The sequence below is a fragment of the Dunckerocampus dactyliophorus genome, chromosome 7 (assembly GCF_027744805.1).
Source record: "Dunckerocampus dactyliophorus isolate RoL2022-P2 chromosome 7, RoL_Ddac_1.1, whole genome shotgun sequence".
In the NCBI taxonomy this organism is placed as follows: domain Eukaryota; kingdom Metazoa; phylum Chordata; class Actinopteri; order Syngnathiformes; family Syngnathidae; genus Dunckerocampus; species Dunckerocampus dactyliophorus.
This window is the reverse complement of record NC_072825.1, coordinates 15,483,451-15,623,667: the sequence shown is the minus strand read 5'-3', so window position 1 is coordinate 15,623,667 and position 140,217 is coordinate 15,483,451.

The following is a 140,217-nucleotide window of genomic DNA, read 5'->3' as shown; positions in this document are numbered from 1 at the left end:
GAAAAAATGCGATTTCGCGACAGTGCCGGCACTGTCGAAACGGGTGAAAATCGACCCCTCGGAAAAGTTGGGTTTTTTGCCATCTTTGGGTCCTGCCGGGACCCCCGATGAATGTTTGGGGGGTTTGGCCCACCTCCCGGGGTGGAAAAGTGTCGTTTCAGCAACTTGAAAAAATGCGATTTCGCGACAGTGCCGGCACTGTCGAAACGGGTGAAAATCGACCTCTCGGAAAAGTTGGGTTTTTTGCCATCTTTGGGTCCTGCCGGGACCCCCGATGAATGTTTGGGGGGTTTGGCCCACCTCCCGGGGCGGAAAAGTGTCGTTTCAGCAACTTGAAAAAATGCGATTTCGCGACAGTGCCGGCACTGTCGAAACGGGTGAAAATCGACCCCTCGGAAAAGTTGGGTTTTTTGCCATCTTTGGGTCCTGCCGGGACCCCCGATGAATGTTTGGGGGGTTTGGCCCACCTCCCGGGGTGGAAAAGTGTCGTTTCAGCAACTTGAAAAAATGCGATTTCGCGACAGTGCCGGCACTGTCGAAACGGGTGAAAATCGACCCCTCGGAAAAGTTGGGTTTTTTGCCATCTTTGGCTCCTGCCGGGACCCCCGATGAATGTTTGGGGGGTTTGGCCCACCTCCCGGGGCGGAAAAGTGTCGTTTCAGCAACTTGAAAAAATGCGATTTCGCGACAGTGCCGGCACTGTCGAAACGGGTGAAAATCGACCCCTCGGAAAAGTTGGGTTTTTTGCCATCTTTGGCTCCTGCCGGGACCCCCGATGAATGTTTGGGGGGTTTGGCCCACCTCCCGGGGCGGAAAAGTGTCGTTTCAGCAACTTGAAAAAATGCGATTTCGCGACAGTGCCGGCACTGTCGAAACGGGTGAAAATCGACCCCTCGGAAAAGTTGGGTTTTTTGCCATCTTTGGCTCCTGCCGGGACCCCCGATGAATGTTTGGGGGGTTTGGCCCACCTCCCGGGGCGGAAAAGTGTCGTTTCAGCAACTTGAAAAAATGCGATTTCGCGACAGTGCCGGCACTGTCGAAACGGGTGAAAATCGACCCCTCGGAAAAGTTGGGTTTTTTGCCATCTTTGGGTCCTGCCGGGACCCCCGATGAATGTTTGGGGGGTTTGGCCCACCTCCCGGGGTGGAAAAGTGTCGTTTCAGCAACTTGAAAAAATGCGATTTCGCGACAGTGCCGGCACTGTCGAAACGGGTGAAAATCGACCCCTCGGAAAAGTTGGGTTTTTTGCCATCTTTGGGTCCTGCCGGGACCCCCGATGAATGTTTGGGGGGTTTGGCCCACCTCCCGGGGCGGAAAAGTGTCGTTTCAGCAACTTGAAAAAATGCGATTTCGCGACAGTGCCGGCACTGTCGAAACGGGTGAAAATCGACCCCTCGGAAAAGTTGGGTTTTTTGCCATCTTTGGCTCCTGCCGGGACCCCCGATGAATGTTTGGGGGGTTTGGCCCACCTCCCGGGGCGGAAAAGTGTCGTTTCAGCAACTTGAAAAAATGCGATTTCGCGACAGTGCCGGCACTGTCGAAACGGGTGAAAATCGACCCCTCGGAAAAGTTGGGTTTTTTGCCATCTTTGGGTCCTGCCAGGACCCCCGATGAATGTTTGGGGGGTTTGGCCCACCTCCCGGGGCGGAAAAGTGTCGTTTCAGCAACTTGAAAAAAATGCGATTTCGCATTCGCGACAGTGCCGGCACTGTCGAAACGGGTGAAAATCGACCCCTCGGAAAAGTTGGGTTTTTTGCCATCTTTGGGTCCTGCCGGGACCCCCGATGAATGTTTGGGGGGTTTGGCCCACCTCCCGGGGCGGAAAAGTGTCGTTTCAGCAACTTGAAAAAATGCGATTTCGCGACAGTGCCGGCACTGTCGAAACGGGTGAAAATCGACCCCTCGGAAAAGTTGGGTTTTTTGCCATCTTTGGCTCCTGCCGGGACCCCCGATGAATGTTTGGGGGGTTTGGCCCACCTCCCGGGGCGGAAAAGTGTCGTTTCAGCAACTTGAAAAAATGCGATTTCGCGACAGTGCCGGCACTGTCGAAACGGGTGAAAATCGACCCCTCGGAAAAGTTGGGTTTTTTGCCATCTTTGGCTCCTGCCGGGACCCCCGATGAATGTTTGGGGGGTTTGGCCCACCTCCCGGGGCGGAAAAGTGTCGTTTCAGCAACTTGAAAAAATGCGATTTCGCGACAGTGCCGGCACTGTCGAAACGGGTGAAAATCGACCCCTCGGAAAAGTTGGGTTTTTTGCCATCTTTGGGTCCTGCCGGGACCCCCGATGAATGTTTGGGGGGTTTGGCCCACCTCCCGGGGTGGAAAAGTGTCGTTTCAGCAACTTGAAAAAATGCGATTTCGCGACAGTGCCGGCACTGTCGAAACGGGTGAAAATCGACCCCTCGGAAAAGTTGGGTTTTTTGCCATCTTTGGCTCCTGCCGGGACCCCCGATGAATGTTTGGGGGGTTTGGCCCACCTCCCGGGGCGGAAAAGTGTCGTTTCAGCAACTTGAAAAAATGCGATTTCGCGACAGTGCCGGCACTGTCGAAACGGGTGAAAATCGACCCCTCGGAAAAGTTGGGTTTTTTGCCATCTTTGGCTCCTGCCGGGACCCCCGATGAATGTTTGGGGGGTTTGGCCCACCTCCCGGGGCGGAAAAGTGTCGTTTCAGCAACTTGAAAAAATGCGATTTCGCGACAGTGCCGGCACTGTCGAAACGGGTGAAAATCGACCCCTCGGAAAAGTTGGGTTTTTTGCCATCTTTGGGTCCTGCCGGGACCCCCGATGAATGTTTGGGGGGTTTGGCCCACCTCCCGGGGTGGAAAAGTGTCGTTTCAGCAACTTGAAAAAATGCGATTTCGCGACAGTGCCGGCACTGTCGAAACGGGTGAAAATCGACCCCTCGGAAAAGTTGGGTTTTTTGCCATCTTTGGGTCCTGCCGGGACCCCCGATGAATGTTTGGGGGGTTTGGCCCACCTCCCGGGGCGGAAAAGTGTCGTTTCAGCAACTTGAAAAAATGCGATTTCGCGACAGTGCCGGCACTGTCGAAACGGGTGAAAATCGACCCCTCGGAAAAGTTGGGTTTTTTGCCATCTTTGGGTCCTGCCGGGACCCCCGATGAATGTTTGGGGGGTTTGGCCCACCTCCCGGGGCGGAAAAGTGTCGTTTCAGCAACTTGAAAAAATGCGATTTCGCGACAGTGCCGGCACTGTCGAAACGGGTGAAAATCGACCCCTCGGAAAAGTTGGGTTTTTTGCCATCTTTGGCTCCTGCCGGGACCCCCGATGAATGTTTGGGGGGTTTGGCCCACCTCCCGGGGCGGAAAAGTGTCGTTTCAGCAACTTGAAAAAATGCGATTTCGCGACAGTGCCGGCACTGTCGAAACGGGTGAAAATCGACCCCTCGGAAAAGTTGGGTTTTTTGCCATCTTTGGCTCCTGCCGGGACCCCCGATGAATGTTTGGGGGGTTTGGCCCACCTCCCGGGGCGGAAAAGTGTCGTTTCAGCAACTTGAAAAAATGCGATTTCGCGACAGTGCCGGCACTGTCGAAACGGGTGAAAATCGACCCCTCGGAAAAGTTGGGTTTTTTGCCATCTTTGGCTCCTGCCGGGACCCCCGATGAATGTTTGGGGGGTTTGGCCCACCTCCCGGGGCGGAAAAGTGTCGTTTCAGCAACTTGAAAAAATGCGATTTCGCGACAGTGCCGGCACTGTCGAAACGGGTGAAAATCGACCCCTCGGAAAAGTTGGGTTTTTTGCCATCTTTGGGTCCTGCCGGGACCCCCGATGAATGTTTGGGGGGTTTGGCCCACCTCCCGGGGTGGAAAAGTGTCGTTTCAGCAACTTGAAAAAATGCGATTTCGCGACAGTGCCGGCACTGTCGAAACGGGTGAAAATCGACCCCTCGGAAAAGTTGGGTTTTTTGCCATCTTTGGCTCCTGCCGGGACCCCCGATGAATGTTTGGGGGGTTTGGCCCACCTCCCGGGGCGGAAAAGTGTCGTTTCAGCAACTTGAAAAAATGCGATTTCGCGACAGTGCCGGCACTGTCGAAACGGGTGAAAATCGACCCCTCGGAAAAGTTGGGTTTTTTGCCATCTTTGGGTCCTGCCGGGACCCCCGATGAATGTTTGGGGGGTTTGGCCCACCTCCCGGGGCGGAAAAGTGTCGTTTCAGCAACTTGAAAAAATGCGATTTCGCGACAGTGCCGGCACTGTCGAAACGGGTGAAAATCGACCCCTCGGAAAAGTTGGGTTTTTTGACATCTTTGGCTCCTGCCGGGACCCCCGATGAATGTTTGGGGGGTTTGGCCCACCTCCCGGGGCGGAAAAGTGTCGTTTCAGCAACTTGAAAAAATGCGATTTCGCGACAGTGCCGGCACTGTCGAAACGGGTGAAAATCGACCCCTCGGAAAAGTTGGGTTTTTTGCCATCTTTGGGTCCTGCCGGGACCCCCGATGAATGTTTGGGGGGTTTGGCCCACCTCCCGGGGCGGAAAAGTGTCGTTTCAGCAACTTGAAAAAAATGCGATTTCGCATTCGCGACAGTGCCGGCACTGTCGAAACGGGTGAAAATCGACCCCTCGGAAAAGTTGGGTTTTTTGCCATCTTTGGGTCCTGCCGGGACCCCCGATGAATGTTTGGGGGGTTTGGCCCACCTCCCGGGGCGGAAAAGTGTCGTTTCAGCAACTTGAAAAAATGCGATTTCGCGACAGTGCCGGCACTGTCGAAACGGGTGAAAATCGACCCCTCGGAAAAGTTGGGTTTTTTGCCATCTTTGGCTCCTGCCGGGACCCCCGATGAATGTTTGGGGGGTTTGGCCCACCTCCCGGGGCGGAAAAGTGTCGTTTCAGCAACTTGAAAAAATGCGATTTCGCGACAGTGCCGGCACTGTCGAAACGGGTGAAAATCGACCCCTCGGAAAAGTTGGGTTTTTTGCCATCTTTGGGTCCTGCCGGGACCCCCGATGAATGTTTGGGGGGTTTGGCCCACCTCCCGGGGCGGAAAAGTGTCGTTTCAGCAACTTGAAAAAATGCGATTTCGCGACAGTGCCGGCACTGTCGAAACGGGTGAAAATCGACCCCTCGGAAAAGTTGGGTTTTTTGCCATCTTTGGCTCCTGCCGGGACCCCCGATGAATGTTTGGGGGGTTTGGCCCACCTCCCGGGGCGGAAAAGTGTCGTTTCAGCAACTTGAAAAAATGCGATTTCGCGACAGTGCCGGCACTGTCGAAACGGGTGAAAATCGACCCCTCGGAAAAGTTGGGTTTTTTGCCATCTTTGGCTCCTGCCGGGACCCCCGATGAATGTTTGGGGGGTTTGGCCCACCTCCCGGGGCGGAAAAGTGTCGTTTCAGCAACTTGAAAAAATGCGATTTCGCGACAGTGCCGGCACTGTCGAAACGGGTGAAAATCGACCCCTCGGAAAAGTTGGGTTTTTTGCCATCTTTGGCTCCTGCCGGGACCCCCGATGAATGTTTGGGGGGTTTGGCCCACCTCCCGGGGCGGAAAAGTGTCGTTTCAGCAACTTGAAAAAATGCGATTTCGCGACAGTGCCGGCACTGTCGAAACGGGTGAAAATCGACCCCTCGGAAAAGTTGGGTTTTTTGCCATCTTTGGGTCCTGCCGGGACCCCCGATGAATGTTTGGGGGGTTTGGCCCACCTCCCGGGGCGGAAAAGTGTCGTTTCAGCAACTTGAAAAAATGCGATTTCGCGACAGTGCCGGCACTGTCGAAACGGGTGAAAATCGACCCCTCGGAAAAGTTGGGTTTTTTGCCATCTTTGGCTCCTGCCGGGACCCCCGATGAATGTTTGGGGGGTTTGGCCCACCTCCCGGGGCGGAAAAGTGTCGTTTCAGCAACTTGAAAAAATGCGATTTCGCGACAGTGCCGGCACTGTCGAAACGGGTGAAAATCGACCCCTCGGAAAAGTTGGTTTTTTTGCCATCTTTGGCTCCTGCCGGGACCCCCGATGAATGTTTGGGGGGTTTGGCCCACCTCCCGAGGCGGAAAAGTGTCGTTTCAGCAACTTGAAAAAATGCGATTTCGCGACAGTGCCGGCACTGTCGAAACGGGTGAAAATCGACCCCTCGGAAAAGTTGGGTTTTTTGCCATCTTTGGCTCCTGCCGGGACCCCCGATGAATGTTTGGGGGGTTTGGCCCACCTCCCGGGGCGGAAAAGTGTCGTTTCAGCAACTTGAAAAAATGCGATTTCGCGACAGTGCCGGCACTGTCGAAACGGGTGAAAATCGACCCCTCGGAAAAGTTGGGTTTTTTGCCATCTTTGGGTCCTGCCAGGACCCCCGATGAATGTTTGGGGGGTTTGGCCCACCTCCCGGGGCGGAAAAGTGTCGTTTCAGCAACTTGAAAAAAATGCGATTTCGCATTCGCGACAGTGCCGGCACTGTCGAAACGGGTGAAAATCGACCCCTCGGAAAAGTTGGGTTTTTTGCCATCTTTGGGTCCTGCCGGGACCCCCGATGAATGTTTGGGGGGTTTGGCCCACCTCCCGGGGCGGAAAAGTGTCGTTTCAGCAACTTGAAAAAATGCGATTTCGCGACAGTCACTGTCGAAACGGGTGAAAATCGACCCCTCGGAAAAGTTGGGTTTTTTGCCATCTTTGGCTCCTGCCGGGACCCCCGATGAATGTTTGGGGGGTTTGGCCCACCTCCCGGGGCGGAAAAGTGTCGTTTCAGCAACTTGAAAAAATGCGATTTCGCGACAGTGCCGGCACTGTCGAAACGGGTGAAAATCGACCCCTCGGAAAAGTTGGGTTTTTTGCCATCTTTGGGTCCTGCCGGGACCCCCGATGAATGTTTGGGGGGTTTGGCCCACCTCCCGGGGCGGAAAAGTGTCGTTTCAGCAACTTGAAAAAAATGCGATTTCGCATTCGCGACAGTGCCGGCACTGTCGAAACGGGTGAAAATCGACCCCTCGGAAAAGTTGGGTTTTTTGCCATCTTTGGGTCCTGCCGGGACCCCCGATGAATGTTTGGGGGGTTTGGCCCACCTCCCGGGGCGGAAAAGTGTCGTTTCAGCAACTTGAAAAAATGCGATTTCGCGACAGTGCCGGCACTGTCGAAACGGGTGAAAATCGACCCCTCGGAAAAGTTGGGTTTTTTGCCATCTTTGGCTCCTGCCGGGACCCCCGATGAATGTTTGGGGGGTTTGGCCCACCTCCCGGGGCGGAAAAGTGTCGTTTCAGCAACTTGAAAAAATGCGATTTCGCGACAGTGCCGGCACTGTCGAAACGGGTGAAAATCGACCCCTCGGAAAAGTTGGGTTTTTTGCCATCTTTGGGTCCTGCCGGGACCCCCGATGAATGTTTGGGGGGTTTGGCCCACCTCCCGGGGCGGAAAAGTGTCGTTTCAGCAACTTGAAAAAATGCGATTTCGCGACAGTGCCGGCACTGTCGAAACGGGTGAAAATCGACCCCTCGGAAAAGTTGGGTTTTTTGCCATCTTTGGCTCCTGCCGGGACCCCCGATGAATGTTTGGGGGGTTTGGCCCACCTCCCGGGGCGGAAAAGTGTCGTTTCAGCAACTTGAAAAAATGCGATTTCGCGACAGTGCCGGCACTGTCGAAACGGGTGAAAATCGACCCCTCGGAAAAGTTGGGTTTTTTGCCATCTTTGGCTCCTGCCGGGACCCCCGATGAATGTTTGGGGGGTTTGGCCCACCTCCCGGGGCGGAAAAGTGTCGTTTCAGCAACTTGAAAAAATGCGATTTCGCGACAGTGCCGGCACTGTCGAAACGGGTGAAAATCGACCCCTCGGAAAAGTTGGGTTTTTTGCCATCTTTGGCTCCTGCCGGGACCCCCGATGAATGTTTGGGGGGTTTGGCCCACCTCCCGGGGCGGAAAAGTGTCGTTTCAGCAACTTGAAAAAATGCGATTTCGCGACAGTGCCGGCACTGTCGAAACGGGTGAAAATCGACCCCTCGGAAAAGTTGGGTTTTTTGCCATCTTTGGGTCCTGCCGGGACCCCCGATGAATGTTTGGGGGGTTTGGCCCACCTCCCGGGGCGGAAAAGTGTCGTTTCAGCAACTTGAAAAAATGCGATTTCGCGACAGTGCCGGCACTGTCGAAACGGGTGAAAATCGACCCCTCGGAAAAGTTGGGTTTTTTGCCATCTTTGGCTCCTGCCGGGACCCCCGATGAATGTTTGGGGGGTTTGGCCCACCTCCCGGGGCGGAAAAGTGTCGTTTCAGCAACTTGAAAAAATGCGATTTCGCGACAGTGCCGGCACTGTCGAAACGGGTGAAAATCGACCCCTCGGAAAAGTTGGTTTTTTTGCCATCTTTGGCTCCTGCCGGGACCCCCGATGAATGTTTGGGGGGTTTGGCCCACCTCCCGAGGCGGAAAAGTGTCGTTTCAGCAACTTGAAAAAATGCGATTTCGCGACAGTGCCGGCACTGTCGAAACGGGTGAAAATCGACCCCTCGGAAAAGTTGGGTTTTTTGCCATCTTTGGCTCCTGCCGGGACCCCCGATGAATGTTTGGGGGGTTTGGCCCACCTCCCGGGGCGGAAAAGTGTCGTTTCAGCAACTTGAAAAAATGCGATTTCGCGACAGTGCCGGCACTGTCGAAACGGGTGAAAATCGACCCCTCGGAAAAGTTGGGTTTTTTGCCATCTTTGGGTCCTGCCAGGACCCCCGATGAATGTTTGGGGGGTTTGGCCCACCTCCCGGGGCGGAAAAGTGTCGTTTCAGCAACTTGAAAAAAATGCGATTTCGCATTCGCGACAGTGCCGGCACTGTCGAAACGGGTGAAAATCGACCCCTCGGAAAAGTTGGGTTTTTTGCCATCTTTGGGTCCTGCCGGGACCCCCGATGAATGTTTGGGGGGTTTGGCCCACCTCCCGGGGCGGAAAAGTGTCGTTTCAGCAACTTGAAAAAATGCGATTTCGCGACAGTCACTGTCGAAACGGGTGAAAATCGACCCCTCGGAAAAGTTGGGTTTTTTGCCATCTTTGGCTCCTGCCGGGACCCCCGATGAATGTTTGGGGGGTTTGGCCCACCTCCCGGGGCGGAAAAGTGTCGTTTCAGCAACTTGAAAAAATGCGATTTCGCGACAGTGCCGGCACTGTCGAAACGGGTGAAAATCGACCCCTCGGAAAAGTTGGGTTTTTTGCCATCTTTGGCTCCTGCCGGGACCCCCGATGAATGTTTGGGGGGTTTGGCCCACCTCCCGGGGCGGAAAAGTGTCGTTTCAGCAACTTGAAAAAATGCGATTTCGCGACAGTGCCGGCACTGTCGAAACGGGTGAAAATCGACCCCTCGGAAAAGTTGGGTTTTTTGCCATCTTTGGGTCCTGCCGGGACCCCCGATGAATGTTTGGGGGGTTTGGCCCACCTCCCGGGGTGGAAAAGTGTCGTTTCAGCAACTTGAAAAAATGCGATTTCGCGACAGTGCCGGCACTGTCGAAACGGGTGAAAATCGACCCCTCGGAAAAGTTGGGTTTTTTGCCATCTTTGGCTCCTGCCGGGACCCCCGATGAATGTTTGGGGGGTTTGGCCCACCTCCCGGGGCGGAAAAGTGTCGTTTCAGCAACTTGAAAAAATGCGATTTCGCGACAGTGCCGGCACTGTCGAAACGGGTGAAAATCGACCCCTCGGAAAAGTTGGGTTTTTTGCCATCTTTGGCTCCTGCCGGGACCCCCGATGAATGTTTGGGGGGTTTGGCCCACCTCCCGGGGCGGAAAAGTGTCGTTTCAGCAACTTGAAAAAATGCGATTTCGCGACAGTGCCGGCACTGTCGAAACGGGTGAAAATCGACCCCTCGGAAAAGTTGGGTTTTTTGCCATCTTTGGGTCCTGCCGGGACCCCCGATGAATGTTTGGGGGGTTTGGCCCACCTCCCGGGGTGGAAAAGTGTCGTTTCAGCAACTTGAAAAAATGCGATTTCGCGACAGTGCCGGCACTGTCGAAACGGGTGAAAATCGACCCCTCGGAAAAGTTGGGTTTTTTGCCATCTTTGGGTCCTGCCGGGACCCCCGATGAATGTTTGGGGGGTTTGGCCCACCTCCCGGGGCGGAAAAGTGTCGTTTCAGCAACTTGAAAAAATGCGATTTCGCGACAGTGCCGGCACTGTCGAAACGGGTGAAAATCGACCCCTCGGAAAAGTTGGGTTTTTTGCCATCTTTGGGTCCTGCCGGGACCCCCGATGAATGTTTGGGGGGTTTGGCCCACCTCCCGGGGCGGAAAAGTGTCGTTTCAGCAACTTGAAAAAATGCGATTTCGCGACAGTGCCGGCACTGTCGAAACGGGTGAAAATCGACCCCTCGGAAAAGTTGGGTTTTTTGCCATCTTTGGCTCCTGCCGGGACCCCCGATGAATGTTTGGGGGGTTTGGCCCACCTCCCGGGGCGGAAAAGTGTCGTTTCAGCAACTTGAAAAAATGCGATTTCGCGACAGTGCCGGCACTGTCGAAACGGGTGAAAATCGACCCCTCGGAAAAGTTGGGTTTTTTGCCATCTTTGGCTCCTGCCGGGACCCCCGATGAATGTTTGGGGGGTTTGGCCCACCTCCCGGGGCGGAAAAGTGTCGTTTCAGCAACTTGAAAAAATGCGATTTCGCGACAGTGCCGGCACTGTCGAAACGGGTGAAAATCGACCCCTCGGAAAAGTTGGGTTTTTTGACATCTTTGGCTCCTGCCGGGACCCCCGATGAATGTTTGGGGGGTTTGGCCCACCTCCCGGGGCGGAAAAGTGTCGTTTCAGCAACTTGAAAAAATGCGATTTCGCGACAGTGCCGGCACTGTCGAAACGGGTGAAAATCGACCCCTCGGAAAAGTTGGGTTTTTTGCCATCTTTGGGTCCTGCCGGGACCCCCGATGAATGTTTGGGGGGTTTGGCCCACCTCCCGGGGCGGAAAAGTGTCGTTTCAGCAACTTGAAAAAAATGCGATTTCGCATTCGCGACAGTGCCGGCACTGTCGAAACGGGTGAAAATCGACCCCTCGGAAAAGTTGGGTTTTTTGCCATCTTTGGCTCCTGCCGGGACCCCCGATGAATGTTTGGGGGGTTTGGCCCACCTCCCGGGGCGGAAAAGTGTCGTTTCAGCAACTTGAAAAAATGCGATTTCGCGACAGTGCCGGCACTGTCGAAACGGGTGAAAATCGACCCCTCGGAAAAGTTGGGTTTTTTGCCATCTTTGGCTCCTGCCGGGACCCCCGATGAATGTTTGGGGGGTTTGGCCCACCTCCCGGGGCGGAAAAGTGTCGTTTCAGCAACTTGAAAAAATGCGATTTCGCGACAGTGCCGGCACTGTCGAAACGGGTGAAAATCGACCCCTCGGAAAAGTTGGGTTTTTTGCCATCTTTGGCTCCTGCCGGGACCCCCGATGAATGTTTGGGGGGTTTGGCCCACCTCCCGGGGCGGAAAAGTGTCGTTTCAGCAACTTGAAAAAATGCGATTTCGCGACAGTGCCGGCACTGTCGAAACGGGTGAAAATCGACCCCTCGGAAAAGTTGGGTTTTTTGCCATCTTTGGGTCCTGCCGGGACCCCCGATGAATGTTTGGGGGGTTTGGCCCACCTCCCGGGGCGGAAAAGTGTCGTTTCAGCAACTTGAAAAAATGCGATTTCGCGACAGTGCCGGCACTGTCGAAACGGGTGAAAATCGACCCCTCGGAAAAGTTGGGTTTTTTGCCATCTTTGGCTCCTGCCGGGACCCCCGATGAATGTTTGGGGGGTTTGGCCCACCTCCCGGGGCGGAAAAGTGTCGTTTCAGCAACTTGAAAAAATGCGATTTCGCGACAGTGCCGGCACTGTCGAAACGGGTGAAAATCGACCCCTCGGAAAAGTTGGTTTTTTTGCCATCTTTGGCTCCTGCCGGGACCCCCGATGAATGTTTGGGGGGTTTGGCCCACCTCCCGAGGCGGAAAAGTGTCGTTTCAGCAACTTGAAAAAATGCGATTTCGCGACAGTGCCGGCACTGTCGAAACGGGTGAAAATCGACCCCTCGGAAAAGTTGGGTTTTTTGCCATCTTTGGCTCCTGCCGGGACCCCCGATGAATGTTTGGGGGGTTTGGCCCACCTCCCGGGGCGGAAAAGTGTCGTTTCAGCAACTTGAAAAAATGCGATTTCGCGACAGTGCCGGCACTGTCGAAACGGGTGAAAATCGACCCCTCGGAAAAGTTGGGTTTTTTGCCATCTTTGGGTCCTGCCAGGACCCCCGATGAATGTTTGGGGGGTTTGGCCCACCTCCCGGGGCGGAAAAGTGTCGTTTCAGCAACTTGAAAAAAATGCGATTTCGCATTCGCGACAGTGCCGGCACTGTCGAAACGGGTGAAAATCGACCCCTCGGAAAAGTTGGGTTTTTTGCCATCTTTGGGTCCTGCCGGGACCCCCGATGAATGTTTGGGGGGTTTGGCCCACCTCCCGGGGCGGAAAAGTGTCGTTTCAGCAACTTGAAAAAATGCGATTTCGCGACAGTCACTGTCGAAACGGGTGAAAATCGACCCCTCGGAAAAGTTGGGTTTTTTGCCATCTTTGGGTCCTGCCGGGACCCCCGATGAATGTTTGGGGGGTTTGGCCCACCTCCCGGGGCGGAAAAGTGTCGTTTCAGCAACTTGAAAAAATGCGATTTCGCGACAGTGCCGGCACTGTCGAAACGGGTGAAAATCGACCCCTCGGAAAAGTTGGGTTTTTTGCCATCTTTGGGTCCTGCCAGGACCCCCGATGAATGTTTGGGGGGTTTGGCCCACCTCCCGGGGCGGAAAAGTGTCGTTTCAGCAACTTGAAAAAAATGCGATTTCGCATTCGCGACAGTGCCGGCACTGTCGAAACGGGTGAAAATCGACCCCTCGGAAAAGTTGGGTTTTTTGCCATCTTTGGGTCCTGCCGGGACCCCCGATGAATGTTTGGGGGGTTTGGCCCACCTCCCGGGGCGGAAAAGTGTCGTTTCAGCAACTTGAAAAAATGCGATTTCGCGACAGTGCCGGCACTGTCGAAACGGGTGAAAATCGACCCCTCGGAAAAGTTGAAAAAATGCGATTTCGCGACAGTGCCGGCACTGTCGAAACGGGTGAAAATCGACCCCTCGGAAAAGTTGGGTTTTTTGCCATCTTTGGGTCCTGCCGGGACCCCCGATGAATGTTTGGGGGGTTTGGCCCACCTCCCGGGGCGGAAAAGTGTCGTTTCAGCAACTTGAAAAAAATGCGATTTTGCGACAGTGCCGGCACTGTCGAAACGGGTGAAAATCGACCCCTCGGAAAAGTTGGGTTTTTTGCCATCTTTGGGTCCTGCCGGGACCCCCGATGAATGTTTGGGGGGTTTGGCCCACCTCCCGGGGCAGAAAAGTGTTGTTTCAGCAACTTGAAAAAATGAGATTTCGCATTCGCGACAGTGCCGGCACTGTCGAAATGGGTGAAAATCAACCCCTCGGAAAAGTTGGGTTTTTTGCCATCTTTGGGTCCTGCTGGGACCCCCGATGAATGTTTGGGGGGTTTGGCCCACCTCCCGGGGCGGAAAAGTGTCGTTTCAGCAACTTGAAAAAAATGCGATTTCGCATTCGCGACAGTGCCGGCACTGTCGAAACGGGTGAAAATCAACCCCTCGGAAAAGTTGGGTTTTTTGCCATCTTTGGGTCCTGCCGGGACCCCCGATGAATGTTTGGGGGGTTTGACCCACCTCCCGGGGCGGAAAAGTGTCGTTTCAGCAACTTGAAAAAATGCGATTTCGCGACAGTGCCGGCACTGTCGAAACGGGTGAAAATCGACCCCTCGGAAAAGTTGGGTTTTTTGCCATCTTTGGGTCCTGCCGGGACCCCCGATGAATGTTTGGGGGGTTTGGCCCACCTCCCGGGGCGGAAAAGTGTCGTTTCAGCAACTTGAAAAAATGCGATTTCGCGACAGTGCCGGCACTGTCGAAACGGGTGAAAATCGACCCCTCGGAAAAGTTGGGTTTTTTGCCATCTTTGGGTCCTGCCGGGACCCCCGATGAATGTTTGGGGGGTTTGGCCCACCTCCCGGGGCGGAAAAGTGTCGTTTCAGCAACTTGAAAAAATGCGATTTCGCGACAGTGCCGGCACTGTCGAAACGGGTGAAAATCGACCCCTCGGAAAAGTTGGGTTTTTTGCCATCTTTGGCTCCTGCCGGGACCCCCGATGAATGTTTGGGGGGTTTGGCCCACCTCCCGGGGCGGAAAAGTGTCGTTTCAGCAACTTGAAAAAATGCGATTTCGCATTCGCGACAGTGCCGGCACTGTCGAAACGGGTGAAAATCGACCCCTCGGAAAAGTTGGGTTTTTTGCCATCTTTGGGTCCTGCCGGGACCCCCGATGAATGTTTGGGGGGTTTGGCCCACCTCCCGGGGCGGAAAAGTGTCGTTTCAGCAACTTGAAAAAATGCGATTTCGCGACAGTGCCGGCACTGTCGAAACGGGTGAAAATCGACCCCTCGGAAAAGTTGGGTTTTTTGCCATCTTTGGCTCCTGCCGGGACCCCCGATGAATGTTTGGGGGGTTTGGCCCACCTCCCGGGGCGGAAAAGTGTCGTTTCAGCAACTTGAAAAAATGCGATTTCGCGACAGTGCCGGCACTGTCGAAACGGGTGAAAATCGACCCCTCGGAAAAGTTGGGTTTTTTGCCATCTTTGGGTCCTGCCGGGACCCCCGATGAATGTTTGGGGGGTTTGGCCCACCTCCCGGGGTGGAAAAGTGTCGTTTCAGCAACTTGAAAAAATGCGATTTCGCGACAGTGCCGGCACTGTCGAAACGGGTGAAAATCGACCCCTCGGAAAAGTTGGGTTTTTTGCCATCTTTGGCTCCTGCCGGGACCCCCGATGAATGTTTGGGGGGTTTGGCCCACCTCCCGGGGCGGAAAAGTGTCGTTTCAGCAACTTGAAAAAATGCGATTTCGCGACAGTGCCGGCACTGTCGAAACGGGTGAAAATCGACCCCTCGGAAAAGTTGGGTTTTTTGCCATCTTTGGCTCCTGCCGGGACCCCCGATGAATGTTTGGGGGGTTTGGCCCACCTCCCGGGGCGGAAAAGTGTCGTTTCAGCAACTTGAAAAAATGCGATTTCGCGACAGTGCCGGCACTGTCGAAACGGGTGAAAATCGACCCCTCGGAAAAGTTGGGTTTTTTGCCATCTTTGGGTCCTGCCGGGACCCCCGATGAATGTTTGGGGGGTTTGGCCCACCTCCCGGGGTGGAAAAGTGTCGTTTCAGCAACTTGAAAAAATGCGATTTCGCGACAGTGCCGGCACTGTCGAAACGGGTGAAAATCGACCCCTCGGAAAAGTTGGGTTTTTTGCCATCTTTGGGTCCTGCCGGGACCCCCGATGAATGTTTGGGGGGTTTGGCCCACCTCCCGGGGCGGAAAAGTGTCGTTTCAGCAACTTGAAAAAATGCGATTTCGCGACAGTGCCGGCACTGTCGAAACGGGTGAAAATCGACCCCTCGGAAAAGTTGGGTTTTTTGCCATCTTTGGGTCCTGCCGGGACCCCCGATGAATGTTTGGGGGGTTTGGCCCACCTCCCGGGGCGGAAAAGTGTCGTTTCAGCAACTTGAAAAAATGCGATTTCGCGACAGTGCCGGCACTGTCGAAACGGGTGAAAATCGACCCCTCGGAAAAGTTGAAAAAATGCGATTTCGCGACAGTGCCGGCACTGTCGAAACGGGTGAAAATCGACCCCTCGGAAAAGTTGGGTTTTTTGCCATCTTTGGGTCCTGCCGGGACCCCCGATGAATGTTTGGGGGGTTTGGCCCACCTCCCGGGGCGGAAAAGTGTCGTTTCAGCAACTTGAAAAAAATGCGATTTTGCGACAGTGCCGGCACTGTCGAAACGGGTGAAAATCGACCCCTCGGAAAAGTTGGGTTTTTTGCCATCTTTGGGTCCTGCCGGGACCCCCGATGAATGTTTGGGGGGTTTGGCCCACCTCCCGGGGCAGAAAAGTGTTGTTTCAGCAACTTGAAAAAATGAGATTTCGCATTCGCGACAGTGCCGGCACTGTCGAAATGGGTGAAAATCAACCCCTCGGAAAAGTTGGGTTTTTTGCCATCTTTGGGTCCTGCTGGGACCCCCGATGAATGTTTGGGGGGTTTGGCCCACCTCCCGGGGCGGAAAAGTGTCGTTTCAGCAACTTGAAAAAAATGCGATTTCGCATTCGCGACAGTGCCGGCACTGTCGAAACGGGTGAAAATCAACCCCTCGGAAAAGTTGGGTTTTTTGCCATCTTTGGGTCCTGCCGGGACCCCCGATGAATGTTTGGGGGGTTTGACCCACCTCCCGGGGCGGAAAAGTGTCGTTTCAGCAACTTGAAAAAATGCGATTTCGCGACAGTGCCGGCACTGTCGAAACGGGTGAAAATCGACCCCCTGGAAAAGTTGGGTTTTTTGCCATCTTTGGGTCCTGCCGGGACCCCCGATGAATGTTTGGGGGGTTTGGCCCACCTCCCGGGGCGGAAAAGTGTCGTTTCAGCAACTTGAAAAAATGCGATTTCGCGACAGTGCCGGCACTGTCGAAACGGGTGAAAATCGACCCCTCGGAAAAGTTGGGTTTTTTGCCATCTTTGGCTCCTGCCGGGACCCCCGATGAATGTTTGGGGGGTTTGGCCCACCTCCCGGGGCGGAAAAGTGTCGTTTCAGCAACTTGAAAAAATGCGATTTCGCATTCGCGACAGTGCCGGCACTGTCGAAACGGGTGAAAATCGACCCCTCGGAAAAGTTGGGTTTTTTGCCATCTTTGGGTCCTGCCGGGACCCCCGATGAATGTTTGGGGGGTTTGGCCCACCTCCCGGGGCGGAAAAGTGTCGTTTCAGCAACTTGAAAAAATGCGATTTCGCGACAGTGCCGGCACTGTCGAAACGGGTGAAAATCGACCCCTCGGAAAAGTTGGGTTTTTTGCCATCTTTGGGTCCTGCCGGGACCCCCGATGAATGTTTGGGGGGTTTGGCCCACCTCCCGGGGCGGAAAAGTGTCGTTTCAGCAACTTGAAAAAAATGCGATTTTGCGACAGTGCCGGCACTGTCGAAACGGGTGAAAATCGACCCCTCGGAAAAGTTGGGTTTTTTGCCATCTTTGGGTCCTGCCGGGACCCCCGATGAATGTTTGGGGGGTTTGGCCCACCTCCCGGGGCGGAAAAGTGTCGTTTCAGCAACTTGAAAAAAATGCGATTTTGCGACAGTGCCGGCACTGTCGAAACGGGTGAAAATCGACCCCTCGGAAAAGTTGGGTTTTTTGCCATCTTTGGGTCCTGCCGGGACCCCCGATGAATGTTTGGGGGGTTTGGCCCACCTCCCGGGGCGGAAAAGTGTCGTTTCAGCAACTTGAAAAAAATGCGATTTCGCGACAGTGCCGGCACTGTCGAAACGGGTGAAAATCGACCCCTCGGAAAAGTTGGGTTTTTTGCCATCTTTGGGTCCTGCCGGGACCCCCGATGAATGTTTGGGGGGTTTGGCCCACCTCCCGGGGCGGAAAAGTGTCGTTTCAGCAACTTGAAAAAAATGCGATTTTGCGACAGTGCCGGCACTGTCGAAACGGGTGAAAATCGACCCCTCGGAAAAGTTGGGTTTTTTGCCATCTTTGGGTCCTGCCGGGACCCCCGATGAATGTTTGGGGGGTTTGGCCCACCTCCCGGGGCGGAAAAGTGTCGTTTCAGCAACTTGAAAAAATGCGATTTCGCGACAGTGCTGGCACTGTCGAAACGGGTGAAAATCGACCCCTCGGAAAAGTTGGGTTTTTTGCCATCTTTGGCTCCTGCCGGGACCCCCGATGAATGTTTGGGGGGTTTGGCCCACCTCCCGGGGCGGAAAAGTGTCGTTTCAGCAACTTGAAAAAATGCGATTTCGCATTCGCGACAGTGCCGGCACTGTCGAAACGGGTGAAAATCGACCCCTCGGAAAAGTTGGGTTTTTTGCCATCTTTGGGTCCTGCCGGGACCCCCGATGAATGTTTGGGGGGTTTGGCCCACCTCCCGGGGCGGAAAAGTGTCGTTTCAGCAACTTGAAAAAATGCGATTTCGCGACAGTGCCGGCACTGTCGAAACGGGTGAAAATCGACCCCTCGGAAAAGTTGGGTTTTTTGCCATCTTTGGCTCCTGCCGGGACCCCCGATGAATGTTTGGGGGGTTTGGCCCACCTCCCGGGGCGGAAAAGTGTCGTTTCAGCAACTTGAAAAAATGCGATTTCGCGACAGTGCCGGCACTGTCGAAACGGGTGAAAATCGACCCCTCGGAAAAGTTGGGTTTTTTGCCATCTTTGGGTCCTGCCGGGACCCCCGATGAATGTTTGGGGGGTTTGGCCCACCTCCCGGGGTGGAAAAGTGTCGTTTCAGCAACTTGAAAAAATGCGATTTCGCGACAGTGCCGGCACTGTCGAAACGGGTGAAAATCGACCCCTCGGAAAAGTTGGGTTTTTTGCCATCTTTGGCTCCTGCCGGGACCCCCGATGAATGTTTGGGGGGTTTGGCCCACCTCCCGGGGCGGAAAAGTGTCGTTTCAGCAACTTGAAAAAATGCGATTTCGCGACAGTGCCGGCACTGTCGAAACGGGTGAAAATCGACCCCTCGGAAAAGTTGGGTTTTTTGCCATCTTTGGCTCCTGCCGGGACCCCCGATGAATGTTTGGGGGGTTTGGCCCACCTCCCGGGGCGGAAAAGTGTCGTTTCAGCAACTTGAAAAAATGCGATTTCGCGACAGTGCCGGCACTGTCGAAACGGGTGAAAATCGACCCCTCGGAAAAGTTGGGTTTTTTGCCATCTTTGGGTCCTGCCGGGACCCCCGATGAATGTTTGGGGGGTTTGGCCCACCTCCCGGGGTGGAAAAGTGTCGTTTCAGCAACTTGAAAAAATGCGATTTCGCGACAGTGCCGGCACTGTCGAAACGGGTGAAAATCGACCCCTCGGAAAAGTTGGGTTTTTTGCCATCTTTGGGTCCTGCCGGGACCCCCGATGAATGTTTGGGGGGTTTGGCCCACCTCCCGGGGCGGAAAAGTGTCGTTTCAGCAACTTGAAAAAATGCGATTTCGCGACAGTGCCGGCACTGTCGAAACGGGTGAAAATCGACCCCTCGGAAAAGTTGGGTTTTTTGCCATCTTTGGGTCCTGCCGGGACCCCCGATGAATGTTTGGGGGGTTTGGCCCACCTCCCGGGGCGGAAAAGTGTCGTTTCAGCAACTTGAAAAAATGCGATTTCGCGACAGTGCCGGCACTGTCGAAACGGGTGAAAATCGACCCCTCGGAAAAGTTGAAAAAATGCGATTTCGCGACAGTGCCGGCACTGTCGAAACGGGTGAAAATCGACCCCTCGGAAAAGTTGGGTTTTTTGCCATCTTTGGGTCCTGCCGGGACCCCCGATGAATGTTTGGGGGGTTTGGCCCACCTCCCGGGGCGGAAAAGTGTCGTTTCAGCAACTTGAAAAAAATGCGATTTTGCGACAGTGCCGGCACTGTCGAAACGGGTGAAAATCGACCCCTCGGAAAAGTTGGGTTTTTTGCCATCTTTGGGTCCTGCCGGGACCCCCGATGAATGTTTGGGGGGTTTGGCCCACCTCCCGGGGCAGAAAAGTGTTGTTTCAGCAACTTGAAAAAATGAGATTTCGCATTCGCGACAGTGCCGGCACTGTCGAAATGGGTGAAAATCAACCCCTCGGAAAAGTTGGGTTTTTTGCCATCTTTGGGTCCTGCTGGGACCCCCGATGAATGTTTGGGGGGTTTGGCCCACCTCCCGGGGCGGAAAAGTGTCGTTTCAGCAACTTGAAAAAAATGCGATTTCGCATTCGCGACAGTGCCGGCACTGTCGAAACGGGTGAAAATCAACCCCTCGGAAAAGTTGGGTTTTTTGCCATCTTTGGGTCCTGCCGGGACCCCCGATGAATGTTTGGGGGGTTTGACCCACCTCCCGGGGCGGAAAAGTGTCGTTTCAGCAACTTGAAAAAAATGCGATTTCGCATTCGCGACAGTGCCGGCACTGTCGAAACGGGTGAAAATCAACCCCTCGGAAAAGTTGGGTTTTTTGCCATCTTTGGGTCCTGCCGGGACCCCCGATGAATGTTTGGGGGGTTTGACCCACCTCCCGGGGCGGAAAAGTGTCGTTTCAGCAACTTGAAAAAATGCGATTTCGCGACAGTGCCGGCACTGTCGAAACGGGTGAAAATCGACCCCTCGGAAAAGTTGGGTTTTTTGCCATCTTTGGGTCCTGCCGGGACCCCCGATGAATGTTTGGGGGGTTTGGCCCACCTCCCGGGGCGGAAAAGTGTCGTTTCAGCAACTTGAAAAAATGCGATTTCGCGACAGTGCCGGCACTGTCGAAACGGGTGAAAATCGACCCCTCGGAAAAGTTGGGTTTTTTGCCATCTTTGGCTCCTGCCGGGACCCCCGATGAATGTTTGGGGGGTTTGGCCCACCTCCCGGGGCGGAAAAGTGTCGTTTCAGCAACTTGAAAAAATGCGATTTCGCATTCGCGACAGTGCCGGCACTGTCGAAACGGGTGAAAATCGACCCCTCGGAAAAGTTGGGTTTTTTGCCATCTTTGGGTCCTGCCGGGACCCCCGATGAATGTTTGGGGGGTTTGGCCCACCTCCCGGGGCGGAAAAGTGTCGTTTCAGCAACTTGAAAAAATGCGATTTCGCGACAGTGCCGGCACTGTCGAAACGGGTGAAAATCGACCCCTCGGAAAAGTTGGGTTTTTTGCCATCTTTGGGTCCTGCCGGGACCCCCGATGAATGTTTGGGGGGTTTGGCCCACCTCCCGGGGCGGAAAAGTGTCGTTTCAGCAACTTGAAAAAAATGCGATTTTGCGACAGTGCCGGCACTGTCGAAACGGGTGAAAATCGACCCCTCGGAAAAGTTGGGTTTTTTGCCATCTTTGGGTCCTGCCGGGACCCCCGATGAATGTTTGGGGGGTTTGGCCCACCTCCCGGGGCGGAAAAGTGTCGTTTCAGCAACTTGAAAAAAATGCGATTTTGCGACAGTGCCGGCACTGTCGAAACGGGTGAAAATCGACCCCTCGGAAAAGTTGGGTTTTTTGCCATCTTTGGGTCCTGCCGGGACCCCCGATGAATGTTTGGGGGGTTTGGCCCACCTCCCGGGGCGGAAAAGTGTCGTTTCAGCAACTTGAAAAAAATGCGATTTCGCGACAGTGCCGGCACTGTCGAAACGGGTGAAAATCGACCCCTCGGAAAAGTTGGGTTTTTTGCCATCTTTGGGTCCTGCCGGGACCCCCGATGAATGTTTGGGGGGTTTGGCCCACCTCCCGGGGCGGAAAAGTGTCGTTTCAGCAACTTGAAAAAAATGCGATTTTGCGACAGTGCCGGCACTGTCGAAACGGGTGAAAATCGACCCCTCGGAAAAGTTGGGTTTTTTGCCATCTTTGGGTCCTGCCGGGACCCCCGATGAATGTTTGGGGGGTTTGGCCCACCTCCCGGGGCGGAAAAGTGTCGTTTCAGCAACTTGAAAAAATGCGATTTCGCGACAGTGCTGGCACTGTCGAAACGGGTGAAAATCGACCCCTCGGAAAAGTTGGGTTTTTTGCCATCTTTGGGTCCTGCCGGGACCCCCGATGAATGTTTGGGGGGTTTGGCCCACCTCCCGGGGCGGAAAAGTGTCGTTTCAGCAACTTGAAAAAATGCGATTTCGCATTCGCGACAGTGCCGGCACTGTCGAAACGGGTGAAAATCGACCCCTCGGAAAAGTTGGGTTTTTTGCCATCTTTGGGTCCTGCCGGGACCCCCGATGAATGTTTGGGGGGTTTGGCCCACCTCCCGGGGCGGAAAAGTGTCGTTTCAGCAACTTGAAAAAATGCGATTTCGCGACAGTGCCGGCACTGTCGAAACGGGTGAAAATCGACCCCTCGGAAAAGTTGGGTTTTTTGCCATCTTTGGCTCCTGCCGGGACCCCCGATGAATGTTTGGGGGGTTTGGCCCACCTCCCGGGGCGGAAAAGTGTCGTTTCAGCAACTTGAAAAAATGCGATTTCGCGACAGTGCCGGCACTGTCGAAACGGGTGAAAATCGACCCCTCGGAAAAGTTGGGTTTTTTGCCATCTTTGGGTCCTGCCGGGACCCCCGATGAATGTTTGGGGGGTTTGGCCCACCTCCCGGGGTGGAAAAGTGTCGTTTCAGCAACTTGAAAAAATGCGATTTCGCGACAGTGCCGGCACTGTCGAAACGGGTGAAAATCGACCCCTCGGAAAAGTTGGGTTTTTTGCCATCTTTGGGTCCTGCCGGGACCCCCGATGAATGTTTGGGGGGTTTGGCCCACCTCCCGGGGCGGAAAAGTGTCGTTTCAGCAACTTGAAAAAATGCGATTTCGCGACAGTGCCGGCACTGTCGAAACGGGTGAAAATCGACCCCTCGGAAAAGTTGGGTTTTTTGCCATCTTTGGGTCCTGCCGGGACCCCCGATGAATGTTTGGGGGGTTTGGCCCACCTCCCGGGGCGGAAAAGTGTCGTTTCAGCAACTTGAAAAAATGCGATTTCGCGACAGTGCCGGCACTGTCGAAACGGGTGAAAATCGACCCCTCGGAAAAGTTGAAAAAATGCGATTTCGCGACAGTGCCGGCACTGTCGAAACGGGTGAAAATCGACCCCTCGGAAAAGTTGGGTTTTTTGCCATCTTTGGGTCCTGCCGGGACCCCCGATGAATGTTTGGGGGGTTTGGCCCACCTCCCGGGGCGGAAAAGTGTCGTTTCAGCAACTTGAAAAAAATGCGATTTTGCGACAGTGCCGGCACTGTCGAAACGGGTGAAAATCGACCCCTCGGAAAAGTTGGGTTTTTTGCCATCTTTGGGTCCTGCCGGGACCCCCGATGAATGTTTGGGGGGTTTGGCCCACCTCCCGGGGCGGAAAAGTGTCGTTTCAGCAACTTGAAAAAATGCGATTTTGCGACAGTGCCGGCACTGTCGAAACGGGTGAAAATCGACCCCTCGGAAAAGTTGGGTTTTTTGCCATCTTTGGGTCCTGCCGGGACCCCCGATGAATGTTTGGGGGGTTTGGCCCACCTCCCGGGGCGGAAAAGTGTCGTTTCAGCAACTTGAAAAAAATGCGATTTCGCGACAGTGCCGGCACTGTCGAAACGGGTGAAAATCGACCCCTCGGAAAAGTTGGGTTTTTTGCCATCTTTGGGTCCTGCCGGGACCCCCGATGAATGTTTGGGGGGTTTGGCCCACCTCCCGGGGCGGAAAAGTGTCGTTTCAGCAACTTGAAAAAATGCGATTTCGCGACAGTGCCGGCACTGTCGAAACGGGTGAAAATCGACCCCTCGGAAAAGTTGGGTTTTTTGCCATCTTTGGGTCCTGCCGGGACCCCCGATGAATGTTTGGGGGGTTTGGCCCACCTCCCGGGGCGGAAAAGTGTCGTTTCAGCAACTTGAAAAAAATGCGATTTTGCGACAGTCGAAACGGGTGAAAATCGACCCCTCGGAAAAGTTGGGTTTTTTGCCATCTTTGGGTCCTGCCGGGACCCCCGATGAATGTTTGGGGGGTTTGGCCCACCTCCCGGGGCGGAAAAGTGTCGTTTCAGCAACTTGAAAAAAATGCGATTTCGCGACAGTGCCGGCACTGTCGAAACGGGTGAAAATCGACCCCTCGGAAAAGTTGGGTTTTTTGCCATCTTTGGGTCCTGCCGGGACCCCCGATGAATGTTTGGGGGGTTTGGCCCACCTCCCGGGGCGGAAAAGTGTCGTTTCAGCAACTTGAAAAAATGCGATTTCGCGACAGTCACTGTCGAAACGGGTGAAAATCGACCCCTCGGAAAAGTTGGGTTTTTTGCCATCTTTGGGTCCTGCCGGGACCCCCGATGAATGTTTGGGGGGTTTGGCCCACCTCCCGGGGCGGAAAAGTGTCGTTTCAGCAACTTGAAAAAATGCGATTTCGCGACAGTCACTGTCGAAACGGGTGAAAATCGACCCCTCGGAAAAGTTGGGTTTTTTGCCATCTTTGGGTCCTGCCGGGACCCCCGATGAATGTTTGGGGGGTTTGGCCCACCTCCCGGGGCGGAAAAGTGTCGTTTCAGCAACTTGAAAAAATGCGATTTCGCGACAGTGCCGGCACTGTCGAAACGGGTGAAAATCGACCCCTCGGAAAAGTTGAAAAAATGCGATTTCGCGACAGTGCCGGCACTGTCGAAACGGGTGAAAATCGACCCCTCGGAAAAGTTGGGTTTTTTGCCATCTTTGGGTCCTGCCGGGACCCCCGATGAATGTTTGGGGGGTTTGGCCCACCTCCCGGGGCAGAAAAGTGTTGTTTCAGCAACTTGAAAAAATGAGATTTCGCATTCGCGACAGTGCCGGCACTGTCGAAATGGGTGAAAATCAACCCCTCGGAAAAGTTGGGTTTTTTGCCATCTTTGGGTCCTGCTGGGACCCCCGATGAATGTTTGGGGGGTTTGGCCCACCTCCCGGGGCGGAAAAGTGTCGTTTCAGCAACTTGAAAAAAATGCGATTTCGCATTCGCGACAGTGCCGGCACTGTCGAAACGGGTGAAAATCAACCCCTCGGAAAAGTTGGGTTTTTTGCCATCTTTGGGTCCTGCCGGGACCCCCGGTGAATGTTTGGGGGGTTTGGCCCACCTCCCGGGGCGGAAAAGTGTCGTTTCAGCAACTTGAAAAAAATGCAATTTCGCATTCGCGACAGTGCCGGCACTGTCGAAACGGGTGAAAATCGACCCCTCGGAAAAGTTGGGTTTTTTGCCATCTTTGGGTCCTGCCGGGACCCCCGATGAATGTTTGGGGGGTTTGGCCCACCTCCCGGGGCGGAAAAGTGTCGTTTCAGCAACTTGAAAAAATGCGATTTCGCGACAGTGCCGGCACTGTCGAAACGGGTGAAAATCGACCCCTCGGAAAAGTTGGGTTTTTTGCCATCTTTGGCTCCTGCCGGGACCCCCGATGAATGTTTGGGGGGTTTGGCCCACCTCCCGGGGCGGAAAAGTGTCGTTTCAGCAACTTGAAAAAATGCGATTTCGCATTCGCGACAGTGCCGGCACTGTCGAAACGGGTGAAAATCGACCCCTCGGAAAAGTTGGGTTTTTTGCCATCTTTGGGTCCTGCCGGGACCCCCGATGAATGTTTGGGGGGTTTGGCCCACCTCCCGGGGCGGAAAAGTGTCGTTTCAGCAACTTGAAAAAATGCGATTTCGCGACAGTGCCGGCACTGTCGAAACGGGTGAAAATCGACCCCTCGGAAAAGTTGGGTTTTTTGCCATCTTTGGCTCCTGCCGGGACCCCCGATGAATGTTTGGGGGGTTTGGCCCACCTCCCGGGGCGGAAAAGTGTCGTTTCAGCAACTTGAAAAAATGCGATTTCGCGACAGTGCCGGCACTGTCGAAACGGGTGAAAATCGACCCCTCGGAAAAGTTGGGTTTTTTGCCATCTTTGGGTCCTGCCGGGACCCCCGATGAATGTTTGGGGGGTTTGGCCCACCTCCCGGGGCGGAAAAGTGTCGTTTCAGCAACTTGAAAAAAATGCGATTTTGCGACAGTGCCGGCACTGTCGAAACGGGTGAAAATCGACCCCTCGGAAAAGTTGGGTTTTTTGCCATCTTTGGGTCCTGCCGGGACCCCCGATGAATGTTTGGGGGGTTTGGCCCACCTCCCGGGGCAGAAAAGTGTTGTTTCAGCAACTTGAAAAAATGAGATTTCGCATTCGCGACAGTGCCGGCACTGTCGAAATGGGTGAAAATCAACCCCTCGGAAAAGTTGGGTTTTTTGCCATCTTTGGGTCCTGCTGGGACCCCCGATGAATGTTTGGGGGGTTTGGCCCACCTCCCGGGGCGGAAAAGTGTCGTTTCAGCAACTTGAAAAAAATGCGATTTCGCATTCGCGACAGTGCCGGCACTGTCGAAACGGGTGAAAATCAACCCCTCGGAAAAGTTGGGTTTTTTGCCATCTTTGGGTCCTGCCGGGACCCCCGATGAATGTTTGGGGGGTTTGACCCACCTCCCGGGGCGGAAAAGTGTCGTTTCAGCAACTTGAAAAAATGCGATTTCGCGACAGTGCCGGCACTGTCGAAACGGGTGAAAATCGACCCCTCGGAAAAGTTGGGTTTTTTGCCATCTTTGGGTCCTGCCGGGACCCCCGATGAATGTTTGGGGGGTTTGGCCCACCTCCCGGGGCGGAAAAGTGTCGTTTCAGCAACTTGAAAAAATGCGATTTCGCGACAGTGCCGGCACTGTCGAAACGGGTGAAAATCGACCCCTCGGAAAAGTTGGGTTTTTTGCCATCTTTGGCTCCTGCCGGGACCCCCGATGAATGTTTGGGGGGTTTGGCCCACCTCCCGGGGCGGAAAAGTGTCGTTTCAGCAACTTGAAAAAATGCGATTTCGCATTCGCGACAGTGCCGGCACTGTCGAAACGGGTGAAAATCGACCCCTCGGAAAAGTTGGGTTTTTTGCCATCTTTGGGTCCTGCCGGGACCCCCGATGAATGTTTGGGGGGTTTGGCCCACCTCCCGGGGCGGAAAAGTGTCGTTTCAGCAACTTGAAAAAATGCGATTTCGCGACAGTGCCGGCACTGTCGAAACGGGTGAAAATCGACCCCTCGGAAAAGTTGGGTTTTTTGCCATCTTTGGGTCCTGCCGGGACCCCCGATGAATGTTTGGGGGGTTTGGCCCACCTCCCGGGGCGGAAAAGTGTCGTTTCAGCAACTTGAAAAAATGCGATTTCGCGACAGTGCCGGCACTGTCGAAACGGGTGAAAATCGACCCCTCGGAAAAGTTGGGTTTTTTGCCATCTTTGGCTCCTGCCGGGACCCCCGATGAATGTTTGGGGGGTTTGGCCCACCTCCCGGGGCGGAAAAGTGTCGTTTCAGCAACTTGAAAAAATGCGATTTCGCGACAGTGCCGGCACTGTCGAAACGGGTGAAAATCGACCCCTCGGAAAAGTTGGGTTTTTTGCCATCTTTGGCTCCTGCCCCGACCCCCGATGAATGTTTGGGGGGTTTGGCCCACCTCCCGGGGCGGAAAAGTGTCGTTTCAGCAACTTGAAAAAATGCGATTTCGCGACAGTGCCGGCACTGTCGAAACGGGTGAAAATCGACCCCTCGGAAAAGTTGGGTTTTTTGCCATCTTTGGCTCCTGCCGGGACCCCCGATGAATGTTTGGGGGGTTTGGCCCACCTCCCGGGGCGGAAAAGTGTCGTTTCAGCAACTTGAAAAAATGCGATTTCGCATTCGCGACAGTGCCGGCACTGTCGAAACGGGTGAAAATCGACCCCTCGGAAAAGTTGGGTTTTTTGCCATCTTTGGGTCCTGCCGGGACCCCCGATGAATGTTTGGGGGGTTTGGCCCACCTCCCGGGGCGGAAAAGTGTCGTTTCAGCAACTTGAAAAAATGCGATTTCGCGACAGTGCCGGCACTGTCGAAACGGGTGAAAATCGACCCCTCGGAAAAGTTGGGTTTTTTGCCATCTTTGGCTCCTGCCGGGACCCCCGATGAATGTTTGGGGGGTTTGGCCCACCTCCCGGGGCGGAAAAGTGTCGTTTCAGCAACTTGAAAAAATGCGATTTCGCGACAGTGCCGGCACTGTCGAAACGGGTGAAAATCGACCCCTCGGAAAAGTTGGGTTTTTTGCCATCTTTGGGTCCTGCCAGGACCCCCGATGAATGTTTGGGGGGTTTGGCCCACCTCCCGGGGTGGAAAAGTGTCGTTTCAGCAACTTGAAAAAATGCGATTTCGCGACAGTGCCGGCACTGTCGAAACGGGTGAAAATCGACCCCTCGGAAAAGTTGGGTTTTTTGCCATCTTTGGGTCCTGCCGGGACCCCCGATGAATGTTTGGGGGGTTTGGCCCACCTCCCGGGGCGGAAAAGTGTCGTTTCAGCAACTTGAAAAAATGCGATTTCGCGACAGTGCCGGCACTGTCGAAACGGGTGAAAATCGACCCCTCGGAAAAGTTGGGTTTTTTGCCATCTTTGGGTCCTGCCGGGACCCCCGATGAATGTTTGGGGGGTTTGGCCCACCTCCCGGGGCGGAAAAGTGTCGTTTCAGCAACTTGAAAAAATGCGATTTCGCGACAGTGCCGGCACTGTCGAAACGGGTGAAAATCGACCCCTCGGAAAAGTTGAAAAAATGCGATTTCGCGACAGTGCCGGCACTGTCGAAACGGGTGAAAATCGACCCCTCGGAAAAGTTGGGTTTTTTGCCATCTTTGGGTCCTGCCGGGACCCCCGATGAATGTTTGGGGGGTTTGGCCCACCTCCCGGGGCGGAAAAGTGTCGTTTCAGCAACTTGAAAAAAATGCGATTTTGCGACAGTGCCGGCACTGTCGAAACGGGTGAAAATCGACCCCTCGGAAAAGTTGGGTTTTTTGCCATCTTTGGGTCCTGCCGGGACCCCCGATGAATGTTTGGGGGGTTTGGCCCACCTCCCGGGGCGGAAAAGTGTCGTTTCAGCAACTTGAAAAAATGCGATTTTGCGACAGTGCCGGCACTGTCGAAACGGGTGAAAATCGACCCCTCGGAAAAGTTGGGTTTTTTGCCATCTTTGGGTCCTGCCGGGACCCCCGATGAATGTTTGGGGGGTTTGGCCCACCTCCCGGGGCGGAAAAGTGTCGTTTCAGCAACTTGAAAAAAATGCGATTTCGCGACAGTGCCGGCACTGTCGAAACGGGTGAAAATCGACCCCTCGGAAAAGTTGGGTTTTTTGCCATCTTTGGGTCCTGCCGGGACCCCCGATGAATGTTTGGGGGGTTTGGCCCACCTCCCGGGGCGGAAAAGTGTCGTTTCAGCAACTTGAAAAAATGCGATTTCGCGACAGTGCCGGCACTGTCGAAACGGGTGAAAATCGACCCCTCGGAAAAGTTGGGTTTTTTGCCATCTTTGGGTCCTGCCGGGACCCCCGATGAATGTTTGGGGGGTTTGGCCCACCTCCCGGGGCGGAAAAGTGTCGTTTCAGCAACTTGAAAAAAATGCGATTTTGCGACAGTGCCGGCACTGTCGAAACGGGTGAAAATCGACCCCTCGGAAAAGTTGGGTTTTTTGCCATCTTTGGGTCCTGCCGGGACCCCCGATGAATGTTTGGGGGGTTTGGCCCACCTCCCGGGGCGGAAAAGTGTCGTTTCAGCAACTTGAAAAAAATGCGATTTCGCGACAGTGCCGGCACTGTCGAAACGGGTGAAAATCGACCCCTCGGAAAAGTTGGGTTTTTTGCCATCTTTGGGTCCTGCCGGGACCCCCGATGAATGTTTGGGGGGTTTGGCCCACCTCCCGGGGCGGAAAAGTGTCGTTTCAGCAACTTGAAAAAATGCGATTTCGCGACAGTCACTGTCGAAACGGGTGAAAATCGACCCCTCGGAAAAGTTGGGTTTTTTGCCATCTTTGGGTCCTGCCGGGACCCCCGATGAATGTTTGGGGGGTTTGGCCCACCTCCCGGGGCGGAAAAGTGTCGTTTCAGCAACTTGAAAAAATGCGATTTCGCGACAGTCACTGTCGAAACGGGTGAAAATCGACCCCTCGGAAAAGTTGGGTTTTTTGCCATCTTTGGGTCCTGCCGGGACCCCCGATGAATGTTTGGGGGGTTTGGCCCACCTCCCGGGGCGGAAAAGTGTCGTTTCAGCAACTTGAAAAAATGCGATTTCGCGACAGTGCCGGCACTGTCGAAACGGGTGAAAATCGACCCCTCGGAAAAGTTGAAAAAATGCGATTTCGCGACAGTGCCGGCACTGTCGAAACGGGTGAAAATCGACCCCTCGGAAAAGTTGGGTTTTTTGCCATCTTTGGGTCCTGCCGGGACCCCCGATGAATGTTTGGGGGGTTTGGCCCACCTCCCGGGGCAGAAAAGTGTTGTTTCAGCAACTTGAAAAAATGAGATTTCGCATTCGCGACAGTGCCGGCACTGTCGAAATGGGTGAAAATCAACCCCTCGGAAAAGTTGGGTTTTTTGCCATCTTTGGGTCCTGCTGGGACCCCCGATGAATGTTTGGGGGGTTTGGCCCACCTCCCGGGGCGGAAAAGTGTCGTTTCAGCAACTTGAAAAAAATGCGATTTCGCATTCGCGACAGTGCCGGCACTGTCGAAACGGGTGAAAATCAACCCCTCGGAAAAGTTGGGTTTTTTGCCATCTTTGGGTCCTGCCGGGACCCCCGGTGAATGTTTGGGGGGTTTGGCCCACCTCCCGGGGCGGAAAAGTGTCGTTTCAGCAACTTGAAAAAAATGCAATTTCGCATTCGCGACAGTGCCGGCACTGTCGAAACGGGTGAAAATCGACCCCTCGGAAAAGTTGGGTTTTTTGCCATCTTTGGGTCCTGCCGGGACCCCCGATGAATGTTTGGGGGGTTTGGCCCACCTCCCGGGGCGGAAAAGTGTCGTTTCAGCAACTTGAAAAAATGCGATTTCGCGACAGTGCCGGCACTGTCGAAACGGGTGAAAATCGACCCCTCGGAAAAGTTGGGTTTTTTGCCATCTTTGGGTCCTGCCGGGACCCCCGATGAATGTTTGGGGGGTTTGGCCCACCTCCCGGGGCGGAAAAGTGTCGTTTCAGCAACTTGAAAAAATGCGATTTCGCGACAGTGCCGGCACTGTCGAAACGGGTGAAAATCGACCCCTCGGAAAAGTTGAAAAAATGCGATTTCGCGACAGTGCCGGCACTGTCGAAACGGGTGAAAATCGACCCCTCGGAAAAGTTGGGTTTTTTGCCATCTTTGGGTCCTGCCGGGACCCCCGATGAATGTTTGGGGGGTTTGGCCCACCTCCCGGGGCGGAAAAGTGTCGTTTCAGCAACTTGAAAAAAATGCGATTTTGCGACAGTGCCGGCACTGTCGAAACGGGTGAAAATCGACCCCTCGGAAAAGTTGGGTTTTTTGCCATCTTTGGGTCCTGCCGGGACCCCCGATGAATGTTTGGGGGGTTTGGCCCACCTCCCGGGGCAGAAAAGTGTTGTTTCAGCAACTTGAAAAAATGAGATTTCGCATTCGCGACAGTGCCGGCACTGTCGAAATGGGTGAAAATCAACCCCTCGGAAAAGTTGGGTTTTTTGCCATCTTTGGGTCCTGCTGGGACCCCCGATGAATGTTTGGGGGGTTTGGCCCACCTCCCGGGGCGGAAAAGTGTCGTTTCAGCAACTTGAAAAAAATGCGATTTCGCATTCGCGACAGTGCCGGCACTGTCGAAACGGGTGAAAATCAACCCCTCGGAAAAGTTGGGTTTTTTGCCATCTTTGGGTCCTGCCGGGACCCCCGATGAATGTTTGGGGGGTTTGACCCACCTCCCGGGGCGGAAAAGTGTCGTTTCAGCAACTTGAAAAAATGCGATTTCGCGACAGTGCCGGCACTGTCGAAACGGGTGAAAATCGACCCCTCGGAAAAGTTGGGTTTTTTGCCATCTTTGGGTCCTGCCGGGACCCCCGATGAATGTTTGGGGGGTTTGGCCCACCTCCCGGGGCGGAAAAGTGTCGTTTCAGCAACTTGAAAAAATGCGATTTCGCGACAGTGCCGGCACTGTCGAAACGGGTGAAAATCGACCCCTCGGAAAAGTTGGGTTTTTTGCCATCTTTGGCTCCTGCCGGGACCCCCGATGAATGTTTGGGGGGTTTGGCCCACCTCCCGGGGCGGAAAAGTGTCGTTTCAGCAACTTGAAAAAATGCGATTTCGCATTCGCGACAGTGCCGGCACTGTCGAAACGGGTGAAAATCGACCCCTCGGAAAAGTTGGGTTTTTTGCCATCTTTGGGTCCTGCCGGGACCCCCGATGAATGTTTGGGGGGTTTGGCCCACCTCCCGGGGCGGAAAAGTGTCGTTTCAGCAACTTGAAAAAATGCGATTTCGCGACAGTGCCGGCACTGTCGAAACGGGTGAAAATCGACCCCTCGGAAAAGTTGGGTTTTTTGCCATCTTTGGGTCCTGCCGGGACCCCCGATGAATGTTTGGGGGGTTTGGCCCACCTCCCGGGGCGGAAAAGTGTCGTTTCAGCAACTTGAAAAAATGCGATTTCGCGACAGTGCCGGCACTGTCGAAACGGGTGAAAATCGACCCCTCGGAAAAGTTGGGTTTTTTGCCATCTTTGGCTCCTGCCGGGACCCCCGATGAATGTTTGGGGGGTTTGGCCCACCTCCCGGGGCGGAAAAGTGTCGTTTCAGCAACTTGAAAAAATGCGATTTCGCGACAGTGCCGGCACTGTCGAAACGGGTGAAAATCGACCCCTCGGAAAAGTTGGGTTTTTTGCCATCTTTGGCTCCTGCCCCGACCCCCGATGAATGTTTGGGGGGTTTGGCCCACCTCCCGGGGCGGAAAAGTGTCGTTTCAGCAACTTGAAAAAATGCGATTTCGCGACAGTGCCGGCACTGTCGAAACGGGTGAAAATCGACCCCTCGGAAAAGTTGGGTTTTTTGCCATCTTTGGCTCCTGCCGGGACCCCCGATGAATGTTTGGGGGGTTTGGCCCACCTCCCGGGGCGGAAAAGTGTCGTTTCAGCAACTTGAAAAAATGCGATTTCGCGACAGTGCCGGCACTGTCGAAACGGGTGAAAATCGACCCCTCGGAAAAGTTGGGTTTTTTGCCATCTTTGGGTCCTGCCGGGACCCCCGATGAATGTTTGGGGGGTTTGGCCCACCTCCCGGGGCGGAAAAGTGTCGTTTCAGCAACTTGAAAAAATGCGATTTCGCGACAGTGCCGGCACTGTCGAAACGGGTGAAAATCGACCCCTCGGAAAAGTTGAAAAAATGCGATTTCGCGACAGTGCCGGCACTGTCGAAACGGGTGAAAATCGACCCCTCGGAAAAGTTGGGTTTTTTGCCATCTTTGGGTCCTGCCGGGACCCCCGATGAATGTTTGGGGGGTTTGGCCCACCTCCCGGGGCGGAAAAGTGTCGTTTCAGCAACTTGAAAAAAATGCGATTTTGCGACAGTGCCGGCACTGTCGAAACGGGTGAAAATCGACCCCTCGGAAAAGTTGGGTTTTTTGCCATCTTTGGGTCCTGCCGGGACCCCCGATGAATGTTTGGGGGGTTTGGCCCACCTCCCGGGGCGGAAAAGTGTCGTTTCAGCAACTTGAAAAAATGCGATTTTGCGACAGTGCCGGCACTGTCGAAACGGGTGAAAATCGACCCCTCGGAAAAGTTGGGTTTTTTGCCATCTTTGGGTCCTGCCGGGACCCCCGATGAATGTTTGGGGGGTTTGGCCCACCTCCCGGGGCGGAAAAGTGTCGTTTCAGCAACTTGAAAAAAATGCGATTTCGCGACAGTGCCGGCACTGTCGAAACGGGTGAAAATCGACCCCTCGGAAAAGTTGGGTTTTTTGCCATCTTTGGGTCCTGCCGGGACCCCCGATGAATGTTTGGGGGGTTTGGCCCACCTCCCGGGGCGGAAAAGTGTCGTTTCAGCAACTTGAAAAAATGCGATTTCGCGACAGTGCCGGCACTGTCGAAACGGGTGAAAATCGACCCCTCGGAAAAGTTGGGTTTTTTGCCATCTTTGGGTCCTGCCGGGACCCCCGATGAATGTTTGGGGGGTTTGGCCCACCTCCCGGGGCGGAAAAGTGTCGTTTCAGCAACTTGAAAAAAATGCGATTTTGCGACAGTGCCGGCACTGTCGAAACGGGTGAAAATCGACCCCTCGGAAAAGTTGGGTTTTTTGCCATCTTTGGGTCCTGCCGGGACCCCCGATGAATGTTTGGGGGGTTTGGCCCACCTCCCGGGGCGGAAAAGTGTCGTTTCAGCAACTTGAAAAAAATGCGATTTCGCGACAGTGCCGGCACTGTCGAAACGGGTGAAAATCGACCCCTCGGAAAAGTTGGGTTTTTTGCCATCTTTGGGTCCTGCCGGGACCCCCGATGAATGTTTGGGGGGTTTGGCCCACCTCCCGGGGCGGAAAAGTGTCGTTTCAGCAACTTGAAAAAATGCGATTTCGCGACAGTCACTGTCGAAACGGGTGAAAATCGACCCCTCGGAAAAGTTGGGTTTTTTGCCATCTTTGGGTCCTGCCGGGACCCCCGATGAATGTTTGGGGGGTTTGGCCCACCTCCCGGGGCGGAAAAGTGTCGTTTCAGCAACTTGAAAAAATGCGATTTCGCGACAGTCACTGTCGAAACGGGTGAAAATCGACCCCTCGGAAAAGTTGGGTTTTTTGCCATCTTTGGGTCCTGCCGGGACCCCCGATGAATGTTTGGGGGGTTTGGCCCACCTCCCGGGGCGGAAAAGTGTCGTTTCAGCAACTTGAAAAAATGCGATTTCGCGACAGTGCCGGCACTGTCGAAACGGGTGAAAATCGACCCCTCGGAAAAGTTGAAAAAATGCGATTTCGCGACAGTGCCGGCACTGTCGAAACGGGTGAAAATCGACCCCTCGGAAAAGTTGGGTTTTTTGCCATCTTTGGGTCCTGCCGGGACCCCCGATGAATGTTTGGGGGGTTTGGCCCACCTCCCGGGGCAGAAAAGTGTTGTTTCAGCAACTTGAAAAAATGAGATTTCGCATTCGCGACAGTGCCGGCACTGTCGAAATGGGTGAAAATCAACCCCTCGGAAAAGTTGGGTTTTTTGCCATCTTTGGGTCCTGCTGGGACCCCCGATGAATGTTTGGGGGGTTTGGCCCACCTCCCGGGGCGGAAAAGTGTCGTTTCAGCAACTTGAAAAAAATGCGATTTCGCATTCGCGACAGTGCCGGCACTGTCGAAACGGGTGAAAATCAACCCCTCGGAAAAGTTGGGTTTTTTGCCATCTTTGGGTCCTGCCGGGACCCCCGGTGAATGTTTGGGGGGTTTGGCCCACCTCCCGGGGCGGAAAAGTGTCGTTTCAGCAACTTGAAAAAAATGCAATTTCGCATTCGCGACAGTGCCGGCACTGTCGAAACGGGTGAAAATCGACCCCTCGGAAAAGTTGGGTTTTTTGCCATCTTTGGGTCCTGCCGGGACCCCCGATGAATGTTTGGGGGGTTTGGCCCACCTCCCGGGGCGGAAAAGTGTCGTTTCAGCAACTTGAAAAAATGCGATTTCGCGACAGTGCCGGCACTGTCGAAACGGGTGAAAATCGACCCCTCGGAAAAGTTGGGTTTTTTGCCATCTTTGGGTCCTGCCGGGACCCCCGATGAATGTTTGGGGGGTTTGGCCCACCTCCCGGGGCGGAAAAGTGTCGTTTCAGCAACTTGAAAAAATGCGATTTCGCGACAGTGCCGGCACTGTCGAAACGGGTGAAAATCGACCCCTCGGAAAAGTTGAAAAAATGCGATTTCGCGACAGTGCCGGCACTGTCGAAACGGGTGAAAATCGACCCCTCGGAAAAGTTGGGTTTTTTGCCATCTTTGGGTCCTGCCGGGACCCCCGATGAATGTTTGGGGGGTTTGGCCCACCTCCCGGGGCGGAAAAGTGTCGTTTCAGCAACTTGAAAAAAATGCGATTTTGCGACAGTGCCGGCACTGTCGAAACGGGTGAAAATCGACCCCTCGGAAAAGTTGGGTTTTTTGCCATCTTTGGGTCCTGCCGGGACCCCCGATGAATGTTTGGGGGGTTTGGCCCACCTCCCGGGGCAGAAAAGTGTTGTTTCAGCAACTTGAAAAAATGAGATTTCGCATTCGCGACAGTGCCGGCACTGTCGAAATGGGTGAAAATCAACCCCTCGGAAAAGTTGGGTTTTTTGCCATCTTTGGGTCCTGCTGGGACCCCCGATGAATGTTTGGGGGGTTTGGCCCACCTCCCGGGGCGGAAAAGTGTCGTTTCAGCAACTTGAAAAAAATGCGATTTCGCATTCGCGACAGTGCCGGCACTGTCGAAACGGGTGAAAATCAACCCCTCGGAAAAGTTGGGTTTTTTGCCATCTTTGGGTCCTGCCGGGACCCCCGATGAATGTTTGGGGGGTTTGACCCACCTCCCGGGGCGGAAAAGTGTCGTTTCAGCAACTTGAAAAAATGCGATTTCGCGACAGTGCCGGCACTGTCGAAACGGGTGAAAATCGACCCCTCGGAAAAGTTGGGTTTTTTGCCATCTTTGGGTCCTGCCGGGACCCCCGATGAATGTTTGGGGGGTTTGGCCCACCTCCCGGGGCGGAAAAGTGTCGTTTCAGCAACTTGAAAAAATGCGATTTCGCGACAGTGCCGGCACTGTCGAAACGGGTGAAAATCGACCCCTCGGAAAAGTTGGGTTTTTTGCCATCTTTGGCTCCTGCCGGGACCCCCGATGAATGTTTGGGGGGTTTGGCCCACCTCCCGGGGCGGAAAAGTGTCGTTTCAGCAACTTGAAAAAATGCGATTTCGCATTCGCGACAGTGCCGGCACTGTCGAAACGGGTGAAAATCGACCCCTCGGAAAAGTTGGGTTTTTTGCCATCTTTGGGTCCTGCCGGGACCCCCGATGAATGTTTGGGGGGTTTGGCCCACCTCCCGGGGCGGAAAAGTGTCGTTTCAGCAACTTGAAAAAATGCGATTTCGCGACAGTGCCGGCACTGTCGAAACGGGTGAAAATCGACCCCTCGGAAAAGTTGGGTTTTTTGCCATCTTTGGGTCCTGCCGGGACCCCCGATGAATGTTTGGGGGGTTTGGCCCACCTCCCGGGGCGGAAAAGTGTCGTTTCAGCAACTTGAAAAAATGCGATTTCGCGACAGTGCCGGCACTGTCGAAACGGGTGAAAATCGACCCCTCGGAAAAGTTGGGTTTTTTGCCATCTTTGGCTCCTGCCGGGACCCCCGATGAATGTTTGGGGGGTTTGGCCCACCTCCCGGGGCGGAAAAGTGTCGTTTCAGCAACTTGAAAAAATGCGATTTCGCGACAGTGCCGGCACTGTCGAAACGGGTGAAAATCGACCCCTCGGAAAAGTTGGGTTTTTTGCCATCTTTGGCTCCTGCCCCGACCCCCGATGAATGTTTGGGGGGTTTGGCCCACCTCCCGGGGCGGAAAAGTGTCGTTTCAGCAACTTGAAAAAATGCGATTTCGCGACAGTGCCGGCACTGTCGAAACGGGTGAAAATCGACCCCTCGGAAAAGTTGGGTTTTTTGCCATCTTTGGCTCCTGCCGGGACCCCCGATGAATGTTTGGGGGGTTTGGCCCACCTCCCGGGGCGGAAAAGTGTCGTTTCAGCAACTTGAAAAAATGCGATTTCGCGACAGTGCCGGCACTGTCGAAACGGGTGAAAATCGACCCCTCGGAAAAGTTGGGTTTTTTGCCATCTTTGGGTCCTGCCGGGACCCCCGATGAATGTTTGGGGGGTTTGGCCCACCTCCCGGGGCGGAAAAGTGTCGTTTCAGCAACTTGAAAAAATGCGATTTCGCGACAGTGCCGGCACTGTCGAAACGGGTGAAAATCGACCCCTCGGAAAAGTTGGGTTTTTTGCCATCTTTGGCTCCTGCCGGGACCCCCGATGAATGTTTGGGGGGTTTGGCCCACCTCCCGGGGCGGAAAAGTGTCGTTTCAGCAACTTGAAAAAATGCGATTTCGCATTCGCGACAGTGCCGGCACTGTCGAAACGGGTGAAAATCGACCCCTCGGAAAAGTTGGGTTTTTTGCCATCTTTGGGTCCTGCCGGGACCCCCGATGAATGTTTGGGGGGTTTGGCCCACCTCCCGGGGCGGAAAAGTGTCGTTTCAGCAACTTGAAAAAATGCGATTTCGCGACAGTGCCGGCACTGTCGAAACGGGTGAAAATCGACCCCTCGGAAAAGTTGGGTTTTTTGCCATCTTTGGGTCCTGCCGGGACCCCCGATGAATGTTTGGGGGGTTTGGCCCACCTCCCGGGGCGGAAAAGTGTCGTTTCAGCAACTTGAAAAAAATGCGATTTTGCGACAGTGCCGGCACTGTCGAAACGGGTGAAAATCGACCCCTCGGAAAAGTTGGGTTTTTTGCCATCTTTGGGTCCTGCCGGGACCCCCGATGAATGTTTGGGGGGTTTGGCCCACCTCCCGGGGCGGAAAAGTGTCGTTTCAGCAACTTGAAAAAATGCGATTTCGCGACAGTGCCGGCACTGTCGAAACGGGTGAAAATCGACCCCTCGGAAAAGTTGGGTTTTTTGCCATCTTTGGGTCCTGCCGGGACCCCCGATGAATGTTTGGGGGGTTTGGCCCACCTCCCGGGGCGGAAAAGTGTCGTTTCAGCAACTTGAAAAAAATGCGATTTTGCGACAGTGCCGGCACTGTCGAAACGGGTGAAAATCGACCCCTCGGAAAAGTTGGGTTTTTTGCCATCTTTGGGTCCTGCCGGGACCCCCGATGAATGTTTGGGGGGTTTGGCCCACCTCCCGGGGCGGAAAAGTGTCGTTTCAGCAACTTGAAAAAAATGCGATTTCGCGACAGTGCCGGCACTGTCGAAACGGGTGAAAATCGACCCCTCGGAAAAGTTGGGTTTTTTGCCATCTTTGGGTCCTGCCGGGACCCCCGATGAATGTTTGGGGGGTTTGGCCCACCTCCCGGGGCGGAAAAGTGTCGTTTCAGCAACTTGAAAAAAATGCGATTTTGCGACAGTGCCGGCACTGTCGAAACGGGTGAAAATCGACCCCTCGGAAAAGTTGGGTTTTTTGCCATCTTTGGGTCCTGCCGGGACCCCCGATGAATGTTTGGGGGGTTTGGCCCACCTCCCGGGGCGGAAAAGTGTCGTTTCAGCAACTTGAAAAAATGCGATTTCGCGACAGTGCTGGCACTGTCGAAACGGGTGAAAATCGACCCCTCGGAAAAGTTGGGTTTTTTGCCATCTTTGGCTCCTGCCGGGACCCCCGATGAATGTTTGGGGGGTTTGGCCCACCTCCCGGGGCGGAAAAGTGTCGTTTCAGCAACTTGAAAAAATGCGATTTCGCATTCGCGACAGTGCCGGCACTGTCGAAACGGGTGAAAATCGACCCCTCGGAAAAGTTGGGTTTTTTGCCATCTTTGGGTCCTGCCGGGACCCCCGATGAATGTTTGGGGGGTTTGGCCCACCTCCCGGGGCGGAAAAGTGTCGTTTCAGCAACTTGAAAAAATGCGATTTCGCGACAGTGCCGGCACTGTCGAAACGGGTGAAAATCGACCCCTCGGAAAAGTTGGTTTTTTTGCCATCTTTGGCTCCTGCCGGGACCCCCGATGAATGTTTGGGGGGTTTGGCCCACCTCCCGAGGCGGAAAAGTGTCGTTTCAGCAACTTGAAAAAATGCGATTTCGCGACAGTGCCGGCACTGTCGAAACGGGTGAAAATCGACCCCTCGGAAAAGTTGGGTTTTTTGCCATCTTTGGCTCCTGCCGGGACCCCCGATGAATGTTTGGGGGGTTTGGCCCACCTCCCGGGGCGGAAAAGTGTCGTTTCAGCAACTTGAAAAAATGCGATTTCGCGACAGTGCCGGCACTGTCGAAACGGGTGAAAATCGACCCCTCGGAAAAGTTGGGTTTTTTGCCATCTTTGGGTCCTGCCAGGACCCCCGATGAATGTTTGGGGGGTTTGGCCCACCTCCCGGGGCGGAAAAGTGTCGTTTCAGCAACTTGAAAAAATGCGATTTCGCGACAGTCACTGTCGAAACGGGTGAAAATCGACCCCTCGGAAAAGTTGGGTTTTTTGCCATCTTTGGGTCCTGCCGGGACCCCCGATGAATGTTTGGGGGGTTTGGCCCACCTCCCGGGGCGGAAAAGTGTCGTTTCAGCAACTTGAAAAAATGCGATTTCGCGACAGTCACTGTCGAAACGGGTGAAAATCGACCCCTCGGAAAAGTTGGGTTTTTTGCCATCTTTGGGTCCTGCCGGGACCCCCGATGAATGTTTGGGGGGTTTGGCCCACCTCCCGGGGCGGAAAAGTGTCGTTTCAGCAACTTGAAAAAATGCGATTTCGCGACAGTGCCGGCACTGTCGAAACGGGTGAAAATCGACCCCTCGGAAAAGTTGAAAAAATGCGATTTCGCGACAGTGCCGGCACTGTCGAAACGGGTGAAAATCGACCCCTCGGAAAAGTTGGGTTTTTTGCCATCTTTGGGTCCTGCCGGGACCCCCGATGAATGTTTGGGGGGTTTGGCCCACCTCCCGGGGCAGAAAAGTGTTGTTTCAGCAACTTGAAAAAATGAGATTTCGCATTCGCGACAGTGCCGGCACTGTCGAAATGGGTGAAAATCAACCCCTCGGAAAAGTTGGGTTTTTTGCCATCTTTGGGTCCTGCTGGGACCCCCGATGAATGTTTGGGGGGTTTGGCCCACCTCCCGGGGCGGAAAAGTGTCGTTTCAGCAACTTGAAAAAAATGCGATTTCGCATTCGCGACAGTGCCGGCACTGTCGAAACGGGTGAAAATCAACCCCTCGGAAAAGTTGGGTTTTTTGCCATCTTTGGGTCCTGCCGGGACCCCCGGTGAATGTTTGGGGGGTTTGGCCCACCTCCCGGGGCGGAAAAGTGTCGTTTCAGCAACTTGAAAAAAATGCAATTTCGCATTCGCGACAGTGCCGGCACTGTCGAAACGGGTGAAAATCGACCCCTCGGAAAAGTTGGGTTTTTTGCCATCTTTGGGTCCTGCCGGGACCCCCGATGAATGTTTGGGGGGTTTGGCCCACCTCCCGGGGCGGAAAAGTGTCGTTTCAGCAACTTGAAAAAATGCGATTTCGCGACAGTGCCGGCACTGTCGAAACGGGTGAAAATCGACCCCTCGGAAAAGTTGGGTTTTTTGCCATCTTTGGGTCCTGCCGGGACCCCCGATGAATGTTTGGGGGGTTTGGCCCACCTCCCGGGGCGGAAAAGTGTCGTTTCAGCAACTTGAAAAAATGCGATTTCGCGACAGTGCCGGCACTGTCGAAACGGGTGAAAATCGACCCCTCGGAAAAGTTGAAAAAATGCGATTTCGCGACAGTGCCGGCACTGTCGAAACGGGTGAAAATCGACCCCTCGGAAAAGTTGGGTTTTTTGCCATCTTTGGGTCCTGCCGGGACCCCCGATGAATGTTTGGGGGGTTTGGCCCACCTCCCGGGGCGGAAAAGTGTCGTTTCAGCAACTTGAAAAAAATGCGATTTTGCGACAGTGCCGGCACTGTCGAAACGGGTGAAAATCGACCCCTCGGAAAAGTTGGGTTTTTTGCCATCTTTGGGTCCTGCCGGGACCCCCGATGAATGTTTGGGGGGTTTGGCCCACCTCCCGGGGCGGAAAAGTGTCGTTTCAGCAACTTGAAAAAAATGCGATTTCGCGACAGTGCCGGCACTGTCGAAACGGGTGAAAATCGACCCCTCGGAAAAGTTGGGTTTTTTGCCATCTTTGGGTCCTGCCGGGACCCCCGATGAATGTTTGGGGGGTTTGGCCCACCTCCCGGGGCGGAAAAGTGTCGTTTCAGCAACTTGAAAAAATGCGATTTCGCGACAGTGCCGGCACTGTCGAAACGGGTGAAAATCGACCCCTCGGAAAAGTTGGGTTTTTTGCCATCTTTGGGTCCTGCCGGGACCCCCGATGAATGTTTGGGGGGTTTGGCCCACCTCCCGGGGCGGAAAAGTGTCGTTTCAGCAACTTGAAAAAAATGCGATTTTGCGACAGTGCCGGCACTGTCGAAACGGGTGAAAATCGACCCCTCGGAAAAGTTGGGTTTTTTGCCATCTTTGGGTCCTGCCGGGACCCCCGATGAATGTTTGGGGGGTTTGGCCCACCTCCCGGGGCGGAAAAGTGTCGTTTCAGCAACTTGAAAAAAATGCGATTTCGCGACAGTGCCGGCACTGTCGAAACGGGTGAAAATCGACCCCTCGGAAAAGTTGGGTTTTTTGCCATCTTTGGGTCCTGCCGGGACCCCCGATGAATGTTTGGGGGGTTTGGCCCACCTCCCGGGGCGGAAAAGTGTCGTTTCAGCAACTTGAAAAAAATGCGATTTTGCGACAGTGCCGGCACTGTCGAAACGGGTGAAAATCGACCCCTCGGAAAAGTTGGGTTTTTTGCCATCTTTGGGTCCTGCCGGGACCCCCGATGAATGTTTGGGGGGTTTGGCCCACCTCCCGGGGCGGAAAAGTGTCGTTTCAGCAACTTGAAAAAATGCGATTTCGCGACAGTGCTGGCACTGTCGAAACGGGTGAAAATCGACCCCTCGGAAAAGTTGGGTTTTTTGCCATCTTTGGCTCCTGCCGGGACCCCCGATGAATGTTTGGGGGGTTTGGCCCACCTCCCGGGGCGGAAAAGTGTCGTTTCAGCAACTTGAAAAAATGCGATTTCGCATTCGCGACAGTGCCGGCACTGTCGAAACGGGTGAAAATCGACCCCTCGGAAAAGTTGGGTTTTTTGCCATCTTTGGGTCCTGCCGGGACCCCCGATGAATGTTTGGGGGGTTTGGCCCACCTCCCGGGGCGGAAAAGTGTCGTTTCAGCAACTTGAAAAAATGCGATTTCGCGACAGTGCCGGCACTGTCGAAACGGGTGAAAATCGACCCCTCGGAAAAGTTGGTTTTTTTGCCATCTTTGGCTCCTGCCGGGACCCCCGATGAATGTTTGGGGGGTTTGGCCCACCTCCCGAGGCGGAAAAGTGTCGTTTCAGCAACTTGAAAAAATGCGATTTCGCGACAGTGCCGGCACTGTCGAAACGGGTGAAAATCGACCCCTCGGAAAAGTTGGGTTTTTTGCCATCTTTGGCTCCTGCCGGGACCCCCGATGAATGTTTGGGGGGTTTGGCCCACCTCCCGGGGCGGAAAAGTGTCGTTTCAGCAACTTGAAAAAATGCGATTTCGCGACAGTGCCGGCACTGTCGAAACGGGTGAAAATCGACCCCTCGGAAAAGTTGGGTTTTTTGCCATCTTTGGGTCCTGCCAGGACCCCCGATGAATGTTTGGGGGGTTTGGCCCACCTCCCGGGGCGGAAAAGTGTCGTTTCAGCAACTTGAAAAAATGCGATTTCGCGACAGTCACTGTCGAAACGGGTGAAAATCGACCCCTCGGAAAAGTTGGGTTTTTTGCCATCTTTGGGTCCTGCCGGGACCCCCGATGAATGTTTGGGGGGTTTGGCCCACCTCCCGGGGCGGAAAAGTGTCGTTTCAGCAACTTGAAAAAATGCGATTTCGCGACAGTCACTGTCGAAACGGGTGAAAATCGACCCCTCGGAAAAGTTGGGTTTTTTGCCATCTTTGGGTCCTGCCGGGACCCCCGATGAATGTTTGGGGGGTTTGGCCCACCTCCCGGGGCGGAAAAGTGTCGTTTCAGCAACTTGAAAAAATGCGATTTCGCGACAGTGCCGGCACTGTCGAAACGGGTGAAAATCGACCCCTCGGAAAAGTTGGGTTTTTTGCCATCTTTGGGTCCTGCCGGGACCCCCGATGAATGTTTGGGGGGTTTGGCCCACCTCCCGGGGCGGAAAAGTGTCGTTTCAGCAACTTGAAAAAATGCGATTTCGCGACAGTCACTGTCGAAACGGGTGAAAATCGACCCCTCGGAAAAGTTGGGTTTTTTGCCATCTTTGGGTCCTGCCGGGACCCCCGATGAATGTTTGGGGGGTTTGGCCCACCTCCCGGGGCGGAAAAGTGTCGTTTCAGCAACTTGAAAAAATGCGATTTCGCGACAGTCACTGTCGAAACGGGTGAAAATCGACCCCTCGGAAAAGTTGGGTTTTTTGCCATCTTTGGGTCCTGCCGGGACCCCCGATGAATGTTTGGGGGGTTTGGCCCACCTCCCGGGGCGGAAAAGTGTCGTTTCAGCAACTTGAAAAAATGCGATTTCGCGACAGTCACTGTCGAAACGGGTGAAAATCGACCCCTCGGAAAAGTTGGGTTTTTTGCCATCTTTGGGTCCTGCCGGGACCCCCGATGAATGTTTGGGGGGTTTGGCCCACCTCCCGGGGCGGAAAAGTGTCGTTTCAGCAACTTGAAAAAATGCGATTTCGCGACAGTGCCGGCACTGTCGAAACGGGTGAAAATCGACCCCTCGGAAAAGTTGAAAAAATGCGATTTCGCGACAGTGCCGGCACTGTCGAAACGGGTGAAAATCGACCCCTCGGAAAAGTTGGGTTTTTTGCCATCTTTGGGTCCTGCCGGGACCCCCGATGAATGTTTGGGGGGTTTGGCCCACCTCCCGGGGCAGAAAAGTGTTGTTTCAGCAACTTGAAAAAATGAGATTTCGCATTCGCGACAGTGCCGGCACTGTCGAAATGGGTGAAAATCAACCCCTCGGAAAAGTTGGGTTTTTTGCCATCTTTGGGTCCTGCTGGGACCCCCGATGAATGTTTGGGGGGTTTGGCCCACCTCCCGGGGCGGAAAAGTGTCGTTTCAGCAACTTGAAAAAAATGCGATTTCGCATTCGCGACAGTGCCGGCACTGTCGAAACGGGTGAAAATCAACCCCTCGGAAAAGTTGGGTTTTTTGCCATCTTTGGGTCCTGCCGGGACCCCCGGTGAATGTTTGGGGGGTTTGGCCCACCTCCCGGGGCGGAAAAGTGTCGTTTCAGCAACTTGAAAAAAATGCAATTTCGCATTCGCGACAGTGCCGGCACTGTCGAAACGGGTGAAAATCGACCCCTCGGAAAAGTTGGGTTTTTTGCCATCTTTGGGTCCTGCCGGGACCCCCGATGAATGTTTGGGGGGTTTGGCCCACCTCCCGGGGCGGAAAAGTGTCGTTTCAGCAACTTGAAAAAATGCGATTTCGCGACAGTGCCGGCACTGTCGAAACGGGTGAAAATCGACCCCTCGGAAAAGTTGGGTTTTTTGCCATCTTTGGGTCCTGCCGGGACCCCCGATGAATGTTTGGGGGGTTTGGCCCACCTCCCGGGGCGGAAAAGTGTCGTTTCAGCAACTTGAAAAAATGCGATTTCGCGACAGTGCCGGCACTGTCGAAACGGGTGAAAATCGACCCCTCGGAAAAGTTGAAAAAATGCGATTTCGCGACAGTGCCGGCACTGTCGAAACGGGTGAAAATCGACCCCTCGGAAAAGTTGGGTTTTTTGCCATCTTTGGGTCCTGCCGGGACCCCCGATGAATGTTTGGGGGGTTTGGCCCACCTCCCGGGGCGGAAAAGTGTCGTTTCAGCAACTTGAAAAAAATGCGATTTTGCGACAGTGCCGGCACTGTCGAAACGGGTGAAAATCGACCCCTCGGAAAAGTTGGGTTTTTTGCCATCTTTGGGTCCTGCCGGGACCCCCGATGAATGTTTGGGGGGTTTGGCCCACCTCCCGGGGCGGAAAAGTGTCGTTTCAGCAACTTGAAAAAAATGCGATTTCGCGACAGTGCCGGCACTGTCGAAACGGGTGAAAATCGACCCCTCGGAAAAGTTGGGTTTTTTGCCATCTTTGGGTCCTGCCGGGACCCCCGATGAATGTTTGGGGGGTTTGGCCCACCTCCCGGGGCGGAAAAGTGTCGTTTCAGCAACTTGAAAAAATGCGATTTCGCGACAGTGCCGGCACTGTCGAAACGGGTGAAAATCGACCCCTCGGAAAAGTTGGGTTTTTTGCCATCTTTGGGTCCTGCCGGGACCCCCGATGAATGTTTGGGGGGTTTGGCCCACCTCCCGGGGCGGAAAAGTGTCGTTTCAGCAACTTGAAAAAAATGCGATTTTGCGACAGTGCCGGCACTGTCGAAACGGGTGAAAATCGACCCCTCGGAAAAGTTGGGTTTTTTGCCATCTTTGGGTCCTGCCGGGACCCCCGATGAATGTTTGGGGGGTTTGGCCCACCTCCCGGGGCGGAAAAGTGTCGTTTCAGCAACTTGAAAAAAATGCGATTTCGCGACAGTGCCGGCACTGTCGAAACGGGTGAAAATCGACCCCTCGGAAAAGTTGGGTTTTTTGCCATCTTTGGGTCCTGCCGGGACCCCCGATGAATGTTTGGGGGGTTTGGCCCACCTCCCGGGGCGGAAAAGTGTCGTTTCAGCAACTTGAAAAAAATGCGATTTTGCGACAGTGCCGGCACTGTCGAAACGGGTGAAAATCGACCCCTCGGAAAAGTTGGGTTTTTTGCCATCTTTGGGTCCTGCCGGGACCCCCGATGAATGTTTGGGGGGTTTGGCCCACCTCCCGGGGCGGAAAAGTGTCGTTTCAGCAACTTGAAAAAATGCGATTTCGCGACAGTGCTGGCACTGTCGAAACGGGTGAAAATCGACCCCTCGGAAAAGTTGGGTTTTTTGCCATCTTTGGCTCCTGCCGGGACCCCCGATGAATGTTTGGGGGGTTTGGCCCACCTCCCGGGGCGGAAAAGTGTCGTTTCAGCAACTTGAAAAAATGCGATTTCGCATTCGCGACAGTGCCGGCACTGTCGAAACGGGTGAAAATCGACCCCTCGGAAAAGTTGGGTTTTTTGCCATCTTTGGGTCCTGCCGGGACCCCCGATGAATGTTTGGGGGGTTTGGCCCACCTCCCGGGGCGGAAAAGTGTCGTTTCAGCAACTTGAAAAAATGCGATTTCGCGACAGTGCCGGCACTGTCGAAACGGGTGAAAATCGACCCCTCGGAAAAGTTGGTTTTTTTGCCATCTTTGGCTCCTGCCGGGACCCCCGATGAATGTTTGGGGGGTTTGGCCCACCTCCCGAGGCGGAAAAGTGTCGTTTCAGCAACTTGAAAAAATGCGATTTCGCGACAGTGCCGGCACTGTCGAAACGGGTGAAAATCGACCCCTCGGAAAAGTTGGGTTTTTTGCCATCTTTGGCTCCTGCCGGGACCCCCGATGAATGTTTGGGGGGTTTGGCCCACCTCCCGGGGCGGAAAAGTGTCGTTTCAGCAACTTGAAAAAATGCGATTTCGCGACAGTGCCGGCACTGTCGAAACGGGTGAAAATCGACCCCTCGGAAAAGTTGGGTTTTTTGCCATCTTTGGGTCCTGCCAGGACCCCCGATGAATGTTTGGGGGGTTTGGCCCACCTCCCGGGGCGGAAAAGTGTCGTTTCAGCAACTTGAAAAAATGCGATTTCGCGACAGTCACTGTCGAAACGGGTGAAAATCGACCCCTCGGAAAAGTTGGGTTTTTTGCCATCTTTGGGTCCTGCCGGGACCCCCGATGAATGTTTGGGGGGTTTGGCCCACCTCCCGGGGCGGAAAAGTGTCGTTTCAGCAACTTGAAAAAATGCGATTTCGCGACAGTCACTGTCGAAACGGGTGAAAATCGACCCCTCGGAAAAGTTGGGTTTTTTGCCATCTTTGGGTCCTGCCGGGACCCCCGATGAATGTTTGGGGGGTTTGGCCCACCTCCCGGGGCGGAAAAGTGTCGTTTCAGCAACTTGAAAAAATGCGATTTCGCGACAGTGCCGGCACTGTCGAAACGGGTGAAAATCGACCCCTCGGAAAAGTTGGGTTTTTTGCCATCTTTGGGTCCTGCCGGGACCCCCGATGAATGTTTGGGGGGTTTGGCCCACCTCCCGGGGCGGAAAAGTGTCGTTTCAGCAACTTGAAAAAATGCGATTTCGCGACAGTCACTGTCGAAACGGGTGAAAATCGACCCCTCGGAAAAGTTGGGTTTTTTGCCATCTTTGGGTCCTGCCGGGACCCCCGATGAATGTTTGGGGGGTTTGGCCCACCTCCCGGGGCGGAAAAGTGTCGTTTCAGCAACGTGAAAAAATGCGATTTCGCGACAGTGCCGGCACTGTCGAAACGGGTGAAAATCGACCCCTCGGAAAAGTTGGGTTTTTTGCCATCTTTGGGTCCTGCCGGGACCCCCGATGAATGTTTGGGGGGTTTGGCCCACCTCCCGGGGCGGAAAAGTGTCGTTTCAGCAACTTGAAAAAATGCGATTTCGCGACAGTGCCGGCACTGTCGAAACGGGTGAAAATCGACCCCTCGGAAAAGTTGGGTTTTTTGCCATCTTTGGGTCCTGCCGGGACCCCCGATGAATGTTTGGGGGGTTTGGCCCACCTCCCGGGGCGGAAAAGTGTCGTTTCAGCAACTTGAAAAAATGCGATTTCGCGACAGTGCCGGCACTGTCGAAACGGGTGAAAATCGACCCCTCGGAAAAGTTGGGTTTTTTGCCATCTTTGGGTCCTGCCGGGACCCCCGATGAATGTTTGGGGGGTTTGGCCCACCTCCCGGGGCAGAAAAGTGTTGTTTCAGCAACTTGAAAAAATGAGATTTCGCATTCGCGACAGTGCCGGCACTGTCGAAATGGGTGAAAATCAACCCCTCGGAAAAGTTGGGTTTTTTGCCATCTTTGGGTCCTGCTGGGACCCCCGATGAATGTTTGGGGGGTTTGGCCCACCTCCCGGGGCGGAAAAGTGTCGTTTCAGCAACTTGAAAAAAATGCGATTTCGCATTCGCGACAGTGCCGGCACTGTCGAAACGGGTGAAAATCAACCCCTCGGAAAAGTTGGGTTTTTTGCCATCTTTGGGTCCTGCCGGGACCCCCGGTGAATGTTTGGGGGGTTTGGCCCACCTCCCGGGGCGGAAAAGTGTCGTTTCAGCAACTTGAAAAAAATGCAATTTCGCATTCGCGACAGTGCCGGCACTGTCGAAACGGGTGAAAATCGACCCCTCGGAAAAGTTGGGTTTTTTGCCATCTTTGGGTCCTGCCGGGACCCCCGATGAATGTTTGGGGGGTTTGGCCCACCTCCCGGGGCGGAAAAGTGTCGTTTCAGCAACTTGAAAAAATGCGATTTCGCGACAGTGCCGGCACTGTCGAAACGGGTGAAAATCGACCCCTCGGAAAAGTTGGGTTTTTTGCCATCTTTGGGTCCTGCCGGGACCCCCGATGAATGTTTGGGGGGTTTGGCCCACCTCCCGGGGCGGAAAAGTGTCGTTTCAGCAACTTGAAAAAATGCGATTTCGCGACAGTGCCGGCACTGTCGAAACGGGTGAAAATCGACCCCTCGGAAAAGTTGAAAAAATGCGATTTCGCGACAGTGCCGGCACTGTCGAAACGGGTGAAAATCGACCCCTCGGAAAAGTTGGGTTTTTTGCCATCTTTGGGTCCTGCCGGGACCCCCGATGAATGTTTGGGGGGTTTGGCCCACCTCCCGGGGCGGAAAAGTGTCGTTTCAGCAACTTGAAAAAAATGCGATTTTGCGACAGTGCCGGCACTGTCGAAACGGGTGAAAATCGACCCCTCGGAAAAGTTGGGTTTTTTGCCATCTTTGGGTCCTGCCGGGATCCCCGATGAATGTTTGGGGGGTTTGGCCCACCTCCCGGGGCAGAAAAGTGTTGTTTCAGCAACTTGAAAAAATGAGATTTCGCATTCGCGACAGTGCCGGCACTGTCGAAATGGGTGAAAATCAACCCCTCGGAAAAGTTGGGTTTTTTGCCATCTTTGGGTCCTGCTGGGACCCCCGATGAATGTTTGGGGGGTTTGGCCCACCTCCCGGGGCGGAAAAGTGTCGTTTCAGCAACTTGAAAAAATGCGATTTCGCGACAGTGCCGGCACTGTCGAAACGGGTGAAAATCGACCCCTCGGAAAAGTTGGGTTTTTTGCCATCTTTGGCTCCTGCCGGGACCCCCGATGAATGTTTGGGGGGTTTGGCCCACCTCCCGGGGCGGAAAAGTGTCGTTTCAGCAACTTGAAAAAATGCGATTTCGCATTCGCGACAGTGCCGGCACTGTCGAAACGGGTGAAAATCGACCCCTCGGAAAAGTTGGGTTTTTTGCCATCTTTGGGTCCTGCCGGGACCCCCGATGAATGTTTGGGGGGTTTGGCCCACCTCCCGGGGCGGAAAAGTGTCGTTTCAGCAACTTGAAAAAATGCGATTTCGCGACAGTGCCGGCACTGTCGAAACGGGTGAAAATCGACCCCTCGGAAAAGTTGGGTTTTTTGCCATCTTTGGGTCCTGCCGGGACCCCCGATGAATGTTTGGGGGGTTTGGCCCACCTCCCGGGGCGGAAAAGTGTCGTTTCAGCAACTTGAAAAAAATGCGATTTTGCGACAGTGCCGGCACTGTCGAAACGGGTGAAAATCGACCCCTCGGAAAAGTTGGGTTTTTTGCCATCTTTGGGTCCTGCCGGGACCCCCGATGAATGTTTGGGGGGTTTGGCCCACCTCCCGGGGCGGAAAAGTGTCGTTTCAGCAACTTGAAAAAAATGCGATTTCGCGACAGTGCCGGCACTGTCGAAACGGGTGAAAATCGACCCCTCGGAAAAGTTGGGTTTTTTGCCATCTTTGGGTCCTGCCGGGACCCCCGATGAATGTTTGGGGGGTTTGGCCCACCTCCCGGGGCGGAAAAGTGTCGTTTCAGCAACTTGAAAAAATGCGATTTCGCGACAGTGCCGGCACTGTCGAAACGGGTGAAAATCGACCCCTCGGAAAAGTTGGGTTTTTTGCCATCTTTGGGTCCTGCCGGGACCCCCGATGAATGTTTGGGGGGTTTGGCCCACCTCCCGGGGCGGAAAAGTGTCGTTTCAGCAACTTGAAAAAAATGCGATTTTGCGACAGTGCCGGCACTGTCGAAACGGGTGAAAATCGACCCCTCGGAAAAGTTGGGTTTTTTGCCATCTTTGGGTCCTGCCGGGACCCCCGATGAATGTTTGGGGGGTTTGGCCCACCTCCCGGGGCGGAAAAGTGTCGTTTCAGCAACTTGAAAAAAATGCGATTTCGCGACAGTGCCGGCACTGTCGAAACGGGTGAAAATCGACCCCTCGGAAAAGTTGGGTTTTTTGCCATCTTTGGGTCCTGCCGGGACCCCCGATGAATGTTTGGGGGGTTTGGCCCACCTCCCGGGGCGGAAAAGTGTCGTTTCAGCAACTTGAAAAAAATGCGATTTTGCGACAGTGCCGGCACTGTCGAAACGGGTGAAAATCGACCCCTCGGAAAAGTTGGGTTTTTTGCCATCTTTGGGTCCTGCCGGGACCCCCGATGAATGTTTGGGGGGTTTGGCCCACCTCCCGGGGCGGAAAAGTGTCGTTTCAGCAACTTGAAAAAATGCGATTTCGCGACAGTGCTGGCACTGTCGAAACGGGTGAAAATCGACCCCTCGGAAAAGTTGGGTTTTTTGCCATCTTTGGCTCCTGCCGGGACCCCCGATGAATGTTTGGGGGGTTTGGCCCACCTCCCGGGGCGGAAAAGTGTCGTTTCAGCAACTTGAAAAAATGCGATTTCGCATTCGCGACAGTGCCGGCACTGTCGAAACGGGTGAAAATCGACCCCTCGGAAAAGTTGGGTTTTTTGCCATCTTTGGGTCCTGCCGGGACCCCCGATGAATGTTTGGGGGGTTTGGCCCACCTCCCGGGGCGGAAAAGTGTCGTTTCAGCAACTTGAAAAAATGCGATTTCGCGACAGTGCCGGCACTGTCGAAACGGGTGAAAATCGACCCCTCGGAAAAGTTGGTTTTTTTGCCATCTTTGGCTCCTGCCGGGACCCCCGATGAATGTTTGGGGGGTTTGGCCCACCTCCCGAGGCGGAAAAGTGTCGTTTCAGCAACTTGAAAAAATGCGATTTCGCGACAGTGCCGGCACTGTCGAAACGGGTGAAAATCGACCCCTCGGAAAAGTTGGGTTTTTTGCCATCTTTGGCTCCTGCCGGGACCCCCGATGAATGTTTGGGGGGTTTGGCCCACCTCCCGGGGCGGAAAAGTGTCGTTTCAGCAACTTGAAAAAATGCGATTTCGCGACAGTGCCGGCACTGTCGAAACGGGTGAAAATCGACCCCTCGGAAAAGTTGGGTTTTTTGCCATCTTTGGGTCCTGCCAGGACCCCCGATGAATGTTTGGGGGGTTTGGCCCACCTCCCGGGGCGGAAAAGTGTCGTTTCAGCAACTTGAAAAAATGCGATTTCGCGACAGTCACTGTCGAAACGGGTGAAAATCGACCCCTCGGAAAAGTTGGGTTTTTTGCCATCTTTGGGTCCTGCCGGGACCCCCGATGAATGTTTGGGGGGTTTGGCCCACCTCCCGGGGCGGAAAAGTGTCGTTTCAGCAACTTGAAAAAATGCGATTTCGCGACAGTCACTGTCGAAACGGGTGAAAATCGACCCCTCGGAAAAGTTGGGTTTTTTGCCATCTTTGGGTCCTGCCGGGACCCCCGATGAATGTTTGGGGGGTTTGGCCCACCTCCCGGGGCGGAAAAGTGTCGTTTCAGCAACTTGAAAAAATGCGATTTCGCGACAGTCACTGTCGAAACGGGTGAAAATCGACCCCTCGGAAAAGTTGGGTTTTTTGCCATCTTTGGGTCCTGCCGGGACCCCCGATGAATGTTTGGGGGGTTTGGCCCACCTCCCGGGGCGGAAAAGTGTCGTTTCAGCAACTTGAAAAAATGCGATTTCGCGACAGTGCCGGCACTGTCGAAACGGGTGAAAATCGACCCCTCGGAAAAGTTGAAAAAATGCGATTTCGCGACAGTGCCGGCACTGTCGAAACGGGTGAAAATCGACCCCTCGGAAAAGTTGGGTTTTTTGCCATCTTTGGGTCCTGCCGGGACCCCCGATGAATGTTTGGGGGGTTTGGCCCACCTCCCGGGGCAGAAAAGTGTTGTTTCAGCAACTTGAAAAAATGAGATTTCGCATTCGCGACAGTGCCGGCACTGTCGAAATGGGTGAAAATCAACCCCTCGGAAAAGTTGGGTTTTTTGCCATCTTTGGGTCCTGCTGGGACCCCCGATGAATGTTTGGGGGGTTTGGCCCACCTCCCGGGGCGGAAAAGTGTCGTTTCAGCAACTTGAAAAAAATGCGATTTCGCATTCGCGACAGTGCCGGCACTGTCGAAACGGGTGAAAATCAACCCCTCGGAAAAGTTGGGTTTTTTGCCATCTTTGGGTCCTGCCGGGACCCCCGGTGAATGTTTGGGGGGTTTGGCCCACCTCCCGGGGCGGAAAAGTGTCGTTTCAGCAACTTGAAAAAAATGCAATTTCGCATTCGCGACAGTGCCGGCACTGTCGAAACGGGTGAAAATCGACCCCTCGGAAAAGTTGGGTTTTTTGCCATCTTTGGGTCCTGCCGGGACCCCCGATGAATGTTTGGGGGGTTTGGCCCACCTCCCGGGGCGGAAAAGTGTCGTTTCAGCAACTTGAAAAAATGCGATTTCGCGACAGTGCCGGCACTGTCGAAACGGGTGAAAATCGACCCCTCGGAAAAGTTGGGTTTTTTGCCATCTTTGGGTCCTGCCGGGACCCCCGATGAATGTTTGGGGGGTTTGGCCCACCTCCCGGGGCGGAAAACTGTCGTTTCAGCAACTTGAAAAAAATGCGATTTTGCGACAGTGCCGGCACTGTCGAAACGGGTGAAAATCGACCCCTCGGAAAAGTTGGGTTTTTTGCCATCTTTGGGTCCTGCCGGGACCCCCGATGAATGTTTGGGGGGTTTGGCCCACCTCCCGGGGCGGAAAAGTGTCGTTTCAGCAACTTGAAAAAAATGCGATTTCGCGACAGTGCCGGCACTGTCGAAACGGGTGAAAATCGACCCCTCGGAAAAGTTGGGTTTTTTGCCATCTTTGGGTCCTGCCGGGACCCCCGATGAATGTTTGGGGGGTTTGGCCCACCTCCCGGGGCGGAAAAGTGTCGTTTCAGCAACTTGAAAAAATGCGATTTCGCGACAGTGCCGGCACTGTCGAAACGGGTGAAAATCGACCCCTCGGAAAAGTTGAAAAAATGCGATTTCGCGACAGTGCCGGCACTGTCGAAACGGGTGAAAATCGACCCCTCGGAAAAGTTGGGTTTTTTGCCATCTTTGGGTCCTGCCGGGACCCCCGATGAATGTTTGGGGGGTTTGGCCCACCTCCCGGGGCAGAAAAGTGTTGTTTCAGCAACTTGAAAAAATGAGATTTCGCATTCGCGACAGTGCCGGCACTGTCGAAATGGGTGAAAATCAACCCCTCGGAAAAGTTGGGTTTTTTGCCATCTTTGGGTCCTGCTGGGACCCCCGATGAATGTTTGGGGGGTTTGGCCCACCTCCCGGGGCGGAAAAGTGTCGTTTCAGCAACTTGAAAAAAATGCGATTTCGCATTCGCGACAGTGCCGGCACTGTCGAAACGGGTGAAAATCAACCCCTCGGAAAAGTTGGGTTTTTTGCCATCTTTGGGTCCTGCCGGGACCCCCGGTGAATGTTTGGGGGGTTTGGCCCACCTCCCGGGGCGGAAAAGTGTCGTTTCAGCAACTTGAAAAAAATGCAATTTCGCATTCGCGACAGTGCCGGCACTGTCGAAACGGGTGAAAATCGACCCCTCGGAAAAGTTGGGTTTTTTGCCATCTTTGGGTCCTGCCGGGACCCCCGATGAATGTTTGGGGGGTTTGGCCCACCTCCCGGGGCGGAAAAGTGTCGTTTCAGCAACTTGAAAAAATGCGATTTCGCGACAGTGCCGGCACTGTCGAAACGGGTGAAAATCGACCCCTCGGAAAAGTTGGGTTTTTTGCCATCTTTGGGTCCTGCCGGGACCCCCGATGAATGTTTGGGGGGTTCTGCCGGGACCCCCGATGAATGTTTGGGGGGTTTGGCCCACCTCCCGGGGCGGAAAAGTGTCGTTTCAGCAACTTGAAAAAAATGCGATTTCGCATTCGCGACAGTGCCGGCACTGTCGAAACGGGTGAAAATCAACCCCTCGGAAAAGTTGGGTTTTTTGCCATCTTTGGGTCCTGCCGGGACCCCCGGTGAATGTTTGGGGGGTTTGGCCCACCTCCCGGGGCGGAAAAGTGTCGTTTCAGCAACTTGAAAAAAATGCAATTTCGCATTCGCGACAGTGCCGGCACTGTCGAAACGGGTGAAAATCGACCCCTCGGAAAAGTTGGGTTTTTTGCCATCTTTGGGTCCTGCCGGGACCCCCGATGAATGTTTGGGGGGTTTGGCCCACCTCCCGGGGCGGAAAAGTGTCGTTTCAGCAACTTGAAAAAATGCGATTTCGCGACAGTGCCGGCACTGTCGAAACGGGTGAAAATCGACCCCTCGGAAAAGTTGAAAAAATGCGATTTCGCGACAGTGCCGGCACTGTCGAAACGGGTGAAAATCGACCCCTCGGAAAAGTTGGGTTTTTTGCCATCTTTGGGTCCTGCCGGGACCCCCGATGAATGTTTGGGGGGTTTGGCCCACCTCCCGGGGCGGAAAACTGTCGTTTCAGCAACTTGAAAAAAATGCGATTTTGCGACAGTGCCGGCACTGTCGAAACGGGTGAAAATCGACCCCTCGGAAAAGTTGGGTTTTTTGCCATCTTTGGGTCCTGCCGGGACCCCCGATGAATGTTTGGGGGGTTTGGCCCACCTCCCGGGGCGGAAAAGTGTCGTTTCAGCAACTTGAAAAAAATGCGATTTCGCGACAGTGCCGGCACTGTCGAAACGGGTGAAAATCGACCCCTCGGAAAAGTTGGGTTTTTTGCCATCTTTGGGTCCTGCCGGGACCCCCGATGAATGTTTGGGGGGTTTGGCCCACCTCCCGGGGCGGAAAAGTGTCGTTTCAGCAACTTGAAAAAATGCGATTTCGCGACAGTGCCGGCACTGTCGAAACGGGTGAAAATCGACCCCTCGGAAAAGTTGAAAAAATGCGATTTCGCGACAGTGCCGGCACTGTCGAAACGGGTGAAAATCGACCCCTCGGAAAAGTTGGGTTTTTTGCCATCTTTGGGTCCTGCCGGGACCCCCGATGAATGTTTGGGGGGTTTGGCCCACCTCCCGGGGCAGAAAAGTGTTGTTTCAGCAACTTGAAAAAATGAGATTTCGCATTCGCGACAGTGCCGGCACTGTCGAAATGGGTGAAAATCAACCCCTCGGAAAAGTTGGGTTTTTTGCCATCTTTGGGTCCTGCTGGGACCCCCGATGAATGTTTGGGGGGTTTGGCCCACCTCCCGGGGCGGAAAAGTGTCGTTTCAGCAACTTGAAAAAAATGCGATTTCGCATTCGCGACAGTGCCGGCACTGTCGAAACGGGTGAAAATCAACCCCTCGGAAAAGTTGGGTTTTTTGCCATCTTTGGGTCCTGCCGGGACCCCCGGTGAATGTTTGGGGGGTTTGGCCCACCTCCCGGGGCGGAAAAGTGTCGTTTCAGCAACTTGAAAAAAATGCAATTTCGCATTCGCGACAGTGCCGGCACTGTCGAAACGGGTGAAAATCGACCCCTCGGAAAAGTTGGGTTTTTTGCCATCTTTGGGTCCTGCCGGGACCCCCGATGAATGTTTGGGGGGTTTGGCCCACCTCCCGGGGCGGAAAAGTGTCGTTTCAGCAACTTGAAAAAATGCGATTTCGCGACAGTGCCGGCACTGTCGAAACGGGTGAAAATCGACCCCTCGGAAAAGTTGGGTTTTTTGCCATCTTTGGGTCCTGCCGGGACCCCCGATGAATGTTTGGGGGGTTCTGCCGGGACCCCCGATGAATGTTTGGGGGGTTTGGCCCACCTCCCGGGGCGGAAAAGTGTCGTTTCAGCAACTTGAAAAAAATGCGATTTTGCGACAGTGCCGGCACTGTCGAAACGGGTGAAAATCGACCCCTCGGAAAAGTTGGGTTTTTTGCCATCTTTGGGTCCTGCCGGGACCCCCGATGAATGTTTGGGGGGTTTGGCCCACCTCCCGGGGCGGAAAAGTGTCGTTTCAGCAACTTGAAAAAATGCGATTTCGCGACAGTGCTGGCACTGTCGAAACGGGTGAAAATCGACCCCTCGGAAAAGTTGGGTTTTTTGCCATCTTTGGCTCCTGCCGGGACCCCCGATGAATGTTTGGGGGGTTTGGCCCACCTCCCGGGGCGGAAAAGTGTCGTTTCAGCAACTTGAAAAAATGCGATTTCGCATTCGCGACAGTGCCGGCACTGTCGAAACGGGTGAAAATCGACCCCTCGGAAAAGTTGGGTTTTTTGCCATCTTTGGGTCCTGCCGGGACCCCCGATGAATGTTTGGGGGGTTTGGCCCACCTCCCGGGGCGGAAAAGTGTCGTTTCAGCAACTTGAAAAAATGCGATTTCGCGACAGTGCCGGCACTGTCGAAACGGGTGAAAATCGACCCCTCGGAAAAGTTGGTTTTTTTGCCATCTTTGGCTCCTGCCGGGACCCCCGATGAATGTTTGGGGGGTTTGGCCCACCTCCCGAGGCGGAAAAGTGTCGTTTCAGCAACTTGAAAAAATGCGATTTCGCGACAGTGCCGGCACTGTCGAAACGGGTGAAAATCGACCCCTCGGAAAAGTTGGGTTTTTTGCCATCTTTGGCTCCTGCCGGGACCCCCGATGAATGTTTGGGGGGTTTGGCCCACCTCCCGGGGCGGAAAAGTGTCGTTTCAGCAACTTGAAAAAAATGCAATTTCGCATTCGCGACAGTGCCGGCACTGTCGAAACGGGTGAAAATCGACCCCTCGGAAAAGTTGGGTTTTTTGCCATCTTTGGGTCCTGCCGGGACCCCCGATGAATGTTTGGGGGGTTTGGCCCACCTCCCGGGGCGGAAAAGTGTCGTTTCAGCAACTTGAAAAAATGCGATTTCGCGACAGTGCCGGCACTGTCGAAACGGGTGAAAATCGACCCCTCGGAAAAGTTGGGTTTTTTGCCATCTTTGGGTCCTGCCGGGACCCCCGATGAATGTTTGGGGGGTTTGGCCCACCTCCCGGGGCGGAAAAGTGTCGTTTCAGCAACTTGAAAAAATGCGATTTCGCGACAGTGCCGGCACTGTCGAAACGGGTGAAAATCGACCCCTCGGAAAAGTTGAAAAAATGCGATTTCGCGACAGTGCCGGCACTGTCGAAACGGGTGAAAATCGACCCCTCGGAAAAGTTGGGTTTTTTGCCATCTTTGGGTCCTGCCGGGACCCCCGATGAATGTTTGGGGGGTTTGGCCCACCTCCCGGGGCGGAAAACTGTCGTTTCAGCAACTTGAAAAAAATGCGATTTTGCGACAGTGCCGGCACTGTCGAAACGGGTGAAAATCGACCCCTCGGAAAAGTTGGGTTTTTTGCCATCTTTGGGTCCTGCCGGGACCCCCGATGAATGTTTGGGGGGTTTGGCCCACCTCCCGGGGCGGAAAAGTGTCGTTTCAGCAACTTGAAAAAAATGCGATTTCGCGACAGTGCCGGCACTGTCGAAACGGGTGAAAATCGACCCCTCGGAAAAGTTGGGTTTTTTGCCATCTTTGGGTCCTGCCGGGACCCCCGATGAATGTTTGGGGGGTTTGGCCCACCTCCCGGGGCGGAAAAGTGTCGTTTCAGCAACTTGAAAAAATGCGATTTCGCGACAGTGCCGGCACTGTCGAAACGGGTGAAAATCGACCCCTCGGAAAAGTTGAAAAAATGCGATTTCGCGACAGTGCCGGCACTGTCGAAACGGGTGAAAATCGACCCCTCGGAAAAGTTGGGTTTTTTGCCATCTTTGGGTCCTGCCGGGACCCCCGATGAATGTTTGGGGGGTTTGGCCCACCTCCCGGGGCAGAAAAGTGTTGTTTCAGCAACTTGAAAAAATGAGATTTCGCATTCGCGACAGTGCCGGCACTGTCGAAATGGGTGAAAATCAACCCCTCGGAAAAGTTGGGTTTTTTGCCATCTTTGGGTCCTGCTGGGACCCCCGATGAATGTTTGGGGGGTTTGGCCCACCTCCCGGGGCGGAAAAGTGTCGTTTCAGCAACTTGAAAAAAATGCGATTTCGCATTCGCGACAGTGCCGGCACTGTCGAAACGGGTGAAAATCAACCCCTCGGAAAAGTTGGGTTTTTTGCCATCTTTGGGTCCTGCCGGGACCCCCGGTGAATGTTTGGGGGGTTTGGCCCACCTCCCGGGGCGGAAAAGTGTCGTTTCAGCAACTTGAAAAAAATGCAATTTCGCATTCGCGACAGTGCCGGCACTGTCGAAACGGGTGAAAATCGACCCCTCGGAAAAGTTGGGTTTTTTGCCATCTTTGGGTCCTGCCGGGACCCCCGATGAATGTTTGGGGGGTTTGGCCCACCTCCCGGGGCGGAAAAGTGTCGTTTCAGCAACTTGAAAAAATGCGATTTCGCGACAGTGCCGGCACTGTCGAAACGGGTGAAAATCGACCCCTCGGAAAAGTTGGGTTTTTTGCCATCTTTGGGTCCTGCCGGGACCCCCGATGAATGTTTGGGGGGTTCTGCCGGGACCCCCGATGAATGTTTGGGGGGTTTGGCCCACCTCCCGGGGCGGAAAAGTGTCGTTTCAGCAACTTGAAAAAAATGCGATTTTGCGACAGTGCCGGCACTGTCGAAACGGGTGAAAATCGACCCCTCGGAAAAGTTGGGTTTTTTGCCATCTTTGGGTCCTGCCGGGACCCCCGATGAATGTTTGGGGGGTTTGGCCCACCTCCCGGGGCGGAAAAGTGTCGTTTCAGCAACTTGAAAAAATGCGATTTCGCGACAGTGCTGGCACTGTCGAAACGGGTGAAAATCGACCCCTCGGAAAAGTTGGGTTTTTTGCCATCTTTGGCTCCTGCCGGGACCCCCGATGAATGTTTGGGAGGTTTGGCCCACCTCCCGGGGCGGAAAAGTGTCGTTTCAGCAACTTGAAAAAATGCGATTTCGCATTCGCGACAGTGCCGGCACTGTCGAAACGGGTGAAAATCGACCCCTCGGAAAAGTTGGGTTTTTTGCCATCTTTGGGTCCTGCCGGGACCCCCGATGAATGTTTGGGGGGTTTGGCCCACCTCCCGGGGCGGAAAAGTGTCGTTTCAGCAACTTGAAAAAATGCGATTTCGCGACAGTGCCGGCACTGTCGAAACGGGTGAAAATCGACCCCTCGGAAAAGTTGGTTTTTTTGCCATCTTTGGCTCCTGCCGGGACCCCCGATGAATGTTTGGGGGGTTTGGCCCACCTCCCGAGGCGGAAAAGTGTCGTTTCAGCAACTTGAAAAAATGCGATTTCGCGACAGTGCCGGCACTGTCGAAACGGGTGAAAATCGACCCCTCGGAAAAGTTGGGTTTTTTGCCATCTTTGGCTCCTGCCGGGACCCCCGATGAATGTTTGGGGGGTTTGGCCCACCTCCCGGGGCGGAAAAGTGTCGTTTCAGCAACTTGAAAAAATGCGATTTCGCGACAGTGCCGGCACTGTCGAAACGGGTGAAAATCGACCCCTCGGAAAAGTTGGGTTTTTTGCCATCTTTGGGTCCTGCCAGGACCCCCGATGAATGTTTGGGGGGTTTGGCCCACCTCCCGGGGCGGAAAAGTGTCGTTTCAGCAACTTGAAAAAATGCGATTTCGCGACAGTCACTGTCGAAACGGGTGAAAATCGACCCCTCGGAAAAGTTGGGTTTTTTGCCATCTTTGGGTCCTGCCGGGACCCCCGATGAATGTTTGGGGGGTTTGGCCCACCTCCCGGGGCGGAAAAGTGTCGTTTCAGCAACTTGAAAAAATGCGATTTCGCGACAGTCACTGTCGAAACGGGTGAAAATCGACCCCTCGGAAAAGTTGGGTTTTTTGCCATCTTTGGGTCCTGCCGGGACCCCCGATGAATGTTTGGGGGGTTTGGCCCACCTCCCGGGGCGGAAAAGTGTCGTTTCAGCAACTTGAAAAAATGCGATTTCGCGACAGTGCCGGCACTGTCGAAACGGGTGAAAATCGACCCCTCGGAAAAGTTGAAAAAATGCGATTTCGCGACAGTGCCGGCACTGTCGAAACGGGTGAAAATCGACCCCTCGGAAAAGTTGGGTTTTTTGCCATCTTTGGGTCCTGCCGGGACCCCCGATGAATGTTTGGGGGGTTTGGCCCACCTCCCGGGGCAGAAAAGTGTTGTTTCAGCAACTTGAAAAAATGAGATTTCGCATTCGCGACAGTGCCGGCACTGTCGAAATGGGTGAAAATCAACCCCTCGGAAAAGTTGGGTTTTTTGCCATCTTTGGGTCCTGCTGGGACCCCCGATGAATGTTTGGGGGGTTTGGCCCACCTCCCGGGGCGGAAAAGTGTCGTTTCAGCAACTTGAAAAAAATGCGATTTCGCATTCGCGACAGTGCCGGCACTGTCGAAACGGGTGAAAATCAACCCCTCGGAAAAGTTGGGTTTTTTGCCATCTTTGGGTCCTGCCGGGACCCCCGGTGAATGTTTGGGGGGTTTGGCCCACCTCCCGGGGCGGAAAAGTGTCGTTTCAGCAACTTGAAAAAAATGCAATTTCGCATTCGCGACAGTGCCGGCACTGTCGAAACGGGTGAAAATCGACCCCTCGGAAAAGTTGGGTTTTTTGCCATCTTTGGGTCCTGCCGGGACCCCCGATGAATGTTTGGGGGGTTTGGCCCACCTCCCGGGGCGGAAAAGTGTCGTTTCAGCAACTTGAAAAAATGCGATTTCGCGACAGTGCCGGCACTGTCGAAACGGGTGAAAATCGACCCCTCGGAAAAGTTGGGTTTTTTGCCATCTTTGGGTCCTGCCGGGACCCCCGATGAATGTTTGGGGGGTTTGGCCCACCTCCCGGGGCGGAAAAGTGTCGTTTCAGCAACTTGAAAAAATGCGATTTCGCGACAGTGCCGGCACTGTCGAAACGGGTGAAAATCGACCCCTCGGAAAAGTTGAAAAAATGCGATTTCGCGACAGTGCCGGCACTGTCGAAACGGGTGAAAATCGACCCCTCGGAAAAGTTGGGTTTTTTGCCATCTTTGGGTCCTGCCGGGACCCCCGATGAATGTTTGGGGGGTTTGGCCCACCTCCCGGGGCGGAAAAGTGTCGTTTCAGCAACTTGAAAAAAATGCGATTTTGCGACAGTGCCGGCACTGTCGAAACGGGTGAAAATCGACCCCTCGGAAAAGTTGGGTTTTTTGCCATCTTTGGGTCCTGCCGGGACCCCCGATGAATGTTTGGGGGGTTTGGCCCACCTCCCGGGGCAGAAAAGTGTTGTTTCAGCAACTTGAAAAAATGAGATTTCGCATTCGCGACAGTGCCGGCACTGTCGAAATGGGTGAAAATCAACCCCTCGGAAAAGTTGGGTTTTTTGCCATCTTTGGGTCCTGCTGGGACCCCCGATGAATGTTTGGGGGGTTTGGCCCACCTCCCGGGGCGGAAAAGTGTCGTTTCAGCAACTTGAAAAAAATGCGATTTCGCATTCGCGACAGTGCCGGCACTGTCGAAACGGGTGAAAATCAACCCCTCGGAAAAGTTGGGTTTTTTGCCATCTTTGGGTCCTGCCGGGACCCCCGATGAATGTTTGGGGGGTTTGACCCACCTCCCGGGGCGGAAAAGTGTCGTTTCAGCAACTTGAAAAAAATGCAATTTCGCATTCGCGACAGTGCCGGCACTGTCGAAACGGGTGAAAATCGACCCCTCGGAAAAGTTGGGTTTTTTGCCATCTTTGGGTCCTGCCGGGACCCCCGATGAATGTTTGGGGGGTTTGGCCCACCTCCCGGGGCGGAAAAGTGTCGTTTCAGCAACTTGAAAAAATGCGATTTCGCGACAGTGCCGGCACTGTCGAAACGGGTGAAAATCGACCCCTCGGAAAAGTTGGGTTTTTTGCCATCTTTGGGTCCTGCCGGGACCCCCGATGAATGTTTGGGGGGTTCTGCCGGGACCCCCGATGAATGTTTGGGGGGTTTGGCCCACCTCCCGGGGCGGAAAAGTGTCGTTTCAGCAACTTGAAAAAAATGCGATTTTGCGACAGTGCCGGCACTGTCGAAACGGGTGAAAATCGACCCCTCGGAAAAGTTGGGTTTTTTGCCATCTTTGGGTCCTGCCGGGACCCCCGATGAATGTTTGGGGGGTTTGGCCCACCTCCCGGGGCGGAAAAGTGTCGTTTCAGCAACTTGAAAAAATGCGATTTCGCGACAGTGCTGGCACTGTCGAAACGGGTGAAAATCGACCCCTCGGAAAAGTTGGGTTTTTTGCCATCTTTGGCTCCTGCCGGGACCCCCGATGAATGTTTGGGGGGTTTGGCCCACCTCCCGGGGCGGAAAAGTGTCGTTTCAGCAACTTGAAAAAATGCGATTTCGCATTCGCGACAGTGCCGGCACTGTCGAAACGGGTGAAAATCGACCCCTCGGAAAAGTTGGGTTTTTTGCCATCTTTGGGTCCTGCCGGGACCCCCGATGAATGTTTGGGGGGTTTGGCCCACCTCCCGGGGCGGAAAAGTGTCGTTTCAGCAACTTGAAAAAATGCGATTTCGCGACAGTGCCGGCACTGTCGAAACGGGTGAAAATCGACCCCTCGGAAAAGTTGGTTTTTTTGCCATCTTTGGCTCCTGCCGGGACCCCCGATGAATGTTTGGGGGGTTTGGCCCACCTCCCGAGGCGGAAAAGTGTCGTTTCAGCAACTTGAAAAAATGCGATTTCGCGACAGTGCCGGCACTGTCGAAACGGGTGAAAATCGACCCCTCGGAAAAGTTGGGTTTTTTGCCATCTTTGGCTCCTGCCGGGACCCCCGATGAATGTTTGGGGGGTTTGGCCCACCTCCCGGGGCGGAAAAGTGTCGTTTCAGCAACTTGAAAAAATGCGATTTCGCGACAGTGCCGGCACTGTCGAAACGGGTGAAAATCGACCCCTCGGAAAAGTTGGGTTTTTTGCCATCTTTGGGTCCTGCCAGGACCCCCGATGAATGTTTGGGGGGTTTGGCCCACCTCCCGGGGCGGAAAAGTGTCGTTTCAGCAACTTGAAAAAATGCGATTTCGCGACAGTCACTGTCGAAACGGGTGAAAATCGACCCCTCGGAAAAGTTGGGTTTTTTGCCATCTTTGGGTCCTGCCGGGACCCCCGATGAATGTTTGGGGGGTTTGGCCCACCTCCCGGGGCGGAAAAGTGTCGTTTCAGCAACTTGAAAAAATGCGATTTCGCGACAGTCACTGTCGAAACGGGTGAAAATCGACCCCTCGGAAAAGTTGGGTTTTTTGCCATCTTTGGGTCCTGCCGGGACCCCCGATGAATGTTTGGGGGGTTTGGCCCACCTCCCGGGGCGGAAAAGTGTCGTTTCAGCAACTTGAAAAAATGCGATTTCGCGACAGTGCCGGCACTGTCGAAACGGGTGAAAATCGACCCCTCGGAAAAGTTGAAAAAATGCGATTTCGCGACAGTGCCGGCACTGTCGAAACGGGTGAAAATCGACCCCTCGGAAAAGTTGGGTTTTTTGCCATCTTTGGGTCCTGCCGGGACCCCCGATGAATGTTTGGGGGGTTTGGCCCACCTCCCGGGGCAGAAAAGTGTTGTTTCAGCAACTTGAAAAAATGAGATTTCGCATTCGCGACAGTGCCGGCACTGTCGAAATGGGTGAAAATCAACCCCTCGGAAAAGTTGGGTTTTTTGCCATCTTTGGGTCCTGCTGGGACCCCCGATGAATGTTTGGGGGGTTTGGCCCACCTCCCGGGGCGGAAAAGTGTCGTTTCAGCAACTTGAAAAAAATGCGATTTCGCATTCGCGACAGTGCCGGCACTGTCGAAACGGGTGAAAATCAACCCCTCGGAAAAGTTGGGTTTTTTGCCATCTTTGGGTCCTGCCGGGACCCCCGGTGAATGTTTGGGGGGTTTGGCCCACCTCCCGGGGCGGAAAAGTGTCGTTTCAGCAACTTGAAAAAAATGCAATTTCGCATTCGCGACAGTGCCGGCACTGTCGAAACGGGTGAAAATCGACCCCTCGGAAAAGTTGGGTTTTTTGCCATCTTTGGGTCCTGCCGGGACCCCCGATGAATGTTTGGGGGGTTTGGCCCACCTCCCGGGGCGGAAAAGTGTCGTTTCAGCAACTTGAAAAAATGCGATTTCGCGACAGTGCCGGCACTGTCGAAACGGGTGAAAATCGACCCCTCGGAAAAGTTGGGTTTTTTGCCATCTTTGGGTCCTGCCGGGACCCCCGATGAATGTTTGGGGGGTTTGGCCCACCTCCCGGGGCGGAAAAGTGTCGTTTCAGCAACTTGAAAAAATGCGATTTCGCGACAGTGCCGGCACTGTCGAAACGGGTGAAAATCGACCCCTCGGAAAAGTTGAAAAAATGCGATTTCGCGACAGTGCCGGCACTGTCGAAACGGGTGAAAATCGACCCCTCGGAAAAGTTGGGTTTTTTGCCATCTTTGGGTCCTGCCGGGACCCCCGATGAATGTTTGGGGGGTTTGGCCCACCTCCCGGGGCGGAAAAGTGTCATTTCAGCAACTTGAAAAAAATGCGATTTTGCGACAGTGCCGGCACTGTCGAAACGGGTGAAAATCGACCCCTCGGAAAAGTTGGGTTTTTTGCCATCTTTGGGTCCTGCCGGGACCCCCGATGAATGTTTGGGGGGTTTGGCCCACCTCCCGGGGCAGAAAAGTGTTGTTTCAGCAACTTGAAAAAATGAGATTTCGCATTCGCGACAGTGCCGGCACTGTCGAAATGGGTGAAAATCAACCCCTCGGAAAAGTTGGGTTTTTTGCCATCTTTGGGTCCTGCTGGGACCCCCGATGAATGTTTGGGGGGTTTGGCCCACCTCCCGGGGCGGAAAAGTGTCGTTTCAGCAACTTGAAAAAAATGCGATTTCGCATTCGCGACAGTGCCGGCACTGTCGAAACGGGTGAAAATCAACCCCTCGGAAAAGTTGGGTTTTTTGCCATCTTTGGGTCCTGCCGGGACCCCCGATGAATGTTTGGGGGGTTTGACCCACCTCCCGGGGCGGAAAAGTGTCGTTTCAGCAACTTGAAAAAATGCGATTTCGCGACAGTGCCGGCACTGTCGAAACGGGTGAAAATCGACCCCTCGGAAAAGTTGGGTTTTTTGCCATCTTTGGGTCCTGCCGGGACCCCCGATGAATGTTTGGGGGGTTTGGCCCACCTCCCGGGGCGGAAAAGTGTCGTTTCAGCAACTTGAAAAAATGCGATTTCGCGACAGTGCCGGCACTGTCGAAACGGGTGAAAATCGACCCCTCGGAAAAGTTGGGTTTTTTGCCATCTTTGGCTCCTGCCGGGACCCCCGATGAATGTTTGGGGGTTTGGCCCACCTCCCGGGGCGGAAAAGTGTCGTTTCAGCAACTTGAAAAAATGCGATTTCGCATTCGCGACAGTGCCGGCACTGTCGAAACGGGTGAAAATCGACCCCTCGGAAAAGTTGGGTTTTTTGCCATCTTTGGGTCCTGCCGGGACCCCCGATGAATGTTTGGGGGGTTTGGCCCACCTCCCGGGGCGGAAAAGTGTCGTTTCAGCAACTTGAAAAAATGCGATTTCGCGACAGTGCCGGCACTGTCGAAACGGGTGAAAATCGACCCCTCGGAAAAGTTGGGTTTTTTGCCATCTTTGGGTCCTGCCGGGACCCCCGATGAATGTTTGGGGGGTTTGGCCCACCTCCCGGGGCGGAAAAGTGTCGTTTCAGCAACTTGAAAAAAATGCGATTTTGCGACAGTGCCGGCACTGTCGAAACGGGTGAAAATCGACCCCTCGGAAAAGTTGGGTTTTTTGCCATCTTTGGGTCCTGCCGGGACCCCCGATGAATGTTTGGGGGGTTTGGCCCACCTCCCGGGGCGGAAAAGTGTCGTTTCAGCAACTTGAAAAAAATGCGATTTCGCGACAGTGCCGGCACTGTCGAAACGGGTGAAAATCGACCCCTCGGAAAAGTTGGGTTTTTTGCCATCTTTGGGTCCTGCCGGGACCCCCGATGAATGTTTGGGGGGTTTGGCCCACCTCCCGGGGCGGAAAAGTGTCGTTTCAGCAACTTGAAAAAATGCGATTTCGCGACAGTGCCGGCACTGTCGAAACGGGTGAAAATCGACCCCTCGGAAAAGTTGGGTTTTTTGCCATCTTTGGGTCCTGCCGGGACCCCCGATGAATGTTTGGGGGGTTTGGCCCACCTCCCGGGGCGGAAAAGTGTCGTTTCAGCAACTTGAAAAAAATGCGATTTTGCGACAGTGCCGGCACTGTCGAAACGGGTGAAAATCGACCCCTCGGAAAAGTTGGGTTTTTTGCCATCTTTGGGTCCTGCCGGGACCCCCGATGAATGTTTGGGGGGTTTGGCCCACCTCCCGGGGCGGAAAAGTGTCGTTTCAGCAACTTGAAAAAAATGCGATTTCGCGACAGTGCCGGCACTGTCGAAACGGGTGAAAATCGACCCCTCGGAAAAGTTGGGTTTTTTGCCATCTTTGGGTCCTGCCGGGACCCCCGATGAATGTTTGGGGGGTTTGGCCCACCTCCCGGGGCGGAAAAGTGTCGTTTCAGCAACTTGAAAAAAATGCGATTTCGCATTCGCGACAGTGCCGGCACTGTCGAAACGGGTGAAAATCGACCCCTCGGAAAAGTTGGGTTTTTTGCCATCTTTGGGTCCTGCCGGGACCCCCGATGAATGTTTGGGGGGTTTGGCCCACCTCCCGGGGCGGAAAAGTGTCGTTTCAGCAACTTGAAAAAATGCGATTTCGCGACAGTGCCGGCACTGTCGAAACGGGTGAAAATCGACCCCTCGGAAAAGTTGGGTTTTTTGCCATCTTTGGCTCCTGCCGGGACCCCCGATGAATGTTTGGGGGGTTTGGCCCACCTCCCGGGGCGGAAAAGTGTCGTTTCAGCAACTTGAAAAAATGCGATTTCGCGACAGTGCCGGCACTGTCGAAACGGGTGAAAATCGACCCCTCGGAAAAGTTGGGTTTTTTGCCATCTTTGGGTCCTGCCGGGACCCCCGATGAATGTTTGGGGGGTTTGGCCCACCTCCCGGGGCGGAAAAGTGTCGTTTCAGCAACTTGAAAAAATGCGATTTCGCGACAGTGCCGGCACTGTCGAAACGGGTGAAAATCGACCCCTCGGAAAAGTTGGGTTTTTTGCCATCTTTGGCTCCTGCCGGGACCCCCGATGAATGTTTGGGGGGTTTGGCCCACCTCCCGGGGCGGAAAAGTGTCGTTTCAGCAACTTGAAAAAATGCGATTTCGCGACAGTGCCGGCACTGTCGAAACGGGTGAAAATCGACCCCTCGGAAAAGTTGGGTTTTTTGCCATCTTTGGCTCCTGCCCCGACCCCCGATGAATGTTTGGGGGGTTTGGCCCACCTCCCGGGGCGGAAAAGTGTCGTTTCAGCAACTTGAAAAAATGCGATTTCGCGACAGTGCCGGCACTGTCGAAACGGGTGAAAATCGACCCCTCGGAAAAGTTGGGTTTTTTGCCATCTTTGGCTCCTGCCGGGACCCCCGATGAATGTTTGGGGGGTTTGGCCCACCTCCCGGGGCGGAAAAGTGTCGTTTCAGCAACTTGAAAAAATGCGATTTCGCGACAGTGCCGGCACTGTCGAAACGGGTGAAAATCGACCCCTCGGAAAAGTTGGGTTTTTTGCCATCTTTGGGTCCTGCCGGGACCCCCGATGAATGTTTGGGGGGTTTGGCCCACCTCCCGGGGCGGAAAAGTGTCGTTTCAGCAACTTGAAAAAATGCGATTTCGCGACAGTGCCGGCACTGTCGAAACGGGTGAAAATCGACCCCTCGGAAAAGTTGGGTTTTTTGCCATCTTTGGCTCCTGCCGGGACCCCCGATGAATGTTTGGGGGGTTTGGCCCACCTCCCGGGGCGGAAAAGTGTCGTTTCAGCAACTTGAAAAAATGCGATTTCGCGACAGTGCCGGCACTGTCGAAACGGGTGAAAATCGACCCCTCGGAAAAGTTGGTTTTTTTGCCATCTTTGGCTCCTGCCGGGACCCCCGATGAATGTTTGGGGGGTTTGGCCCACCTCCCGAGGCGGAAAAGTGTCGTTTCAGCAACTTGAAAAAATGCGATTTCGCGACAGTGCCGGCACTGTCGAAACGGGTGAAAATCGACCCCTCGGAAAAGTTGGGTTTTTTGCCATCTTTGGCTCCTGCCGGGACCCCCGATGAATGTTTGGGGGGTTTGGCCCACCTCCCGGGGCGGAAAAGTGTCGTTTCAGCAACTTGAAAAAATGCGATTTCGCGACAGTGCCGGCACTGTCGAAACGGGTGAAAATCGACCCCTCGGAAAAGTTGGGTTTTTTGCCATCTTTGGGTCCTGCCAGGACCCCCGATGAATGTTTGGGGGGTTTGGCCCACCTCCCGGGGCGGAAAAGTGTCGTTTCAGCAACTTGAAAAAAATGCGATTTCGCATTCGCGACAGTGCCGGCACTGTCGAAACGGGTGAAAATCGACCCCTCGGAAAAGTTGGGTTTTTTGCCATCTTTGGGTCCTGCCGGGACCCCCGATGAATGTTTGGGGGGTTTGGCCCACCTCCCGGGGCGGAAAAGTGTCGTTTCAGCAACTTGAAAAAATGCGATTTCGCGACAGTGCCGGCACTGTCGAAACGGGTGAAAATCGACCCCTCGGAAAAGTTGAAAAAATGCGATTTCGCGACAGTGCCGGCACTGTCGAAACGGGTGAAAATCGACCCCTCGGAAAAGTTGGGTTTTTTGCCATCTTTGGGTCCTGCCGGGACCCCCGATGAATGTTTGGGGGGTTTGGCCCACCTCCCGAGGCGGAAAAGTGTCGTTTCAGCAACTTGAAAAAATGCGATTTCGCGACAGTGCCGGCACTGTCGAAACGGGTGAAAATCGACCCCTCGGAAAAGTTGGGTTTTTTGCCATCTTTGGCTCCTGCCGGGACCCCCGATGAATGTTTGGGGGGTTTGGCCCACCTCCCGGGGCGGAAAAGTGTCGTTTCAGCAACTTGAAAAAATGCGATTTCGCGACAGTGCCGGCACTGTCGAAACGGGTGAAAATCGACCCCTCGGAAAAGTTGGGTTTTTTGCCATCTTTGGGTCCTGCCAGGACCCCCGATGAATGTTTGGGGGGTTTGGCCCACCTCCCGGGGCGGAAAAGTGTCGTTTCAGCAACTTGAAAAAAAAATGCGATTTCGCATTCGCGACAGTGCCGGCACTGTCGAAACGGGTGAAAATCGACCCCTCGGAAAAGTTGGGTTTTTTGCCATCTTTGGGTCCTGCCGGGACCCCCGATGAATGTTTGGGGGGTTTGGCCCACCTCCCGGGGCGGAAAAGTGTCGTTTCAGCAACTTGAAAAAAAAATGCGATTTCGCATTCGCGACAGTGCCGGCACTGTCGAAACGGGTGAAAATCGACCCCTCGGAAAAGTTGGGTTTTTTGCCATCTTTGGGTCCTGCCGGGACCCCCGATGAATGTTTGGGGGGTTTGGCCCACCTCCCGGGGCGGAAAAGTGTCGTTTCAGCAACTTGAAAAAATGCGATTTCGCGACAGTGCCGGCACTGTCGAAACGGGTGAAAATCGACCCCTCGGAAAAGTTGGGTTTTTTGCCATCTTTGGGTCCTGCCAGGACCCCCGATGAATGTTTGGGGGGTTTGGCCCACCTCCCGGGGCGGAAAAGTGTCGTTTCAGCAACTTGAAAAAAATGCGATTTCGCATTCGCGACAGTGCCGGCACTGTCGAAACGGGTGAAAATCGACCCCTCGGAAAAGTTGGGTTTTTTGCCATCTTTGGGTCCTGCCGGGACCCCCGATGAATGTTTGGGGGGTTTGGCCCACCTCCCGGGGCGGAAAAGTGTCGTTTCAGCAACTTGAAAAAATGCGATTTCGCGACAGTGCCGGCACTGTCGAAACGGGTGAAAATCGACCCCTCGGAAAAGTTGAAAAAATGCGATTTCGCGACAGTGCCGGCACTGTCGAAACGGGTGAAAATCGACCCCTCGGAAAAGTTGGGTTTTTTGCCATCTTTGGGTCCTGCCGGGACCCCCGATGAATGTTTGGGGGGTTTGGCCCACCTCCCGGGGCGGAAAAGTGTCGTTTCAGCAACTTGAAAAAAATGCGATTTTGCGACAGTGCCGGCACTGTCGAAACGGGTGAAAATCGACCCCTCGGAAAAGTTGGTTTTTTTGCCATCTTTGGCTCCTGCCGGGACCCCCGATGAATGTTTGGGGGGTTTGGCCCACCTCCCGAGGCGGAAAAGTGTCGTTTCAGCAACTTGAAAAAATGCGATTTCGCGACAGTGCCGGCACTGTCGAAACGGGTGAAAATCGACCCCTCGGAAAAGTTGGGTTTTTTGCCATCTTTGGCTCCTGCCGGGACCCCCGATGAATGTTTGGGGGGTTTGGCCCACCTCCCGGGGCGGAAAAGTGTCGTTTCAGCAACTTGAAAAAATGCGATTTCGCGACAGTGCCGGCACTGTCGAAACGGGTGAAAATCGACCCCTCGGAAAAGTTGGGTTTTTTGCCATCTTTGGGTCCTGCCAGGACCCCCGATGAATGTTTGGGGGGTTTGGCCCACCTCCCGGGGCGGAAAAGTGTCGTTTCAGCAACTTGAAAAAAATGCGATTTCGCGACAGTGCCGGCACTGTCGAAACGGGTGAAAATCGACCCCTCGGAAAAGTTGGGTTTTTTGCCATCTTTGGGTCCTGCCGGGACCCCCGATGAATGTTTGGGGGGTTTGGCCCACCTCCCGGGGCGGAAAAGTGTCGTTTCAGCAACTTGAAAAAAATGCGATTTCGCATTCGCGACAGTGCCGGCACTGTCGAAACGGGTGAAAATCGACCCCTCGGAAAAGTTGGGTTTTTTGCCATCTTTGGGTCCTGCCGGGACCCCCGATGAATGTTTGGGGGGTTTGGCCCACCTCCCGGGGCGGAAAAGTGTCGTTTCAGCAACTTGAAAAAATGCGATTTCGCGACAGTGCCGGCACTGTCGAAACGGGTGAAAATCGACCCCTCGGAAAAGTTGGGTTTTTTGCCATCTTTGGCTCCTGCCGGGACCCCCGATGAATGTTTGGGGGGTTTGGCCCACCTCCCGGGGCGGAAAAGTGTCGTTTCAGCAACTTGAAAAAATGCGATTTCGCGACAGTGCCGGCACTGTCGAAACGGGTGAAAATCGACCCCTCGGAAAAGTTGGGTTTTTTGCCATCTTTGGGTCCTGCCGGGACCCCCGATGAATGTTTGGGGGGTTTGGCCCACCTCCCGGGGCGGAAAAGTGTCGTTTCAGCAACTTGAAAAAATGCGATTTCGCGACAGTGCCGGCACTGTCGAAACGGGTGAAAATCGACCCCTCGGAAAAGTTGGGTTTTTTGCCATCTTTGGCTCCTGCCGGGACCCCCGATGAATGTTTGGGGGGTTTGGCCCACCTCCCGGGGCGGAAAAGTGTCGTTTCAGCAACTTGAAAAAATGCGATTTCGCGACAGTGCCGGCACTGTCGAAACGGGTGAAAATCGACCCCTCGGAAAAGTTGGGTTTTTTGCCATCTTTGGCTCCTGCCCCGACCCCCGATGAATGTTTGGGGGGTTTGGCCCACCTCCCGGGGCGGAAAAGTGTCGTTTCAGCAACTTGAAAAAATGCGATTTCGCGACAGTGCCGGCACTGTCGAAACGGGTGAAAATCGACCCCTCGGAAAAGTTGGGTTTTTTGCCATCTTTGGCTCCTGCCGGGACCCCCGATGAATGTTTGGGGGGTTTGGCCCACCTCCCGGGGCGGAAAAGTGTCGTTTCAGCAACTTGAAAAAATGCGATTTCGCGACAGTGCCGGCACTGTCGAAACGGGTGAAAATCGACCCCTCGGAAAAGTTGGGTTTTTTGCCATCTTTGGGTCCTGCCGGGACCCCCGATGAATGTTTGGGGGGTTTGGCCCACCTCCCGGGGCGGAAAAGTGTCGTTTCAGCAACTTGAAAAAATGCGATTTCGCGACAGTGCCGGCACTGTCGAAACGGGTGAAAATCGACCCCTCGGAAAAGTTGGGTTTTTTGCCATCTTTGGCTCCTGCCGGGACCCCCGATGAATGTTTGGGGGGTTTGGCCCACCTCCCGGGGCGGAAAAGTGTCGTTTCAGCAACTTGAAAAAATGCGATTTCGCGACAGTGCCGGCACTGTCGAAACGGGTGAAAATCGACCCCTCGGAAAAGTTGGTTTTTTTGCCATCTTTGGCTCCTGCCGGGACCCCCGATGAATGTTTGGGGGGTTTGGCCCACCTCCCGAGGCGGAAAAGTGTCGTTTCAGCAACTTGAAAAAATGCGATTTCGCGACAGTGCCGGCACTGTCGAAACGGGTGAAAATCGACCCCTCGGAAAAGTTGGGTTTTTTGCCATCTTTGGCTCCTGCCGGGACCCCCGATGAATGTTTGGGGGGTTTGGCCCACCTCCCGGGGCGGAAAAGTGTCGTTTCAGCAACTTGAAAAAATGCGATTTCGCGACAGTGCCGGCACTGTCGAAACGGGTGAAAATCGACCCCTCGGAAAAGTTGGGTTTTTTGCCATCTTTGGGTCCTGCCAGGACCCCCGATGAATGTTTGGGGGGTTTGGCCCACCTCCCGGGGCGGAAAAGTGTCGTTTCAGCAACTTGAAAAAAATGCGATTTCGCATTCGCGACAGTGCCGGCACTGTCGAAACGGGTGAAAATCGACCCCTCGGAAAAGTTGGGTTTTTTGCCATCTTTGGGTCCTGCCGGGACCCCCGATGAATGTTTGGGGGGTTTGGCCCACCTCCCGGGGCGGAAAAGTGTCGTTTCAGCAACTTGAAAAAATGCGATTTCGCGACAGTGCCGGCACTGTCGAAACGGGTGAAAATCGACCCCTCGGAAAAGTTGAAAAAATGCGATTTCGCGACAGTGCCGGCACTGTCGAAACGGGTGAAAATCGACCCCTCGGAAAAGTTGGGTTTTTTGCCATCTTTGGGTCCTGCCGGGACCCCCGATGAATGTTTGGGGGGTTTGGCCCACCTCCCGGGGCGGAAAAGTGTCGTTTCAGCAACTTGAAAAAAATGCGATTTTGCGACAGTGCCGGCACTGTCGAAACGGGTGAAAATCGACCCCTCGGAAAAGTTGGTTTTTTTGCCATCTTTGGCTCCTGCCGGGACCCCCGATGAATGTTTGGGGGGTTTGGCCCACCTCCCGAGGCGGAAAAGTGTCGTTTCAGCAACTTGAAAAAATGCGATTTCGCGACAGTGCCGGCACTGTCGAAACGGGTGAAAATCGACCCCTCGGAAAAGTTGGGTTTTTTGCCATCTTTGGCTCCTGCCGGGACCCCCGATGAATGTTTGGGGGGTTTGGCCCACCTCCCGGGGCGGAAAAGTGTCGTTTCAGCAACTTGAAAAAATGCGATTTCGCGACAGTGCCGGCACTGTCGAAACGGGTGAAAATCGACCCCTCGGAAAAGTTGGGTTTTTTGCCATCTTTGGGTCCTGCCAGGACCCCCGATGAATGTTTGGGGGGTTTGGCCCACCTCCCGGGGCGGAAAAGTGTCGTTTCAGCAACTTGAAAAAAAAATGCGATTTCGCATTCGCGACAGTGCCGGCACTGTCGAAACGGGTGAAAATCGACCCCTCGGAAAAGTTGGGTTTTTTGCCATCTTTGGGTCCTGCCGGGACCCCCGATGAATGTTTGGGGGGTTTGGCCCACCTCCCGGGGCGGAAAAGTGTCGTTTCAGCAACTTGAAAAAAAAATGCGATTTCGCATTCGCGACAGTGCCGGCACTGTCGAAACGGGTGAAAATCGACCCCTCGGAAAAGTTGGGTTTTTTGCCATCTTTGGGTCCTGCCGGGACCCCCGATGAATGTTTGGGGGGTTTGGCCCACCTCCCGGGGCGGAAAAGTGTCGTTTCAGCAACTTGAAAAAATGCGATTTCGCGACAGTGCCGGCACTGTCGAAACGGGTGAAAATCGACCCCTCGGAAAAGTTGGGTTTTTTGCCATCTTTGGGTCCTGCCAGGACCCCCGATGAATGTTTGGGGGGTTTGGCCCACCTCCCGGGGCGGAAAAGTGTCGTTTCAGCAACTTGAAAAAAATGCGATTTCGCATTCGCGACAGTGCCGGCACTGTCGAAACGGGTGAAAATCGACCCCTCGGAAAAGTTGGGTTTTTTGCCATCTTTGGGTCCTGCCGGGACCCCCGATGAATGTTTGGGGGGTTTGGCCCACCTCCCGGGGCGGAAAAGTGTCGTTTCAGCAACTTGAAAAAATGCGATTTCGCGACAGTGCCGGCACTGTCGAAACGGGTGAAAATCGACCCCTCGGAAAAGTTGAAAAAATGCGATTTCGCGACAGTGCCGGCACTGTCGAAACGGGTGAAAATCGACCCCTCGGAAAAGTTGGGTTTTTTGCCATCTTTGGGTCCTGCCGGGACCCCCGATGAATGTTTGGGGGGTTTGGCCCACCTCCCGGGGCGGAAAAGTGTCGTTTCAGCAACTTGAAAAAAATGCGATTTTGCGACAGTGCCGGCACTGTCGAAACGGGTGAAAATCGACCCCTCGGAAAAGTTGGTTTTTTTGCCATCTTTGGCTCCTGCCGGGACCCCCGATGAATGTTTGGGGGGTTTGGCCCACCTCCCGAGGCGGAAAAGTGTCGTTTCAGCAACTTGAAAAAATGCGATTTCGCGACAGTGCCGGCACTGTCGAAACGGGTGAAAATCGACCCCTCGGAAAAGTTGGGTTTTTTGCCATCTTTGGCTCCTGCCGGGACCCCCGATGAATGTTTGGGGGGTTTGGCCCACCTCCCGGGGCGGAAAAGTGTCGTTTCAGCAACTTGAAAAAATGCGATTTCGCGACAGTGCCGGCACTGTCGAAACGGGTGAAAATCGACCCCTCGGAAAAGTTGGGTTTTTTGCCATCTTTGGGTCCTGCCAGGACCCCCGATGAATGTTTGGGGGGTTTGGCCCACCTCCCGGGGCGGAAAAGTGTCGTTTCAGCAACTTGAAAAAAATGCGATTTCGCATTCGCGACAGTGCCGGCACTGTCGAAACGGGTGAAAATCGACCCCTCGGAAAAGTTGGGTTTTTTGCCATCTTTGGGTCCTGCCGGGACCCCCGATGAATGTTTGGGGGGTTTGGCCCACCTCCCGGGGCGGAAAAGTGTCGTTTCAGCAACTTGAAAAAATGCGATTTCGCGACAGTCACTGTCGAAACGGGTGAAAATCGACCCCTCGGAAAAGTTGGGTTTTTTGCCATCTTTGGGTCCTGCCGGGACCCCCGATGAATGTTTGGGGGGTTTGGCCCACCTCCCGGGGCGGAAAAGTGTCGTTTCAGCAACTTGAAAAAATGCGATTTCGCGACAGTGCCGGCACTGTCGAAACGGGTGAAAATCGACCCCTCGGAAAAGTTGGGTTTTTTGCCATCTTTGGGTCCTGCCAGGACCCCCGATGAATGTTTGGGGGGTTTGGCCCACCTCCCGGGGCGGAAAAGTGTCGTTTCAGCAACTTGAAAAAAATGCGATTTCGCATTCGCGACAGTGCCGGCACTGTCGAAACGGGTGAAAATCGACCCCTCGGAAAAGTTGGGTTTTTTGCCATCTTTGGGTCCTGCCGGGACCCCCGATGAATGTTTGGGGGGTTTGGCCCACCTCCCGGGGCGGAAAAGTGTCGTTTCAGCAACTTGAAAAAATGCGATTTCGCGACAGTGCCGGCACTGTCGAAACGGGTGAAAATCGACCCCTCGGAAAAGTTGAAAAAATGCGATTTCGCGACAGTGCCGGCACTGTCGAAACGGGTGAAAATCGACCCCTCGGAAAAGTTGGGTTTTTTGCCATCTTTGGGTCCTGCCGGGACCCCCGATGAATGTTTGGGGGGTTTGGCCCACCTCCCGGGGCGGAAAAGTGTCGTTTCAGCAACTTGAAAAAAATGCGATTTTGCGACAGTGCCGGCACTGTCGAAACGGGTGAAAATCGACCCCTCGGAAAAGTTGGTTTTTTTGCCATCTTTGGCTCCTGCCGGGACCCCCGATGAATGTTTGGGGGGTTTGGCCCACCTCCCGAGGCGGAAAAGTGTCGTTTCAGCAACTTGAAAAAATGCGATTTCGCGACAGTGCCGGCACTGTCGAAACGGGTGAAAATCGACCCCTCGGAAAAGTTGGGTTTTTTGCCATCTTTGGCTCCTGCCCCGACCCCCGATGAATGTTTGGGGGGTTTGGCCCACCTCCCGGGGCGGAAAAGTGTCGTTTCAGCAACTTGAAAAAATGCGATTTCGCGACAGTGCCGGCACTGTCGAAACGGGTGAAAATCGACCCCTCGGAAAAGTTGGGTTTTTTGCCATCTTTGGCTCCTGCCGGGACCCCCGATGAATGTTTGGGGGGTTTGGCCCACCTCCCGGGGCGGAAAAGTGTCGTTTCAGCAACTTGAAAAAATGCGATTTCGCGACAGTGCCGGCACTGTCGAAACGGGTGAAAATCGACCCCTCGGAAAAGTTGGGTTTTTTGCCATCTTTGGGTCCTGCCGGGACCCCCGATGAATGTTTGGGGGGTTTGGCCCACCTCCCGGGGCGGAAAAGTGTCGTTTCAGCAACTTGAAAAAATGCGATTTCGCGACAGTGCCGGCACTGTCGAAACGGGTGAAAATCGACCCCTCGGAAAAGTTGGGTTTTTTGCCATCTTTGGCTCCTGCCGGGACCCCCGATGAATGTTTGGGGGGTTTGGCCCACCTCCCGGGGCGGAAAAGTGTCGTTTCAGCAACTTGAAAAAATGCGATTTCGCGACAGTGCCGGCACTGTCGAAACGGGTGAAAATCGACCCCTCGGAAAAGTTGGTTTTTTTGCCATCTTTGGCTCCTGCCGGGACCCCCGATGAATGTTTGGGGGGTTTGGCCCACCTCCCGAGGCGGAAAAGTGTCGTTTCAGCAACTTGAAAAAATGCGATTTCGCGACAGTGCCGGCACTGTCGAAACGGGTGAAAATCGACCCCTCGGAAAAGTTGGGTTTTTTGCCATCTTTGGCTCCTGCCGGGACCCCCGATGAATGTTTGGGGGGTTTGGCCCACCTCCCGGGGCGGAAAAGTGTCGTTTCAGCAACTTGAAAAAATGCGATTTCGCGACAGTGCCGGCACTGTCGAAACGGGTGAAAATCGACCCCTCGGAAAAGTTGGGTTTTTTGCCATCTTTGGGTCCTGCCAGGACCCCCGATGAATGTTTGGGGGGTTTGGCCCACCTCCCGGGGCGGAAAAGTGTCGTTTCAGCAACTTGAAAAAAATGCGATTTCGCATTCGCGACAGTGCCGGCACTGTCGAAACGGGTGAAAATCGACCCCTCGGAAAAGTTGGGTTTTTTGCCATCTTTGGGTCCTGCCGGGACCCCCGATGAATGTTTGGGGGGTTTGGCCCACCTCCCGGGGCGGAAAAGTGTCGTTTCAGCAACTTGAAAAAATGCGATTTCGCGACAGTGCCGGCACTGTCGAAACGGGTGAAAATCGACCCCTCGGAAAAGTTGAAAAAATGCGATTTCGCGACAGTGCCGGCACTGTCGAAACGGGTGAAAATCGACCCCTCGGAAAAGTTGGGTTTTTTGCCATCTTTGGGTCCTGCCGGGACCCCCGATGAATGTTTGGGGGGTTTGGCCCACCTCCCGAGGCGGAAAAGTGTCGTTTCAGCAACTTGAAAAAATGCGATTTCGCGACAGTGCCGGCACTGTCGAAACGGGTGAAAATCGACCCCTCGGAAAAGTTGGGTTTTTTGCCATCTTTGGCTCCTGCCGGGACCCCCGATGAATGTTTGGGGGGTTTGGCCCACCTCCCGGGGCGGAAAAGTGTCGTTTCAGCAACTTGAAAAAATGCGATTTCGCGACAGTGCCGGCACTGTCGAAACGGGTGAAAATCGACCCCTCGGAAAAGTTGGGTTTTTTGCCATCTTTGGGTCCTGCCAGGACCCCCGATGAATGTTTGGGGGGTTTGGCCCACCTCCCGGGGCGGAAAAGTGTCGTTTCAGCAACTTGAAAAAAAAATGCGATTTCGCATTCGCGACAGTGCCGGCACTGTCGAAACGGGTGAAAATCGACCCCTCGGAAAAGTTGGGTTTTTTGCCATCTTTGGGTCCTGCCGGGACCCCCGATGAATGTTTGGGGGGTTTGGCCCACCTCCCGGGGCGGAAAAGTGTCGTTTCAGCAACTTGAAAAAAAAATGCGATTTCGCATTCGCGACAGTGCCGGCACTGTCGAAACGGGTGAAAATCGACCCCTCGGAAAAGTTGGGTTTTTTGCCATCTTTGGGTCCTGCCGGGACCCCCGATGAATGTTTGGGGGGTTTGGCCCACCTCCCGGGGCGGAAAAGTGTCGTTTCAGCAACTTGAAAAAATGCGATTTCGCGACAGTGCCGGCACTGTCGAAACGGGTGAAAATCGACCCCTCGGAAAAGTTGGGTTTTTTGCCATCTTTGGGTCCTGCCAGGACCCCCGATGAATGTTTGGGGGGTTTGGCCCACCTCCCGGGGCGGAAAAGTGTCGTTTCAGCAACTTGAAAAAAATGCGATTTCGCATTCGCGACAGTGCCGGCACTGTCGAAACGGGTGAAAATCGACCCCTCGGAAAAGTTGGGTTTTTTGCCATCTTTGGGTCCTGCCGGGACCCCCGATGAATGTTTGGGGGGTTTGGCCCACCTCCCGGGGCGGAAAAGTGTCGTTTCAGCAACTTGAAAAAATGCGATTTCGCGACAGTGCCGGCACTGTCGAAACGGGTGAAAATCGACCCCTCGGAAAAGTTGAAAAAATGCGATTTCGCGACAGTGCCGGCACTGTCGAAACGGGTGAAAATCGACCCCTCGGAAAAGTTGGGTTTTTTGCCATCTTTGGGTCCTGCCGGGACCCCCGATGAATGTTTGGGGGGTTTGGCCCACCTCCCGGGGCGGAAAAGTGTCGTTTCAGCAACTTGAAAAAAATGCGATTTTGCGACAGTGCCGGCACTGTCGAAACGGGTGAAAATCGACCCCTCGGAAAAGTTGGTTTTTTTGCCATCTTTGGCTCCTGCCGGGACCCCCGATGAATGTTTGGGGGGTTTGGCCCACCTCCCGAGGCGGAAAAGTGTCGTTTCAGCAACTTGAAAAAATGCGATTTCGCGACAGTGCCGGCACTGTCGAAACGGGTGAAAATCGACCCCTCGGAAAAGTTGGGTTTTTTGCCATCTTTGGCTCCTGCCGGGACCCCCGATGAATGTTTGGGGGGTTTGGCCCACCTCCCGGGGCGGAAAAGTGTCGTTTCAGCAACTTGAAAAAATGCGATTTCGCGACAGTGCCGGCACTGTCGAAACGGGTGAAAATCGACCCCTCGGAAAAGTTGGGTTTTTTGCCATCTTTGGGTCCTGCCAGGACCCCCGATGAATGTTTGGGGGGTTTGGCCCACCTCCCGGGGCGGAAAAGTGTCGTTTCAGCAACTTGAAAAAAATGCGATTTCGCGACAGTGCCGGCACTGTCGAAACGGGTGAAAATCGACCCCTCGGAAAAGTTGGGTTTTTTGCCATCTTTGGGTCCTGCCGGGACCCCCGATGAATGTTTGGGGGGTTTGGCCCACCTCCCGGGGCGGAAAAGTGTCGTTTCAGCAACTTGAAAAAAATGCGATTTCGCATTCGCGACAGTGCCGGCACTGTCGAAACGGGTGAAAATCGACCCCTCGGAAAAGTTGGGTTTTTTGCCATCTTTGGGTCCTGCCGGGACCCCCGATGAATGTTTGGGGGGTTTGGCCCACCTCCCGGGGCGGAAAAGTGTCGTTTCAGCAACTTGAAAAAATGCGATTTCGCGACAGTGCCGGCACTGTCGAAACGGGTGAAAATCGACCCCTCGGAAAAGTTGGGTTTTTTGCCATCTTTGGCTCCTGCCGGGACCCCCGATGAATGTTTGGGGGGTTTGGCCCACCTCCCGGGGCGGAAAAGTGTCGTTTCAGCAACTTGAAAAAATGCGATTTCGCGACAGTGCCGGCACTGTCGAAACGGGTGAAAATCGACCCCTCGGAAAAGTTGGGTTTTTTGCCATCTTTGGGTCCTGCCGGGACCCCCGATGAATGTTTGGGGGGTTTGGCCCACCTCCCGGGGCGGAAAAGTGTCGTTTCAGCAACTTGAAAAAATGCGATTTCGCGACAGTGCCGGCACTGTCGAAACGGGTGAAAATCGACCCCTCGGAAAAGTTGGGTTTTTTGCCATCTTTGGCTCCTGCCGGGACCCCCGATGAATGTTTGGGGGGTTTGGCCCACCTCCCGGGGCGGAAAAGTGTCGTTTCAGCAACTTGAAAAAATGCGATTTCGCGACAGTGCCGGCACTGTCGAAACGGGTGAAAATCGACCCCTCGGAAAAGTTGGGTTTTTTGCCATCTTTGGCTCCTGCCCCGACCCCCGATGAATGTTTGGGGGGTTTGGCCCACCTCCCGGGGCGGAAAAGTGTCGTTTCAGCAACTTGAAAAAATGCGATTTCGCGACAGTGCCGGCACTGTCGAAACGGGTGAAAATCGACCCCTCGGAAAAGTTGGGTTTTTTGCCATCTTTGGCTCCTGCCGGGACCCCCGATGAATGTTTGGGGGGTTTGGCCCACCTCCCGGGGCGGAAAAGTGTCGTTTCAGCAACTTGAAAAAATGCGATTTCGCGACAGTGCCGGCACTGTCGAAACGGGTGAAAATCGACCCCTCGGAAAAGTTGGGTTTTTTGCCATCTTTGGGTCCTGCCGGGACCCCCGATGAATGTTTGGGGGGTTTGGCCCACCTCCCGGGGCGGAAAAGTGTCGTTTCAGCAACTTGAAAAAATGCGATTTCGCGACAGTGCCGGCACTGTCGAAACGGGTGAAAATCGACCCCTCGGAAAAGTTGGGTTTTTTGCCATCTTTGGCTCCTGCCGGGACCCCCGATGAATGTTTGGGGGGTTTGGCCCACCTCCCGGGGCGGAAAAGTGTCGTTTCAGCAACTTGAAAAAATGCGATTTCGCGACAGTGCCGGCACTGTCGAAACGGGTGAAAATCGACCCCTCGGAAAAGTTGGTTTTTTTGCCATCTTTGGCTCCTGCCGGGACCCCCGATGAATGTTTGGGGGGTTTGGCCCACCTCCCGAGGCGGAAAAGTGTCGTTTCAGCAACTTGAAAAAATGCGATTTCGCGACAGTGCCGGCACTGTCGAAACGGGTGAAAATCGACCCCTCGGAAAAGTTGGGTTTTTTGCCATCTTTGGCTCCTGCCGGGACCCCCGATGAATGTTTGGGGGGTTTGGCCCACCTCCCGGGGCGGAAAAGTGTCGTTTCAGCAACTTGAAAAAATGCGATTTCGCGACAGTGCCGGCACTGTCGAAACGGGTGAAAATCGACCCCTCGGAAAAGTTGGGTTTTTTGCCATCTTTGGGTCCTGCCAGGACCCCCGATGAATGTTTGGGGGGTTTGGCCCACCTCCCGGGGCGGAAAAGTGTCGTTTCAGCAACTTGAAAAAAATGCGATTTCGCATTCGCGACAGTGCCGGCACTGTCGAAACGGGTGAAAATCGACCCCTCGGAAAAGTTGGGTTTTTTGCCATCTTTGGGTCCTGCCGGGACCCCCGATGAATGTTTGGGGGGTTTGGCCCACCTCCCGGGGCGGAAAAGTGTCGTTTCAGCAACTTGAAAAAATGCGATTTCGCGACAGTGCCGGCACTGTCGAAACGGGTGAAAATCGACCCCTCGGAAAAGTTGAAAAAATGCGATTTCGCGACAGTGCCGGCACTGTCGAAACGGGTGAAAATCGACCCCTCGGAAAAGTTGGGTTTTTTGCCATCTTTGGGTCCTGCCGGGACCCCCGATGAATGTTTGGGGGGTTTGGCCCACCTCCCGGGGCGGAAAAGTGTCGTTTCAGCAACTTGAAAAAAATGCGATTTTGCGACAGTGCCGGCACTGTCGAAACGGGTGAAAATCGACCCCTCGGAAAAGTTGGTTTTTTTGCCATCTTTGGCTCCTGCCGGGACCCCCGATGAATGTTTGGGGGGTTTGGCCCACCTCCCGAGGCGGAAAAGTGTCGTTTCAGCAACTTGAAAAAATGCGATTTCGCGACAGTGCCGGCACTGTCGAAACGGGTGAAAATCGACCCCTCGGAAAAGTTGGGTTTTTTGCCATCTTTGGCTCCTGCCGGGACCCCCGATGAATGTTTGGGGGGTTTGGCCCACCTCCCGGGGCGGAAAAGTGTCGTTTCAGCAACTTGAAAAAATGCGATTTCGCGACAGTGCCGGCACTGTCGAAACGGGTGAAAATCGACCCCTCGGAAAAGTTGGGTTTTTTGCCATCTTTGGGTCCTGCCAGGACCCCCGATGAATGTTTGGGGGGTTTGGCCCACCTCCCGGGGCGGAAAAGTGTCGTTTCAGCAACTTGAAAAAAAAATGCGATTTCGCATTCGCGACAGTGCCGGCACTGTCGAAACGGGTGAAAATCGACCCCTCGGAAAAGTTGGGTTTTTTGCCATCTTTGGGTCCTGCCGGGACCCCCGATGAATGTTTGGGGGGTTTGGCCCACCTCCCGGGGCGGAAAAGTGTCGTTTCAGCAACTTGAAAAAATGCGATTTCGCGACAGTCACTGTCGAAACGGGTGAAAATCGACCCCTCGGAAAAGTTGGGTTTTTTGCCATCTTTGGGTCCTGCCGGGACCCCCGATGAATGTTTGGGGGGTTTGGCCCACCTCCCGGGGCGGAAAAGTGTCGTTTCAGCAACTTGAAAAAATGCGATTTCGCGACAGTGCCGGCACTGTCGAAACGGGTGAAAATCGACCCCTCGGAAAAGTTGGGTTTTTTGCCATCTTTGGGTCCTGCCAGGACCCCCGATGAATGTTTGGGGGGTTTGGCCCACCTCCCGGGGCGGAAAAGTGTCGTTTCAGCAACTTGAAAAAAATGCGATTTCGCATTCGCGACAGTGCCGGCACTGTCGAAACGGGTGAAAATCGACCCCTCGGAAAAGTTGGGTTTTTTGCCATCTTTGGGTCCTGCCGGGACCCCCGATGAATGTTTGGGGGGTTTGGCCCACCTCCCGGGGCGGAAAAGTGTCGTTTCAGCAACTTGAAAAAATGCGATTTCGCGACAGTGCCGGCACTGTCGAAACGGGTGAAAATCGACCCCTCGGAAAAGTTGAAAAAATGCGATTTCGCGACAGTGCCGGCACTGTCGAAACGGGTGAAAATCGACCCCTCGGAAAAGTTGGGTTTTTTGCCATCTTTGGGTCCTGCCGGGACCCCCGATGAATGTTTGGGGGGTTTGGCCCACCTCCCGGGGCGGAAAAGTGTCGTTTCAGCAACTTGAAAAAAATGCGATTTTGCGACAGTGCCGGCACTGTCGAAACGGGTGAAAATCGACCCCTCGGAAAAGTTGGTTTTTTTGCCATCTTTGGCTCCTGCCGGGACCCCCGATGAATGTTTGGGGGGTTTGGCCCACCTCCCGAGGCGGAAAAGTGTCGTTTCAGCAACTTGAAAAAATGCGATTTCGCGACAGTGCCGGCACTGTCGAAACGGGTGAAAATCGACCCCTCGGAAAAGTTGGGTTTTTTGCCATCTTTGGCTCCTGCCGGGACCCCCGATGAATGTTTGGGGGGTTTGGCCCACCTCCCGGGGCGGAAAAGTGTCGTTTCAGCAACTTGAAAAAATGCGATTTCGCGACAGTGCCGGCACTGTCGAAACGGGTGAAAATCGACCCCTCGGAAAAGTTGGGTTTTTTGCCATCTTTGGGTCCTGCCAGGACCCCCGATGAATGTTTGGGGGGTTTGGCCCACCTCCCGGGGCGGAAAAGTGTCGTTTCAGCAACTTGAAAAAAATGCGATTTCGCATTCGCGACAGTGCCGGCACTGTCGAAACGGGTGAAAATCGACCCCTCGGAAAAGTTGGGTTTTTTGCCATCTTTGGGTCCTGCCGGGACCCCCGATGAATGTTTGGGGGGTTTGGCCCACCTCCCGGGGCGGAAAAGTGTCGTTTCAGCAACTTGAAAAAATGCGATTTCGCGACAGTCACTGTCGAAACGGGTGAAAATCGACCCCTCGGAAAAGTTGGGTTTTTTGCCATCTTTGGGTCCTGCCGGGACCCCCGATGAATGTTTGGGGGGTTTGGCCCACCTCCCGGGGCGGAAAAGTGTCGTTTCAGCAACTTGAAAAAATGCGATTTCGCGACAGTGCCGGCACTGTCGAAACGGGTGAAAATCGACCCCTCGGAAAAGTTGGGTTTTTTGCCATCTTTGGGTCCTGCCAGGACCCCCGATGAATGTTTGGGGGGTTTGGCCCACCTCCCGGGGCGGAAAAGTGTCGTTTCAGCAACTTGAAAAAAATGCGATTTCGCATTCGCGACAGTGCCGGCACTGTCGAAACGGGTGAAAATCGACCCCTCGGAAAAGTTGGGTTTTTTGCCATCTTTGGGTCCTGCCGGGACCCCCGATGAATGTTTGGGGGGTTTGGCCCACCTCCCGGGGCGGAAAAGTGTCGTTTCAGCAACTTGAAAAAATGCGATTTCGCGACAGTGCCGGCACTGTCGAAACGGGTGAAAATCGACCCCTCGGAAAAGTTGAAAAAATGCGATTTCGCGACAGTGCCGGCACTGTCGAAACGGGTGAAAATCGACCCCTCGGAAAAGTTGGGTTTTTTGCCATCTTTGGGTCCTGCCGGGACCCCCGATGAATGTTTGGGGGGTTTGGCCCACCTCCCGGGGCGGAAAAGTGTCGTTTCAGCAACTTGAAAAAAATGCGATTTTGCGACAGTGCCGGCACTGTCGAAACGGGTGAAAATCGACCCCTCGGAAAAGTTGGTTTTTTTGCCATCTTTGGCTCCTGCCGGGACCCCCGATGAATGTTTGGGGGGTTTGGCCCACCTCCCGAGGCGGAAAAGTGTCGTTTCAGCAACTTGAAAAAATGCGATTTCGCGACAGTGCCGGCACTGTCGAAACGGGTGAAAATCGACCCCTCGGAAAAGTTGGGTTTTTTGCCATCTTTGGCTCCTGCCGGGACCCCCGATGAATGTTTGGGGGGTTTGGCCCACCTCCCGGGGCGGAAAAGTGTCGTTTCAGCAACTTGAAAAAATGCGATTTCGCGACAGTGCCGGCACTGTCGAAACGGGTGAAAATCGACCCCTCGGAAAAGTTGGGTTTTTTGCCATCTTTGGGTCCTGCCAGGACCCCCGATGAATGTTTGGGGGGTTTGGCCCACCTCCCGGGGCGGAAAAGTGTCGTTTCAGCAACTTGAAAAAAATGCGATTTCGCATTCGCGACAGTGCCGGCACTGTCGAAACGGGTGAAAATCGACCCCTCGGAAAAGTTGGGTTTTTTGCCATCTTTGGGTCCTGCCGGGACCCCCGATGAATGTTTGGGGGGTTTGGCCCACCTCCCGGGGCGGAAAAGTGTCGTTTCAGCAACTTGAAAAAATGCGATTTCGCGACAGTCACTGTCGAAACGGGTGAAAATCGACCCCTCGGAAAAGTTGGGTTTTTTGCCATCTTTGGGTCCTGCCGGGACCCCCGATGAATGTTTGGGGGGTTTGGCCCACCTCCCGGGGCGGAAAAGTGTCGTTTCAGCAACTTGAAAAAATGCGATTTCGCGACAGTGCCGGCACTGTCGAAACGGGTGAAAATCGACCCCTCGGAAAAGTTGGGTTTTTTGCCATCTTTGGGTCCTGCCAGGACCCCCGATGAATGTTTGGGGGGTTTGGCCCACCTCCCGGGGCGGAAAAGTGTCGTTTCAGCAACTTGAAAAAAATGCGATTTCGCATTCGCGACAGTGCCGGCACTGTCGAAACGGGTGAAAATCGACCCCTCGGAAAAGTTGGGTTTTTTGCCATCTTTGGGTCCTGCCGGGACCCCCGATGAATGTTTGGGGGGTTTGGCCCACCTCCCGGGGCGGAAAAGTGTCGTTTCAGCAACTTGAAAAAATGCGATTTCGCGACAGTGCCGGCACTGTCGAAACGGGTGAAAATCGACCCCTCGGAAAAGTTGAAAAAATGCGATTTCGCGACAGTGCCGGCACTGTCGAAACGGGTGAAAATCGACCCCTCGGAAAAGTTGGGTTTTTTGCCATCTTTGGGTCCTGCCGGGACCCCCGATGAATGTTTGGGGGGTTTGGCCCACCTCCCGGGGCGGAAAAGTGTCGTTTCAGCAACTTGAAAAAAATGCGATTTTGCGACAGTGCCGGCACTGTCGAAACGGGTGAAAATCGACCCCTCGGAAAAGTTGGTTTTTTTGCCATCTTTGGCTCCTGCCGGGACCCCCGATGAATGTTTGGGGGGTTTGGCCCACCTCCCGGGGCGGAAAAGTGTCGTTTCAGCAACTTGAAAAAATGCGATTTCGCGACAGTCACTGTCGAAACGGGTGAAAATCGACCCCTCGGAAAAGTTGGGTTTTTTGCCATCTTTGGGTCCTGCCGGGACCCCCGATGAATGTTTGGGGGGTTTGGCCCACCTCCCGGGGCGGAAAAGTGTCGTTTCAGCAACTTGAAAAAATGCGATTTCGCGACAGTGCCGGCACTGTCGAAACGGGTGAAAATCGACCCCTCGGAAAAGTTGGGTTTTTTGCCATCTTTGGGTCCTGCCAGGACCCCCGATGAATGTTTGGGGGGTTTGGCCCACCTCCCGGGGCGGAAAAGTGTCGTTTCAGCAACTTGAAAAAAATGCGATTTCGCATTCGCGACAGTGCCGGCACTGTCGAAACGGGTGAAAATCGACCCCTCGGAAAAGTTGGGTTTTTTGCCATCTTTGGGTCCTGCCGGGACCCCCGATGAATGTTTGGGGGGTTTGGCCCACCTCCCGGGGCGGAAAAGTGTCGTTTCAGCAACTTGAAAAAATGCGATTTCGCGACAGTCACTGTCGAAACGGGTGAAAATCGACCCCTCGGAAAAGTTGGGTTTTTTGCCATCTTTGGGTCCTGCCGGGACCCCCGATGAATGTTTGGGGGGTTTGGCCCACCTCCCGGGGCGGAAAAGTGTCGTTTCAGCAACTTGAAAAAATGCGATTTCGCGACAGTGCCGGCACTGTCGAAACGGGTGAAAATCGACCCCTCGGAAAAGTTGGGTTTTTTGCCATCTTTGGGTCCTGCCAGGACCCCCGATGAATGTTTGGGGGGTTTGGCCCACCTCCCGGGGCGGAAAAGTGTCGTTTCAGCAACTTGAAAAAAATGCGATTTCGCATTCGCGACAGTGCCGGCACTGTCGAAACGGGTGAAAATCGACCCCTCGGAAAAGTTGGGTTTTTTGCCATCTTTGGGTCCTGCCGGGACCCCCGATGAATGTTTGGGGGGTTTGGCCCACCTCCCGGGGCGGAAAAGTGTCGTTTCAGCAACTTGAAAAAATGCGATTTCGCGACAGTGCCGGCACTGTCGAAACGGGTGAAAATCGACCCCTCGGAAAAGTTGAAAAAATGCGATTTCGCGACAGTGCCGGCACTGTCGAAACGGGTGAAAATCGACCCCTCGGAAAAGTTGGGTTTTTTGCCATCTTTGGGTCCTGCCGGGACCCCCGATGAATGTTTGGGGGGTTTGGCCCACCTCCCGGGGCGGAAAAGTGTCGTTTCAGCAACTTGAAAAAATGCGATTTCGCGACAGTGCCGGCACTGTCGAAACGGGTGAAAATCGACCCCTCGGAAAAGTTGGGTTTTTTGCCATCTTTGGGTCCTGCCAGGACCCCCGATGAATGTTTGGGGGGTTTGGCCCACCTCCCGGGGCGGAAAAGTGTCGTTTCAGCAACTTGAAAAAATGCGATTTCGCGACAGTGCCGGCACTGTCGAAACGGGTGAAAATCGACCCCTCGGAAAAGTTGAAAAAATGCGATTTCGCGACAGTGCCGGCACTGTCGAAACGGGTGAAAATCGACCCCTCGGAAAAGTTGGGTTTTTTGCCATCTTTGGGTCCTGCCGGGACCCCCGATGAATGTTTGGGGGGTTTGGCCCACCTCCCGGGGCGGAAAAGTGTCGTTTCAGCAACTTGAAAAAATGCGATTTCGCGACAGTGCCGGCACTGTCGAAACGGGTGAAAATCGACCCCTCGGAAAAGTTGGTTTTTTTGCCATCTTTGGCTCCTGCCGGGACCCCCGATGAATGTTTGGGGGGTTTGGCCCACCTCCCGAGGCGGAAAAGTGTCGTTTCAGCAACTTGAAAAAATGCGATTTCGCGACAGTGCCGGCACTGTCGAAACGGGTGAAAATCGACCCCTCGGAAAAGTTGGGTTTTTTGCCATCTTTGGCTCCTGCCGGGACCCCCGATGAATGTTTGGGGGGTTTGGCCCACCTCCCGGGGCGGAAAAGTGTCGTTTCAGCAACTTGAAAAAATGCGATTTCGCGACAGTGCCGGCACTGTCGAAACGGGTGAAAATCGACCCCTCGGAAAAGTTGGGTTTTTTGCCATCTTTGGGTCCTGCCAGGACCCCCGATGAATGTTTGGGGGGTTTGGCCCACCTCCCGGGGCGGAAAAGTGTCGTTTCAGCAACTTGAAAAAAATGCGATTTCGCATTCGCGACAGTGCCGGCACTGTCGAAACGGGTGAAAATCGACCCCTCGGAAAAGTTGGGTTTTTTGCCATCTTTGGGTCCTGCCGGGACCCCCGATGAATGTTTGGGGGGTTTGGCCCACCTCCCGGGGCGGAAAAGTGTCGTTTCAGCAACTTGAAAAAATGCGATTTCGCGACAGTCACTGTCGAAACGGGTGAAAATCGACCCCTCGGAAAAGTTGGGTTTTTTGCCATCTTTGGGTCCTGCCGGGACCCCCGATGAATGTTTGGGGGGTTTGGCCCACCTCCCGGGGCGGAAAAGTGTCGTTTCAGCAACTTGAAAAAATGCGATTTCGCGACAGTGCCGGCACTGTCGAAACGGGTGAAAATCGACCCCTCGGAAAAGTTGGGTTTTTTGCCATCTTTGGGTCCTGCCAGGACCCCCGATGAATGTTTGGGGGGTTTGGCCCACCTCCCGGGGCGGAAAAGTGTCGTTTCAGCAACTTGAAAAAAATGCGATTTCGCATTCGCGACAGTGCCGGCACTGTCGAAACGGGTGAAAATCGACCCCTCGGAAAAGTTGGGTTTTTTGCCATCTTTGGGTCCTGCCGGGACCCCCGATGAATGTTTGGGGGGTTTGGCCCACCTCCCGGGGCGGAAAAGTGTCGTTTCAGCAACTTGAAAAAATGCGATTTCGCGACAGTCACTGTCGAAACGGGTGAAAATCGACCCCTCGGAAAAGTTGGGTTTTTTGCCATCTTTGGGTCCTGCCGGGACCCCCGATGAATGTTTGGGGGGTTTGGCCCACCTCCCGGGGCGGAAAAGTGTCGTTTCAGCAACTTGAAAAAATGCGATTTCGCGACAGTGCCGGCACTGTCGAAACGGGTGAAAATCGACCCCTCGGAAAAGTTGGGTTTTTTGCCATCTTTGGGTCCTGCCAGGACCCCCGATGAATGTTTGGGGGGTTTGGCCCACCTCCCGGGGCGGAAAAGTGTCGTTTCAGCAACTTGAAAAAAATGCGATTTCGCATTCGCGACAGTGCCGGCACTGTCGAAACGGGTGAAAATCGACCCCTCGGAAAAGTTGGGTTTTTTGCCATCTTTGGGTCCTGCCGGGACCCCCGATGAATGTTTGGGGGGTTTGGCCCACCTCCCGGGGCGGAAAAGTGTCGTTTCAGCAACTTGAAAAAATGCGATTTCGCGACAGTGCCGGCACTGTCGAAACGGGTGAAAATCGACCCCTCGGAAAAGTTGAAAAAATGCGATTTCGCGACAGTGCCGGCACTGTCGAAACGGGTGAAAATCGACCCCTCGGAAAAGTTGGGTTTTTTGCCATCTTTGGGTCCTGCCGGGACCCCCGATGAATGTTTGGGGGGTTTGGCCCACCTCCCGGGGCGGAAAAGTGTCGTTTCAGCAACTTGAAAAAATGCGATTTCGCGACAGTGCCGGCACTGTCGAAACGGGTGAAAATCGACCCCTCGGAAAAGTTGGGTTTTTTGCCATCTTTGGGTCCTGCCAGGACCCCCGATGAATGTTTGGGGGGTTTGGCCCACCTCCCGGGGCGGAAAAGTGTCGTTTCAGCAACTTGAAAAAAATGCGATTTCGCATTCGCGACAGTGCCGGCACTGTCGAAACGGGTGAAAATCGACCCCTCGGAAAAGTTGGGTTTTTTGCCATCTTTGGGTCCTGCCGGGACCCCCGATGAATGTTTGGGGGGTTTGGCCCACCTCCCGGGGCGGAAAAGTGTCGTTTCAGCAACTTGAAAAAATGCGATTTCGCGACAGTGCCGGCACTGTCGAAACGGGTGAAAATCGACCCCTCGGAAAAGTTGGTTTTTTTGCCATCTTTGGCTCCTGCCGGGACCCCCGATGAATGTTTGGGGGGTTTGGCCCACCTCCCGAGGCGGAAAAGTGTCGTTTCAGCAACTTGAAAAAATGCGATTTCGCGACAGTGCCGGCACTGTCGAAACGGGTGAAAATCGACCCCTCGGAAAAGTTGGGTTTTTTGCCATCTTTGGCTCCTGCCGGGACCCCCGATGAATGTTTGGGGGGTTTGGCCCACCTCCCGGGGCGGAAAAGTGTCGTTTCAGCAACTTGAAAAAATGCGATTTCGCGACAGTGCCGGCACTGTCGAAACGGGTGAAAATCGACCCCTCGGAAAAGTTGGGTTTTTTGCCATCTTTGGGTCCTGCCAGGACCCCCGATGAATGTTTGGGGGGTTTGGCCCACCTCCCGGGGCGGAAAAGTGTCGTTTCAGCAACTTGAAAAAAATGCGATTTCGCATTCGCGACAGTGCCGGCACTGTCGAAACGGGTGAAAATCGACCCCTCGGAAAAGTTGGGTTTTTTGCCATCTTTGGGTCCTGCCGGGACCCCCGATGAATGTTTGGGGGGTTTGGCCCACCTCCCGGGGCGGAAAAGTGTCGTTTCAGCAACTTGAAAAAATGCGATTTCGCGACAGTCACTGTCGAAACGGGTGAAAATCGACCCCTCGGAAAAGTTGGGTTTTTTGCCATCTTTGGGTCCTGCCGGGACCCCCGATGAATGTTTGGGGGGTTTGGCCCACCTCCCGGGGCGGAAAAGTGTCGTTTCAGCAACTTGAAAAAATGCGATTTCGCGACAGTGCCGGCACTGTCGAAACGGGTGAAAATCGACCCCTCGGAAAAGTTGGGTTTTTTGCCATCTTTGGGTCCTGCCAGGACCCCCGATGAATGTTTGGGGGGTTTGGCCCACGTCCCGGGGCGGAAAAGTGTCGTTTCAGCAACTTGAAAAAAATGCGATTTCGCATTCGCGACAGTGCCGGCACTGTCGAAACGGGTGAAAATCGACCCCTCGGAAAAGTTGGGTTTTTTGCCATCTTTGGGTCCTGCCGGGACCCCCGATGAATGTTTGGGGGGTTTGGCCCACTTCCCGGGGCGGAAAAGTGTCGTTTCAGCAACTTGAAAAAATGTGATTTCGCGACAGTGCCGGCACTGTCGAAACGGGTGAAAATCGACCCCTCGGAAAAGTTGAAAAAATGCGATTTCGCGACAGTGCCGGCACTGTCGAAACGGGTGAAAATCGACCCCTCGGAAAAGTTGGGTTTTTTGCCATCTTTGGGTCCTGCCGGGACCCCCGATGAATGTTTGGGGGGTTTGGCCCACCTCCCGGGGCGGAAAAGTGTCGTTTCAGCAACTTGAAAAAATGCGATTTCGCGACAGTGCCGGCACTGTCGAAACGGGTGAAAATCGACCCCTCGGAAAAGTTGGGTTTTTTGCCATCTTTGGGTCCTGCCAGGACCCCCGATGAATGTTTGGGGGGTTTGGCCCACCTCCCGGGGCGGAAAAGTGTCGTTTCAGCAACTTGAAAAAAATGCGATTTCGCATTCGCGACAGTGCCGGCACTGTCGAAACGGGTGAAAATCGACCCCTCGGAAAAGTTGGGTTTTTTGCCATCTTTGGGTCCTGCCGGGACCCCCGATGAATGTTTGGGGGGTTTGGCCCACCTCCCGGGGCGGAAAAGTGTCGTTTCAGCAACTTGAAAAAATGCGATTTCGCGACAGTGCCGGCACTGTCGAAACGGGTGAAAATCGACCCCTCGGAAAAGTTGAAAAAATGCGATTTCGCGACAGTGCCGGCACTGTCGAAACGGGTGAAAATCGACCCCTCGGAAAAGTTGGGTTTTTTGCCATCTTTGGGTCCTGCCGGGACCCCCGATGAATGTTTGGGGGGTTTGGCCCACCTCCCGGGGCGGAAAAGTGTCGTTTCAGCAACTTGAAAAAAATGCGATTTTGCGACAGTGCCGGCACTGTCGAAACGGGTGAAAATCGACCCCTCGGAAAAGTTGGGTTTTTTGCCATCTTTGGGTCCTGCCGGGACCCCCGATGAATGTTTGGGGGGTTTGGCCCACCTCCCGGGGCAGAAAAGTGTTGTTTCAGCAACTTGAAAAAATGAGATTTCGCATTCGCGACAGTGCCGGCACTGTCGAAATGGGTGAAAATCAACCCCTCGGAAAAGTTGGGTTTTTTGCCATCTTTGGGTCCTGCTGGGACCCCCGATGAATGTTTGGGGGGTTTGGCCCACCTCCCGGGGCGGAAAAGTGTCGTTTCAGCAACTTGAAAAAAATGCGATTTCGCATTCGCGACAGTGCCGGCACTGTCGAAACGGGTGAAAATCAACCCCTCGGAAAAGTTGGGTTTTTTGCCATCTTTGGGTCCTGCCGGGACCCCCGATGAATGTTTGGGGGGTTTGACCCACCTCCCGGGGCGGAAAAGTGTCGTTTCAGCAACTTGAAAAAATGCGATTTCGCGACAGTGCCGGCACTGTCGAAACGGGTGAAAATCGACCCCTCGGAAAAGTTGGGTTTTTTGCCATCTTTGGGTCCTGCCGGGACCCCCGATGAATGTTTGGGGGGTTTGGCCCACCTCCCGGGGCGGAAAAGTGTCGTTTCAGCAACTTGAAAAAATGCGATTTCGCGACAGTGCCGGCACTGTCGAAACGGGTGAAAATCGACCCCTCGGAAAAGTTGGGTTTTTTGCCATCTTTGGGTCCTGCCGGGACCCCCGATGAATGTTTGGGGGGTTTGGCCCACCTCCCGGGGCGGAAAAGTGTCGTTTCAGCAACTTGAAAAAATGCGATTTCGCGACAGTGCCGGCACTGTCGAAACGGGTGAAAATCGACCCCTCGGAAAAGTTGGGTTTTTTGCCATCTTTGGCTCCTGCCGGGACCCCCGATGAATGTTTGGGGGGTTTGGCCCACCTCCCGGGGCGGAAAAGTGTCGTTTCAGCAACTTGAAAAAATGCGATTTCGCATTCGCGACAGTGCCGGCACTGTCGAAACGGGTGAAAATCGACCCCTCGGAAAAGTTGGGTTTTTTGCCATCTTTGGGTCCTGCCGGGACCCCCGATGAATGTTTGGGGGGTTTGGCCCACCTCCCGGGGCGGAAAAGTGTCGTTTCAGCAACTTGAAAAAATGCGATTTCGCGACAGTGCCGGCACTGTCGAAACGGGTGAAAATCGACCCCTCGGAAAAGTTGGGTTTTTTGCCATCTTTGGGTCCTGCCGGGACCCCCGATGAATGTTTGGGGGGTTTGGCCCACCTCCCGGGGCGGAAAAGTGTCGTTTCAGCAACTTGAAAAAAATGCGATTTTGCGACAGTGCCGGCACTGTCGAAACGGGTGAAAATCGACCCCTCGGAAAAGTTGGGTTTTTTGCCATCTTTGGGTCCTGCCGGGACCCCCGATGAATGTTTGGGGGGTTTGGCCCACCTCCCGGGGCGGAAAAGTGTCGTTTCAGCAACTTGAAAAAAATGCGATTTCGCGACAGTGCCGGCACTGTCGAAACGGGTGAAAATCGACCCCTCGGAAAAGTTGGGTTTTTTGCCATCTTTGGGTCCTGCCGGGACCCCCGATGAATGTTTGGGGGGTTTGGCCCACCTCCCGGGGCGGAAAAGTGTCGTTTCAGCAACTTGAAAAAAATGCGATTTTGCGACAGTGCCGGCACTGTCGAAACGGGTGAAAATCGACCCCTCGGAAAAGTTGGGTTTTTTGCCATCTTTGGGTCCTGCCGGGACCCCCGATGAATGTTTGGGGGGTTTGGCCCACCTCCCGGGGCGGAAAAGTGTCGTTTCAGCAACTTGAAAAAATGCGATTTCGCGACAGTGCCGGCACTGTCGAAACGGGTGAAAATCGACCCCTCGGAAAAGTTGGGTTTTTTGCCATCTTTGGGTCCTGCCGGGACCCCCGATGAATGTTTGGGGGGTTTGGCCCACCTCCCGGGGCGGAAAAGTGTCGTTTCAGCAACTTGAAAAAATGCGATTTCGCGACAGTCACTGTCGAAACGGGTGAAAATCGACCCCTCGGAAAAGTTGGGTTTTTTGCCATCTTTGGGTCCTGCCGGGACCCCCGATGAATGTTTGGGGGGTTTGGCCCACCTCCCGGGGCGGAAAAGTGTCGTTTCAGCAACTTGAAAAAATGCGATTTCGCGACAGTGCCGGCACTGTCGAAACGGGTGAAAATCGACCCCTCGGAAAAGTTGGGTTTTTTGCCATCTTTGGGTCCTGCCAGGACCCCCGATGAATGTTTGGGGGGTTTGGCCCACCTCCCGGGGCGGAAAAGTGTCGTTTCAGCAACTTGAAAAAAATGCGATTTCGCATTCGCGACAGTGCCGGCACTGTCGAAACGGGTGAAAATCGACCCCTCGGAAAAGTTGGGTTTTTTGCCATCTTTGGGTCCTGCCGGGACCCCCGATGAATGTTTGGGGGGTTTGGCCCACCTCCCGGGGCGGAAAAGTGTCGTTTCAGCAACTTGAAAAAATGCGATTTCGCGACAGTGCCGGCACTGTCGAAACGGGTGAAAATCGACCCCTCGGAAAAGTTGAAAAAATGCGATTTCGCGACAGTGCCGGCACTGTCGAAACGGGTGAAAATCGACCCCTCGGAAAAGTTGGGTTTTTTGCCATCTTTGGGTCCTGCCGGGACCCCCGATGAATGTTTGGGGGGTTTGGCCCACCTCCCGGGGCGGAAAAGTGTCGTTTCAGCAACTTGAAAAAATGCGATTTCGCGACAGTGCCGGCACTGTCGAAACGGGTGAAAATCGACCCCTCGGAAAAGTTGGGTTTTTTGCCATCTTTGGGTCCTGCCAGGACCCCCGATGAATGTTTGGGGGGTTTGGCCCACCTCCCGGGGCGGAAAAGTGTCGTTTCAGCAACTTGAAAAAAATGCGATTTCGCATTCGCGACAGTGCCGGCACTGTCGAAACGGGTGAAAATCGACCCCTCGGAAAAGTTGGGTTTTTTGCCATCTTTGGGTCCTGCCGGGACCCCCGATGAATGTTTGGGGGGTTTGGCCCACCTCCCGGGGCGGAAAAGTGTCGTTTCAGCAACTTGAAAAAATGCGATTTCGCGACAGTGCCGGCACTGTCGAAACGGGTGAAAATCGACCCCTCGGAAAAGTTGAAAAAATGCGATTTCGCGACAGTGCCGGCACTGTCGAAACGGGTGAAAATCGACCCCTCGGAAAAGTTGGGTTTTTTGCCATCTTTGGGTCCTGCCGGGACCCCCGATGAATGTTTGGGGGGTTTGGCCCACCTCCCGGGGCGGAAAAGTGTCGTTTCAGCAACTTGAAAAAATGCGATTTCGCGACAGTGCCGGCACTGTCGAAACGGGTGAAAATCGACCCCTCGGAAAAGTTGGTTTTTTTGCCATCTTTGGCTCCTGCCGGGACCCCCGATGAATGTTTGGGGGGTTTGGCCCACCTCCCGAGGCGGAAAAGTGTCGTTTCAGCAACTTGAAAAAATGCGATTTCGCGACAGTGCCGGCACTGTCGAAACGGGTGAAAATCGACCCCTCGGAAAAGTTGGGTTTTTTGCCATCTTTGGCTCCTGCCGGGACCCCCGATGAATGTTTGGGGGGTTTGGCCCACCTCCCGGGGCGGAAAAGTGTCGTTTCAGCAACTTGAAAAAATGCGATTTCGCGACAGTGCCGGCACTGTCGAAACGGGTGAAAATCGACCCCTCGGAAAAGTTGGGTTTTTTGCCATCTTTGGGTCCTGCCAGGACCCCCGATGAATGTTTGGGGGGTTTGGCCCACCTCCCGGGGCGGAAAAGTGTCGTTTCAGCAACTTGAAAAAAATGCGATTTCGCATTCGCGACAGTGCCGGCACTGTCGAAACGGGTGAAAATCGACCCCTCGGAAAAGTTGGGTTTTTTGCCATCTTTGGGTCCTGCCGGGACCCCCGATGAATGTTTGGGGGGTTTGGCCCACCTCCCGGGGCGGAAAAGTGTCGTTTCAGCAACTTGAAAAAATGCGATTTCGCGACAGTCACTGTCGAAACGGGTGAAAATCGACCCCTCGGAAAAGTTGGGTTTTTTGCCATCTTTGGGTCCTGCCGGGACCCCCGATGAATGTTTGGGGGGTTTGGCCCACCTCCCGGGGCGGAAAAGTGTCGTTTCAGCAACTTGAAAAAATGCGATTTCGCGACAGTGCCGGCACTGTCGAAACGGGTGAAAATCGACCCCTCGGAAAAGTTGGGTTTTTTGCCATCTTTGGGTCCTGCCAGGACCCCCGATGAATGTTTGGGGGGTTTGGCCCACCTCCCGGGGCGGAAAAGTGTCGTTTCAGCAACTTGAAAAAAATGCGATTTCGCATTCGCGACAGTGCCGGCACTGTCGAAACGGGTGAAAATCGACCCCTCGGAAAAGTTGGGTTTTTTGCCATCTTTGGGTCCTGCCGGGACCCCCGATGAATGTTTGGGGGGTTTGGCCCACCTCCCGGGGCGGAAAAGTGTCGTTTCAGCAACTTGAAAAAATGCGATTTCGCGACAGTCACTGTCGAAACGGGTGAAAATCGACCCCTCGGAAAAGTTGGGTTTTTTGCCATCTTTGGGTCCTGCCGGGACCCCCGATGAATGTTTGGGGGGTTTGGCCCACCTCCCGGGGCGGAAAAGTGTCGTTTCAGCAACTTGAAAAAATGCGATTTCGCGACAGTGCCGGCACTGTCGAAACGGGTGAAAATCGACCCCTCGGAAAAGTTGGGTTTTTTGCCATCTTTGGGTCCTGCCAGGACCCCCGATGAATGTTTGGGGGGTTTGGCCCACCTCCCGGGGCGGAAAAGTGTCGTTTCAGCAACTTGAAAAAAATGCGATTTCGCATTCGCGACAGTGCCGGCACTGTCGAAACGGGTGAAAATCGACCCCTCGGAAAAGTTGGGTTTTTTGCCATCTTTGGGTCCTGCCGGGACCCCCGATGAATGTTTGGGGGGTTTGGCCCACCTCCCGGGGCGGAAAAGTGTCGTTTCAGCAACTTGAAAAAATGCGATTTCGCGACAGTGCCGGCACTGTCGAAACGGGTGAAAATCGACCCCTCGGAAAAGTTGAAAAAATGCGATTTCGCGACAGTGCCGGCACTGTCGAAACGGGTGAAAATCGACCCCTCGGAAAAGTTGGGTTTTTTGCCATCTTTGGGTCCTGCCGGGACCCCCGATGAATGTTTGGGGGGTTTGGCCCACCTCCCGGGGCGGAAAAGTGTCGTTTCAGCAACTTGAAAAAATGCGATTTCGCGACAGTGCCGGCACTGTCGAAACGGGTGAAAATCGACCCCTCGGAAAAGTTGGGTTTTTTGCCATCTTTGGGTCCTGCCAGGACCCCCGATGAATGTTTGGGGGGTTTGGCCCACCTCCCGGGGCGGAAAAGTGTCGTTTCAGCAACTTGAAAAAAATGCGATTTCGCATTCGCGACAGTGCCGGCACTGTCGAAACGGGTGAAAATCGACCCCTCGGAAAAGTTGGGTTTTTTGCCATCTTTGGGTCCTGCCGGGACCCCCGATGAATGTTTGGGGGGTTTGGCCCACCTCCCGGGGCGGAAAAGTGTCGTTTCAGCAACTTGAAAAAATGCGATTTCGCGACAGTGCCGGCACTGTCGAAACGGGTGAAAATCGACCCCTCGGAAAAGTTGGTTTTTTTGCCATCTTTGGCTCCTGCCGGGACCCCCGATGAATGTTTGGGGGGTTTGGCCCACCTCCCGAGGCGGAAAAGTGTCGTTTCAGCAACTTGAAAAAATGCGATTTCGCGACAGTGCCGGCACTGTCGAAACGGGTGAAAATCGACCCCTCGGAAAAGTTGGGTTTTTTGCCATCTTTGGCTCCTGCCGGGACCCCCGATGAATGTTTGGGGGGTTTGGCCCACCTCCCGGGGCGGAAAAGTGTCGTTTCAGCAACTTGAAAAAATGCGATTTCGCGACAGTGCCGGCACTGTCGAAACGGGTGAAAATCGACCCCTCGGAAAAGTTGGGTTTTTTGCCATCTTTGGGTCCTGCCAGGACCCCCGATGAATGTTTGGGGGGTTTGGCCCACCTCCCGGGGCGGAAAAGTGTCGTTTCAGCAACTTGAAAAAAATGCGATTTCGCATTCGCGACAGTGCCGGCACTGTCGAAACGGGTGAAAATCGACCCCTCGGAAAAGTTGGGTTTTTTGCCATCTTTGGGTCCTGCCGGGACCCCCGATGAATGTTTGGGGGGTTTGGCCCACCTCCCGGGGCGGAAAAGTGTCGTTTCAGCAACTTGAAAAAATGCGATTTCGCGACAGTCACTGTCGAAACGGGTGAAAATCGACCCCTCGGAAAAGTTGGGTTTTTTGCCATCTTTGGGTCCTGCCGGGACCCCCGATGAATGTTTGGGGGGTTTGGCCCACCTCCCGGGGCGGAAAAGTGTCGTTTCAGCAACTTGAAAAAATGCGATTTCGCGACAGTGCCGGCACTGTCGAAACGGGTGAAAATCGACCCCTCGGAAAAGTTGGGTTTTTTGCCATCTTTGGGTCCTGCCAGGACCCCCGATGAATGTTTGGGGGGTTTGGCCCACCTCCCGGGGCGGAAAAGTGTCGTTTCAGCAACTTGAAAAAAATGCGATTTCGCATTCGCGACAGTGCCGGCACTGTCGAAACGGGTGAAAATCGACCCCTCGGAAAAGTTGGGTTTTTTGCCATCTTTGGGTCCTGCCGGGACCCCCGATGAATGTTTGGGGGGTTTGGCCCACCTCCCGGGGCGGAAAAGTGTCGTTTCAGCAACTTGAAAAAATGCGATTTCGCGACAGTGCCGGCACTGTCGAAACGGGTGAAAATCGACCCCTCGGAAAAGTTGAAAAAATGCGATTTCGCGACAGTGCCGGCACTGTCGAAACGGGTGAAAATCGACCCCTCGGAAAAGTTGGGTTTTTTGCCATCTTTGGGTCCTGCCGGGACCCCCGATGAATGTTTGGGGGGTTTGGCCCACCTCCCGGGGCGGAAAAGTGTCGTTTCAGCAACTTGAAAAAATGCGATTTCGCGACAGTGCCGGCACTGTCGAAACGGGTGAAAATCGACCCCTCGGAAAAGTTGGGTTTTTTGCCATCTTTGGGTCCTGCCAGGACCCCCGATGAATGTTTGGGGGGTTTGGCCCACCTCCCGGGGCGGAAAAGTGTCGTTTCAGCAACTTGAAAAAAATGCGATTTCGCATTCGCGACAGTGCCGGCACTGTCGAAACGGGTGAAAATCGACCCCTCGGAAAAGTTGGGTTTTTTGCCATCTTTGGGTCCTGCCGGGACCCCCGATGAATGTTTGGGGGGTTTGGCCCACCTCCCGGGGCGGAAAAGTGTCGTTTCAGCAACTTGAAAAAATGCGATTTCGCGACAGTGCCGGCACTGTCGAAACGGGTGAAAATCGACCCCTCGGAAAAGTTGAAAAAATGCGATTTCGCGACAGTGCCGGCACTGTCGAAACGGGTGAAAATCGACCCCTCGGAAAAGTTGGGTTTTTTGCCATCTTTGGGTCCTGCCGGGACCCCCGATGAATGTTTGGGGGGTTTGGCCCACCTCCCGGGGCGGAAAAGTGTCGTTTCAGCAACTTGAAAAAAATGCGATTTTGCGACAGTGCCGGCACTGTCGAAACGGGTGAAAATCGACCCCTCGGAAAAGTTGGGTTTTTTGCCATCTTTGGGTCCTGCCGGGACCCCCGATGAATGTTTGGGGGGTTTGGCCCACCTCCCGGGGCAGAAAAGTGTTGTTTCAGCAACTTGAAAAAATGAGATTTCGCATTCGCGACAGTGCCGGCACTGTCGAAATGGGTGAAAATCAACCCCTCGGAAAAGTTGGGTTTTTTGCCATCTTTGGGTCCTGCTGGGACCCCCGATGAATGTTTGGGGGGTTTGGCCCACCTCCCGGGGCGGAAAAGTGTCGTTTCAGCAACTTGAAAAAAATGCGATTTCGCATTCGCGACAGTGCCGGCACTGTCGAAACGGGTGAAAATCAACCCCTCGGAAAAGTTGGGTTTTTTGCCATCTTTGGGTCCTGCCGGGACCCCCGATGAATGTTTGGGGGGTTTGACCCACCTCCCGGGGCGGAAAAGTGTCGTTTCAGCAACTTGAAAAAATGCGATTTCGCGACAGTGCCGGCACTGTCGAAACGGGTGAAAATCGACCCCTCGGAAAAGTTGGGTTTTTTGCCATCTTTGGGTCCTGCCGGGACCCCCGATGAATGTTTGGGGGGTTTGGCCCACCTCCCGGGGCGGAAAAGTGTCGTTTCAGCAACTTGAAAAAATGCGATTTCGCGACAGTGCCGGCACTGTCGAAACGGGTGAAAATCGACCCCTCGGAAAAGTTGGGTTTTTTGCCATCTTTGGGTCCTGCCGGGACCCCCGATGAATGTTTGGGGGGTTTGGCCCACCTCCCGGGGCGGAAAAGTGTCGTTTCAGCAACTTGAAAAAATGCGATTTCGCGACAGTGCCGGCACTGTCGAAACGGGTGAAAATCGACCCCTCGGAAAAGTTGGGTTTTTTGCCATCTTTGGCTCCTGCCGGGACCCCCGATGAATGTTTGGGGGGTTTGGCCCACCTCCCGGGGCGGAAAAGTGTCGTTTCAGCAACTTGAAAAAATGCGATTTCGCATTCGCGACAGTGCCGGCACTGTCGAAACGGGTGAAAATCGACCCCTCGGAAAAGTTGGGTTTTTTGCCATCTTTGGGTCCTGCCGGGACCCCCGATGAATGTTTGGGGGGTTTGGCCCACCTCCCGGGGCGGAAAAGTGTCGTTTCAGCAACTTGAAAAAATGCGATTTCGCGACAGTGCCGGCACTGTCGAAACGGGTGAAAATCGACCCCTCGGAAAAGTTGGGTTTTTTGCCATCTTTGGGTCCTGCCGGGACCCCCGATGAATGTTTGGGGGGTTTGGCCCACCTCCCGGGGCGGAAAAGTGTCGTTTCAGCAACTTGAAAAAAATGCGATTTTGCGACAGTGCCGGCACTGTCGAAACGGGTGAAAATCGACCCCTCGGAAAAGTTGGGTTTTTTGCCATCTTTGGGTCCTGCCGGGACCCCCGATGAATGTTTGGGGGGTTTGGCCCACCTCCCGGGGCGGAAAAGTGTCGTTTCAGCAACTTGAAAAAAATGCGATTTCGCGACAGTGCCGGCACTGTCGAAACGGGTGAAAATCGACCCCTCGGAAAAGTTGGGTTTTTTGCCATCTTTGGGTCCTGCCGGGACCCCCGATGAATGTTTGGGGGGTTTGGCCCACCTCCCGGGGCGGAAAAGTGTCGTTTCAGCAACTTGAAAAAAATGCGATTTTGCGACAGTGCCGGCACTGTCGAAACGGGTGAAAATCGACCCCTCGGAAAAGTTGGGTTTTTTGCCATCTTTGGGTCCTGCCGGGACCCCCGATGAATGTTTGGGGGGTTTGGCCCACCTCCCGGGGCGGAAAAGTGTCGTTTCAGCAACTTGAAAAAATGCGATTTCGCGACAGTGCCGGCACTGTCGAAACGGGTGAAAATCGACCCCTCGGAAAAGTTGGGTTTTTTGCCATCTTTGGCTCCTGCCGGGACCCCCGATGAATGTTTGGGGGGTTTGGCCCACCTCCCGGGGCGGAAAAGTGTCGTTTCAGCAACTTGAAAAAATGCGATTTCGCATTCGCGACAGTGCCGGCACTGTCGAAACGGGTGAAAATCGACCCCTCGGAAAAGTTGGGTTTTTTGCCATCTTTGGGTCCTGCCGGGACCCCCGATGAATGTTTGGGGGGTTTGGCCCACCTCCCGGGGCGGAAAAGTGTCGTTTCAGCAACTTGAAAAAATGCGATTTCGCGACAGTGCCGGCACTGTCGAAACGGGTGAAAATCGACCCCTCGGAAAAGTTGGTTTTTTTGCCATCTTTGGCTCCTGCCGGGACCCCCGATGAATGTTTGGGGGGTTTGGCCCACCTCCCGAGGCGGAAAAGTGTCGTTTCAGCAACTTGAAAAAATGCGATTTCGCGACAGTGCCGGCACTGTCGAAACGGGTGAAAATCGACCCCTCGGAAAAGTTGGGTTTTTTGCCATCTTTGGCTCCTGCCGGGACCCCCGATGAATGTTTGGGGGGTTTGGCCCACCTCCCGGGGCGGAAAAGTGTCGTTTCAGCAACTTGAAAAAATGCGATTTCGCGACAGTGCCGGCACTGTCGAAACGGGTGAAAATCGACCCCTCGGAAAAGTTGGGTTTTTTGCCATCTTTGGGTCCTGCCAGGACCCCCGATGAATGTTTGGGGGGTTTGGCCCACCTCCCGGGGCGGAAAAGTGTCGTTTCAGCAACTTGAAAAAATGCGATTTCGCGACAGTCACTGTCGAAACGGGTGAAAATCGACCCCTCGGAAAAGTTGGGTTTTTTGCCATCTTTGGGTCCTGCCGGGACCCCCGATGAATGTTTGGGGGGTTTGGCCCACCTCCCGGGGCGGAAAAGTGTCGTTTCAGCAACTTGAAAAAATGCGATTTCGCGACAGTCACTGTCGAAACGGGTGAAAATCGACCCCTCGGAAAAGTTGGGTTTTTTGCCATCTTTGGGTCCTGCCGGGACCCCCGATGAATGTTTGGGGGGTTTGGCCCACCTCCCGGGGCGGAAAAGTGTCGTTTCAGCAACTTGAAAAAATGCGATTTCGCGACAGTGCCGGCACTGTCGAAACGGGTGAAAATCGACCCCTCGGAAAAGTTGAAAAAATGCGATTTCGCGACAGTGCCGGCACTGTCGAAACGGGTGAAAATCGACCCCTCGGAAAAGTTGGGTTTTTTGCCATCTTTGGGTCCTGCCGGGACCCCCGATGAATGTTTGGGGGGTTTGGCCCACCTCCCGGGGCAGAAAAGTGTTGTTTCAGCAACTTGAAAAAATGAGATTTCGCATTCGCGACAGTGCCGGCACTGTCGAAATGGGTGAAAATCAACCCCTCGGAAAAGTTGGGTTTTTTGCCATCTTTGGGTCCTGCTGGGACCCCCGATGAATGTTTGGGGGGTTTGGCCCACCTCCCGGGGCGGAAAAGTGTCGTTTCAGCAACTTGAAAAAAATGCGATTTCGCATTCGCGACAGTGCCGGCACTGTCGAAACGGGTGAAAATCAACCCCTCGGAAAAGTTGGGTTTTTTGCCATCTTTGGGTCCTGCCGGGACCCCCGGTGAATGTTTGGGGGGTTTGGCCCACCTCCCGGGGCGGAAAAGTGTCGTTTCAGCAACTTGAAAAAAATGCAATTTCGCATTCGCGACAGTGCCGGCACTGTCGAAACGGGTGAAAATCGACCCCTCGGAAAAGTTGGGTTTTTTGCCATCTTTGGGTCCTGCCGGGACCCCCGATGAATGTTTGGGGGGTTTGGCCCACCTCCCGGGGCGGAAAAGTGTCGTTTCAGCAACTTGAAAAAATGCGATTTCGCGACAGTGCCGGCACTGTCGAAACGGGTGAAAATCGACCCCTCGGAAAAGTTGGGTTTTTTGCCATCTTTGGCTCCTGCCGGGACCCCCGATGAATGTTTGGGGGGTTTGGCCCACCTCCCGGGGCGGAAAAGTGTCGTTTCAGCAACTTGAAAAAATGCGATTTCGCATTCGCGACAGTGCCGGCACTGTCGAAACGGGTGAAAATCGACCCCTCGGAAAAGTTGGGTTTTTTGCCATCTTTGGGTCCTGCCGGGACCCCCGATGAATGTTTGGGGGGTTTGGCCCACCTCCCGGGGCGGAAAAGTGTCGTTTCAGCAACTTGAAAAAATGCGATTTCGCGACAGTGCCGGCACTGTCGAAACGGGTGAAAATCGACCCCTCGGAAAAGTTGGGTTTTTTGCCATCTTTGGCTCCTGCCGGGACCCCCGATGAATGTTTGGGGGGTTTGGCCCACCTCCCGAGGCGGAAAAGTGTCGTTTCAGCAACTTGAAAAAATGCGATTTCGCGACAGTGCCGGCACTGTCGAAACGGGTGAAAATCGACCCCTCGGAAAAGTTGGGTTTTTTGCCATCTTTGGCTCCTGCCGGGACCCCCGATGAATGTTTGGGGGGTTTGGCCCACCTCCCGGGGCGGAAAAGTGTCGTTTCAGCAACTTGAAAAAATGCGATTTCGCGACAGTGCCGGCACTGTCGAAACGGGTGAAAATCGACCCCTCGGAAAAGTTGGGTTTTTTGCCATCTTTGGGTCCTGCCAGGACCCCCGATGAATGTTTGGGGGGTTTGGCCCACCTCCCGGGGCGGAAAAGTGTCGTTTCAGCAACTTGAAAAAATGCGATTTCGCGACAGTCACTGTCGAAACGGGTGAAAATCGACCCCTCGGAAAAGTTGGGTTTTTTGCCATCTTTGGGTCCTGCCGGGACCCCCGATGAATGTTTGGGGGGTTTGGCCCACCTCCCGGGGCGGAAAAGTGTCGTTTCAGCAACTTGAAAAAATGCGATTTCGCGACAGTCACTGTCGAAACGGGTGAAAATCGACCCCTCGGAAAAGTTGGGTTTTTTGCCATCTTTGGGTCCTGCCGGGACCCCCGATGAATGTTTGGGGGGTTTGGCCCACCTCCCGGGGCGGAAAAGTGTCGTTTCAGCAACTTGAAAAAATGCGATTTCGCGACAGTGCCGGCACTGTCGAAACGGGTGAAAATCGACCCCTCGGAAAAGTTGAAAAAATGCGATTTCGCGACAGTGCCGGCACTGTCGAAACGGGTGAAAATCGACCCCTCGGAAAAGTTGGGTTTTTTGCCATCTTTGGGTCCTGCCGGGACCCCCGATGAATGTTTGGGGGGTTTGGCCCACCTCCCGGGGCAGAAAAGTGTTGTTTCAGCAACTTGAAAAAATGAGATTTCGCATTCGCGACAGTGCCGGCACTGTCGAAATGGGTGAAAATCAACCCCTCGGAAAAGTTGGGTTTTTTGCCATCTTTGGGTCCTGCTGGGACCCCCGATGAATGTTTGGGGGGTTTGGCCCACCTCCCGGGGCGGAAAAGTGTCGTTTCAGCAACTTGAAAAAAATGCGATTTCGCATTCGCGACAGTGCCGGCACTGTCGAAACGGGTGAAAATCAACCCCTCGGAAAAGTTGGGTTTTTTGCCATCTTTGGGTCCTGCCGGGACCCCCGGTGAATGTTTGGGGGGTTTGGCCCACCTCCCGGGGCGGAAAAGTGTCGTTTCAGCAACTTGAAAAAAATGCAATTTCGCATTCGCGACAGTGCCGGCACTGTCGAAACGGGTGAAAATCGACCCCTCGGAAAAGTTGGGTTTTTTGCCATCTTTGGGTCCTGCCGGGACCCCCGATGAATGTTTGGGGGGTTTGGCCCACCTCCCGGGGCGGAAAAGTGTCGTTTCAGCAACTTGAAAAAATGCGATTTCGCGACAGTGCCGGCACTGTCGAAACGGGTGAAAATCGACCCCTCGGAAAAGTTGGGTTTTTTGCCATCTTTGGGTCCTGCCGGGACCCCCGATGAATGTTTGGGGGGTTTGGCCCACCTCCCGGGGCGGAAAAGTGTCGTTTCAGCAACTTGAAAAAATGCGATTTCGCGACAGTGCCGGCACTGTCGAAACGGGTGAAAATCGACCCCTCGGAAAAGTTGAAAAAATGCGATTTCGCGACAGTGCCGGCACTGTCGAAACGGGTGAAAATCGACCCCTCGGAAAAGTTGGGTTTTTTGCCATCTTTGGGTCCTGCCGGGACCCCCGATGAATGTTTGGGGGGTTTGGCCCACCTCCCGGGGCGGAAAAGTGTCGTTTCAGCAACTTGAAAAAAATGCGATTTTGCGACAGTGCCGGCACTGTCGAAACGGGTGAAAATCGACCCCTCGGAAAAGTTGGGTTTTTTGCCATCTTTGGGTCCTGCCGGGACCCCCGATGAATGTTTGGGGGGTTTGGCCCACCTCCCGGGGCAGAAAAGTGTTGTTTCAGCAACTTGAAAAAATGAGATTTCGCATTCGCGACAGTGCCGGCACTGTCGAAATGGGTGAAAATCAACCCCTCGGAAAAGTTGGGTTTTTTGCCATCTTTGGGTCCTGCTGGGACCCCCGATGAATGTTTGGGGGGTTTGGCCCACCTCCCGGGGCGGAAAAGTGTCGTTTCAGCAACTTGAAAAAAATGCGATTTCGCATTCGCGACAGTGCCGGCACTGTCGAAACGGGTGAAAATCAACCCCTCGGAAAAGTTGGGTTTTTTGCCATCTTTGGGTCCTGCCGGGACCCCCGATGAATGTTTGGGGGGTTTGACCCACCTCCCGGGGCGGAAAAGTGTCGTTTCAGCAACTTGAAAAAATGCGATTTCGCGACAGTGCCGGCACTGTCGAAACGGGTGAAAATCGACCCCTCGGAAAAGTTGGGTTTTTTGCCATCTTTGGGTCCTGCCGGGACCCCCGATGAATGTTTGGGGGGTTTGGCCCACCTCCCGGGGCGGAAAAGTGTCGTTTCAGCAACTTGAAAAAATGCGATTTCGCGACAGTGCCGGCACTGTCGAAACGGGTGAAAATCGACCCCTCGGAAAAGTTGGGTTTTTTGCCATCTTTGGCTCCTGCCGGGACCCCCGATGAATGTTTGGGGGGTTTGGCCCACCTCCCGGGGCGGAAAAGTGTCGTTTCAGCAACTTGAAAAAATGCGATTTCGCATTCGCGACAGTGCCGGCACTGTCGAAACGGGTGAAAATCGACCCCTCGGAAAAGTTGGGTTTTTTGCCATCTTTGGGTCCTGCCGGGACCCCCGATGAATGTTTGGGGGGTTTGGCCCACCTCCCGGGGCGGAAAAGTGTCGTTTCAGCAACTTGAAAAAATGCGATTTCGCGACAGTGCCGGCACTGTCGAAACGGGTGAAAATCGACCCCTCGGAAAAGTTGGGTTTTTTGCCATCTTTGGGTCCTGCCGGGACCCCCGATGAATGTTTGGGGGGTTTGGCCCACCTCCCGGGGCGGAAAAGTGTCGTTTCAGCAACTTGAAAAAAATGCGATTTTGCGACAGTGCCGGCACTGTCGAAACGGGTGAAAATCGACCCCTCGGAAAAGTTGGGTTTTTTGCCATCTTTGGGTCCTGCCGGGACCCCCGATGAATGTTTGGGGGGTTTGGCCCACCTCCCGGGGCGGAAAAGTGTCGTTTCAGCAACTTGAAAAAAATGCGATTTCGCGACAGTGCCGGCACTGTCGAAACGGGTGAAAATCGACCCCTCGGAAAAGTTGGGTTTTTTGCCATCTTTGGGTCCTGCCGGGACCCCCGATGAATGTTTGGGGGGTTTGGCCCACCTCCCGGGGCGGAAAAGTGTCGTTTCAGCAACTTGAAAAAATGCGATTTCGCGACAGTGCCGGCACTGTTGAAACGGGTGAAAATCGACCCCTCGGAAAAGTTGGGTTTTTTGCCATCTTTGGCTCCTGCCGGGACCCCCGATGAATGTTTGGGGGGTTTGGCCCACCTCCCGGGGCGGAAAAGTGTCGTTTCAGCAACTTGAAAAAATGCGATTTCGCGACAGTGCCGGCACTGTCGAAACGGGTGAAAATCGACCCCTCGGAAAAGTTGGGTTTTTTGCCATCTTTGGCTCCTGCCGGGACCCCCGATGAATGTTTGGGGGGTTTGGCCCACCTCCCGGGGCAGAAAAGTGTCGTTTCAGCAACTTGAAAAAATGAGATTTCGCATTCGCGACAGTGCCGGCACTGTCGAAACGGGTGAAAATCAACCCCTCGGAAAAGTTGGGTTTTTTGCCATCTTTGGGTCCTGCTGGGACCCCCGATGAATGTTTGGGGGGTTTGGCCCACCTCCCGGGGCGGAAAAGTGTCGTTTCAGCAACTTGAAAAAAATGCGATTTCGCATTCGCGACAGTGCCGGCACTGTCGAAACGGGTGAAAATCAACCCCTCGGAAAAGTTGGGTTTTTTGCCATCTTTGGGTCCTGCCGGGACCCCCGGTGAATGTTTGGGGGGTTTGGCCCACCTCCCGGGGCGGAAAAGTGTCGTTTCAGCAACTTGAAAAAAATGCAATTTCGCATTCGCGACAGTGCCGGCACTGTCGAAACGGGTGAAAATCGACTCCTCGGAAAAGTTGGGTTTTTTGCCATCTTTGGGTCCTGCCGGGACCCCCGATGAATGTTTGGGGGGTTTGGCCCACCTCCCGGGGCGGAAAAGTGTCGTTTCAGCAACTTGAAAAAATGCGATTTCGCGACAGTGCCGGCACTGTCGAAACGGGTGAAAATCGACCCCTCGGAAAAGTTGGGTTTTTTGCCATCTTTGGGTCCTGCCGGGACCCCCGATGAATGTTTGGGGGGTTTGGCCCACCTCCCGGGGCGGAAAAGTGTCGTTTCAGCAACTTGAAAAAAAATGCGATTTCGCATTCGCGACAGTCGAAACGGGTGAAAATCGACCCCTCGGAAAAGTTGGGTTTTTTGCCATCTTTGGGTCCTGCCGGGACCCCCGATGAATGTTTGGGGGGTTTGGCCCACCTCCCGGGGCGGAAAAGTGTCGTTTCAGCAACTTGAAAAAAAATGCGATTTCGCATTCGCGACAGTCGAAACGGGTGAAAATCGACCCCTCGGAAAAGTTGGGTTTTTTGCCATCTTTGGGTCCTGCCGGGACCCCCGATGAATGTTTGGGGGGTTTGGCCCACCTCCCGGGGCGGAAAAGTGTCGTTTCAGCAACTTGAAAAAATGCGATTTCGCGACAGTGCCGGCACTGTCGAAACGGGTGAAAATCGACCCCTCGGAAAAGTTGGGTTTTTTGCCATCTTTGGGTCCTGCCGGGACCCCCGATGAATGTTTGGGGGGTTTGGCCCACCTCCCGGGGCGGAAAAGTGTCGTTTCAGCAACTTGAAAAAATGCGATTTCGCGACAGTGCCGGCTCTGTCGAAACGGGTGAAAATCGACCCCTCGGAAAAGTTGGGTTTTTTGCCATCTTTGGCTCCTGCCGGGACCCCCGATGAATGTTTGGGGGGTTTGGCCCACCTCCCGGGGCGGAAAAGTGTCGTTTCAGCAACTTGAAAAAATGCGATTTCGCGACAGTGCCGGCACTGTCGAAACGGGTGAAAATCGACCCCTCGGAAAAGTTGGGTTTTTTGCCATCTTTGGGTCCTGCCGGGACCCCCGATGAATGTTTGGGGGGTTTGGCCCACCTCCCGGGGCGGAAAAGTGTCGTTTCAGCAACTTGAAAATAATGCGATTTCGCATTCGCGACAGTGCCGGCACTGTCAAAACGGGTGAAAATCGACCCCTCGGAAAAGTTGGGTTTTTTGCCATCTTTGGGTCCTGCCGGGACCCCCGATGAATGTTTGGGGGGTTTGGCCCACCTCCCGGGGCGGAAAAGTGTCGTTTCAGCAACTTGAAAAAATGCGATTTCGCGACAGTGCCGGCACTGTCGAAACGGGTGAAAATCGACCCCTCGGAAAAGTTGGGTTTTTTGCCATCTTTGGGTCCTGCCGGGACCCCCGATGAATGTTTGGGGGGTTTGGCCCACCTCCCGGGGCGGAAAAGTGTCGTTTCAGCAACTTGAAAAAAAATGCGATTTCGCATTCGCGACAGTCGAAACGGGTGAAAATCGACCCCTCGGAAAAGTTGGGTTTTTTGCCATCTTTGGGTCCTGCCGGGACCCCCGATGAATGTTTGGGGGGTTTGGCCCACCTCCCGGGGCGGAAAAGTGTCGTTTCAGCAACTTGAAAAAAATGCGATTTCGCATTCGCGACAGTGCCGGCACTGTCGAAACGGGTGAAAATCGACCCCTCGGAAAAGTTGGGTTTTTTGCCATCTTTGGGTCCTGCCGGGACCCCCGATGAATGTTTGGGGGGTTTGGCCCACCTCCCGGGGCGGAAAAGTGTCGTTTCAGCAACTTGAAAAAATGCGATTTCGCGACAGTGCCGGCACTGTTGAAACGGGTGAAAATCGACCCCTCGGAAAAGTTGGGTTTTTTGCCATCTTTGGGTCCTGCCGGGACCCCCGATGAATGTTTGGGGGGTTTGGCCCACCTCCCGGGGCGGAAAAGTGTCGTTTCAGCAACTTGAAAAAAATGCGATTTCGCATTCGCGACAGTGCCGGCACTGTCGAAACGGGTGAAAATCGACCCCTCGGAAAAGTTGGGTTTTTTGCCATCTTTGGGTCCTGCCGGGACCCCCGATGAATGTTTGGGGGGTTTGGCCCACCTCCCGGGGCGGAAAAGTGTCGTTTCAGCAACTTGAAAAAATGCGATTTCGCGACAGTGCCGGCACTGTTGAAACGGGTGAAAATCGACCCCTCGGAAAAGTTGGGTTTTTTGCCATCTTTGGCTCCTGCCGGGACCCCCGATGAATGTTTGGGGGGTTTGGCCCACCTCCCGGGGCGGAAAAGTGTCGTTTCAGCAACTTGAAAAAATGCGATTTCGCGACAGTGCCGGCACTGTCGAAACGGGTGAAAATCGACCCCTCGGAAAAGTTGGGTTTTTTGCCATCTTTGGCTCCTGCCGGGACCCCCGATGAATGTTTGGGGGGTTTGGCCCACCTCCCGGGGCAGAAAAGTGTCGTTTCAGCAACTTGAAAAAATGAGATTTCGCATTCGCGACAGTGCCGGCACTGTCGAAACGGGTGAAAATCAACCCCTCGGAAAAGTTGGGTTTTTTGCCATCTTTGGGTCCTGCTGGGACCCCCGATGAATGTTTGGGGGGTTTGGCCCACCTCCCGGGGCGGAAAAGTGTCGTTTCAGCAACTTGAAAAAAATGCGATTTCGCATTCGCGACAGTGCCGGCACTGTCGAAACGGGTGAAAATCAACCCCTCGGAAAAGTTGGGTTTTTGCCATCTTTGGGTCCTGCCGGGACCCCCGGTGAATGTTTGGGGGGTTTGACCCACCTCCCGGGGCGGAAAAGTGTCGTTTCAGCAACTTGAAAAAATGCGATTTCGCGACAGTGCCGGCACTGTCGAAACGGGTGAAAATCGACCCCTCGGAAAAGTTGGGTTTTTTGCCATCTTTGGGTCCTGCCGGGACCCCCGATGAATGTTTGGGGGGTTTGGCCCACCTCCCGGGGCGGAAAAGTGTCGTTTCAGCAACTTGAAAAAAATGCGATTTTGCGACAGTGCCGGCACTGTCGAAACGGGTGAAAATCGACCCCTCGGAAAAGTTGGGTTTTTTGCCATCTTTGGGTCCTGCCGGGACCCCCGATGAATGTTTGGGGGGTTTGGCCCACCTCCCGGGGCGGAAAAGTGTCGTTTCAGCAACTTGAAAAAATGCGATTTCGCGACAGTGCCGGCACTGTCGAAACGGGTGAAAATCGACCCCTCGGAAAAGTTGGGTTTTTTGCCATCTTTGGCTCCTGCCGGGACCCCCGATGAATGTTTGGGGGGTTTGGCCCACCTCCCGGGGCGGAAAAGTGTCGTTTCAGCAACTTGAAAAAATGCGATTTCGCGACAGTGCCGGCACTGTCGAAACGGGTGAAAATCGACCCCTCGGAAAAGTTGGGTTTTTTGCCATCTTTGGCTCCTGCCGGGACCCCCGATGAATGTTTGGGGGGTTTGGCCCACCTCCCGGGGCGGAAAAGTGTCGTTTCAGCAACTTGAAAAAATGCGATTTCGCGACAGTGCCGGCACTGTCGAAACGGGTGAAAATCGACCCCTCGGAAAAGTTGGGTTTTTTGCCATCTTTGGGTCCTGCCAGGACCCCCGATGAATGTTTGGGGGGTTTGGCCCACCTCCCGGGGCGGAAAAGTGTCGTTTCAGCAACTTGAAAAAAATGCGATTTCGCATTCGCGACAGTGCCGGCACTGTCGAAACGGGTGAAAATCGACCCCTCGGAAAAGTTGGGTTTTTTGCCATCTTTGGGTCCTGCCGGGACCCCCGATGAATGTTTGGGGGGTTTGGCCCACCTCCCGGGGCGGAAAAGTGTCGTTTCAGCAACTTGAAAAAATGCGATTTCGCGACAGTGCCGGCACTGTCGAAACGGGTGAAAATCGACCCCTCGGAAAAGTTGGGTTTTTTGCCATCTTTGGGTCCTGCCGGGACCCCCGATGAATGTTTGGGGGGTTTGGCCCACCTCCCGGGGCGGAAAAGTGTCGTTTCAGCAACTTGAAAAAAAATGCGATTTCGCATTCGCGACAGTCGAAACGGGTGAAAATCGACCCCTCGGAAAAGTTGGGTTTTTTGCCATCTTTGGGTCCTGCCGGGACCCCCGATGAATGTTTGGGGGGTTTGGCCCACCTCCCGGGGCGGAAAAGTGTCGTTTCAGCAACTTGAAAAAATGCGATTTCGCGACAGTGCCGGCACTGTCGAAACGGGTGAAAATCGACCCCTCGGAAAAGTTGGGTTTTTTGCCATCTTTGGCTCCTGCCGGGACCCCCGATGAATGTTTGGGGGGTTTGGCCCACCTCCCGGGGCGGAAAAGTGTCGTTTCAGCAACTTGAAAAAATGCGATTTCGCGACAGTGCCGGCACTGTCGAAACGGGTGAAAATCGACCCCTCGGAAAAGTTGGGTTTTTTGCCATCTTTGGGTCCTGCCAGGACCCCCGATGAATGTTTGGGGGGTTTGGCCCACCTCCCGGGGCGGAAAAGTGTCGTTTCAGCAACTTGAAAAAAATGCGATTTCGCATTCGCGACAGTGCCGGCACTGTCGAAACGGGTGAAAATCGACCCCTCGGAAAAGTTGGGTTTTTTGCCATCTTTGGGTCCTGCCGGGACCCCCGATGAATGTTTGGGGGGTTTGGCCCACCTCCCGGGGCGGAAAAGTGTCGTTTCAGCAACTTGAAAAAATGCGATTTCGCGACAGTGCCGGCACTGTCGAAACGGGTGAAAATCGACCCCTCGGAAAAGTTGAAAAAATGCGATTTCGCGACAGTGCCGGCACTGTCGAAACGGGTGAAAATCGACCCCTCGGAAAAGTTGGGTTTTTTGCCATCTTTGGGTCCTGCCGGGACCCCCGATGAATGTTTGGGGGGTTTGGCCCACCTCCCGGGGCGGAAAAGTGTCGTTTCAGCAACTTGAAAAAAATGCGATTTTGCGACAGTGCCGGCACTGTCGAAACGGGTGAAAATCGACCCCTCGGAAAAGTTGGGTTTTTTGCCATCTTTGGGTCCTGCCGGGACCCCCGATGAATGTTTGGGGGGTTTGGCCCACCTCCCGGGGCAGAAAAGTGTTGTTTCAGCAACTTGAAAAAATGAGATTTCGCATTCGCGACAGTGCCGGCACTGTCGAAATGGGTGAAAATCAACCCCTCGGAAAAGTTGGGTTTTTTGCCATCTTTGGGTCCTGCTGGGACCCCCGATGAATGTTTGGGGGGTTTGGCCCACCTCCCGGGGCGGAAAAGTGTCGTTTCAGCAACTTGAAAAAAATGCGATTTCGCATTCGCGACAGTGCCGGCACTGTCGAAACGGGTGAAAATCAACCCCTCGGAAAAGTTGGGTTTTTTGCCATCTTTGGGTCCTGCCGGGACCCCCGATGAATGTTTGGGGGGTTTGACCCACCTCCCGGGGCGGAAAAGTGTCGTTTCAGCAACTTGAAAAAATGCGATTTCGCGACAGTGCCGGCACTGTCGAAACGGGTGAAAATCGACCCCTCGGAAAAGTTGGGTTTTTTGCCATCTTTGGGTCCTGCCGGGACCCCCGATGAATGTTTGGGGGGTTTGGCCCACCTCCCGGGGCGGAAAAGTGTCGTTTCAGCAACTTGAAAAAATGCGATTTCGCGACAGTGCCGGCACTGTCGAAACGGGTGAAAATCGACCCCTCGGAAAAGTTGGGTTTTTTGCCATCTTTGGGTCCTGCCGGGACCCCCGATGAATGTTTGGGGGGTTTGGCCCACCTCCCGGGGCGGAAAAGTGTCGTTTCAGCAACTTGAAAAAATGCGATTTCGCGACAGTGCCGGCACTGTCGAAACGGGTGAAAATCGACCCCTCGGAAAAGTTGGGTTTTTTGCCATCTTTGGGTCCTGCCGGGACCCCCGATGAATGTTTGGGGGGTTTGGCCCACCTCCCGGGGCGGAAAAGTGTCGTTTCAGCAACTTGAAAAAAATGCGATTTTGCGACAGTGCCGGCACTGTCGAAACGGGTGAAAATCGACCCCTCGGAAAAGTTGGGTTTTTTGCCATCTTTGGGTCCTGCCGGGACCCCCGATGAATGTTTGGGGGGTTTGGCCCACCTCCCGGGGCGGAAAAGTGTCGTTTCAGCAACTTGAAAAAATGCGATTTCGCGACAGTGCCGGCACTGTCGAAACGGGTGAAAATCGACCCCTCGGAAAAGTTGGGTTTTTTGCCATCTTTGGCTCCTGCCGGGACCCCCGATGAATGTTTGGGGGGTTTGGCCCACCTCCCGGGGCGGAAAAGTGTCGTTTCAGCAACTTGAAAAAATGCGATTTCGCGACAGTGCCGGCACTGTCGAAACGGGTGAAAATCGACCCCTCGGAAAAGTTGGGTTTTTTGCCATCTTTGGGTCCTGCCAGGACCCCCGATGAATGTTTGGGGGGTTTGGCCCACCTCCCGGGGCGGAAAAGTGTCGTTTCAGCAACTTGAAAAAAATGCGATTTCGCATTCGCGACAGTGCCGGCACTGTCGAAACGGGTGAAAATCGACCCCTCGGAAAAGTTGGGTTTTTTGCCATCTTTGGGTCCTGCCGGGACCCCCGATGAATGTTTGGGGGGTTTGGCCCACCTCCCGGGGCGGAAAAGTGTCGTTTCAGCAACTTGAAAAAATGCGATTTCGCGACAGTGCCGGCACTGTCGAAACGGGTGAAAATCGACCCCTCGGAAAAGTTGGGTTTTTTGCCATCTTTGGGTCCTGCCGGGACCCCCGATGAATGTTTGGGGGGTTTGGCCCACCTCCCGGGGCGGAAAAGTGTCGTTTCAGCAACTTGAAAAAAAATGCGATTTCGCATTCGCGACAGTCGAAACGGGTGAAAATCGACCCCTCGGAAAAGTTGGGTTTTTTGCCATCTTTGGGTCCTGCCGGGACCCCCGATGAATGTTTGGGGGGTTTGGCCCACCTCCCGGGGCGGAAAAGTGTCGTTTCAGCAACTTGAAAAAAATGCGATTTCGCATTCGCGACAGTGCCGGCACTGTCGAAACGGGTGAAAATCGACCCCTCGGAAAAGTTGGGTTTTTTGCCATCTTTGGGTCCTGCCGGGACCCCCGATGAATGTTTGGGGGGTTTGGCCCACCTCCCGGGGCGGAAAAGTGTCGTTTCAGCAACTTGAAAAAATGCGATTTCGCGACAGTGCCGGCACTGTTGAAACGGGTGAAAATCGACCCCTCGGAAAAGTTGGGTTTTTTGCCATCTTTGGCTCCTGCCGGGACCCCCGATGAATGTTTGGGGGGTTTGGCCCACCTCCCGGGGCGGAAAAGTGTCGTTTCAGCAACTTGAAAAAAATGCGATTTCGCATTCGCGACAGTGCCGGCACTGTCGAAACGGGTGAAAATCGACCCCTCGGAAAAGTTGGGTTTTTTGCCATCTTTGGGTCCTGCCGGGACCCCCGATGAATGTTTGGGGGGTTTGGCCCACCTCCCGGGGCGGAAAAGTGTCGTTTCAGCAACTTGAAAAAATGCGATTTCGCGACAGTCACTGTCGAAACGGGTGAAAATCGACCCCTCGGAAAAGTTGGGTTTTTTGCCATCTTTGGGTCCTGCCGGGACCCCCGATGAATGTTTGGGGGGTTTGGCCCACCTCCCGGGGCGGAAAAGTGTCGTTTCAGCAACTTGAAAAAATGCGATTTCGCGACAGTGCCGGCACTGTCGAAACGGGTGAAAATCGACCCCTCGGAAAAGTTGGGTTTTTTGCCATCTTTGGGTCCTGCCGGGACCCCCGATGAATGTTTGGGGGGTTTGGCCCACCTCCCGGGGCGGAAAAGTGTCGTTTCAGCAACTTGAAAAAATGCGATTTCGCGACAGTGCCGGCACTGTCGAAACGGGTGAAAATCGACCCCTCGGAAAAGTTGGGTTTTTTGCCATCTTTGGCTCCTGCCGGGACCCCCGATGAATGTTTGGGGGGTTTGGCCCACCTCCCGGGGCGGAAAAGTGTCGTTTCAGCAACTTGAAAAAATGCGATTTCGCGACAGTGCCGGCACTGTCGAAACGGGTGAAAATCGACCCCTCGGAAAAGTTGAAAAAATGCGATTTCGCGACAGTGCCGGCACTGTCGAAACGGGTGAAAATCGACCCCTCGGAAAAGTTGGGTTTTTTGCCATCTTTGGGTCCTGCCGGGACCCCCGATGAATGTTTGGGGGGTTTGGCCCACCTCCCGGGGCGGAAAAGTGTCGTTTCAGCAACTTGAAAAAAATGCGATTTTGCGACAGTGCCGGCACTGTCGAAACGGGTGAAAATCGACCCCTCGGAAAAGTTGGGTTTTTTGCCATCTTTGGGTCCTGCCGGGACCCCCGATGAATGTTTGGGGGGTTTGGCCCACCTCCCGGGGCAGAAAAGTGTTGTTTCAGCAACTTGAAAAAATGAGATTTCGCATTCGCGACAGTGCCGGCACTGTCGAAATGGGTGAAAATCAACCCCTCGGAAAAGTTGGGTTTTTTGCCATCTTTGGGTCCTGCTGGGACCCCCGATGAATGTTTGGGGGGTTTGGCCCACCTCCCGGGGCGGAAAAGTGTCGTTTCAGCAACTTGAAAAAAATGCGATTTCGCATTCGCGACAGTGCCGGCACTGTCGAAACGGGTGAAAATCAACCCCTCGGAAAAGTTGGGTTTTTTGCCATCTTTGGGTCCTGCCGGGACCCCCGATGAATGTTTGGGGGGTTTGACCCACCTCCCGGGGCGGAAAAGTGTCGTTTCAGCAACTTGAAAAAATGCGATTTCGCGACAGTGCCGGCACTGTCGAAACGGGTGAAAATCGACCCCTCGGAAAAGTTGGGTTTTTTGCCATCTTTGGGTCCTGCCGGGACCCCCGATGAATGTTTGGGGGGTTTGGCCCACCTCCCGGGGCGGAAAAGTGTCGTTTCAGCAACTTGAAAAAATGCGATTTCGCGACAGTGCCGGCACTGTCGAAACGGGTGAAAATCGACCCCTCGGAAAAGTTGGGTTTTTTGCCATCTTTGGGTCCTGCCGGGACCCCCGATGAATGTTTGGGGGGTTTGGCCCACCTCCCGGGGCGGAAAAGTGTCGTTTCAGCAACTTGAAAAAATGCGATTTCGCGACAGTGCCGGCACTGTCGAAACGGGTGAAAATCGACCCCTCGGAAAAGTTGGGTTTTTTGCCATCTTTGGGTCCTGCCGGGACCCCCGATGAATGTTTGGGGGGTTTGGCCCACCTCCCGGGGCGGAAAAGTGTCGTTTCAGCAACTTGAAAAAAATGCGATTTTGCGACAGTGCCGGCACTGTCGAAACGGGTGAAAATCGACCCCTCGGAAAAGTTGGGTTTTTTGCCATCTTTGGGTCCTGCCGGGACCCCCGATGAATGTTTGGGGGGTTTGGCCCACCTCCCGGGGCGGAAAAGTGTCGTTTCAGCAACTTGAAAAAATGCGATTTCGCGACAGTGCCGGCACTGTCGAAACGGGTGAAAATCGACCCCTCGGAAAAGTTGGGTTTTTTGCCATCTTTGGCTCCTGCCGGGACCCCCGATGAATGTTTGGGGGGTTTGGCCCACCTCCCGGGGCGGAAAAGTGTCGTTTCAGCAACTTGAAAAAATGCGATTTCGCGACAGTGCCGGCACTGTCGAAACGGGTGAAAATCGACCCCTCGGAAAAGTTGGGTTTTTTGCCATCTTTGGGTCCTGCCAGGACCCCCGATGAATGTTTGGGGGGTTTGGCCCACCTCCCGGGGCGGAAAAGTGTCGTTTCAGCAACTTGAAAAAAATGCGATTTCGCATTCGCGACAGTGCCGGCACTGTCGAAACGGGTGAAAATCGACCCCTCGGAAAAGTTGGGTTTTTTGCCATCTTTGGGTCCTGCCGGGACCCCCGATGAATGTTTGGGGGGTTTGGCCCACCTCCCGGGGCGGAAAAGTGTCGTTTCAGCAACTTGAAAAAATGCGATTTCGCGACAGTGCCGGCACTGTCGAAACGGGTGAAAATCGACCCCTCGGAAAAGTTGGGTTTTTTGCCATCTTTGGGTCCTGCCGGGACCCCCGATGAATGTTTGGGGGGTTTGGCCCACCTCCCGGGGCGGAAAAGTGTCGTTTCAGCAACTTGAAAAAAAATGCGATTTCGCATTCGCGACAGTCGAAACGGGTGAAAATCGACCCCTCGGAAAAGTTGGGTTTTTTGCCATCTTTGGGTCCTGCCGGGACCCCCGATGAATGTTTGGGGGGTTTGGCCCACCTCCCGGGGCGGAAAAGTGTCGTTTCAGCAACTTGAAAAAAATGCGATTTCGCATTCGCGACAGTGCCGGCACTGTCGAAACGGGTGAAAATCGACCCCTCGGAAAAGTTGGGTTTTTTGCCATCTTTGGGTCCTGCCGGGACCCCCGATGAATGTTTGGGGGGTTTGGCCCACCTCCCGGGGCGGAAAAGTGTCGTTTCAGCAACTTGAAAAAATGCGATTTCGCGACAGTGCCGGCACTGTTGAAACGGGTGAAAATCGACCCCTCGGAAAAGTTGGGTTTTTTGCCATCTTTGGCTCCTGCCGGGACCCCCGATGAATGTTTGGGGGGTTTGGCCCACCTCCCGGGGCGGAAAAGTGTCGTTTCAGCAACTTGAAAAAAATGCGATTTCGCATTCGCGACAGTGCCGGCACTGTCGAAACGGGTGAAAATCGACCCCTCGGAAAAGTTGGGTTTTTTGCCATCTTTGGGTCCTGCCGGGACCCCCGATGAATGTTTGGGGGGTTTGGCCCACCTCCCGGGGCGGAAAAGTGTCGTTTCAGCAACTTGAAAAAATGCGATTTCGCGACAGTCACTGTCGAAACGGGTGAAAATCGACCCCTCGGAAAAGTTGGGTTTTTTGCCATCTTTGGGTCCTGCCGGGACCCCCGATGAATGTTTGGGGGGTTTGGCCCACCTCCCGGGGCGGAAAAGTGTCGTTTCAGCAACTTGAAAAAATGCGATTTCGCGACAGTGCCGGCACTGTCGAAACGGGTGAAAATCGACCCCTCGGAAAAGTTGGGTTTTTTGCCATCTTTGGCTCCTGCCGGGACCCCCGATGAATGTTTGGGGGGTTTGGCCCACCTCCCGGGGCGGAAAAGTGTCGTTTCAGCAACTTGAAAAAATGCGATTTCGCGACAGTGCCGGCACTGTCGAAACGGGTGAAAATCGACCCCTCGGAAAAGTTGGGTTTTTTGCCATCTTTGGCTCCTGCCGGGACCCCCGATGAATGTTTGGGGGGTTTGGCCCACCTCCCGGGGCGGAAAAGTGTCGTTTCAGCAACTTGAAAAAATGCGATTTCGCGACAGTGCCGGCACTGTCGAAACGGGTGAAAATCGACCCCTCGGAAAAGTTGGGTTTTTTGCCATCTTTGGGTCCTGCCAGGACCCCCGATGAATGTTTGGGGGGTTTGGCCCACCTCCCGGGGCGGAAAAGTGTCGTTTCAGCAACTTGAAAAAAATGCGATTTCGCATTCGCGACAGTGCCGGCACTGTCGAAACGGGTGAAAATCGACCCCTCGGAAAAGTTGGGTTTTTTGCCATCTTTGGGTCCTGCCGGGACCCCCGATGAATGTTTGGGGGGTTTGGCCCACCTCCCGGGGCGGAAAAGTGTCGTTTCAGCAACTTGAAAAAATGCGATTTCGCGACAGTGCCGGCACTGTCGAAACGGGTGAAAATCGACCCCTCGGAAAAGTTGGGTTTTTTGCCATCTTTGGGTCCTGCCGGGACCCCCGATGAATGTTTGGGGGGTTTGGCCCACCTCCCGGGGCGGAAAAGTGTCGTTTCAGCAACTTGAAAAAAAATGCGATTTCGCATTCGCGACAGTCGAAACGGGTGAAAATCGACCCCTCGGAAAAGTTGGGTTTTTTGCCATCTTTGGGTCCTGCCGGGACCCCCGATGAATGTTTGGGGGGTTTGGCCCACCTCCCGGGGCGGAAAAGTGTCGTTTCAGCAACTTGAAAAAAATGCGATTTCGCATTCGCGACAGTGCCGGCACTGTCGAAACGGGTGAAAATCGACCCCTCGGAAAAGTTGGGTTTTTTGCCATCTTTGGGTCCTGCCGGGACCCCCGATGAATGTTTGGGGGGTTTGGCCCACCTCCCGGGGCGGAAAAGTGTCGTTTCAGCAACTTGAAAAAATGCGATTTCGCGACAGTGCCGGCACTGTTGAAACGGGTGAAAATCGACCCCTCGGAAAAGTTGGGTTTTTTGCCATCTTTGGCTCCTGCCGGGACCCCCGATGAATGTTTGGGGGGTTTGGCCCACCTCCCGGGGCAGAAAAGTGTCGTTTCAGCAACTTGAAAAAATGAGATTTCGCATTCGCGACAGTGCCGGCACTGTCGAAACGGGTGAAAATCAACCCCTCGGAAAAGTTGGGTTTTTTGCCATCTTTGGGTCCTGCTGGGACCCCCGATGAATGTTTGGGGGGTTTGGCCCACCTCCCGGGGCGGAAAAGTGTCGTTTCAGCAACTTGAAAAAAATGCGATTTCGCATTCGCGACAGTGCCGGCACTGTCGAAACGGGTGAAAATCAACCCCTCGGAAAAGTTGGGTTTTTTGCCATCTTTGGGTCCTGCCGGGACCCCCGGTGAATGTTTGGGGGGTTTGACCCACCTCCCGGGGCGGAAAAGTGTCGTTTCAGCAACTTGAAAAAATGCGATTTCGCGACAGTGCCGGCACTGTCGAAACGGGTGAAAATCGACCCCTCGGAAAAGTTGGGTTTTTTGCCATCTTTGGGTCCTGCCGGGACCCCCGATGAATGTTTGGGGGGTTTGGCCCACCTCCCGGGGCGGAAAAGTGTCGTTTCAGCAACTTGAAAAAAATGCGATTTTGCGACAGTGCCGGCACTGTCGAAACGGGTGAAAATCGACCCCTCGGAAAAGTTGGGTTTTTTGCCATCTTTGGGTCCTGCCGGGACCCCCGATGAATGTTTGGGGGGTTTGGCCCACCTCCCGGGGCGGAAAAGTGTCGTTTCAGCAACTTGAAAAAATGCGATTTCGCGACAGTGCCGGCACTGTCGAAACGGGTGAAAATCGACCCCTCGGAAAAGTTGGGTTTTTTGCCATCTTTGGCTCCTGCCGGGACCCCCGATGAATGTTTGGGGGGTTTGGCCCACCTCCCGGGGCGGAAAAGTGTCGTTTCAGCAACTTGAAAAAATGCGATTTCGCGACAGTGCCGGCACTGTCGAAACGGGTGAAAATCGACCCCTCGGAAAAGTTGGGTTTTTTGCCATCTTTGGGTCCTGCCAGGACCCCCGATGAATGTTTGGGGGGGTTTGGCCCACCTCCCGGGGCGGAAAAGTGTCGTTTCAGCAACTTGAAAAAAATGCGATTTCGCATTCGCGACAGTGCCGGCACTGTCGAAACGGGTGAAAATCGACCCCTCGGAAAAGTTGGGTTTTTTGCCATCTTTGGGTCCTGCCGGGACCCCCGATGAATGTTTGGGGGGTTTGGCCCACCTCCCGGGGCGGAAAAGTGTCGTTTCAGCAACTTGAAAAAATGCGATTTCGCGACAGTGCCGGCACTGTCGAAACGGGTGAAAATCGACCCCTCGGAAAAGTTGAAAAAATGCGATTTCGCGACAGTGCCGGCACTGTCGAAACGGGTGAAAATCGACCCCTCGGAAAAGTTGGGTTTTTTGCCATCTTTGGGTCCTGCCGGGACCCCCGATGAATGTTTGGGGGGTTTGGCCCACCTCCCGGGGCGGAAAAGTGTCGTTTCAGCAACTTGAAAAAAATGCGATTTTGCGACAGTGCCGGCACTGTCGAAACGGGTGAAAATCGACCCCTCGGAAAAGTTGGGTTTTTTGCCATCTTTGGGTCCTGCCGGGACCCCCGATGAATGTTTGGGGGGTTTGGCCCACCTCCCGGGGCAGAAAAGTGTTGTTTCAGCAACTTGAAAAAATGAGATTTCGCATTCGCGACAGTGCCGGCACTGTCGAAATGGGTGAAAATCAACCCCTCGGAAAAGTTGGGTTTTTTGCCATCTTTGGGTCCTGCTGGGACCCCCGATGAATGTTTGGGGGGTTTGGCCCACCTCCCGGGGCGGAAAAGTGTCGTTTCAGCAACTTGAAAAAAATGCGATTTCGCATTCGCGACAGTGCCGGCACTGTCGAAACGGGTGAAAATCAACCCCTCGGAAAAGTTGGGTTTTTTGCCATCTTTGGGTCCTGCCGGGACCCCCGATGAATGTTTGGGGGGTTTGACCCACCTCCCGGGGCGGAAAAGTGTCGTTTCAGCAACTTGAAAAAATGCGATTTCGCGACAGTGCCGGCACTGTCGAAACGGGTGAAAATCGACCCCTCGGAAAAGTTGGGTTTTTTGCCATCTTTGGGTCCTGCCGGGACCCCCGATGAATGTTTGGGGGGTTTGGCCCACCTCCCGGGGCGGAAAAGTGTCGTTTCAGCAACTTGAAAAAATGCGATTTCGCGACAGTGCCGGCACTGTCGAAACGGGTGAAAATCGACCCCTCGGAAAAGTTGGGTTTTTTGCCATCTTTGGCTCCTGCCGGGACCCCCGATGAATGTTTGGGGGGTTTGGCCCACCTCCCGGGGCGGAAAAGTGTCGTTTCAGCAACTTGAAAAAATGCGATTTCGCGACAGTGCCGGCACTGTCGAAACGGGTGAAAATCGACCCCTCGGAAAAGTTGGGTTTTTTGCCATCTTTGGGTCCTGCCAGGACCCCCGATGAATGTTTGGGGGGTTTGGCCCACCTCCCGGGGCGGAAAAGTGTCGTTTCAGCAACTTGAAAAAAATGCGATTTCGCATTCGCGACAGTGCCGGCACTGTCGAAACGGGTGAAAATCGACCCCTCGGAAAAGTTGGGTTTTTTGCCATCTTTGGGTCCTGCCGGGACCCCCGATGAATGTTTGGGGGGTTTGGCCCACCTCCCGGGGCGGAAAAGTGTCGTTTCAGCAACTTGAAAAAATGCGATTTCGCGACAGTGCCGGCACTGTCGAAACGGGTGAAAATCGACCCCTCGGAAAAGTTGGGTTTTTTGCCATCTTTGGGTCCTGCCGGGACCCCCGATGAATGTTTGGGGGGTTTGGCCCACCTCCCGGGGCGGAAAAGTGTCGTTTCAGCAACTTGAAAAAAAATGCGATTTCGCATTCGCGACAGTCGAAACGGGTGAAAATCGACCCCTCGGAAAAGTTGGGTTTTTTGCCATCTTTGGGTCCTGCCGGGACCCCCGATGAATGTTTGGGGGGTTTGGCCCACCTCCCGGGGCGGAAAAGTGTCGTTTCAGCAACTTGAAAAAAATGCGATTTCGCATTCGCGACAGTGCCGGCACTGTCGAAACGGGTGAAAATCGACCCCTCGGAAAAGTTGGGTTTTTTGCCATCTTTGGGTCCTGCCGGGACCCCCGATGAATGTTTGGGGGGTTTGGCCCACCTCCCGGGGCGGAAAAGTGTCGTTTCAGCAACTTGAAAAAATGCGATTTCGCGACAGTGCCGGCACTGTTGAAACGGGTGAAAATCGACCCCTCGGAAAAGTTGGGTTTTTTGCCATCTTTGGCTCCTGCCGGGACCCCCGATGAATGTTTGGGGGGTTTGGCCCACCTCCCGGGGCGGAAAAGTGTCGTTTCAGCAACTTGAAAAAAATGCGATTTCGCATTCGCGACAGTGCCGGCACTGTCGAAACGGGTGAAAATCGACCCCTCGGAAAAGTTGGGTTTTTTGCCATCTTTGGGTCCTGCCGGGACCCCCGATGAATGTTTGGGGGGTTTGGCCCACCTCCCGGGGCGGAAAAGTGTCGTTTCAGCAACTTGAAAAAATGCGATTTCGCGACAGTCACTGTCGAAACGGGTGAAAATCGACCCCTCGGAAAAGTTGGGTTTTTTGCCATCTTTGGGTCCTGCCGGGACCCCCGATGAATGTTTGGGGGGTTTGGCCCACCTCCCGGGGCGGAAAAGTGTCGTTTCAGCAACTTGAAAAAATGCGATTTCGCGACAGTGCCGGTACTGTCGAAACGGGTGAAAATCGACCCCTCGGAAAAGTTGGTTTTTTTGCCATCTTTGGCTCCTGCCGGGACCCCCGATGAATGTTTGGGGGGTTTGGCCCACCTCCCGAGGCGGAAAAGTGTCGTTTCAGCAACTTGAAAAAATGCGATTTCGCGACAGTGCCGGCACTGTCGAAACGGGTGAAAATCGACCCCTCGGAAAAGTTGGGTTTTTTGCCATCTTTGGCTCCTGCCGGGACCCCCGATGAATGTTTGGGGGGTTTGGCCCACCTCCCGGGGCGGAAAAGTGTCGTTTCAGCAACTTGAAAAAATGCGATTTCGCGACAGTGCCGGCACTGTCGAAACGGGTGAAAATCGACCCCTCGGAAAAGTTGGGTTTTTTGCCATCTTTGGGTCCTGCCAGGACCCCCGATGAATGTTTGGGGGGTTTGGCCCACCTCCCGGGGCGGAAAAGTGTCGTTTCAGCAACTTGAAAAAAATGCGATTTCGCATTCGCGACAGTGCCGGCACTGTCGAAACGGGTGAAAATCGACCCCTCGGAAAAGTTGGGTTTTTTGCCATCTTTGGGTCCTGCCGGGACCCCCGATGAATGTTTGGGGGGTTTGGCCCACCTCCCGGGGCGGAAAAGTGTCGTTTCAGCAACTTGAAAAAATGCGATTTCGCGACAGTCACTGTCGAAACGGGTGAAAATCGACCCCTCGGAAAAGTTGGGTTTTTTGCCATCTTTGGGTCCTGCCGGGACCCCCGATGAATGTTTGGGGGGTTTGGCCCACCTCCCGGGGCGGAAAAGTGTCGTTTCAGCAACTTGAAAAAATGCGATTTCGCGACAGTGCCGGCACTGTCGAAACGGGTGAAAATCGACCCCTCGGAAAAGTTGGGTTTTTTGCCATCTTTGGCTCCTGCCGGGACCCCCGATGAATGTTTGGGGGGTTTGGCCCACCTCCCGGGGCGGAAAAGTGTCGTTTCAGCAACTTGAAAAAATGCGATTTCGCGACAGTGCCGGCACTGTCGAAACGGGTGAAAATCGACCCATCGGAAAAGTTGGGTTTTTTGCCATCTTTGGCTCCTGCCGGGACCCCCGATGAATGTTTGGGGGGTTTGGCCCACCTCCCGGGGCGGAAAAGTGTCGTTTCAGCAACTTGAAAAAATGCGATTTCGCGACAGTGCCGGCACTGTCGAAACGGGTGAAAATCGACCCCTCGGAAAAGTTGGGTTTTTTGCCATCTTTGGGTCCTGCCAGGACCCCCGATGAATGTTTGGGGGGTTTGGCCCACCTCCCGGGGCGGAAAAGTGTCGTTTCAGCAACTTGAAAAAAATGCGATTTCGCATTCGCGACAGTGCCGGCACTGTCGAAACGGGTGAAAATCGACCCCTCGGAAAAGTTGGGTTTTTTGCCATCTTTGGGTCCTGCCGGGACCCCCGATGAATGTTTGGGGGGTTTGGCCCACCTCCCGGGGCGGAAAAGTGTCGTTTCAGCAACTTGAAAAAATGCGATTTCGCGACAGTGCCGGCACTGTCGAAACGGGTGAAAATCGACCCCTCGGAAAAGTTGGGTTTTTTGCCATCTTTGGGTCCTGCCGGGACCCCCGATGAATGTTTGGGGGGTTTGGCCCACCTCCCGGGGCGGAAAAGTGTCGTTTCAGCAACTTGAAAAAAAATGCGATTTCGCATTCGCGACAGTCGAAACGGGTGAAAATCGACCCCTCGGAAAAGTTGGGTTTTTTGCCATCTTTGGGTCCTGCCGGGACCCCCGATGAATGTTTGGGGGGTTTGGCCCACCTCCCGGGGCGGAAAAGTGTCGTTTCAGCAACTTGAAAAAAATGCGATTTCGCATTCGCGACAGTGCCGGCACTGTCGAAACGGGTGAAAATCGACCCCTCGGAAAAGTTGGGTTTTTTGCCATCTTTGGGTCCTGCCGGGACCCCCGATGAATGTTTGGGGGGTTTGGCCCACCTCCCGGGGCGGAAAAGTGTCGTTTCAGCAACTTGAAAAAATGCGATTTCGCGACAGTGCCGGCACTGTTGAAACGGGTGAAAATCGACCCCTCGGAAAAGTTGGGTTTTTTGCCATCTTTGGCTCCTGCCGGGACCCCCGATGAATGTTTGGGGGGTTTGGCCCACCTCCCGGGGCAGAAAAGTGTCGTTTCAGCAACTTGAAAAAATGAGATTTCGCATTCGCGACAGTGCCGGCACTGTCGAAACGGGTGAAAATCAACCCCTCGGAAAAGTTGGGTTTTTTGCCATCTTTGGGTCCTGCTGGGACCCCCGATGAATGTTTGGGGGGTTTGGCCCACCTCCCGGGGCGGAAAAGTGTCGTTTCAGCAACTTGAAAAAAATGCGATTTCGCATTCGCGACAGTGCCGGCACTGTCGAAACGGGTGAAAATCAACCCCTCGGAAAAGTTGGGTTTTTTGCCATCTTTGGGTCCTGCCGGGACCCCCGGTGAATGTTTGGGGGGTTTGACCCACCTCCCGGGGCGGAAAAGTGTCGTTTCAGCAACTTGAAAAAATGCGATTTCGCGACAGTGCCGGCACTGTCGAAACGGGTGAAAATCGACCCCTCGGAAAAGTTGGGTTTTTTGCCATCTTTGGGTCCTGCCGGGACCCCCGATGAATGTTTGGGGGGTTTGGCCCACCTCCCGGGGCGGAAAAGTGTCGTTTCAGCAACTTGAAAAAAATGCGATTTTGCGACAGTGCCGGCACTGTCGAAACGGGTGAAAATCGACCCCTCGGAAAAGTTGGGTTTTTTGCCATCTTTGGGTCCTGCCGGGACCCCCGATGAATGTTTGGGGGGTTTGGCCCACCTCCCGGGGCGGAAAAGTGTCGTTTCAGCAACTTGAAAAAATGCGATTTCGCGACAGTGCCGGCACTGTCGAAACGGGTGAAAATCGACCCCTCGGAAAAGTTGGGTTTTTTGCCATCTTTGGCTCCTGCCGGGACCCCCGATGAATGTTTGGGGGGTTTGGCCCACCTCCCGGGGCGGAAAAGTGTCGTTTCAGCAACTTGAAAAAATGCGATTTCGCGACAGTGCCGGCACTGTCGAAACGGGTGAAAATCGACCCCTCGGAAAAGTTGGGTTTTTTGCCATCTTTGGGTCCTGCCAGGACCCCCGATGAATGTTTGGGGGGTTTGGCCCACCTCCCGGGGCGGAAAAGTGTCGTTTCAGCAACTTGAAAAAAATGCGATTTCGCATTCGCGACAGTGCCGGCACTGTCGAAACGGGTGAAAATCGACCCCTCGGAAAAGTTGGGTTTTTTGCCATCTTTGGGTCCTGCCGGGACCCCCGATGAATGTTTGGGGGGTTTGGCCCACCTCCCGGGGCGGAAAAGTGTCGTTTCAGCAACTTGAAAAAATGCGATTTCGCGACAGTGCCGGCACTGTCGAAACGGGTGAAAATCGACCCCTCGGAAAAGTTGAAAAAATGCGATTTCGCGACAGTGCCGGCACTGTCGAAACGGGTGAAAATCGACCCCTCGGAAAAGTTGGGTTTTTTGCCATCTTTGGGTCCTGCCGGGACCCCCGATGAATGTTTGGGGGGTTTGGCCCACCTCCCGGGGCGGAAAAGTGTCGTTTCAGCAACTTGAAAAAAATGCGATTTTGCGACAGTGCCGGCACTGTCGAAACGGGTGAAAATCGACCCCTCGGAAAAGTTGGGTTTTTTGCCATCTTTGGGTCCTGCCGGGACCCCCGATGAATGTTTGGGGGGTTTGGCCCACCTCCCGGGGCAGAAAAGTGTTGTTTCAGCAACTTGAAAAAATGAGATTTCGCATTCGCGACAGTGCCGGCACTGTCGAAATGGGTGAAAATCAACCCCTCGGAAAAGTTGGGTTTTTTGCCATCTTTGGGTCCTGCTGGGACCCCCGATGAATGTTTGGGGGGTTTGGCCCACCTCCCGGGGCGGAAAAGTGTCGTTTCAGCAACTTGAAAAAAATGCGATTTCGCATTCGCGACAGTGCCGGCACTGTCGAAACGGGTGAAAATCAACCCCTCGGAAAAGTTGGGTTTTTTGCCATCTTTGGGTCCTGCCGGGACCCCCGATGAATGTTTGGGGGGTTTGACCCACCTCCCGGGGCGGAAAAGTGTCGTTTCAGCAACTTGAAAAAATGCGATTTCGCGACAGTGCCGGCACTGTCGAAACGGGTGAAAATCGACCCCTCGGAAAAGTTGGGTTTTTTGCCATCTTTGGGTCCTGCCGGGACCCCCGATGAATGTTTGGGGGGTTTGGCCCACCTCCCGGGGCGGAAAAGTGTCGTTTCAGCAACTTGAAAAAATGCGATTTCGCGACAGTGCCGGCACTGTCGAAACGGGTGAAAATCGACCCCTCGGAAAAGTTGGGTTTTTTGCCATCTTTGGGTCCTGCCGGGACCCCCGATGAATGTTTGGGGGGTTTGGCCCACCTCCCGGGGCGGAAAAGTGTCGTTTCAGCAACTTGAAAAAATGCGATTTCGCGACAGTGCCGGCACTGTCGAAACGGGTGAAAATCGACCCCTCGGAAAAGTTGGGTTTTTTGCCATCTTTGGCTCCTGCCGGGACCCCCGATGAATGTTTGGGGGGTTTGGCCCACCTCCCGGGGCGGAAAAGTGTCGTTTCAGCAACTTGAAAAAATGCGATTTCGCATTCGCGACAGTGCCGGCACTGTCGAAACGGGTGAAAATCGACCCCTCGGAAAAGTTGGGTTTTTTGCCATCTTTGGGTCCTGCCGGGACCCCCGATGAATGTTTGGGGGGTTTGGCCCACCTCCCGGGGCGGAAAAGTGTCGTTTCAGCAACTTGAAAAAATGCGATTTCGCGACAGTGCCGGCACTGTCGAAACGGGTGAAAATCGACCCCTCGGAAAAGTTGGGTTTTTTGCCATCTTTGGGTCCTGCCGGGACCCCCGATGAATGTTTGGGGGGTTTGGCCCACCTCCCGGGGCGGAAAAGTGTCGTTTCAGCAACTTGAAAAAAATGCGATTTTGCGACAGTGCCGGCACTGTCGAAACGGGTGAAAATCGACCCCTCGGAAAAGTTGGGTTTTTTGCCATCTTTGGGTCCTGCCGGGACCCCCGATGAATGTTTGGGGGGTTTGGCCCACCTCCCGGGGCGGAAAAGTGTCGTTTCAGCAACTTGAAAAAAATGCGATTTCGCGACAGTGCCGGCACTGTCGAAACGGGTGAAAATCGACCCCTCGGAAAAGTTGGGTTTTTTGCCATCTTTGGGTCCTGCCGGGACCCCCGATGAATGTTTGGGGGGTTTGGCCCACCTCCCGGGGCGGAAAAGTGTCGTTTCAGCAACTTGAAAAAAATGCGATTTTGCGACAGTGCCGGCACTGTCGAAACGGGTGAAAATCGACCCCTCGGAAAAGTTGGGTTTTTTGCCATCTTTGGGTCCTGCCGGGACCCCCGATGAATGTTTGGGGGGTTTGGCCCACCTCCCGGGGCGGAAAAGTGTCGTTTCAGCAACTTGAAAAAATGCGATTTCGCGACAGTGCCGGCACTGTCGAAACGGGTGAAAATCGACCCCTCGGAAAAGTTGGGTTTTTTGCCATCTTTGGCTCCTGCCGGGACCCCCGATGAATGTTTGGGGGGTTTGGCCCACCTCCCGGGGCGGAAAAGTGTCGTTTCAGCAACTTGAAAAAATGCGATTTCGCATTCGCGACAGTGCCGGCACTGTCGAAACGGGTGAAAATCGACCCCTCGGAAAAGTTGGGTTTTTTGCCATCTTTGGGTCCTGCCGGGACCCCCGATGAATGTTTGGGGGGTTTGGCCCACCTCCCGGGGCGGAAAAGTGTCGTTTCAGCAACTTGAAAAAATGCGATTTCGCGACAGTGCCGGCACTGTCGAAACGGGTGAAAATCGACCCCTCGGAAAAGTTGGTTTTTTTGCCATCTTTGGCTCCTGCCGGGACCCCCGATGAATGTTTGGGGGGTTTGGCCCACCTCCCGAGGCGGAAAAGTGTCGTTTCAGCAACTTGAAAAAATGCGATTTCGCGACAGTGCCGGCACTGTCGAAACGGGTGAAAATCGACCCCTCGGAAAAGTTGGGTTTTTTGCCATCTTTGGCTCCTGCCGGGACCCCCGATGAATGTTTGGGGGGTTTGGCCCACCTCCCGGGGCGGAAAAGTGTCGTTTCAGCAACTTGAAAAAATGCGATTTCGCGACAGTGCCGGCACTGTCGAAACGGGTGAAAATCGACCCCTCGGAAAAGTTGGGTTTTTTGCCATCTTTGGGTCCTGCCAGGACCCCCGATGAATGTTTGGGGGGTTTGGCCCACCTCCCGGGGCGGAAAAGTGTCGTTTCAGCAACTTGAAAAAAATGCGATTTCGCATTCGCGACAGTGCCGGCACTGTCGAAACGGGTGAAAATCGACCCCTCGGAAAAGTTGGGTTTTTTGCCATCTTTGGGTCCTGCCGGGACCCCCGATGAATGTTTGGGGGGTTTGGCCCACCTCCCGGGGCGGAAAAGTGTCGTTTCAGCAACTTGAAAAAATGCGATTTCGCGACAGTGCCGGCACTGTCGAAACGGGTGAAAATCGACCCCTCGGAAAAGTTGGGTTTTTTGCCATCTTTGGGTCCTGCCGGGACCCCCGATGAATGTTTGGGGGGTTTGGCCCACCTCCCGGGGCGGAAAAGTGTCGTTTCAGCAACTTGAAAAAATGCGATTTCGCGACAGTGCCGGCACTGTCGAAACGGGTGAAAATCGACCCCTCGGAAAAGTTGGGTTTTTTGCCATCTTTGGCTCCTGCCGGGACCCCCGATGAATGTTTGGGGGGTTTGGCCCACCTCCCGGGGCGGAAAAGTGTCGTTTCAGCAACTTGAAAAAAATGCGATTTCGCATTCGCGACAGTGCCGGCACTGTCGAAACGGGTGAAAATCGACCCCTCGGAAAAGTTGGGTTTTTTGCCATCTTTGGGTCCTGCCGGGACCCCCGATGAATGTTTGGGGGGTTTGGCCCACCTCCCGGGGCGGAAAAGTGTCGTTTCAGCAACTTGAAAAAATGCGATTTCGCGACAGTGCCGGCACTGTCGAAACGGGTGAAAATCGACCCCTCGGAAAAGTTGAAAAAATGCGATTTCGCGACAGTGCCGGCACTGTCGAAACGGGTGAAAATCGACCCCTCGGAAAAGTTGGGTTTTTTGCCATCTTTGGGTCCTGCCGGGACCCCCGATGAATGTTTGGGGGGTTTGGCCCACCTCCCGGGGCGGAAAAGTGTTGTTTCAGCAACTTGAAAAAATGCGATTTCGCGACAGTGCCGGCACTGTCGAAACGGGTGAAAATCGACCCCTCGGAAAAGTTGGTTTTTTTGCCATCTTTGGCTCCTGCCGGGACCCCCGATGAATGTTTGGGGGGTTTGGCCCACCTCCCGAGGCGGAAAAGTGTCGTTTCAGCAACTTGAAAAAATGCGATTTCGCGACAGTGCCGGCACTGTCGAAACGGGTGAAAATCGACCCCTCGGAAAAGTTGGGTTTTTTGCCATCTTTGGCTCCTGCCGGGACCCCCGATGAATGTTTGGGGGGTTTGGCCCACCTCCCGGGGCGGAAAAGTGTCGTTTCAGCAACTTGAAAAAATGCGATTTCGCGACAGTGCCGGCACTGTCGAAACGGGTGAAAATCGACCCCTCGGAAAAGTTGGGTTTTTTGCCATCTTTGGGTCCTGCCAGGACCCCCGATGAATGTTTGGGGGGTTTGGCCCACCTCCCGGGGCGGAAAAGTGTCGTTTCAGCAACTTGAAAAAAATGCGATTTCGCATTCGCGACAGTGCCGGCACTGTCGAAACGGGTGAAAATCGACCCCTCGGAAAAGTTGGGTTTTTTGCCATCTTTGGGTCCTGCCGGGACCCCCGATGAATGTTTGGGGGGTTTGGCCCACCTCCCGGGGCGGAAAAGTGTCGTTTCAGCAACTTGAAAAAATGCGATTTCGCGACAGTGCCGGCACTGTCGAAACGGGTGAAAATCGACCCCTCGGAAAAGTTGGGTTTTTTGCCATCTTTGGGTCCTGCCGGGACCCCCGATGAATGTTTGGGGGGTTTGGCCCACCTCCCGGGGCGGAAAAGTGTCGTTTCAGCAACTTGAAAAAATGCGATTTCGCGACAGTGCCGGCACTGTCGAAACGGGTGAAAATCGACCCCTCGGAAAAGTTGGGTTTTTTGCCATCTTTGGCTCCTGCCGGGACCCCCGATGAATGTTTGGGGGGTTTGGCCCACCTCCCGGGGCGGAAAAGTGTCGTTTCAGCAACTTGAAAAAAATGCGATTTCGCATTCGCGACAGTGCCGGCACTGTCGAAACGGGTGAAAATCGACCCCTCGGAAAAGTTGGGTTTTTTGCCATCTTTGGGTCCTGCCGGGACCCCCGATGAATGTTTGGGGGGTTTGGCCCACCTCCCGGGGCGGAAAAGTGTCGTTTCAGCAACTTGAAAAAATGCGATTTCGCGACAGTGCCGGCACTGTCGAAACGGGTGAAAATCGACCCCTCGGAAAAGTTGAAAAAATGCGATTTCGCGACAGTGCCGGCACTGTCGAAACGGGTGAAAATCGACCCCTCGGAAAAGTTGGGTTTTTTGCCATCTTTGGGTCCTGCCGGGACCCCCGATGAATGTTTGGGGGGTTTGGCCCACCTCCCGGGGCGGAAAAGTGTCGTTTCAGCAACTTGAAAAAAATGCGATTTTGCGACAGTGCCGGCACTGTCGAAACGGGTGAAAATCGACCCCTCGGAAAAGTTGGGTTTTTTGCCATCTTTGGGTCCTGCCGGGACCCCCGATGAATGTTTGGGGGGTTTGGCCCACCTCCCGGGGCAGAAAAGTGTTGTTTCAGCAACTTGAAAAAATGAGATTTCGCATTCGCGACAGTGCCGGCACTGTCGAAATGGGTGAAAATCAACCCCTCGGAAAAGTTGGGTTTTTTGCCATCTTTGGGTCCTGCTGGGACCCCCGATGAATGTTTGGGGGGTTTGGCCCACCTCCCGGGGCGGAAAAGTGTCGTTTCAGCAACTTGAAAAAAATGCGATTTCGCATTCGCGACAGTGCCGGCACTGTCGAAACGGGTGAAAATCAACCCCTCGGAAAAGTTGGGTTTTTTGCCATCTTTGGGTCCTGCCGGGACCCCCGATGAATGTTTGGGGGGTTTGACCCACCTCCCGGGGCGGAAAAGTGTCGTTTCAGCAACTTGAAAAAATGCGATTTCGCGACAGTGCCGGCACTGTCGAAACGGGTGAAAATCGACCCCTCGGAAAAGTTGGGTTTTTTGCCATCTTTGGGTCCTGCCGGGACCCCCGATGAATGTTTGGGGGGTTTGGCCCACCTCCCGGGGCGGAAAAGTGTCGTTTCAGTAACTTGAAAAAATGCGATTTCGCGACAGTGCCGGCACTGTCGAAACGGGTGAAAATCGACCCCTCGGAAAAGTTGGGTTTTTTGCCATCTTTGGGTCCTGCCGGGACCCCCGATGAATGTTTGGGGGGTTTGGCCCACCTCCCGGGGCGGAAAAGTGTCGTTTCAGCAACTTGAAAAAATGCGATTTCGCGACAGTGCCGGCACTGTCGAAACGGGTGAAAATCGACCCCTCGGAAAAGTTGGGTTTTTTGCCATCTTTGGCTCCTGCCGGGACCCCCGATGAATGTTTGGGGGGTTTGGCCCACCTCCCGGGGCGGAAAAGTGTCGTTTCAGCAACTTGAAAAAATGCGATTTCGCATTCGCGACAGTGCCGGCACTGTCGAAACGGGTGAAAATCGACCCCTCGGAAAAGTTGGGTTTTTTGCCATCTTTGGGTCCTGCCGGGACCCCCGATGAATGTTTGGGGGGTTTGGCCCACCTCCCGGGGCGGAAAAGTGTCGTTTCAGCAACTTGAAAAAATGCGATTTCGCGACAGTGCCGGCACTGTCGAAACGGGTGAAAATCGACCCCTCGGAAAAGTTGGGTTTTTTGCCATCTTTGGGTCCTGCCGGGACCCCCGATGAATGTTTGGGGGGTTTGGCCCACCTCCCGGGGCGGAAAAGTGTCGTTTCAGCAACTTGAAAAAAATGCGATTTTGCGACAGTGCCGGCACTGTCGAAACGGGTGAAAATCGACCCCTCGGAAAAGTTGGGTTTTTTGCCATCTTTGGGTCCTGCCGGGACCCCCGATGAATGTTTGGGGGGTTTGGCCCACCTCCCGGGGCGGAAAAGTGTCGTTTCAGCAACTTGAAAAAAATGCGATTTCGCGACAGTGCCGGCACTGTCGAAACGGGTGAAAATCGACCCCTCGGAAAAGTTGGGTTTTTTGCCATCTTTGGGTCCTGCCGGGACCCCCGATGAATGTTTGGGGGGTTTGGCCCACCTCCCGGGGCGGAAAAGTGTCGTTTCAGCAACTTGAAAAAATGCGATTTCGCGACAGTGCCGGCACTGTTGAAACGGGTGAAAATCGACCCCTCGGAAAAGTTGGGTTTTTTGCCATCTTTGGCTCCTGCCGGGACCCCCGATGAATGTTTGGGGGGTTTGGCCCACCTCCCGGGGCGGAAAAGTGTCGTTTCAGCAACTTGAAAAAATGCGATTTCGCGACAGTGCCGGCACTGTCGAAACGGGTGAAAATCGACCCCTCGGAAAAGTTGGGTTTTTTGCCATCTTTGGCTCCTGCCGGGACCCCCGATGAATGTTTGGGGGGTTTGGCCCACCTCCCGGGGCAGAAAAGTGTCGTTTCAGCAACTTGAAAAAATGAGATTTCGCATTCGCGACAGTGCCGGCACTGTCGAAACGGGTGAAAATCAACCCCTCGGAAAAGTTGGGTTTTTTGCCATCTTTGGGTCCTGCTGGGACCCCCGATGAATGTTTGGGGGGTTTGGCCCACCTCCCGGGGCGGAAAAGTGTCGTTTCAGCAACTTGAAAAAAATGCGATTTCGCATTCGCGACAGTGCCGGCACTGTCGAAACGGGTGAAAATCAACCCCTCGGAAAAGTTGGGTTTTTTGCCATCTTTGGGTCCTGCCGGGACCCCCGGTGAATGTTTGGGGGGTTTGGCCCACCTCCCGGGGCGGAAAAGTGTCGTTTCAGCAACTTGAAAAAAATGCAATTTCGCATTCGCGACAGTGCCGGCACTGTCGAAACGGGTGAAAATCGACCCCTCGGAAAAGTTGGGTTTTTTGCCATCTTTGGGTCCTGCCGGGACCCCCGATGAATGTTTGGGGGGTTTGGCCCACCTCCCGGGGCGGAAAAGTGTCGTTTCAGCAACTTGAAAAAATGCGATTTCGCGACAGTGCCGGCACTGTCGAAACGGGTGAAAATCGACCCCTCGGAAAAGTTGGGTTTTTTGCCATCTTTGGGTCCTGCCGGGACCCCCGATGAATGTTTGGGGGGTTTGGCCCACCTCCCGGGGCGGAAAAGTGTCGTTTCAGCAACTTGAAAAAAAATGCGATTTCGCATTCGCGACAGTCGAAACGGGTGAAAATCGACCCCTCGGAAAAGTTGGGTTTTTTGCCATCTTTGGGTCCTGCCGGGACCCCCGATGAATGTTTGGGGGGTTTGGCCCACCTCCCGGGGCGGAAAAGTGTCGTTTCAGCAACTTGAAAAAAAATGCGATTTCGCATTCGCGACAGTCGAAACGGGTGAAAATCGACCCCTCGGAAAAGTTGGGTTTTTTGCCATCTTTGGGTCCTGCCGGGACCCCCGATGAATGTTTGGGGGGTTTGGCCCACCTCCCGGGGCGGAAAAGTGTCGTTTCAGCAACTTGAAAAAAATGCGATTTCGCGACAGTGCCGGCACTGTCGAAACGGGTGAAAATCGACCCCTCGGAAAAGTTGGGTTTTTTGCCATCTTTGGCTCCTGCCGGGACCCCCGATGAATGTTTGGGGGGTTTGGCCCACCTCCCGGGGCGGAAAAGTGTCGTTTCAGCAACTTGAAAAAATGCGATTTCGCGACAGTGCCGGCTCTGTCGAAACGGGTGAAAATCGACCCCTCGGAAAAGTTGGGTTTTTTGCCATCTTTGGCTCCTGCCGGGACCCCCGATGAATGTTTGGGGGGTTTGGCCCACCTCCCGGGGCGGAAAAGTGTCGTTTCAGCAACTTGAAAAAATGCGATTTCGCGACAGTGCCGGCACTGTCGAAACGGGTGAAAATCGACCCCTCGGAAAAGTTGGGTTTTTTGCCATCTTTGGGTCCTGCCGGGACCCCCGATGAATGTTTGGGGGGTTTGGCCCACCTCCCGGGGCGGAAAAGTGTCGTTTCAGCAACTTGAAAAAAATGCGATTTCGCATTCGCGACAGTGCCGGCACTGTCAAAACGGGTGAAAATCGACCCCTCGGAAAAGTTGGGTTTTTTGCCATCTTTGGGTCCTGCCGGGACCCCCGATGAATGTTTGGGGGGTTTGGCCCACCTCCCGGGGCGGAAAAGTGTCGTTTCAGCAACTTGAAAAAATGCGATTTCGCGACAGTGCCGGCACTGTCGAAACGGGTGAAAATCGACCCCTCGGAAAAGTTGGGTTTTTTGCCATCTTTGGGTCCTGCCGGGACCCCCGATGAATGTTTGGGGGGTTTGGCCCACCTCCCGGGGCGGAAAAGTGTCGTTTCAGCAACTTGAAAAAAAATGCGATTTCGCATTCGCGACAGTCGAAACGGGTGAAAATCGACCCCTCGGAAAAGTTGGGTTTTTTGCCATCTTTGGGTCCTGCCGGGACCCCCGATGAATGTTTGGGGGGTTTGGCCCACCTCCCGGGGCGGAAAAGTGTCGTTTCAGCAACTTGAAAAAAATGCGATTTCGCATTCGCGACAGTGCCGGCACTGTCGAAACGGGTGAAAATCGACCCCTCGGAAAAGTTGGGTTTTTTGCCATCTTTGGGTCCTGCCGGGACCCCCGATGAATGTTTGGGGGGTTTGGCCCACCTCCCGGGGCGGAAAAGTGTCGTTTCAGCAACTTGAAAAAATGCGATTTCGCGACAGTGCCGGCACTGTTGAAACGGGTGAAAATCGACCCCTCGGAAAAGTTGGGTTTTTTGCCATCTTTGGCTCCTGCCGGGACCCCCGATGAATGTTTGGGGGGTTTGGCCCACCTCCCGGGGCGGAAAAGTGTCGTTTCAGCAACTTGAAAAAATGCGATTTCGCATTCGCGACAGTGCCGGCACTGTCGAAACGGGTGAAAATCGACCCCTCGGAAAAGTTGGGTTTTTTGCCATCTTTGGGTCCTGCCGGGACCCCCGATGAATGTTTGGGGGGTTTGGCCCACCTCCCGGGGCGGAAAAGTGTCGTTTCAGCAACTTGAAAAAATGCGATTTCGCGACAGTGCCGGCACTGTCGAAACGGGTGAAAATCGACCCCTCGGAAAAGTTGGGTTTTTTGCCATCTTTGGGTCCTGCCGGGACCCCCGATGAATGTTTGGGGGGTTTGGCCCACCTCCCGGGGCGGAAAAGTGTCGTTTCAGCAACTTGAAAAAAATGCGATTTTGCGACAGTGCCGGCACTGTCGAAACGGGTGAAAATCGACCCCTCGGAAAAGTTGGGTTTTTTGCCATCTTTGGGTCCTGCCGGGACCCCCGATGAATGTTTGGGGGGTTTGGCCCACCTCCCGGGGCGGAAAAGTGTCGTTTCAGCAACTTGAAAAAAATGCGATTTCGCGACAGTGCCGGCACTGTCGAAACGGGTGAAAATCGACCCCTCGGAAAAGTTGGGTTTTTTGCCATCTTTGGGTCCTGCCGGGACCCCCGATGAATGTTTGGGGGGTTTGGCCCACCTCCCGGGGCGGAAAAGTGTCGTTTCAGCAACTTGAAAAAAATGCGATTTCGCGACAGTGCCGGCACTGTCGAAACGGGTGAAAATCGACCCCTCGGAAAAGTTGGGTTTTTTGCCATCTTTGGCTCCTGCCGGGACCCCCGATGAATGTTTGGGGGGTTTGGCCCACCTCCCGGGGCGGAAAAGTGTCGTTTCAGCAACTTGAAAAAATGCGATTTCGCGACAGTGCCGGCTCTGTCGAAACGGGTGAAAATCGACCCCTCGGAAAAGTTGGGTTTTTTGCCATCTTTGGCTCCTGCCGGGACCCCCGATGAATGTTTGGGGGGTTTGGCCCACCTCCCGGGGCGGAAAAGTGTCGTTTCAGCAACTTGAAAAAATGCGATTTCGCGACAGTGCCGGCACTGTCGAAACGGGTGAAAATCGACCCCTCGGAAAAGTTGGGTTTTTTGCCATCTTTGGGTCCTGCCGGGACCCCCGATGAATGTTTGGGGGGTTTGGCCCACCTCCCGGGGCGGAAAAGTGTCGTTTCAGCAACTTGAAAAAAATGCGATTTCGCATTCGCGACAGTGCCGGCACTGTCAAAACGGGTGAAAATCGACCCCTCGGAAAAGTTGGGTTTTTTGCCATCTTTGGGTCCTGCCGGGACCCCCGATGAATGTTTGGGGGGTTTGGCCCACCTCCCGGGGCGGAAAAGTGTCGTTTCAGCAACTTGAAAAAATGCGATTTCGCGACAGTGCCGGCACTGTCGAAACGGGTGAAAATCGACCCCTCGGAAAAGTTGGGTTTTTTGCCATCTTTGGGTCCTGCCGGGACCCCCGATGAATGTTTGGGGGGTTTGGCCCACCTCCCGGGGCGGAAAAGTGTCGTTTCAGCAACTTGAAAAAAAATGCGATTTCGCATTCGCGACAGTCGAAACGGGTGAAAATCGACCCCTCGGAAAAGTTGGGTTTTTTGCCATCTTTGGGTCCTGCCGGGACCCCCGATGAATGTTTGGGGGGTTTGGCCCACCTCCCGGGGCGGAAAAGTGTCGTTTCAGCAACTTGAAAAAAATGCGATTTCGCATTCGCGACAGTGCCGGCACTGTCGAAACGGGTGAAAATCGACCCCTCGGAAAAGTTGGGTTTTTTGCCATCTTTGGGTCCTGCCGGGACCCCCGATGAATGTTTGGGGGGTTTGGCCCACCTCCCGGGGCGGAAAAGTGTCGTTTCAGCAACTTGAAAAAATGCGATTTCGCGACAGTGCCGGCACTGTTGAAACGGGTGAAAATCGACCCCTCGGAAAAGTTGGGTTTTTTGCCATCTTTGGCTCCTGCCGGGACCCCCGATGAATGTTTGGGGGGTTTGGCCCACCTCCCGGGGCGGAAAAGTGTCGTTTCAGCAACTTGAAAAAATGCGATTTCGCATTCGCGACAGTGCCGGCACTGTCGAAACGGGTGAAAATCGACCCCTCGGAAAAGTTGGGTTTTTTGCCATCTTTGGGTCCTGCCGGGACCCCCGATGAATGTTTGGGGGGTTTGGCCCACCTCCCGGGGCGGAAAAGTGTCGTTTCAGCAACTTGAAAAAATGCGATTTCGCGACAGTGCCGGCACTGTCGAAACGGGTGAAAATCGACCCCTCGGAAAAGTTGGGTTTTTTGCCATCTTTGGGTCCTGCCGGGACCCCCGATGAATGTTTGGGGGGTTTGGCCCACCTCCCGGGGCGGAAAAGTGTCGTTTCAGCAACTTGAAAAAAATGCGATTTTGCGACAGTGCCGGCACTGTCGAAACGGGTGAAAATCGACCCCTCGGAAAAGTTGGGTTTTTTGCCATCTTTGGGTCCTGCCGGGACCCCCGATGAATGTTTGGGGGGTTTGGCCCACCTCCCGGGGCGGAAAAGTGTCGTTTCAGCAACTTGAAAAAAATGCGATTTCGCGACAGTGCCGGCACTGTCGAAACGGGTGAAAATCGACCCCTCGGAAAAGTTGGGTTTTTTGCCATCTTTGGGTCCTGCCGGGACCCCCGATGAATGTTTGGGGGGTTTGGCCCACCTCCCGGGGCGGAAAAGTGTCGTTTCAGCAACTTGAAAAAAATGCGATTTCGCGACAGTGCCGGCACTGTCGAAACGGGTGAAAATCGACCCCTCGGAAAAGTTGGGTTTTTTGCCATCTTTGGCTCCTGCCGGGACCCCCGATGAATGTTTGGGGGGTTTGGCCCACCTCCCGGGGCGGAAAAGTGTCGTTTCAGCAACTTGAAAAAATGCGATTTCGCGACAGTGCCGGCTCTGTCGAAACGGGTGAAAATCGACCCCTCGGAAAAGTTGGGTTTTTTGCCATCTTTGGCTCCTGCCGGGACCCCCGATGAATGTTTGGGGGGTTTGGCCCACCTCCCGGGGCGGAAAAGTGTCGTTTCAGCAACTTGAAAAAAAATGCGATTTCGCATTCGCGACAGTCGAAACGGGTGAAAATCGACCCCTCGGAAAAGTTGGGTTTTTTGCCATCTTTGGGTCCTGCCGGGACCCCCGATGAATGTTTGGGGGGTTTGGCCCACCTCCCGGGGCGGAAAAGTGTCGTTTCAGCAACTTGAAAAAAAATGCGATTTCGCATTCGCGACAGTCGAAACGGGTGAAAATCGACCCCTCGGAAAAGTTGGGTTTTTTGCCATCTTTGGGTCCTGCCGGGACCCCCGATGAATGTTT